Source organism: Mytilus californianus, unplaced genomic scaffold, assembly GCF_021869535.1.
Source record: "Mytilus californianus isolate M0D057914Y unplaced genomic scaffold, xbMytCali1.0.p SCAF_3, whole genome shotgun sequence".
Classification (NCBI taxonomy): Eukaryota; Metazoa; Mollusca; class Bivalvia; order Mytilida; family Mytilidae; genus Mytilus; species Mytilus californianus.
Genome location: NW_026262679.1, coordinates 78,910,435 through 79,035,454, shown reverse-complemented (window position 1 = coordinate 79,035,454; position 125,020 = coordinate 78,910,435). Strand labels below are relative to the sequence as shown.

Sequence of the window (125,020 nt, the reverse complement as noted above, 5' to 3'; positions counted from 1 at the left end):
CTCCTGCAACACACCCCTAAAAATCATATGGTCATCCTCTTATATAAACGAATAAAGACTCCTTTGATTAAAAAAACTGTTTATCCTTTTTATAAATGTTCAACAAAAGTTCCATGAAGTTCAATGTATTATCTGTATAAAGACACAAATAAAACCCCAGGTAATAAACTTTTTTGATAGTTAATTCGCGCAAACGTAATACCATTTGTTCCCTTAAACGTAATACCTATCAAAATTTAAATTCGCGCAAACGTAGTCGCCCGTCTGTCCGTATATTCGTCACAGTAAACGTAAAAAAAAGTCACAGAAAAAAGTCACAAATTTGTTAGGAAATAGGAACAAATTTGATTAATGTAGGAAAAAGGTCACAAATCTGATACCAAAAAATTGGAAAAAATGTCATTTTTTTTAAATGTAGTCAAAACTATTTAAATGTAAAAAACAGAATTCTATGTCTCTGTCATAAAGCAAAACGTCACAGGAAAATCATTTGAAATACACTGACAATTTGTATCATATATACGTTAACTTATTCAGTACTTTATTCTTTTGAAGGTAACAAAATCAAACTGCAATAAAATCCAGGTGGAAAATCCATGTATTTTCTTAGTTACCATGAGTGTATTTCGACAAATTATGAACTTGACCTGACTGAACTTAAAGACTTATAAAATGTTATATTTGGCATTCATGACGGATAAATTAAGGACACGGCCTCGTTAGTCCTAACATTAAAAGAATTAGAAGCGATTAAAACTCTGTAAATAACAAAATATTAACAATATTTAGGCCATTAAAGTATTCGGAAGTCACTACTCTCTTTATTAAACTGAAAAATTAAAAATAAAAAAATATAGACCAATCAACCGTGATAGCAGAGACATGATAGGTAAAAAGGAGATGACAAGACCCTATCGTTATGTACACATTTTCTTGTGAAAGGTAGATCATTTATTAAAATTTGGAGTTTTGGTGAGGAATTTTAAAATATAAAACAAGACAATAAGACAGTAGTGGTATTGGCAAAAATCGATATTTTACATTAAGATTAACACACAGCACTTCATTTTAAAAGGCATACTGTAAAATATGGTATGGTTGGGATTGTTTTTGGGGGTTATTGTCCTAGCGGTTGTGTAATTAGGGGCCAAAAAAAAGGTCAGTTTTACTGGTTCATAGAAAATAAATTGGTTCGCAGACAATAACTTTAGTATAAGTGTATGGATCTGTATGAAATTTTAGCACAAGGTTTCATACCACAATAGGAGGGTTGGGATTGATTTACCATGTTTTGCAGTATGCCATTTTAAAACAAATGTTAGACATGTTAATTGTACTTGTCACTGAACTACTTATCAAAAATGTAGATTAGGTTCAAGGTAAATAACATATCTATTGTCTAAATGCCAATCACTTTTATGAATTTTTTATAAATTTAAAGCAACTGTAATAGTATTAACTGATTTCAAATTTATTCACATGAGAAATAAAAATTCGAAAGTAAAATATGATATATGGGTTGACTGCCAATTCAACAACATTAAGACAACCATGCAGACAATAAAGAAAGTGGAAATTGTCCCATCTGATTTTTGCTTTATAAGTACCCTTTTGCATTTTGAGAAGAAAAAACACAGCAGATATTGCTGAAATAGTCTCATTTTGAAATGCTGTCCTTAATATTAGATATGACCCACAGTATCACAGTACTCCCAAACACAAGTAACTGAATTCAATTTTGCCATGATTTTATGTGAAATTAAGGCCATATTCGAAGCGAATAAAACAACAAAGGTTAGTCAAAGCATAAACTGTTTTCTTTGATAATTGTTAGCGCCAATTAATGTATTGCACGGAAGATATCGGTACATAATCTTTTTTCAGCAAGCTATACCAGATGTCCCCAGTACTCTGATTTTCGAACACCTCTCCTCAGTTTTCCGTGTTGCAGATTTGGAGAATTTATATCATTGCAAGTTTAAGGATACAAACTACATTTCATAAAAATGAATTCATATTACAGATTAAGACTTAATGATAACTTTCCAATCAAAAAGTGTCTTAGTTTTTAAGGTATGTTTTCATCGAAATGTAACGTGTCACACGGGGTGACAGATTTCGCACCTCTCGGTGGTGAGACATTCGTTAAAACAAGTATAATTGTGCCTTTGATTCTGTTTTTATTTACAAGTTATAAGCATAAAAACATGTTAGTATAGAAAAGGTGTGGGTTAAATGCCAAGAAAACAATAACCAAATTTCATAAAAATCTAGTAGAACAATTAATCATATTTTGTTATTCTTTCCTGCTATGCTATTACAAAATTATGATACAACCCCCTTCCCCCCGAGGGTATCATCAGCCCTCTGTGTTGACATGTTGACATGAATTATCATTGATATTGTCATACTTATAAATCAACTGTTTACAAAACCTTGAATTGTTCAAAATACTAAGGATTTTCTACCCTAGGAATATATCACCTTCGCTCTATTTGGCATAACCTTTCAAAAGTTTTGGCCCTTAATGCTCTTTAACTTCGTACTTTATTTGGTCTTGTAGCACTTTTGATTCGAGCGTCACTGATGAGTCTTTAATAGTCTGGCGTACAAAATTATATGCCTAGTATATGTGATGATTTTTTTAAATGTACATCAATCTAAAGTTAGAAGTCTTAAATTGTCAGCTACAAATTACACAATCAACAGATACCAAATAGACTCACTGCATTACTTTTGTTGCAACAATGGAAATGCAACAGTAGTAATATCATTCGTAAATGAGATATTAAAAGAAGGCATTAATGTAATATTAATTTTGCGGCAATTTTTTTTCTCCTCATCCAAATCAGATACTTGTTGAAACATTCCCGATAAATATGATCAAATTTGGCATAGCACGTTTAAACAAGAACTTGAAAATGTGACTTTCAACAGAGTTTGTATGGTGAATATATGCAACGAATTCCGTCATGTTTGCCACTCAATCAAAGATTCTATAAGATTCAGGATTTTAGCATAAGAATTATTAAACTGTTTACCAGAAAAGGCCATTTTTTTAAAGTCTTGCAAAATTTAAGAAAGTTCATTCTTGACCTTCGACCATGCTTTAACGGAAATTGCTTCGTACAAATTTTTGCAGCCGGGCAAAACAGAAAGTATATATGATAAGCTTTCGAGTGAAATACAACATATCCGTATGTTAGGTGAGAGAATTAAAGTCGTTAACAAAATGACTTTTTGAAGAATCGCCTAGTTTTTTTAATCTGCTCAAATATATATATATATATATATATATAAATATAAATTTGTTTTGCATGCACACGTATAAAAATTGCGGTTTTTATCCAACGCAATCATAGGTTTGAACGTTGTTTTCAATTTAGACTTGTATAATATATATATATATATATATATATATATATATATATATATAAAAGTCTAAATTGAAAACAACATATATATCATACAAGTCTAAATTGAAAACAACGTTCAAACCTATGATTGCGTTGGATAAAAACCGCAATTTTTTTTATTTATATGTATATATACAACTCGTCTAAACATCTGTCCAAAAATGTTAGATCTGTAAATTTGCTTTCGCAAATTTTTTGTTCTTCCTTCGCCGGGATTATATATATATATATGTATATATATATTTGAGCGGATAGTCACGATATCTCAGTAGCATGAGTTCGAATCCCGGCAAGGGAAGAACAAAAAATTTGCCTCCGCAAATTTACAGATCTAACATTGTTGGGTGGGCTGTTGTTTAGACGAATTATATATACAGAATGTATTTCAGCCGCCTTGTATCACCATCACTGCTGGTGATCCGATGGATAAAATCTGTTGTAGAGTCGTCACTGGTTCAGACGTACTTATAATATAATTATTTAAGTGACTGCATCATGCATTAATTTGTAAGATCCTTTACAATAGATAATTCAGCTGATCTGTAACAATTCCATCTCCATGCCTTATTTATTATGTACTGTGTTACGCCGCTAGTTAAAAACTGACTAGGAAAGGTAACACCCGGCCTCCGAAAGCTTTATTTTTAGAGCCTAGGTGGTCGAGTGGTTTAGCGCGTCGGGCATAGTGCAAGGCGATTTGGTGCCACGATATCTCAGTAGCATGAGTTCGAATCCCGGCCAGGGAAGAACAAAAAATTTACTTCCGCAAATTTACAGATCTAACATTGTTGGGCTGTTGTTTAGACGAATTATACATACAGAATGTATTTTCAGCCTTGTATCACCATCACTGCTGGTGATCCGATGGATAAAATCTTTTGTAGAGTCGTCACTGGTTCAGACGTACTTATAATATAATTATTTAAGTGACTGCATCATACATTAATTTGTAAGATCCTTTACAATAGATAATTCAGCTGATCTGTAACAATTCCATCTCCATGCCTTATTTATTATGTACTGTGTTACGCCGCTAGTTAAAAACTGACTAGGAAAGGTAACACCCGGCCTCCGAAAGCTTTATTTTTAGAGCCTAGGTGGTCGAGTGGTTTAGCGCGTCGGGCATAGTGCAAGGCGATTTGGTGCCACGATATCTCAGTAGCATGAGTTCGAATCCCGGCCAGGGAAGAACAAAAAATTTACTTCCGCAAATTTACAGATCTAACATTGTTGGGCTGTTGTTTAGACGAATTATACATACAGAATGTATTTTCAGCCTTGTATCACCATCACTGCTGGTGATCCGATGGATAAAATCTTTTGTAGAGTCGTCACTGGTTCAGACGTACTTATAATATAATTATTTAAGTGACTGCATCATACATTAATTTGTAAGATCCTTTACAATAGATAATTCAGCTGATCTGTAACAATTCCATCTTCATGCCTTATTTATTATGTACTGTGTTACGCCGCTAGATAAAAACTGACTAGGAACGGTAACACCCGGCCACCGAAAGCTTTATTCTTAGAGCCTAGGTGGTCGAGTGGTTTAGCGCGTCGGGCATAGTGCAAGGCGATTTGGTGCCACGATATCTCAGTAGCATGAGTTCGAATCCCGGCCAGGGAAGAACAAAAAATTTACGTCCGCAAATTTACAGATCTAAAATTGTTGGGCTTTTGTATAGACGAATTATACATACAGAATGTATTTTCAGCCTTGTATCACCATCACTGCTGGTGATCCGATGGATAAAATCTGTTGTAGAGTCGTCACTGGTTCAGACGTACTTATAATATAATTGTTTTTGTGACTGCATCATACATTAATTTGTAGGATCCTTTACAATATATAATTCAGCTGATCTGTAACAATTCCATCTTCATGCCTTATATATCGTGTACTGTGTTACGACGCTAGATAAAAATTGACTAGGAAAGGTAACACCCGGCCACCGAAAGCTTTATTTTAAGCCGGAGCCTAGATGGTCGATAATCTAGCGCGTCGGGCATAGTGCAAGGCGATTTGGTGTCACGATATCTCAGTAGCATGAGTTCGAATCCCGGCCAGGGAAGAACAAAAAATTAACCTCCGCAAATTTACAGATCTAACATTGTTGGATTGTTGTTTAGACGAATTATATATGTATCACCATCACTGCTGGTGTTCCGATGGATAAAATCTGTTGTAGAGTCGTCACTGGTTCAGACGTACTTATAATATAATTATTTCTGTGACTGCATCATACATTAATTTGTAGGTTCCTTTACAATAGATAATTTAGCAGATCTATAACAATTCCATCTTCATACCTTATATATCATGTACTGAGTTACGACGCTAGATAAAAACTGACTAGGAAAGGTAACACCCGGCCACCGAAAGCTTTATTTTTAGAGCCTAGGTGGTCGAGTGGTCTAGCGCGTCGGGCATAGTGCAAGGCGATTTGGTGCCACGATATCTCAGTAGCATGAGTTCGAATCCCGGCCAGGGAAGAACAAAAAACTTGCTTCCGCAAATTTACAGATCTAACATTGTTGGGCTGTTGTTTAGACGAATTATATATATATAAAAAAAAAATATATATAATCACAGAAACTTTCTGTGACTGTATCTTGCATTAATTTGTTGGATCCTTTACAATAGATATTTCAGCTAATCTGTAACAATTCCATCTTCATGCCTTATATATCATGTACTGTATTACGACGCTAGATTAAAACTGACAAGGAAAGGTAACACCCGGCCACCGAAAGCTTTATTTTTGTGAAGCCTAGGTGGCCGAGTGGTCTAGCGCGTCGGATCCAGTGCAGGCGATTTGGTGTCACGATATCTCAGTAGCATGAGTTCGAATCCCGGCGAGGGAAGAACCAAAAATTTGCGAAAGCAAATTTACAGGTCTAACATTGTTGGGCTGATGTTTAGACGAGTTTATATTGAAAACAACGTTCAAACCTATGATTGCGTTGGATAAAAACCGCAATTTTTATACGTGTGCATGCAAAACAAATTTCTTATTAGAGGGGTCTAAATACAGCACAAACAACATTTTCCAAAAGACCAAAATAATGAAAAAGTATATTTTAACAAAACGCATTTGACTAACAATTTGTACAAAGTCAAAATACAAGTTATAATTTGTACATTTTTTTTGTACAAATTTTAATTTGTACAAAATTATAACTTGTACACAACATATATATATATTGTAAAACATACAGGTCAGATACTTCGCCATGTCTAAAGACCTAATGACCGAAATTCATCGCTAACTACGTTATATAAAAACCAGTCCAATCACAGTTTAACTTTTAATATCTATAATTCATTTTAGATTTAAGGATTAGCACATTTTTGCAAAAATGTTTTTGTTTCATAATCTTATAATCGCATTTCTATTAATTAGTAGTTATTAGAACACTGTGCATGCGTATTGAGGTAATATGTTTCATATTAGCTATAACATGTAATATAGCACCGGTAGAACTGAAACAAGACGGACCCATTTCAGACTGCAAGGTGGAAGTCAAAATGCATTTATACTAAGACATAAGGCAGATGATACCAAACGATAATAAAAAAAAAATCACAAGCCAAGAAAAAATCTGACAGTGTCATAAAAGAAAAATGAAAAACGACGGAATTGCAAACAACAGTAAAAGAACACTACATTATTAAACCAAAGACCGAGAAACACGACGGACCAATGTATTACATATTTATCAGGAATGTTTCAACAAAAAATCTAATACATTCACCAAAATCTGAGGTGATATCAGATTCTCCGGAAGGATAAGCTGTTACTGTGTTCCATATGTGGCACCCGTCGTGTGGCTCATGTCAAATGCAAATTCGGTGATGAATCTAATTCGGTGATTTTGACCATATATATAAACAAGTCTAAACAGTAAACAACGTTCAAACCTATGATTGCGTTGGATAAAAACCGCAATTTTTATACGTGTGCATGCAAAACATTTTTTTTTTTGTAGAGGGGTCTAAATACAGCATGTGCTTAAAGCATTAATCATTATTTATCATAAACAATATTTTTCATATTATATAGTCGTCATTAATTAATTTGCTAAATTTATCATTTAGGGTTCCGAAAGACCTTGTGAAGGATGATATTCGTAGCGATCTTGGTTAGTTTACTGTCCACTTCATGTGGTAAGTGTCTAAATACTATAGATATTTAGCAGATCAGCTTTTCACAATTTCTATGACTGCATTTTCTCAAATAAACTATATGTATCTAGTGAAAAATTTTGTAATAGTTTGCAATGATAGATATAAATAAAGTTAACTTTTCTTGCGGGAAAGGAATAACGGGTAAATCAAGGTTTTTGTCTAATATTCCCAAGGGTATTCTTTTTATTGCACATTGGACCACTGCAGGATTTATGATTTGAAGTATTATAACTTTTTTTTTATCTCGGCTATAATTCTAACAAGTTCGTTTTTGCAAATGGATAAATCTCTAAAACGTTTAAAAAGATAAATTGCCAAATATTATCTGATATTAGAAATTCCCGTAATGTTAAGCGAATACCTATTTGATTGATTGACTCCCTACACATGTTTCGCATTTAATACCTTTAATATGACCGGACACCCACTTTAGTATTTGTTTAACTGTTGTACGTGAGAAATCCAAAGGATGATCATATTTGTATTCCACTGTCAACCGTTTTGATGCCCCATTTAATGTAAGAAGAGAAACATCCACATGAGAATAGCTAATCCTATTCGAAGAAATTGACTTAATGTATTATTTTTTAGTTGTGCTTGTTATACTCTGAAAAGAAAAAAAGAAAATGATCAGGAGAAATAAAAAATAAGAACTGTAATATAGTTTATAATTTAAAGATTTTCTGAACCTTTTACCAGACCATTCACTGGTTCAGGAGGAGTTCTAAATTCAAAAACCGAAATGGTAAAACTGATGTTTTGCTTGATAGACCTGAAAAAAAAAAGAAGAGAGCTGCAATGGCTTTAACACTGGAAAATCAACCCTATGATTGACTGTAATCTTTGAATATTCTATTTTGTTGTGAAAATCCAAGAATTCAATATTAGATGTATATTAGATAAATCTGCTTACTATCATTTTAACATTCTGTGAGATTAATTTGGTGATAAGGGGAACCTAAAATGTCAAACAAAGTTCAACAAGGTGTGCTTTATACTCAAAATTTCACATAGAAATAAAAGTAATAGTGATCGGTTCACTAAAACAGTACTCTATAACTTGTCATCTATATGAATTATCGCATCGGTGGTCTGGAGATAGCCCAATCTGATTAAAATTCAGATCTGTGACAACTCGTGCCGAAGAGCAAAACGCAATCAGAGATCTATATTTTAATTAGGAATCGAAAGTAAACACGTTTAAATTAGTACTGGCATTTATAATTTATAGCAACAACGGGTTGCTTTGAAGTCAAAATGAGCACGGATAGGAGATCTGGAATATACGCTAATCCGCAGTCAAGCCAACGACAAAAATAACCAAATAATTTAGAGGTCAACATAAATTATAATCTTCCACAAATACAAGTTCCGTACAATATGTAAAGTTCTAAATCGCAGGGATAGAAAAGAGTGAATATATGAACTAAACCTATAAAAAAAAAATGCCTTCAATATAAATTTGAGGGGTTCCTGACTTGGGATAGCCACGTGCATTTTTTTGGCGGGTTTAAATTTGTATTTTGAAACCGCACAATAAAAATCTGTCCAAAACACTTCAAGACATAACAAAAACACAAGTACCCTTAGAACAATAATAAACCATATTATATGGTATCAAAGAGTACTCATTACTGAAAGCAAGCTCATAGAAATTTACCTGATTTGAACTACACTCTACTGTTGTGACTGTACTTCATAGTAGATTTCCTACATTACGTCATTAGGTACTAAAAGACAGGACCTTGTTTCAACGCCTTTAACAAACTGATCAGAAATTCAATACAGAAAAAAGGACAAATAGTTAAGTCTTGCTTCAAATAAAACTTAAGAGAGTTGATATTTATCACGAGAAAAAAACAAAACTACAAGACACAGTTATGGAAAATATTTAGATATTAAAATATACATATTAAATTGTATTTCGATTTCGTTTTTTAAAAATGACTTTAAATATCCACAATAACCTTATATCACGTTTTGAGATAAAAATGATTCCAGAATCTGGCTCAATTCAATTTTGTCTGAATGAAAACGGAAAACGCAAATGTGATCAAAGGTACTGAATATTCATGGACAACATTGACTTATGTTATTTATATTTGAAATATGACATTGTAGGAATAAGTGCACCAGATAACAGAGGAACAGAATTTGTCATAGCCTACATGGATAATTATTTATCCGATTACGAATTGGAATTATTCGTAACGACATCACGTACAACAACGGTAAACGTCGAAGTCACGTCACCTAAATGGACCAACCCATCTGTCAACGAAAAATTCACAGTAACTGCCGGCGTTGTCAAACAACTTTATATTGACCTTAAATTGCGTTTGGAAGGAACAGTTAACGAGGCAAAAGGTATTCTTGTGTCTGCAGACGATGAGGTGGTTATTTATGGTGTTAACAAACAAAAGTATTCCAACGATGCTTTCCTTGGTCTCCCCGTGGATGTCCTATCAGATGAGTATTTTGCTGTTACATATTATCCACCTTACCGTATGGCACAACTATGTGTTGTAGGTGTAAGCGACTCGACCAATGTTCAAATAAAGCTGCCATCCTGCTCAAATTGTGGAAGCGTAACCTATAATGGAAAGAAATACTCGAAAGGTAATACAATCTCTATCAATATGAACAGATTTGATGCAATTCAGCTTCAAAGCACAGGTGATCTTACTGGAGCTTATATAACTAGCGACAAGCCTGTTTCAGCATTCAGTGGAAACAGAAAGACAAACACGGGATCAGGAGGCAGTCAGGATCACTTGGTAGAGCAGCTGACTCCAGTTAATACGTGGGGAAAGAGGTTTGCAACTGTTCCTACACCAGCAAGAACAACTGGAGATTACTTTAAATTTATTGCTAGTGAAGATTCCACTAAAGTTACCTATAAATGTAACAAAAATGGGAAAATAACGACAAATTCATTCACCTTATCTAAATTAGGTGACCAAAAACAAATTTCTATCGACTCCAAAAGCTACTGCTATATGAAAGCAGATAAACCAATACTTCTAGTAATGATTGTTAAAAGTCAATTGTCATCAGCGGAACCAGCTGATCCCGCTATGCTTATAATTCCACCTATAGAACAATATGCTGCCGATTACACATTCACAACACCTAAATATAGTGGAGGAAGTTACGAAAACTTTTTCCTATTTGTGGTGAACGAGGCAGATAAAAGTGGACTAAAAATCGATGGAGGTTCTTTCCCATCTAACACTGCCTACTACGATATTCCAGATACCGATCTTGTTGGAGGGTACATTTCAGTATCGGATGGATCACATACTGTTCGTCATACCTCACCTATTTCTATTTTTGGGGGATTTCTTTATGGAAAGGCAAACCTAGAAACATATGGATTCACTACAGGAATGAGAATGGCAAAAATCAATTCGGTATGTTAGATATATTTCAAGTCTTGATTACTCAAATTATATAGAACTTTTTCCATGAACTTCACAACTTTAACTTCACATTTAATTGTTTTCTTTGGTATTAGACTTGCTTGCATTTACGTGTTTAGTTTTTATGAGAAATTATGACCAGGTATTCACCAAATCCTCTTCCTATATCTTTTTTAAAATAACCACTGCACCAACTTTAGCGCAACTACATGGCCACTGAAACATGAACATTTCTCTTAATGTAACAGCCTATCCGGATGACAAGGGTGAATGTCATCATATGATATGACTTTTAGATATCTATGAAATGAACAATGCCATAGAACTCGGAATATCAAGTCCATCTCTCATAGAGCGGGAAATCATATTCAATCTTTTGCATCTATTTTATAGTACTTGCAATAAAACCATACTGAACATTGCTAAAGATATATTTAAATCTGTTTCATATTTCGACTTACACCTAGATATTGACAATGAGGTTCGATTGAAAACTAAACTTTAAGTGAAAAGAGATGATTTCAATTTTCCCTTTGTGAACTTTCGATTTCTAGGTAACAACATTCAAGCAGCATCAGAAAATGTCATACCAATTTCGAACTAGACAGGGGATTTTAGGGTTAAAATATACAAAAAGAGAATGATGGGCAAACAAAATAAAGAATAGAGAATAATGTCCTTAAACTATTGAATACAGAAACGAAGGACCCCTATCCGGACTCTCATAGTGGGATATCTTTTCTCTTCAACAAATCTTATGAGTCTTTATTTCCTGAGCAACAGATGATGATGATAATGATGATGATGATGATGATGATGATGATGAAGTAAGTTTTATGCTTCGCTTTCAATTACAGATATGTGTGCCGACTTCTACAGTCGTCGGTGATGGTATTGACAACGATTGTGATGGACTTATTGATGAAGAACTGTGTACATCAGAAAATAAAAATAAAGGTAGTTTTAAAATATGACAAATAGGTAATTTGATTTTTTAGTATTCTGTGTTATAGTTATAGATCACGTGCTATTTGTGAAAGGAATTCAAATATAACTCCATTGTTATTTAATGCGTAGTTCATAGAAACCTGTAGACACAATGATAAAAACATTGTTAAAAATTTTGTTTTTGATCTGAGAAATTTCTTTGGCGTATAGGGTATAGCGATCTACCGAAGACGATACGATTTTGTGAGAAAATGGGTGAGGCTTAACAGTTACATGACAATAGTCATATCGTTAGAACGTTGTTTTTTAAATGTTAAAATATACTACTCCATAGTGTAAATACGGAACACCACCATCTCATAAAAATCTGTCTCATAATCGAAGTTTAGAAACTAATCGTTTTTGCCCAGTTCTTATTCTTTTCCTTTTCACACACTTAAAATTGACCACAGCAGTTTTCAAAACTTTCGGTTTAAAAGGGAGGAGCTTCATTACTTTTACAGAAACGATGAATTTTAAGAATAATTTACGGGATGATGTCTCCAGAGACCAGCTGTGTTTGGTCACGATATACCCTATATATATATCCTATCATTTTTTAGGATTTGGTCCTTTAAGGGGATTTCCATTCATTTTTGGTTTTAATATGGGTTTTAAAAAACATTAAATGAATAATACAGGCTCAAACAGGTGGATTTTTAAGGCAGTTTCAATCCAGGCACAGTGATACGCAATTGGTGGTTTTGTAAATAAAAAAGAGACAAGGTCACAGTTCAAATCTGTTTCAGTAATAACGATTTGTTTAATACTCTGGATTGGAATACTATATAAAATAATTTTAATGAGCTAAAACTAGAAATTTCTTTAGAAGTGACTATGTAACTCGAGTCTAGACAATAATGAAAACTGGAAATTTCAAATTGATTATAGATTACAAATAAATCCAGATCTACGAGGATTTTCTCTGAATACCGTAGACTAATAATGTGGCAGGAACTCATCGTATTTTTAATTTCATACTTTTAATTTTTTTTTATCATGACTAATTAAAGTTTGAATTAAGCTTTAATTCATTCAATGACTGACGATTTAGCGTCTAATATTGCGCTTATTTAGGATGGTATGTTGTTACCTTACTATTCGTGTTTTGGTTTTTGAGTCTTCCAAAACATATGACATACGGGTTCTTTTTTATTATACAGATGACGATGGCGATGGTGTATCAGAAGAAGATTGTGCAAAACCGCCACCAAGTAAGTACATGTAGTATTGGTTAAGGCAGATGATTGAAATTTACACATGCATTTAAAATTGCAAATTGTAAGTCATAAATCAAATGGATGAAACGCTTGTTAATTTGTATACTCATTTGAATAACGTACATGTATGACGTCGATGAAAACTGGAATTATATACATATTTTTAGATGCATCAGCATCTTTCTTGTAAAAACACAAGTGTGGACACATATCAAATAGTTTGGTTTGAGTTTTGTTAAAACAATATTTATGACGAGTACATGTTGGTTGTGAAATCTATTGGATGTTTTACATGTTGGTTGTGAAATCTATTGGATGTTTTTGATAACTGATTCCAACAATTTACTCAATTTCATTTTCTTTGCTTAATTTCTGGGACATCTTACACAATATTGAGTTGTCAATACAACTTGACATATAACAACAGCATATGAAGAAGTACGAACGAATTCTCAATTACAGTTAACGGTGCTTGGGCAGATTGGGCATTGTGGGGAAGTTGTTCAGTATCATGTAATCCTTCCGGCCTTAGCGCGACTGGAACATATACTAGAACAAGAACCTGTTCTAATCCAGAGCCAAAGTATGATGGAACACAGTGCGTTGGTGACACAAGTCAATCAAGCTCCTGTTCACCGACCATCTATTGTCCAAGTAAGTGATATGTTACTACTATTAATTGGTATTCTGATAATTCTATTTTTTATTTGAGGAGGTGGAATCAGACGGAACTTTAACAGTTGGTATTACGTCTAATGGCTTTGCAGTTGATATGCAAATGAATATATATTTCAAGTACCAAAAAGTTTATATCATTAACACCTAGCATAAACTATGTCTTATCAAATAAATGCAGTACTCATACCACAACAGAAGTGATAGCCTAAAATAGAATTTACCAATCCTAATTTACTAATAAAAGTATCCAATAGATTGTAAGCACATAAGAATACATTATATTTTGTTGACATCCCACTTTTGAGAGATTCTTAGATCTGATCATCCCACCTAGTATGTTTCAGATATCTTTTTTGTTTATATCGTGTCTTTGAACACTCTTAGCTAAGCAAATCTTTCGTGTATATTATTGTTTTTATTCTTTATTTATTTCAATTGTTTATCTCTGATATTGTTTCAGACTAATTTTTAGCAGGAAAATGTATTTCACTAAGTTTTTTCGAAATCATTGTATACACAAGTGAAATCGGTGGTGCAAGTTGCCATAAAAATATCTTTGACCAGACGTCATTATTTTATATTAAGAAACTGTTTTATTAAAAATAAATAAAATATGATACACTGAATAGAAAAAGAACACCAAGTGTTTTAGAGATAAGAAATATAACAAACGCGTGCCTGTAATACTACATTTGAAGCCTGGTCTATATGGCAAGTTTTTACGTGTAATAAACATTTAAGTTGCTTGTCGATCCACAAAAAGTTTAGTAACACTGGCTGCACTCAAATTTATAGTGTATACATAATGTAGTCGAACGTGAGAAATAAGAACAAATATCTTTTATCACTTAAAATTGAGTGATCTTAAAGAGTACATCTTTGAAGGTATAGGAATAAGTTAAATGAAAGACAAATTTTTCCAGTTGATGGAAACTGGGGATCATGGGGTTCTTATGGATCATGTTCAGTAACTTGTGGAACAGGAGATCAAACAAAGACAAGATCGTGTAATAATCCTACTCCTGCACACAATGGGCAACAATGTAGTGGTTCAGGGACTAGCTCAAAACAGTGTACCATGGTAGCATGTCCAGGTAAGGATTTGTTTAATGTTTGCTTTATTTATTCCATTTAATGCTTGATTCTTGTCTGGTCTTTTATAACTGGCTTTAAAGCATTTCATGAAATCAAATAATAGTAAATTGTAATAGTTAATGCTTTTAACGCAGAGCAAAACAATTACACATGTCAGTTGAGGGATACATTAGTTAAAAAAATAGGGACGTTAGGTAAAATAATACACATTTGCCTTATACATACTTTGCCTCGACTGTGTACTTAGTAAGTTGTAAAATTAAATAAAATAAACTACAGATGGCAAGAGACCCCCCTTAATAGACATATATATTTTCGTAGCATATTTTAAGTTTCTGTATAAAATGGTATTTTATATTTAAAATTATGTAAATGTTATCAAAACTTTAACAATTGAAATATAAGAAGGGTATACAAAAGTAATGCTTACTAAACCAATAGAACGAAAGTTAAACCTCGTTTTGGAGCAATGCTATTTTTTTCTTACCATATATTGCAGTAAATGGTAACTGGGCAGATTGGACGACATGGACCTCTTGCTCTTTGAGTTGCGGAAGTGGTAGCCAAAGTAGAAGTAGAGCATGTTCAAACCCAGCACCAGCTAACAACGGATTGGACTGCAGTGGCTCCGGCTCAGAAAGTAAAACTTGTACACTTATTGCTTGTCCTAGTAAGTATGTATATGTATATCAAATGCATTCAGACTTGTTCAAGTTGATATTCGTTTTGTCTTAGAAGCAACACTTGTACATGATGATCTTAAGCACTGTGCAGATACTTTTGCTTTTAACATAGAAAAAATGTCTTCCAAATATACAAGGAATGTTTTCCCGTAGCCAATGGTTATAGTGGTCGTAGATAAATGTTCATGAACTCTAAATTATGACCGAGATACACAATTAAGTCCAATTCAAATGCCTTTTAAATTGTAGGGTTTGGCTAAAATTTAGATAAATGATAGCTTCATATCTCAAGAGTTGGTATACAACATATCGTTGAAGGTCTGTATAGTCCAGTGTTAGACAATTTTCTGTCGAATGCTGTCGCTCTTATACACATGTGTATCTGATTTACCACTTCTGTCCTGAAGCTTTCGGAATATAATGATAATAAGTCCGGCTGTCTGTTTGTCCTTTCGTTCGTCTTTTCGATCGTCCGTTTGTTTGTCCGACATTCCGTCAACTTTTGTATCCGGAACTGACCCTGAAACTCGATAGGATTTTATGAAGCTTTTCGAAATAAAATTACTCACATGATGTTTTTTTCACAATCTATTTAATTTCTTACCGCAATGATTATCCGACTTATTATTGTGATATGCCTTAGCAAATCATTTACTTGTCATTGCTTAATCTGGGGTTCACCCATTGTTATCTGTAACTCTTAAAAAAATCCATTGTAACAACTTTAAGTTTTGTTTTTGTGATTCGGAGCAAGGATCCAGTTGCTTTTATTTTGTTGATGGTGGCACCAATTCGTGAGTTTTGTACTTCTAGTTTTAATCATGGCGTTGTACGTCTTTTTTTGAATTATAATTCTTGAATGCATCTTAGCAATCTTTTTTTTACAAACTGTTTCCATGACGATTGGATGCGTATAATTTGATAAAGCCTTATCAGCATTTACGGACATTATTTTTATAAACCTTAAAGTTTATAATATAATTTATTTCCTATTCTTGCATTGATGAACGTTTGTTTGTTTTGAGATATTAGCATTGTTAAATCAATCATACCGAAAACTCAACGAATGCTAAGCAATTTGTTTGTCTCATCAACATTTCGTCGTGTGAATCTTATAGTGTTATATGTCCACTTTTAATAAAAATGGAGATAGCTATATATTTGAGATCCAAGTGCAATGATCTATCTCCCTATACAGGTATTTTACGAGATTTCTAACTCTACGAGTTTTTGTCAGAACTGCACTGTTCTATCTTCACACTCCCATTGGATTATTTTTACAGTGTTGTATCTCCACTATTTCTCATGTATTTTTGCTGTTAAATAATTGTCATCAAAATTATCTTAGTTCTACTATGATTAAATGGATTGCATTGTTTGAACTCAATCCATTAGCAATTCTTAGCAAATCAAGCAGTACAGAATTGGTGATATTACAAGTAAAAAATCCATGGGCTATCTCCAATGGCAATATAGAGATAAATTTATAGAACTACATTGTTTGTAGTGATATGTTTTTTCTCCAAAAAAAGGGATGCTTTTTTAATCTAGGTTGCTTGTCTATTAACAAACAATTGATCAAAGCGAAACTCTCCATGTACTTAAATTCGATTCTTATATAAATTTCTCTATGTCTCAGTCAAATATTTATGATATTGAGCTTTTAAACTTTGGTTTAAATTTACCAGATGGGAAATACATCATTATTAGATTCTAACGACGATTTGGTATACATAAGAAATGCTACAATACTAGTATCTAAATCGTCTTGGAGGTATGAATTAATCACATTTGCCGTCATTGGAAGAATAACAGTTTATCAGAAAAACGGACCGATGTCTGACTAATCATGTGCATACAAGGAAATACCGACACCAATTCTTTATGTTTTATTCTTGTCTGCAGTTGATGGTCAGTGGGGAAGCTGGGCTTCATGGGGAGGTTGTTCTGTGACTTGTGCAAGCGGAACTAAAACGAGACAACGCCAGTGTGATAGTCCTGCACCACAGCATAATGGCCAAAGCTGTAGTGGTTCGGGTACAGAAACAAAGACATGTACAAAAGTTTCTTGTCCAGGTACGTTCTGATACAAAAAAAACTATGCCTTAATTTACAGAAGGGGTTGTGTTTATGTGTTTGTGTGTGATTTCAATACAAGTATATTTGTCCCCCCCCCTACATAACGCACCGCAACCGCAGAACGAGAACGAAAAAAATACTAGGAGTGCGTCTATGCATAGTCCATCCGTCCGTCCGATCTTCCGACCGGCCTTTTAGTGCTCTAACGGTTACATTTCTTATCTCCAGTTTTTATGAAGTAAATGCAAAAGATTTGTATCAGCAACATCAGAAATGTCTTGGGTGCTTGTTCATAAATCCGCGTCAATCACCTATTTTTACTGGATTTATAACCCATGGAAATATCAATTATATTTGAACATGAACTTTTAGCGGTCTCAATCCATGGTTTCTATAAAAAAAAATAAGACATTTATATTTGATATTTATCTCGTTGATGTCTTGGAGAAGATAACAAAACAGTACCGATCAATCAATGGCCTTTGGAAATGTAAATAATAAGACGAACTGCAGTAGGCACTCTCACACCTAGGCTTCTTGTCAAGTTAAATGTTTATATCAAAGATTTATATTAGAAATGTCCCAATTCAATTGGAAAATAGGTTCCAATCAACTATTTATAAGATATTTATCATTCTTGGAAATTCAAATTATATGGAAAACCTGCATTGTTAGCGTTCTTATGCCGATTTTTGTGACATTTATATCAAATGTTTGTCTTAGGAAATTTTGGAGAACTACGAGCATAAAAGTACCATTCCACTGCACCAAATGCAATTTTTGACAATTAATGTATTTTTTTTCCCTACTCGATGGTCAAAAATCTTATACAAACGCCGAAATAAAACCATTTATATTTGATGTTTATCTTGTTTATGTCTTGGAGAAGATAACAAAACAGTACCGATCAACCAATGGCCTTTGGAAATTTGGAAATTTAAATAATATGACGAAAGTGATGATAGTGTTTATCAATTTATTTGAAAATATGAAAGAGAACCATGTACATGTACCATCATAGCTATATCAAATATTCAATTTAACCCGTCTTTATAATGTTAAGACTGATGAGACTTGGCCTCGGGCAGTATAAACAAATCACTCCTTGTAAAGGTGACATCATGTCCAATAAATCGAAATTTTTCTAAGATTTTATTGTTAAAAATGCATCAACGATTTCTACAAAAACAAAATTAAACGATTGTACCTTGTAAATGTTTCATTTGAAACTGTAGTTGATGGTCAGTGGGGAAGCTGGGTTTCATGGGGAACTTGTTCTGTAACCTGTGCAAGCGGAATCCAAAACAGACAACGCCAGTGTGATAGTCCTGCACAACAACATAATGGATTAGACTGTGTTGGTTCGGGTACAGATACAAAGACATGTACAAAAGTAGCATGTCCAGGTACGTTCTGATATACTGTGGATTCATTATTATTCGTTGGATACCAATTTTCGTGGATTTCGTGGATACCCGGGAACCTCTAATTTCAATGTCCAACAAATTACAAATTTTCTATAGGAATTTATGCAGACTTTGGCAAAACCTCGAAATAAAATATCCACGAAAATGCAAGTTTTCCTCAATTCACGAAAATTGGTACCCACGAAAACAAATGAATCCAAAGTATTTAAATAATTCTGCAGCAAGTCTCTTTTGTCGAATATAAGAAACGGATCAACAAAGATATTATAATTAAGTTCCTTATTATTATTTCTGACTGAAAATAACAACTATTATAACAACTGTGCATTATGAATGACTCTTTTTTTCATTAATACCAGTCTGTTTCACATGTCTATGAAAGCATTTTCAGGTATTATAAATTAGAAAATCACAAAGAAAATAAATGAAAATAGAGAAAGTTATGTTTTGTAAAATGTTCAACTCAGATAATTGTAACAACTTGCTTTCAAAAGCATTTGCTGGGGCTGTCTGCACGACATAACTTACAACAGAAATTAACATAAAACCGTAAACCTAAATCAGTCGTTATTGCTTCATTGAGGCAGACTTGAAATACTATTTGTGTTCATTAATTTCAAATTCATTAAAGCTTACTCGAAATAATCTTCGTACGGTTTGTTCGGTGCCAACACTCTCTGTTTTTGTTATTCAATCTTTACTTTTCTGTGTTGTGTTTTTATAACGTCGACAGTCTTTTCGTATTATTTCTTTTTATCCATGGTATTTTCTGTTTTTATCGGACAAACGAATTTTTTTATAGCCCCTTTGATCTCGTCTATCTTTTTTTAAAAACTATTTGTATTTTTTGTTCAAATTGCAAATTCTCTCTTAATCATGTTTGCAGTCAATGGTAATTGGGGAAATTGGGCTTCATGGGGAACATGTTCAGTAACCTGTGCAAGTGGAACCCAAACAAGACAGCGTCAATGTGACCAGCCAGCACCACAACATAATGGACAGGACTGCGGTGGATCGAATACAGATACACAGATTTGTACACAAATAGCTTGCCCAAGTATGTTTACATTTATTTAGACGGGCATTTTTCTTGTAGAAACCAAGACATGTCAAGAAACGTGTTTTACCAAAATATTCTTTACAGGAATTTCAAAACTCTGTAACGTCACAGTTCTCAAATTGCACCGAGTACCCAAATTGCACCTATTTAGCAAAAAATAAAAAAAGAAGCGGAAGTTTTTTTTGAGAGACTAAGCATTTTTTGACATTATGCACGTCTTTCAACATAACTAAATATATGAAGATATGCATAAAACTTTCACAGTATATATCAACAGATGAAGTATTCATTGGAAAAAGTAAAATCTATAGAAACGTCTTTTAAAAATAAGCAGATAAAATATGTTACAGGCATCCATTTCTTAAAAAATGTATAGTAAGCATGAGCTAATGTCTAATTGTTCTAAATATTTGAAGAAATAAAACAAAACATCTGTTATTCGATTTTTAAGGAAGTGAATTTCAGCATGGAAGCAATTTGGGTACTCCTCATTACAGAATCATGGATCGTTTGGAGGTCGGTTCAAACCCATTTTGTTGTGATTCAATTTGGATTTAAAATTATATAGTAAATAAGGATACATCTACAAAAGTCCAGAATGGAAACGCTTGTCTGGATCATAAATAAACGTAGGTGAAAATACTGTCAAAATAAGTGTAATTTGGGTACCCTCACGTTAAATAATAATGCGATTTGAGAAGCGAAAATAACAATATGTTATACAAGACACTGCACCATAATTAATAATACAGTAGCTGGTGATAGCTTAGCAATATTTTAATTATACCGCATTACAGTCTAACCGGTTCGAATAGATGAACGTACCAAAATGATTTTGATTCAGTTGCAGTTAATCAATTTTGATATATTTACCGATGAAGGATACAAATGGTGAAATCGCTATGTTACAATACAATTTTAAAAAGTTGAAATATCATAAACAAACAGAAGCTGTCGATTAAGTAGTATCCTCACTTCAATCACATTTAAAGATGTAAAATTGTCCGCCACTTTTAAGCCATGTGCTGAGTATATTTTTACACTATAATTAATACTAAGCCACAGCTTATGAATATTCTGATGTTAAAAATCGATTTGTTACTGTATTACTTGATCATATCTAAAAATAACGTTATTTGTATATTGTTTCCATAAACATTTTATAGTTGATGGTAATTGGGGAAGTTGGGCTTCCTGGGGTAGCTGTTCAGTAACGTGTGCAAGTGGAACACAAACAAGACAACGTCAGTGTGACAGTCCAGCAGCACAACACAATGGACAGGACTGCAGCGGTTCGGGTACAGACACACAGACATGCACTAAAGTCGCATGTCCAAGTAAGTGTTGTCAATACTTTTTATAGGATATATATATATATATTATGATTAGCATATGAATGCTTCATTTATCATACTGATATTGTTTAATATTTTCACAATACATTGAATTAATTACATCTATGATATGACGATTAAGGAATGTGATGACGCATACACATGATGTATCAATCATTCAGTGGATGTCACGAATGAAACCTTGACTGCGGATTCAGCAAAGAGAGGTGAAAGATACCAAAGGGATATTCAAACTCATAAATTTAAAATAAACTGACAAAGGTCGACCAAGATGTTTAGATATAATTAAATTGCTATTGAATAATAAAATTAAATCTTTTAAATATGCTATTAATCCATATGAGTAAATAGATGTGAGAATTTACTATATTTATAAAGTAATGTAAATTGCAACCATATGATAACATACACTCCCAAAAACTTAATTCATACAAAAGCTTTTATTTTTAGTTGATGGTATATGGGGAAATTGGGCTTCCTGGGGGAGTTGTTCAGTAACCTGCGCAAGCGGAACCCAAAACAGACAACGCCTGTGTGATAGTCCAGCACCACAACATTCTGGACAGGACTGCAGTGGTTCTGGTACAGATACACAGACATGTACTAAAGTCCCTTGTCCAGGTACGTCTGTTAAAAACTTTCTAATATAACATAATAATACTATAAACTCAATACAATGTATTTACCATAAATGGGATGTATAATATGTCAAGAAAACTCATCATAGATACCTGGATTAAAATTTTGTACGCTAGACGCGCATTTCGTCTACAAGACTCATCAGTGACACTCGAATCACAAAGGTTAGAAAGACTACATAAAATTCGAAGTTGAAGAGCTTTGAGGACCCAAAATTCCGAAAGGTTTTACCAAATACAGCTAAGGTAATACTAATCTATTTCTGGGGTAGAAAATCCTTAATATTTCGAATTTTTTTGCAAACAGTTAATTTATAGTTATGACCATATGAATGACAATTCACAACACGCTGACTTATGGGATATGTGCAATATGGAATAGTATGATTTATTTTTGATATATCAGTATCATGTTAAATATTATTATTCATATAAAATTACATGTAATTTTTGTTTTTCCAAGCTATATAAAAACAGAGTGAAAAGTTATGCTCCAGGTTTTTACTTAACTATTATAAAAAACCCAGTTACTTAGTAGATTACTATTTCTGTAATTGGCACTTTAAGTATTGATAAACGCAACACTTTGATTTAGAGTCTGTGGTTTAATAAGGTAAGATTTAAAAAAATATAGATCCAATGTTATACTAGTACTTCGATTTTAAATGATTTGAAAATCGTAATACTGAGCATCTATGCGAGATATGTTGAATGGTTTTATAAAATTTAAGTTGATGGCTTGTGGGCTGTTTGGAGTGCATGGGGAACATGCTCTGTAACATGTGCAAGTGGTACACATGACCGATCACGAACTTGTACTGATCCTGCACCAGCCCATAATGGAGCCGATTGTGTTGGGTCAGCCGCAGCAACACAAACCTGTACTTTAACGCCATGTCCAAGTGAGTAACAGTTATTCAATAAGGTTTCATTTTGTACTATATAAAAGAGTTATTTAAACACAAACAAACATTATGTTAACCCTACAAAATTTTTTTTTTTTTAAAAAGTATCAAACAAAAAAAATTAAAATGAGTCAAAGTACGTACAGAAATAGCATTTTTAAGACTTTTGCTAATATCTATCATATCTTTACAAAATGCAAATAAGCATGTTTATCACGTCTTTTTGGGACTCTTTATAGCTTGCTGTTCGGTTGAACCAAGGCTCAGTGTTGTAGGCCGTACTTTGACCTATAATTGTTTACTTTTTACACATTGTGACTTGGATGGAGAGTTGTCTCATTGGCACTCATACCACATCTTCTTATTTCTATTTACCCCCGAATTTTCTGTGACCACCTACTTAATCATTTTGTCCTGTTAGGTCAAAATGAATGGAAAACCCTGATGTAGCCCCGGGTAGGGTTCGTGTTGCTGATTAGTATTTTATGTAGTGTTTTGTAGACTGTTGTACGTTTTTGTCATGATTTTGTCGGTCTCTCATCGACTTATGAGTTTTGTTTCTCACTTTGGTATCTTCTGCCTCTTAAAAAAATTTGTTCATACAAGAATCAGAAAACCGTTTAAATCTACCATTTTCTACATAAGAAAATGCCAAATCGTTTTAATCTACCATTTTCTACATAAGAAAATGCCAAATCGTTTTAATCTACCATTTTCTGCATAAGAAAAGTGCCAAATCGTTTAAATCTACCATTTTCTACATAAGAAAATGCCAAATCGTTTTAATCTACCATTTTCTACATAAGAAAATGCCAAATCGTTTTAATCTACCATTTTCTACATAAGAAAATTCCAAATCGTTTTAATCTACCATTTTCTACATAAGAAAATGCCAAATCGTTTTAATCTACCATTTTCTACATAAGAAAATGCCAAATCGTTTTAATCTACCATTTTCTACATAAGAAAATGTCTGTACCAAGTCAGGAATATGACAGTTGTTGTCCATTCGTTTGATGTGTTTGTGCTTTTGATTTTGCCATTTGATTAGGGACTTTCCGTTTTGAATTTTCCTCAGAGTTCAGTATTTTTGTGATTTAACTTTTTTTTTATACAGAGAAATCATGTTATACGATTTTAAATGATAAATATACCGTTGATTTTTTTAAGGGTACATTTCTGGATTCTTCCACTAGTTACGTTTATATAATGACATCTTAGATTCCAATGACAAACAACAATATTATAAAAAAAGTTTAAAATGTATTATATAGGTTACAGTGCATTTGTAAAATAAGGGATTTTGTAAAATTCCTAAAATTTCAGGAGTTTTCTAAAATCACTGAACTGATTAATAATTTTATAAAATCTCTGAAATAATTAAGATTTTGTTTACAGATTCACTGATTTAAATTCAGGGAATTTCTAAAATAATCAATCTTCTTTTTATTAATAATTCATTGAAAAAAGACAAAATAAAACTAACCAAGTTCCTTGCTTAATTTATAAGGTTAGCAGTTTTCAAATAACTGAGGGAAATTAAATGCAATATATGGAAACGGGAAGATATGGAACATTTTGCTAAAGACCCATAAAAAAAGAGAAATCTAGCTCATATTACTACCTTTTTCAAAAATGATTTAATGCTTAAGTCTGTAATTGCTGATAAGTATTACAGAAGTTATCTAGTTTTTAAATGAAATATAAAGGCAGTACATTGAATTGATCTAAAGAAGAAAAAGATATGCAAGGAGTTATACATTGATTGATTAAGGCCATGCTTTCCAGTGACAAGTATTAAAAGCATATCAGGATGAGAATATATTAATGTCATGTGAATATTCTGACTAATTCATCATTGTTCACTGAGATGTTCTATATTTAGAATATCAAAACATTAAAGTTTTTATTTAAATATGAACCCTGTTTTGTGCTAGACCGGACTATTAATATGCTAGTTCACATAGTAAAAGTCCATAGGAATACATGTCACCCTACCCGGGCACATTATTCTTACTCAACCTATGTCAAATATTATCATCGAAGATTTTTCATGTTTAATCAGTAAAACGGAAATCAAATGAATATTGTCTGATTAATACGCTACTGATTTCTATCCACAAAAAAATAGTAAAGACAATAGATAGAATTTAGATTAATACTTAGTATTGGCCCTGCATTTCAACTGATAGGTAACCAACCAGGCAAAAGTGGGTCCCCCTTGAAGATTGTTTCATGCTTCACTTGTTTTAGTCATGGCTTAGATACTGTAATCTACTCCAATGCTATCACATAGGGATAAATAATTGTCTATATTTTCTCCACTTTTTAGATCAAAATCACATGGGAAGTACATTTTCTTTAATATTATCAATTATGTAGATTTGAAGTTCTTTAATGTGGAGATGTGAAAAATATGTGTGAATGTTGAAAAGCAGGCTTCTATGTGACTTCAGATGTCATTCAAACTTACAATGCAAAAATAAGTTAATTGTAGTCTTTATATTTGTACATATGCCTTTTATTCATAGTCACTTACAAAATGTGTAGACCAGTTATATATATTTAGAAACTAAAAATACATCACTGATATTAAGTTTTAACTTGTACTTAGGAATTTTACAAAATCCCTAGCAATGTTTTCAGTGATTTTACTAAATCACTAATTATTTCAGGAATTTTAAGTCCCTGATTTTACAAATTCACTGTGATATGTACACTGCTCAAAAACTAATATTACAGTTTATCTTAAATTTTGACATTTTGTTTTGGAAATACATTTTAAGAATTATAATCAAACAAAATGACCATTGCGGCTTTGGCACTAACGTATATTCAAAAATGCAAAAGAATGTAGGAAACATGAAGCATTCATTCATACAGAATTCGATTTTTCGGGGATAACAATTTTATGCATAGAAAAACAATAGCATTTTTTTTCCTTAGAGTAACCGGGATCTTATCTTTATATTACTAATAATTTAAAGGGTTTTTTAAAAATATTTCTTTCAATAATACAAGTACTTTTTAAGTTGTAACTCTGTAACTTTAAGCCTTCTTTAATAATAATATGGTCTTATTCAGTATTGATTCACCTGAACCTCTGTTTGTGTTGCCTGTTATACCGTTTTTACAGAGAAAAGTGAATTTATTATTTTGGAAATACATTTTACTACCAATTTTTTTGTGCGTTCTTGTATATTTCTTTGTTAAAAAATGTTACATTTTGCTCCCTTTTGAAAAACAGTTGATGGTGAATGGACAACTTGGACATCTTGGGGGACTTGCACTGTTACTTGTGGTGGTGGAGCACAAGATCGCACTCGATCCTGTACCAATCCTGCGCCACAACACAATGGAGCAGCATGCGCTGGTAATGGTCAGGAAACACAGTCATGTAATACTCAAGTTTGCATAAGTAAGTAAGAAGCAGTTAAGTCGTAATGTTTTAATGGATATATCACTAATTGTTTTAAAACGTTTTAATGCTTAATTTTGAATTATGAAATTTTCTATTTAAATTTCGCGAAGAATATTATCTTCTTGATGTGCAAAGACTGATGAAATGGATAAATCAAATAATAAACAAAAACAACCATATTGGCAGTATTCACAATTCCAGAAAAAGATACTGTGATACATTTTATTTTTTCTGCATTCGGTGTCGGTTGTGCTTGTTACAAAAATGAAATAGATTCGAAACCGAAACTCCTACGGTATAGTAAATTTCATAGATCATTCATCTCGGTTTCGAGCACGTTATAGGGATAGGGTTAATTTTCAGGCACGAGTTATATTGAGGGAACTACAAAGGGTATATATTCAACCCTTAATGTTGATTTTTTAAACTTTCTTATCTTTGAAGTATGTTTCAGTGTATTTTCCTTTAAAATATATCAAGTCAGAATATTTATTTAACACAGACAATAACATGTAAAGTTAAAAATAAAAGTACGAACTTTTGACGGGTATGATATATTGACCGACTAATGTAAAAAAAAAAACCACAACGTTTAATTGTTCTATTGACTAAATTTCCCTCCTTTTAATGAAAGTTATTTCCTCTGTTACTATTAAATACTTTTTCAAAAGGTGACCATTGCCAAATAACTACGCATGTCACAACTATTCGAGATAAAATCAAGTTACTTTTTGTCAAGTAAGGAATGATTAGAAATTGACAAAAGAGGGTTTACGGACAAATTAACCGACAAATTCCTGACAAAATCGGCGTATTATGATAATGAAATATTACAACTTGAAAGTTGATTCTATGATTTATATCGATATTGAGCAGATTAACTTTTAAACTACATGACATAAAATTTGAGGTAATCGGTATCAAAATCCGGTACATAAATATTTATAAACAAGCGTACATCTTTTGTTTTCTTCTTATACTGCCAATGCATTACATCTATATTGAAGTAATGATACGAAACGCATCTGACCTTAGCAAAACGATTCCCAGCAGTAAAGGACTTTAAAATCACCCAAACTTTCGTATCTTCATTTTCAGGGAACGATAATTAATTAACCCTAGACCTGTGAAAACAACGCTTTAAATTGTGTTCACATTTTTTTTTAAATTTTTCGCTGTGCAACAATAATCAGACCAAGAAATAAAGGTGTCCTGTTACCACCGTGTATGATAAGAGGACACCTCTAACCTTTAGAATTTTTCTAAACGTCTGTCGATGACTTTTTGAGTAAAAAATTTGTCTAACTAAATATTTTGGACTTGAGAGTATTTCAATAGATTCAAATGAATATTTCAATCTAACGTTTGAAGCAAAGTATGATTTAACATTCTACAAGAGTCCACATGCAAACACAACTTGGAACATGTTTTTTTTTTCACTTGGGGCCACCAACCCTTTGGAGACCCAAATTTAATCTTCTCACGCGTTGTTTTCGATATGCAATGACAATGGCGATTACCTCAGCCAACTGATAACTTCAATACACCTTTCAGTGTCGTGGGAGGGCAGCCTTAAAGAAACAGGAATTCACATGTTTACTAAAATGTATATGTAATTGGTGCTTTCAAAATCACCCAACAAGATAGATTCAAACATTTTGGTCTCAAACATCACCAAATTTGTCGAAATATGCATGTGAAACGACAAGGTATTACTTCAGAACTGACATGGAAAAAGGAACATTTTTTTTTTAATTTGCTGTTTTTGGTAATACTTTTTAAATTAAGGGATGTATCTCTCTCATACACAGCTCTGATTCCTTGTCGAGGTCGGATCTGGTGCTGTAAAATTGATACCGTTAATGGTATTATGTCGTACAGCTAAATCCATTTGAATACCCTACTTAGACTAATATGGAATTTACTGACCCCATATATATCTTATTAGGTCACTAGCACACAATGTAACGAATTCATCTTACCGACTATCTTAACATGTGGTTTAGACTAGTGGCCTATCAAAGTAATCAAGTCTTCAATACCGTTAGTATTAAGAACCTACTTCCATTGGTATATACAAAAACAAATGCCAACAATAACAACTTGTTAGCTTTTAATGTGTTTTATGAATTTATTTCAATCGTTCATTATTAATTTCTTTGTCTGTTGAAACCTTTAAGATTTTTCCTCAACACCGTGTTGTTTTCATAAAAGGACGTAACACCACTACTAACCGTGTATTGAAAGAAGTCCCGCCTACTAATCCAATATGGAATATACACGGTCTCTACGCGGTTGTTTTAACCAATCATATTCCTAGAAATGTATAGGAGGTAAGATAAATGCAGATATATATTTACTTGTCTTCATTAAAGAATTGAATACACAAAGATTTTTTCCTCAAACAGTTGATGGCGCATGGGGACAATGGCAGTCATGGGGTGTGTGTTCAGTCACTTGTGGGGGTGGTCGTCAATCAAGAATGAGAGTATGTGATGATCCAAGACCAGCTAATGGCGGACTTCATTGTGGTGGTTCATCAAGCGAATATGGATACTGCAACACAAATGCTTGTCCAACAGCAGCATATGGAGCATATGTACAAGTAAGATTTGATAATTTAGAAGCAATATTCGTGAAAAATTATATTTGTTTTTCTCATGTTTTTTTTTGTAGCAATTCAAAACAAATTAATTGAAACGATGCTGAACATCGATACAGTGTAAAAGTATAACATATATAGCATATCTTTTTTCATCTCAAAAATTATAATATCAGACATTTATATGGCACGAGAATATTTTTTGTTAGTAGGGTTAACTTATATTCCCTCAGTATCTATTCACAGCAGATTTGCATTTCGTTGTAGACATGTCCAACAGGTTGGTTTTCATGCCAGCATGGGTCCGTTTCTTGTATAGATGAAACATTTAAGTGTGACTGTGAGGAGGATTGCGAGGATGGCAGCGATGAGACGACGTCATATGCAAGCTGTAATCCACAAATTTTGGCGACCTGTCCTAGTGGTGCAGATAGTAAGTAATGTCTAAGGAAATACTACTAAAGATTCTAGAACTGATTCGTAGAATAAAAAAAAAATGATTTCAATGTTATTTCAGGATACTGGATTATACTCGAAACTATAGTACGGTGTTGGTACTTTGACAATAATTATAACCTTACAAAGTAGTATTACTTAAGGTATAATTCACTATCCTCAATAAAGGAATGTTAGTTTTAAATGTCATTCTGATCTTAGCATTATCTACATGTCTGGAAATGAAAAAGTTCGTGATAGTGAAAATATTTTTTATATTTATCACTTATAGTACTTGTGTGTAGACTTTTCGCATAATATCGATCGAGTGGCTTCGAGAACAAAACTACTTATAGAAAAACAAAGGATATGGGGATACTAATTTTATTGTCATTGTTGTGTAGTGTATTTCTACCCATTGTTTTCATATAACTTCCAAACTTAGTTCTTAATGTTGAATTCAAAAAAATGTTAAATGAGTTATTTTTTAAATTTGTATTTATCTTAAACAAAAATTGCTTTTCGCAAATAGATATTGTTTCGGGCATTATAGCTGCTTTGGATAAATTTAAGATCTGTGTAATACTAACTGTCCTTTTGAAAGGTTCGATAGTTGTGTATTTAGGCTAATATTTGAAAACTACAGTCCTTTTTCAACTCCGAATCAAGAAATTGCTAAATTAACACCGAAACATGCGAGAAATTTGTTGCATTTATGGTCATTGTCTTTCCGCAAGTTTGACGTAAGCGATACATGAAAAGCTACATAAAAGTTGAACTGATTGATTGTTGTCTGCTACATTCAGGGGCAAATATGTCATTAGTATTAAGGATGAGAACTTATGAAACATAAATTTGAAAATTTCTACAATATAGATGGAAAAGCATTGAAGGACAAAAATATCGTATACCACTGGGAAATTAGACTCTCTTGGAAGGGACAGAACAATTGCCTTGCAACAGGCTACCCTAGGGCTTAAAATAGTTGTTGCAAGAAAATTTTAACGGGCAAAGCATGTTTAACTCTCCCTTCACGAGATATGTTGTTATGGATAACTTGCAAATCACTGAAAACTAGTTAAACACCACATGTATAGGGAAAAAGGGGGGGGGGGGGGAGGATGTGATGACTCCATGTTATTATTTTTCAATTAGATGACCGATCTATATAGTTCAGTTATATTTGATTCTATTTTTATCATGTGTTTTTATTCTCAAAAATTCAAAATGCTTTTTGTATTCTTTCTTTTTCTAGAAATATCAACCATTTCACTTGCCACTGTTGTTTGTATGATTGGAACAATACGAATGATGTTGATGGTCCTTTGGTATTAATGAACCGGATAATGATTAAATGTGATACACGACTTACTTAGTTTGTATCTGATATCATATGTGTATCGTCTATATAATATATATGTCTGACTCCTCTTAGGAGTTGTATAGTCATAAAGATGGGTAAAAGATTAAAATATTTCTTTGACTAAAGGTCATGAATCCGTCACACATTTGATCTTTTTCTTTTGGTTTTAAGAGAGTACATGTTTTCTACCTTTATGGTTCTTGATTTCATAATGTTAGGTTTGAGCGTTCATTATGAAGGTATATCCAGAAAAGCGCTTCATGCACACGAAATTAATAAAGTGTTTTTTTTTTTTTTTCATTTTATGAACATAAAGTTAATATGTTTGTATAAAGTTTAGAACAACATTGATTTTCACAGAAGAATATGTATATGAAACTATTTGATATAACATGTAAGAGTGCTAGTTTTCTCTGTGCACATCTTTAAAAAGCACGTAAAAAGGTATGACAAATTTATAAAATGTTATTTTCATTTTATGAACACATAGATAATATGTTATAGATAATAACAAGAAAAAGGGTATCACAAAAATCCTGCACTTATGGCATAATACAAATCATTTTACTTTTTTTTCAAAAACAAACATGAAATCACCGAATATATACTGACGAAAATGCTGTGTTGTTTTGTCTTATTTTGTCCGTGTTGCATGTTGTTTAATAAACTTCTGTCAGCAAATATTTTAATTTTGGATGTAACGCGTCTTCTGATTGGCTGACGTTGTTTTGTTTATCAGCTCATAGACATAATTTTGTCATGTGACCGTGACCTCATCAACGTTTTTTCATGGTTTACTCCGGTTTAAAATGGAATTTAGAATTAAATTATAAGAAATGACTGTAATATTTTTTCTGTATATACGCGGGTTATTCAGTGTGCACCACATTTTTGATGTTATTTCTTCATAGACAGAAAAAATATTACAGTCATTCCTTAAATATTAAATGAATTATCATCCCATGCCATGACTTATTTCCATCACTTTATAAACTTTATAACTCCTAATGACAAACTTATGTTATCTTTTATATTTTGAAAATAATTTGCTATCAAGTTGCAAGAAATCCAAATAGTTTAGTATATGGTGTAAGTATAAATGAAGGAATAAAAGGAGGTAATTTTTCTATGTAAGGAATTTCTACTTTGATTTTGGTTTCAGTTATACCGAGCCGTTGCCTCGGTATCATCATTTACTTGTATTTGTGTGTTTAACGTATATGTTATGCAAAACCGATACTATATAGATGCATATAGAAATGAGGAGATGTGGTATGATTGCCAATGAGACCACTATCCAACAGACTTAAAATGAAGTGGTCGTAATCAATTCTGTCCTTCAACAACATGCTATTTTCAAATGACGTTTTGTATATCTATTTGTGTAGAATGCTAGAGTGCCTAAAACATAATTCAATCCCGTCACACCTTGATGCGCCTATTACACAAAGGAAAGCCTTATAGATAAATTCCGAAACCTTTAACAGTTGAGATATAGTACATGCACTGACACATTCCTATTGTTAAAGATTGCATGGGTTTTTTTCTGGGTGTATTGCGTTGTGGTGTTGCTATTTCAATAATTCAAATGAACTGCCCCTTTTATCTACGCACCGACAAACAATTTTCGACTTTTTGTAGACTATTTTTTCAATATCCTGCATACATTAGAAATATGTTTTGAAAATCAATGTCGTTTATGATTTTTTCAATTTATACCCTAATTTTCAATAGAATCTAAATTGTTGGGATCACTCCTCTTCTTAAACATTTGTTTTTTTCAAGAAACTTAGAATCAAACAATTTATTAAAAAAACACGTTCCAACAAAAAAATTAAAGTTTGATCCCAAAAGGAAAACTAAAGTATACTATATTTCATATAAGGTTAACAATGTGTCCTTAAATTGTTTTCTGCAGTTTCATAGATAATGAGGTTGGATTATTGACTTGCAATCCAATTATACAACAGTGATATTTTGTGTTAATTTTTACAAAAATAAATCAGCCTGACTACTAGTTGCGAACTATTATTTTCAATATTCTGCTTTTATTAATGTTTGAAACTGAAAAAAATATTTTTTCATCTATATATAAATAGATAATAAATATGAGGTGCACAACGATTTAGGAGGCTGTTTGTATGTTCTTATTTTCTCTTAAAATGATGAACATACAACCAGACGAATATTTGCTCAAATAAAAAGATTGAAGAACACAATCACACACGTTGTGAGCTCTCAAGTTGTTTGGAAGGGTAAGCAGTTCCTGGAAACACCCGTGTTGCTCATTTCAAGTAAGCATACATTTTATAAGTCGCATTCAGTGATGCCTTCAAAAAAAAGAAAACGAGTTTATAGTCTCACGATATGATAAAGAATTTCTTTATCAAGGTAATTGAGGAAAACAAGGTCGATTGCAGGAAAATGTAAGTCAAGTCATGTCTGTGTAAAAAGTCAAAATTGATCTTGTGATAGTGGGTGAAGGTTTTAAAAAGTTTTAAATTTTGTTTCATGAACTTTTGCAACTTTCGCCTGGTGTTGATTTATTGCTGATTCTTTATGGACTGTGTCAATAACTTATAAAGAAAATTAGGCAAAACAAGTTTGTTAATTTTACACTTGAGTATTTGAGGATATAAAATGTTGCATCTTACCAAGCAAGAAGCCACAAATATCCATCTCTACGTAAAGTTTTTGTAGCTTTTTGTCCTTTTAAAAGATAGCATAAGATTTTTTTTTCCAACTATGTTGCCTAAGTAAACTGAAGATCAACTCTCTCGGGCAAAGTTATCTCTTATTTTTGGGCTTCCGAAACTAGTAATGTTATCCCAGAAACATATGTCCTGCGCGTGGATATCAGTATCAAAAGTTTTAAGTCTCAATGTTCATCAAAAAGGTTTGAAAACATCACATAGAGAAATTCATCGAAAGCAAGTTAAACGTCATTGTATACCTCATGCTTTATTGTTCTTACGAACGATTTGCTTTAGATTTCCACAGCAAAACATGGACTTCAGCAAAGTAGCGGCGGTGTGAATTTGTAATCTCTATAAATAGTTTTTTAGTTTGATTTGAATGTTTGAATTGATTTATTCATTTCTTAATCTACTGTAGAAAAATTAAAGTTTATCATTCACGAAATATATGAAAAAAAAATTATATTAAAAGGTTATGACAGGTTTTAAGGTTAAACTTTCCATTGCTAAAGTTTTATGGATAAAACTAGTCTTTCCTTTGCTAAAGTTTCGATTTTCCGCTGATATTTGCCACCTCTTTTTATATTCTATTGCATGTATGAGTTTTCTTGACGGACGATTTTTACATAGTCGACACATATACAAGCCTTATCCAATTTGCAGTTTAAACACACCTTGACCGATAATTACGATCAAACGTTAGGATTAGCACATATTTTCATAAATGGTTGTTTCATAATTTTATAATCCCATTTTAATTTATATGAGTTAATCCGAACATACTGTGCTACTGTATATACTGTGGTGAATACATTAAGCACTTACAAAACTGAAACCAGATGAATTATAAATTTAAATTGAATTCACGTTATGTAATTTATTTGATAGTCGATCGCCCCTTTTTCTGGATAAGTCTATGATATAGCAGATTTATATGAACAGAAACATTTATAACACTTTTTTTATATTTTATTTTTTTATGCGCTGTATTTCAATACCATGTTTTCCAATTTCTTCAAGAACAATACATATTCAATATGCAAAACGTAAAATGATATTTGCGATATTTGCGATAGTTTGTGATGATGAATTTGATAAACATTTCATTACATAACAAGAATAACGGGAAAAGCGCGTTAGTCTAGCTACATTGAATGGACAAAACTTTCAATTTCCACTAGAATATTCGTTATTTTTCGTTACGCATACACTATTGTTAGTTCTATATCACAAATACTGTAATTTATTTTTGCTTTTTTTCCCCCACAAAATTGTTGAATACATATTCAAACGTATATCTGCTCAAATAACTCAATGTAAGGATATCTACAAGAATATGGTCAGATACATAATTTGAGAATTTGTAATATAAAATCATGCCTTGGTTTTTTTATTTGCTTCTTTGTAACAAAGTGTGAAAACACGATTTTAATGCCATATTGTAGAATAATTCATCAAAGATACCAGGCTTATAATTTTGTAATCCTGACGAGTGTTTCGTCTACACAAGACTCATCAGTGACGCTTGAATCAAAAAAGTTAAACGGCCAAATAATGTACAAAGTTGAAGATCATTAATGCCAAGAAATTCCCAATGTTTTGGAAAATGCAAGACCGCATCAACAAATCTTTTTCAGATTTTAAATCCATATTCCTCTGACAGGAAATGTTGCCCGTGAATGCATTTAGCTATTTTTTCATATCCTGTTATGTCATAAAGATACTCCCGTAGTCAAGACCTGATGTTCAGTGGTTGTCGTTTTTTGTTTTTTATATAGATTATATTTTATAGTGTGTCTTTCTATGTTGTGATGTTATACTATAATTGTTTCAGAAAAAGGGAGAAGGTTTGGTACCATTAAAACGTTTAATCCCGCTGCAAATGTTTGCACCTGTCCTAAGTCAGGAATCTGATGTACAGTAGTTGTCGTCTGTTTATGTAGTTCATACGTGTTGCTCGTTTCTCGTTTTTATATAGATTAGACCGTTGGTTTTCCCGTTTGAATGGTTTTACACTAGTAATTTTTGTAGCTTGCTGTTCGGTGTGAGCCAATGCTCCGTGTTGAAGACCGTACTGTGACCTATAATGGTTTACTTTTATAAATTGTTACTTGGATGGAGAGTTGTCTCATTGGCACTCACACCACATCTTCCTATATCTATATACCGTTGGTTTTCCAGTTTGAATGGTTTTACACTAGTCATTTTGGGGGCCCTTTATAGCTTGCTGTTCGGTGTGAGCCAAGGCTCCGTGTTGAAGGCCGTACTTTGACCTATAATGGTTTACCTTTACAAATTGTGACTTGGATGGGGAGTTGTCTCATTGGCACTCATACCACATCTTCTTATATCTATCTAAGTACTTACACATCCTTGGTTTTGACGTATTCTGGTTTTACATCCATGATGGAGATAATCCAGAAAGGCATTCGGTCGCACGAAATGTTTTAAGTGTTACTTTCATAGATCCACGTGATATGATTTCAATAAGAATATTTCAATTTTTAGCTTCGTTTTGGCATTAGAATTTTGACGTGTTTGATTTTAATGCAGTTCGGACACATCAAATAGTAGGCATTTATACAAATATATTTGTTCAAAACAATATGTCAGTGAACATAGAAGCTGCGAGTAATCTTTAAAACTATATCGGTATTGTTTATATGCTTGTACTTGTTATCTATTAAACCAGCATGTTTTTTTCATCATATTGAAAAATAAAGAACAAGACAACAATGACGTTAGGGAGAAGTATATGTAATTACTTGCTTCTAGCGAAATTCAGGATAAAAAAAAACGTGCGTCGTTAGTTGTAGCGAGTTATTTTCCTTACTTCAGCAAATTAGAAATGGAAGCACTAACGAGAAATGACTTCCGGTGGTTATAATGAGTCCTTACAAATTTGCCTGTGCTGTATCAACACAACAAATAAATGATCAGAATGATAAAACATCTGAGTCTGCTATTGTCAGTTAACCTGAACCTGTTACCACTTAACCTCTTCTGACAAGACGGTGTGCGAACAGAACAGAAACAACAGTCCACAAAAAACTACTCCGATACTTATGTTTGAGTCCAAATACGAACCCGACTCTAACATTTACCCTTCCGGAGCACCTGAGATCACCCCCAGTTTTTTGTGGGGTTCGTGTTGCTTGGTCTTAAGTTTTCTATGTTGTGTCATCTGTACTATTATTTGTCTGTTTGTCTTTTTATTTTGGCCATGGCGTTGTCAGTTTGTTTTCGATATATGAGTTTGACTGTCCCTCTGGTATCTTTCGTGCCACTTTTATCTCAGAATAAGTAAAAGCTACGATCAACTTTATCCAAAAGGAACGATATATCTAAATTTAGAATCATAGTTGAAACTGAAATTACATTGAATGCTGAAAAAAAGAGTAGAAAAATTGTAATTTTATCTTTATGATTATCTTCAAGTTCAGATTTCGAAGGAGTAGTAAACATTGTTTTCTTTTGTTACGCTTTTGTGTATCATATTATTTGATAATGACCAAATAGAGTTACGAGCGGTATTTAGAGGTTTGGGTTTTGCTCATTGTTGAAGGCCGTATGGTGACCTATAGTTATAAACATTTATGTCATTTGGTCTCTGGTAGAGAGTTGTTTCATTGGCAACCATACTACATCTTCTTATTTTTATATTTACAGGAAAGTAATCTGACACTTGTTTACAGCAATTTTAACATTTTGATATTGGTGGAATAATAGGTTAAATGAGTTTATTTTTATAACTTTGGAAGTCTAATTTTTTAATATATATTTAGATACCAATTCTATCAAATTTTATAACATCTACAGGTATAATTACTGCCAAATTGAACATTATATACTCTATCACCTAGGTCAATATTCGTATAGAATTACACTAGATATTCAGTCTGAAAGCTTTATATTAAGTACAAACCCGAGATTTGCCTAAAATACAGGTACACTTTTTATAGCACTACACGACGTAATTCGTATATTCTTCATCTTGTGAATTAGTTTTGGATTTTCAAATATTAAGGCCTCGGGCATCACTGCAGAGACATTTATTGTCGAAATGCGCATTTGGTGTCGTAAAATTTCTAATATTATGTTTTAATTACATTATGAACAGTCTTGTTGTATTGCATTCGGTACATTTGTATAACATAACACTGGGTAAATACTTATCGCAACACTAGGTACATTCTTATAGTATTACATTAGGTCCATTTGTACATTCTGGGCTACATGTTTTAGGGGCGGAGTGGATCAGACACGAATATTTAAAAATTCCAACTTACGAGTTTGAATATTCCTCTGGTATCTTCTGCATCTCTTTTATAGCATTACATTATATACAATTTCAGAGCATAAAGCTATAGTAACGAACTTGTAGTAATAATCTATAGGTACGCTGATCTTAAAGTATTACATAGGTATATGTTTTCGTCTTTAATATGCGACAAATATGTGCCACGGGACATAAAAAAAACTTAAGATCTTATTTATCGTGTTACAATTTATATACGGGTTCTACTTTAGACCTTATTATAGTCATAATAATTGTCAAGATAATATGCAGTTGTCTATTCTTTACCACTAATAACAAAGATAATGAACAAATAATGTTTAAGAAATATTTCCCCCTGGTACTGCAACTCTGTTCAGCCGCAAAACATCATTTCGTAGTTTTTGATATAGTTAACGAAAAGAGCAAGCGGTCAAGATAGAAGATGAAATAAAACTGCATAGATGTAACGCGTGCATATGTGTAAACCAGTAAAAAGGGGTTTGGGTGTAGACTGAATTGTGCGCAATATTTCGAATTTATATCACTGACATGGCGAGGATAACGAGATGCAGAAGATGAGGCTTACCTTTATGAAGGAATACGTACATACATGTAAAAATGAAACAAGACGTTTATATGCGACAACAATATCCCCATTAAAACCGATTAAAACATGTACTAAGTTCATTATTCTGCCAACTCTGTGTTAACCGAGACGAAATCAAACATCAATAACGTTGCCGAAACTTTTTTCTTTTAAACGTTCACAGAATAAAGTTGAAAACTAGCACGATTGTGCTTTTCTTTACAGTAATTTTCATTTAGAACCCCCCCCCCCCCCCCCAAAAAAAAAAAAAAATAAACTGCTGCCGAGGGCAAAATACAAATCAATGCTTTTAAAAGATCTATCTTTTATCTTTCTGTGGATTTTTTTCAGTGGACATTATGCTTATGGATTTTCAACATCTAGAAGTATTTACACCGGCTGTTTTGTGAAAATTTGTCTTTATCTTTAAAGTTTACAAATATCTCTTAGCTCCATACTAACATTTGAGTATAAACAAGTCTATAATATACAGATCATTCTAAATAATGCACATAAATTAAACTTTTAAAGGCCATATAAACATATCTTGATATAAACAATCCAAATATACTAACTTGGTAATTTTTGCCTTCACTAATAAATAGTTTAATTTCTTTTGTTTAATTTGAACTGGATGTCAGCCTGTGTATAATCCATACACATGGCTCAAAACTGCATTTTTGAGAGTAATTGACGAATCGTACGGACAATCTCTAAGGAAAATAAATTACGTGTGTCCGAAGCGCTTTTCTAGATTTACCTTCATCAGAAACTTTCAAACCTTAACATTTCAAGTTCAGAGATGTATAATGCATGAATTCTGAATGACGTACTATCAAATAACTACCTGGTATATCTGGTACCGAATAGCTGTATCTATTTCTTCTGCGATTGTCTTGTCTGTCTTTCTTAGACTGAGTATTTTGTGTTGCCCACCTGTAATCTTATTGCTTTTTTAAGTCATCAGTAAAAATTAAAGATATCTAAAAGGAAGGAATACCAAAACCGCTCACACGCATGTTTTACCTCATCACATTCTATATATACTTGTCCCAAGTCAGGAGCTTTTATATCAGTGGTTGTCATTGGTTGCTCTCTTTCATATTTGTTTTTCATTTCTTGTTTTGTCATAAATTAGGCCATTGGTTTGTTCTTTTGAATTGTTTCACGTTTTGTCATATCGGAAATTGGAATCTTTTATAGCTGACTTTAAAGTATGGGTTTTGTTAATTTTTGCGGGCCGTACGGTGACTTATAGTTGCTTAAATCCACGTCATTTGGATGCTAGTTGTCTGAATAGCAATCAAACCATATCTCCTGTTTCATAGAGGGAATATGCAAGTCGAGAATACCTCAGGAGAAAGGTTAGATCAGCGTTAGCCCTCTAAACAATTGCATGTAATCTGTATAAATACTTGTTCGGGATAGTTAAACAAAAGAACATGAAAAAACACAAAAATAAATAACGTCGAAAGATGTGCAATCGACTATAAACTTAAAAGATAAACATAGAATTAATCCAAAGATTGCAATGATAGAGGGGGAAGATACTAAAGGTGGAATCTAACCTCATAAGTCGAAGAAAGACCGATAAATAATTGCAAAAAAAAAAAACGAAAAAAGACGAATAGACAAAGACCTGACTACAAAACACTACAAAAAAAATCATAAAACTATAACTGCACTAAAAAACTGGGTGAAATCAGGTTCTCATGGAGGGTATTTATAGTCTCCTCCAAACATGGCAATCGTCGTGTTGTCCATGGTAAGTACGAATTTAGTGTCGAGTATAATTCGATGATGTCACAATATAGGGAAAGAGTACGGGTGAATGGCTACGACAATTGGAACATATATGTGATCATCTGAGACATAAATATTCCATTATGGTCAACCAAACCATGAAGACGACCGTAGTTTTTCAAAAGGGATACATTGATTTGTCTTTATGGATAGGAGTCTCATTGGTTATCATACCACATCTCGATTTTTCTTAAAACAATTTCAGGAGAAATTATAGATTTTTTAACAAAATCCTGTTTTTGTCTACAAAGGGAATCGCTGAGGATCATTTAACACTTCAGAATCATCCGTGGGGTGACTGCCGACATATTTGGACCTATTTTGTTACGCCAAATTGGCATTTCGACAAATAGTGTATTTCTTTGCAGGATAAATATCTATGACTTTGAATTGATTTTTACGTTAATATTATATATTTTCTTTCTTTGATGTTTTTATCAATAGCGATATTTCCGTGTAAGCAAGGTACTGCATGGCCAGTCATGACGCTGATAATTAAAATTACCGAATAGCAGGCAGCCGTTTGAGAAAACAAGTATGGTTTGATACTGTAAAACTAATATTATATAAAGATGGGGAAAACATTATGTGGAAATAAATTTCCATTACTATTTTAGGGTAATGTTATATCCTTTCAATTAAGGAAAGGTTTGCGTACACAGGGAGGTAACTCGAATGCAACTTATTAAACTAAGGCGGGACCCGCCATTTTGAATTGCTTGGATCAACAAATGTTTTCGATTACTACAATATTATCGAAAATAAAACAACACCTACTTCAAAATCGCCGTTTTGATGTGATTTTATCCAAATTTGAATCGTAGAAGTAACGTAATCACCTTCGGTTTGTAAGTTTTCATTTGTATGACGTCACGTTTAGCCATGACGTCTTTGCGCCAAAATCATTCATGAAGTTTCGCGGAATTTTTTGTATTTCAAATTTATACATTTTTTCAAGCTCTAACGTATTATTTCTTATTGTAATGCTTTAGAATCGGAATAACAGTACTGTAGTTGCAGAGTTGTCACCGTTAATTTTGATTTAACGGCCGCAAATTTCCGTTTTACTGTCTCTGTTACACGTCGCCAGTAAAACTGCATTTGCGACTATCAAATCGCCAATTGACGGTGGCAACTCTTCAACTTCGGTACTGTTATTTCTTAAGTGAACTTCATAGAACGGATTTTTAATTTATTAAAGTATGTGAAAGATTTTCATATTACAGGTCTAAATAGCCACAGTACTTATTTTATATATGAACAATACATATACAGCTGGTCATTTGTGTTCCCTGGCCATCTTCTGTTTCATCTATCCTCATGTGTAGGAGCATGCATATAAAAAAGAAGATGTGGTGTGATTGCCAATGAGACAACTATTCACAAGAGACAAGAGACCAAAAATTGACCCGAACATTAACAAGTATAGGTCACTGTACGGCCTTAAACAATGAGCAAAGCCCATACCGAAGAGTCAGCTATAAAAGGCCCCGAAATGACAAATGTAAAACAATTCAAACAAGAAAACTAACGGCCTAATCAATGAACAAAAAAAAAGAACAAATAACAAATACGTAACACAGCAACAAACGACAACCACTAAATTACAGGTTCCTGACTTGGGACAGGCACATACATACAAAATGTTGCGGGGTTAAACATGTTAGCGGGATCCCAACCATGACCCTAACCTGGAACAGTGGTGTAACAGTACAACATAAGAACGAACTATAAAAATCAGTTGTTTGTTTGTTTAGTCAAAGACACCAAATCTGAACATGGTATAATCTATCTTTCTCCTGCAGGGCTTTTTCCTGTATAGTCATAAAAAATTGTATAATATCTATTGGTGTCCATTTATATAAGTTAAGATCTACTAGGTATTTAAAAATCGAAACAAATAAAAAAAAAAGAATAAATATTCCCGATGGAGCATAGTTTTTGCACCTGAAATAAAACACACCAATTATTTAATCGTATTAAGGTATAGACTGTGAACAATAAATACAGGCATTTATTCAGTTTAAAAAAAATTGTCCGCAATCCAAACGGCAGTTGAAACACACTAAACTTTATAATTACCTATATTTCAGATTAAATGTAAGGATATTCACCTATTTTCATAAATGCAGGCTTCATAATTCTATAATCACATTTAAATTAACGATTAACTTTGAGCATATAGAACATGCGTATACAGGTAATAAAATTAAGTAAGACATATACCACCTATAGCTACAAAACCGAAGCAAAAAGGATTCATATCAAACTTCAAGTTGTAAGTCGAGATATTTTTATTTAGTGTGTTATGAATTGTATTTTCAAACATGTTTGGATGAATTTTTTTTTGTCATTTCATGTCATAAAAAATGTAGCCGTATTTTATGATTATGTTTTTCCTGCAAAAACAATGAAAGACTGTCCTACAAGCAGGCGATTTGGGATATATACTCTGGTGTTATTCAACACTCAACACACACATTTTCAAATCTCTAATACAAAATTAGGAATATTTATTTGTCTTCATTTTACTATCTCTGTCATCAACTGATAAATATTGAGAATATTCGACTTGTTGTCTTTGAAATAACCTAGCAATAATAAAGTTGTTCAAACGGATTGATTGATTGATTGTTAGTGTTAAAGGCCACTTTCAGCACTACTTGGCGATATCGTGGCGGACAGTATTTATTTCATTGATGGAGGAAGAGAGAGAACCACCGACCATCAGCAGAAAAACTGGCATTTCTAGTCAATTAAGATTGGAATCAATGCGGTCATCGAACTCACAACTATCGTGTCGACAGGCTGGTGATGCCGTAGTACTTTTTTTAACTACTTAGACTATTTTGTCACTCGTTCGCACTAAATTGGTATGCTTCCGTTTATTTTTCCTACACCCCGGACAGTATTGCTGTCGCCTGATTGTTCGAAATTGAGAAAACTATAATTATTCGATTCTTAATTTGTCCTTTAGTTATTCATTAGGGATAGTGCCTATGAAGGACTGCAGAAGGATGATATTCCAAGCGGTTTTGTTAAGCTTACTGTCCTCTTCTTATGGTAAGTATACGCTTTGAATGGTTTATCAATAAATTTTTATAGTAAGTCTTCCGCATTTCTGAATAATTAGATTGAGCAATATTCTGAAAACAAAACCATAAACAATATTTTTGTACTTGTTAATTAGACACGGTTTTTCTAAGCTTAAAAGTAAGCTCAAAGTACCTAACCTGACAGAAAATCATGTCGCTCTACACTCAAATATAGGTTACTATACATCATAGAAGATTTTATTTAGCAACGTCATAAAAGTACAGGAAGACACGACCCTGGGCAAAGCCCACAAGAAACGGTACATAATATCAATGCAGAAAAACAAAAGAAACATTTTAGTAATACTTCAGACTATAAATAAGCTAATTGAAAAATACAATTTTACCGTTATTATTAAAACTATCAAGCCAAAAAGAAATATTCGTTGGAAAATTCCTTAATATTTTCTTCAAAAGCTGGACCTAAATATTTCTTTCGTCTGAAAATATGAAGATATTGTTTGAAATATTTATCACCTTGTATTTCGTTGGGGCTTGTATAAAGTTTTGTTATATATATATATACGCGTCTTAACATGTGACAACCAATTATGACAGACATTCACCATGGGATAACACGTGGTTATACAGGTCTAACACCATAGTATATGTATAAAGTTCGTCTCAAATTTAGCCCAACAATGTAAGATGTTCAAATTTGTTTTCTTCCTTTTGTTCGAACCCTTGCTTCTGTGACACCGTGGCAACACCGCCTGCACCGTGTCTAACGCACTATGATTTAATATTGAACACTTTTAAGCTTCAATAAGGTTTGATTATTACAATGGGAGAGGCTCATTTTGGTATGTCACTCGAAGGTGTGAATATGTTCTAAATTGGTCAGAAAAATACTTGGTCATGTTTACGTATAGGTTAGATAATACTTGGTTATGTTTTATGAATATTTAAAGCTCGAGGCGTAACCGAGGGTATTAAATGTTCATAAAACATGACCAAGAATTGTCTGACCAATTTAGAACATATTCACACTTTCGAGTGACATAACAAAATTAGCCTCTCCTAATGTAATAATCAAATCTTAATATGAGCTCACTTTAAATGTTAACATGGTTAATAAAAGGGATGTAATTCATATTTAATGGTCATTTCAACAGATGGAATGAAATGGCAATGAGCTAGTTTTGTGATAACAAAAAAAGGATAAATCATTTAAAAAGTGGAGATTTCTTCCGCTTCAGGTCTAATTTAATGTTTCCTTCATTTTAAAAAGCACACAATGTTATATAAATCAGCTTTTCTAAAATTGTATATTTTTCAATAATGACAAAACTTCATTAATACATCTTAGAATTTCAATCGTTTCAACATCAGATGCTAAATTTTTTATTGAGATAGATTGTTTTTATTATAATAATCAGCTATGTCTTACTATGGGCCGTTGTTTCCTAGTGTGTTAACAATTATAAAGAATGATATATCCAAAATATGTTATCTTCCTGACTAACATACACTATTTGCATCAATCAATAAACCAAAGGCGAAAATCTAAAAGATACACATAATTGATATTTTGTACATTATAACTATCGAAAACCTCAACAAACAGTGTCAAAAAGAGAGCATGGGAGGGCATGTCCAAAGATAAATGCAGTAAATGACAATGATCACCTTAGAGGAGTTGAAGAGATGTCGTAACTTTTATGATAAGCATAAGACCATCATAGGTCATGTTTTCGAGGTGTTATAAGTTCACGATAAAAGTTATGACATATCGTAACTTGGGTAACGTTCAAAAACATATCTTACGACTATGGCATGTCCTACAACCATGGTAAGACATGTTTTAGTCATAAGATACTTTCGAAAACCAGACCCCTGATCAATAAGTGACTCCTTAATCCTTCAGGTTTTTTTCCCATTTACCTTTGCCTAGTATTGCAAAAATGCACTAATTGAACAAAGACAGTAGTGAATGACATTGAATAATATAATATAAATATGCTTCTATGTGTAATGTAGGACAAAATGCACCAGACAATAGAGGAACAGAGTTTGTCATTGCCTTCATGGATAATTATAAAGTAGATTACGATCTGGAATTATTCGTAACGACATCACGTACATCAACAGTAAACGTCGAAGTCACGTCACCTAAATGGACCAACCCATCTGTCAACGAACAATTCACTGTAACAGCAGGCATCGTCAAGCAACTTTTTATTGATGTTAACTTGCGTTTGGAAGGAACAGTGAAAGAGTCAAAAGGTATTCTTGTGTCTGCAGACGATGAAGTGGTTATTTATGGTGTCAACAAACAGACAAAATCCAACGATGCTTTCCTTGGTCTCCCTGTAGATGTCCTATCAGATGAGTATTTTGCTGTAACCTATTATCCACCTTACCGTAAGGCACAGCTATGTGTTGTAGGCGTAAGCGACTCGAGCAATGTTCAAATAAAGCTGCCATCCTGTTCAAATTGTGGAAGCGTGACCTATAATGGACAGCAATATTCGAAAGGTCAGACAATTTCTGTCATTTTGAACAGATTTGATGCAATTCATCTGCAAAGCACAGGTGATCTAACTGGAGCTCGTATAACTAGTGACAAACCTGTTTCAGCATTCAGTGGAAACATGAAAACAAACACCGGATCAGGAAGCAGTCAGGATCACTTGGTAGAGCAGCTAACTCCAGTTAATACGTGGGGAAAGAGGTTTGCAACTGTTCCTACACCAGCAAGAACAACTGGAGATTACTTTAAATTCATTGCTAGTGAAGGTTCTACTCAAGTTACCTATAAATGCAATAAAAACGGGAAGATATCGACAAATTCATTCACCTTATCCAATTTAGGTGACCAACGACAAATTTCGATCAATTCCAACAATTACTGCTATATTACAGCAGATAAACCAATATCCTTAGTGATGATTGTTAAAAGTCAGTTGTCAAGCTCAGAACCAGCTGATCCCGCTATGCTTATAATTCCACCTATAGAACAATATGCTGCCGATTACACATTCACAACACCTAAATATAGTGGAGGAAGTTACGAAAACTTTTTCCTTTTTGTGGTGAACAAGGCAGATAAAAATGGACTAAATCTAAACGGAGGTTCTTTCCCAGCCAACACTGCGTACTACGATATTCCAGATACCGATCTTGTAGGAGGATACATTTCAGTATCGGAAGGATCTCATACTGTTCGCCATACCTCGCCAATTTCTATATTTGGGGGATTTCTCTATGGAAAGGCTAACAAGGAAACGTATGGGTTTACTACAGGAATGAGGATGGCAAAAATCAATTCGGTATATTTAATACATTCCAAATATTGATAAGTACAATTATAGAGAAAATAATTTCTATAAAATTCACTACTGTAACTTCTATTGAATTTTCTCTTAGCTATTAGACTGGCCACACTCTCCTTTGTCCGTTTGATTGTTCAAGATGGTATTTCCTAATAATCTTTCTACTCAGTTATCTTGAGTGATCCCTGCGCCAAGTGTAAGCACAAATATTTGTGTGAAATTGTGACTATTGAACCATGAAGCTTTCCAACTAGAGTAAGCCAACCAAATATTTGTATATGAAAAATTTCCCTGTCCATAGTCGGTAATCTCGTTAGTGGTTGCTTTATGTCATATTTGTATGTTGTTTTGTTATTTGGTGCATTTGGTGTTTGATAATCTCTGTTCAATTTATTCACTATTTTATAGGCTCTGTATGATTTAGAGATTGGCCAATTGTTTGGATATTGTCTTTTCATGAAGACTATCTGGACTTATAGATGTGTTCGGGTTATTTGTGTCGTTGGATTGCTGACTCGATGACGTACACATGCGACTTTCAGACTACATTTACAGATGTATGTCTTCGGTTTATAGTTTTCTTTATAATACATTTTTTTTTTTATTCGCACTATCAAGGCCTCCGCAAAAAGACTACATATTCACGGAAAAGACATATACAAGTGTATTAACAAATACATGAAATTATGACATAAAGAGTTTACAGAGTTAGCAGGTTAAGGGGATGATTGAGGGCTCATAAACATGCCACATTATTTATATGCCTGATCCATGTCAAAAGACTGTAATTCAGTGGTGCCCTTTGGTTCATGTCTGTCATATTTGTTTTTCGTTAATTGTATTGTTATAGATAAGACCGTTTGTTGTTTCACGCTGATGCCTTTTCTAGCTGACTATACGGTATGGGTTTTCTCATTGTTGGAGGCCATGCAGTGACCTATGATTTTTTATATCAAGGTCATTTGAGGTCATTTGAACTCTGCTGAATAGTTGTCTCATTGGCAATCATACCATATTTCCTTTTTTATGTAAGCATTTTTTTATCTGGAATATTTCTTGATGTCCGTTACTTAATAGTTATTTTCGTACTTCCCATATAATTGCAGATATGTGTTCCGACTTCCACAGTCGTCGGCGATGGTATTGACAATGATTGTGATGGACTTATTGATGAAGAACTGTGCACAACAGCAAATCAAAATAATGGTAATGTAAAAAAAAATATGAAGAAATGACGATGTAAATACGTTTTTTTTTTCAGTTAATCTGCTGAGTCAAATATTCATAACATTTGTTAATGCATTTTATTCTAGTCTTTGGAAAAACGAAACGCGTCTGGTGTACCAAATTATAAGCCTGGTTCTGTGATGATTTTTTTTTATTGTAAACTTGTTTCAGAATCAATACAAATCGTTCAGTGGTTGGGTTTTCACTTTAAAACTTAGGAAAATATGGACGAAGCTAAATAAAAGGTTATACACAAGTGCAGGGCCCCATAATCTGGATGAATATCTTACTATTTTTTAATGTTATAATTCAAAATTAAGTAATTTATTTTGTTCAAAATCAACTAGACGGACTACAAAAGTAATTCGACAATACTCAGAAACGTTACACACGAATTATTCCAATCACTTATCAAAACGACTACATACCACAGGCACTTGTCTCTGAAAAAAACAAACATATATACCTAGGCCTTTTTTTCAGAGACAAGTACCTGTGTTCATATATCACAAAAACAGCCAATGACTGCATCTCGATTTATTATCTAAGGTTTTGATTTACCAAATATATCACAAAAACAACCAATGACTGCATATCGACTTATTATCCAAGGTTTTGATTTACCATCCCTATTTAACGCATGATATCTTATACCTATTTGTTTTATTTTTATTATTCAGATGACGATGGCGACGGCGTATCAGATGAAGACTGTGCAAAACCGCCACCAAGTAAGTAGTTTTGAAGAACTGTGTAAGGGAGAATACTACGTTTTGAAAATAAGCGAGAACTAAGTATTCTGACAAGTCTGTAATCGATAAATGGAGGAAACATGTATAATTCATTCAATTATACCATGTACCATAAGTGACTATAAAAAAGGCAGAAAATTGGTACTGTTAATGTTATAGTATATTTATTAACTGGACAAGTTCAGGCTAATATAATGATTTTGTTGGTTTGTCTTTTTATCTAAATTATTGAAATCTGGAATTTGTTTATAGATATTTATTTAAAATCAAGACGAAGAGTTTTGTATTTTAGAGTTATAGAAGAGGGGTTCATCTTCTATTGCATTTATACCATAATGATTGGAAATATATTTTTTCTCTTTTGATTAGTTTATATCTGCCACTTTCAATCAGTTCTAACAAAATTTTCACTATTTCAAATATTTCTTTTATATGCGCTTGAAAAGCTTGAGCTGATTAAAAAAACTTATTTATGTAGTGATCAGTTTTAATGTTGCTATAAAAGAATATATCTGTCAAATGGACCTAGATTGTTTTGGAAGTTCCTTTTTTTTTTGGTCAAATAGCTCATCAACTATGTATACATCCCTGACATTTTATACCGTTTCTGGTGACGGTAAATAAAAAAAAAACTTCCTCGGATGTAACCAATTTGTATAGTAGTATGTTTACATACTAGCACTTATAACTTACTAGCACTAGGTTGATACGACTACTGGTGGATTGTTAGTCCCCGAGGTTATCATCAGCCAATTAGTCAGTGTTTCGGCTCGGACTATATTAATGACAGCTGAAAATTTAAGAAGTTATTAGGACAACAAAGGTTCCAACTCCCTCAGGCAAAGTTAACCTCAGATGGTTTGGATATGCTTTTCAACTATTTTGTTTTGTCAGATACCCAATCAGTTATTTATACATCCCTAGCTTCCAACGTGATTAGAACTTTCTTGATGAAAATAGTTTCAGGTAAGCGCTGTTTTACCTAATGAATTTATCATTATTACTTTATCGAATAATTCTGGTAAATCTTTTATATTTACGGTCAATTTTGCCGGAGTTAGTAAATTTAATTTCTCAATGATCTAATTTCTTTGAACAGAGAATGTAACAATGTATGTTTTAAATGCAAATAGTACCGAATCACTGACTACTGAGCTGATGATACATCGGGAATAAGAAGCCTGCCAGCAGCGGTGTCCACTCGTTGCCTGAAAATTAAAATAACACTTAACAAATTTTGGTGCGTCCGAAGCGCTTTTCAATATTTACCTTTATCAGGAACACTCTAACCCAACTATATGACAGTCGAGTTTTCAAATCTTACAGACAATGATAGATTTAATTTCAATGTAACAACATAATGAAGAAGCATTTCTCAGGTTAATGATCACCTGCCATTAGAGCGATTCTATCACCATAACGAGTTGTTTATTGACACTAATTAATGGCTGAGGTATTTTGAATGACAGACTGGGTAATCAATACTATTTACAATTAATAAGCGAACATTATAAACATTGTATTTTTGCCTATTACAGTTAACGGTGCATGGACAGATTGGGCATCATGGGGTAGTTGTTCCGTATCATGCAATCCTAGCGCGTCTGGAACATATACCAGAATCAGAACTTGTTCGAATCCAGCACCACAGTATGATGGAACACAGTGCGTTGGTGACACAAGTCAATCAAGCTCCTGTTCACCGACTATCTATTGTCCAAGTAAGTAACCGTGTCAATCATAATGATAATAATCCTAATCCTAATCGTGATAGACTTTTTCGGAAATTAGGTTTATACCTAGGATTACACTTACTCTTACATGCTGAGATCGGATGAATAAGGGGTCATTTCAAAATAAATACAATAAAAACAATTCAAATTAAAAAAAAAATCTGTATGCACGTTATAGTATAGGAATAATTAAAATTAAATTGTTATAAAGTTAATATATGTACAAAAATGTGTTTATTCTAGAGTTAGAAATATTTATATATATATCTGTATAAAGCTGATCAACTATATGACTCTGAGTAAAGACTATTAAGAAATGGACCTCGTTTGAAATAATTTCAGAGGAAATTGTTACGTAACTCTTTATCATTTCGTCAGGAATATTGCTGTCCAAGTGTATTTCTTGTTATTTTGTCTGAATTTGTAGGTTCTCTGTTATCGTTCATATTTACAATGTGCTATTGGTGCCTTTACTTTCAAAAACTAGTTATGCAATTGATCAGTTATCGAACAAGTCTATCATAATTCAGCTCATTTATCCAAATATCCTCATCGTGCGTCACAAATGTTCGGCTCTCTCCGCCTGGCGATATTGATATTTATTTTTCTTCAGCAATTTAATTTTAAAGCAACAAACAACAACAATTTAGAGCTCGTGTATTTTTTGATAAATGATGTTTGTAATCATCCTGGCGAACACCTTGAATAATAGTTGATGTGTACTCTATATTTCCACTCAACCCTGTTGTTTTAATATAGAAAAATAATATGAATATAGCCTTTGGTTAAAAACTACTTTTAATACATGTATCATAATTTGAAACAACCCAGGATTTTAACTGGATAGAAACCTTTTTGATATGATAATTTAATACATTACAATACCATCAATAATTAAAAACGTTGGGCGTAGTTTTCCATCATCATAGTCTGAAGTTAAGATATATAATGAGACATTACACAAACTATATCATATCAAAATTGAGCCACTTTATATGCTATTATACGCAAATGTGCCACTTCAATCTGTCAAATATGTTACGCAGCAATTCCAATTAGCAATTTACGAGTTACTTCCCTTTGCCGATACTTTTGTATGAAATTCTACTACAATGAGGCCAGATCAAATCAAAATATGCTTTACTACTGAATATATTGGTAAAATGTTAATAATATGTTCGTGTTGCAATGTTATAGAATATTTTAAAGACATATCAATCAGTTATTCCATGTAAGTTCTCCATAGTTAGAATAAAATGCAATATGTTAACTTTTACAAGTTTTATCTAAATTTGCACTAGAAACAAGTTTAAAGAAAAAGATAATAAATGATTTAAAAATGGAAATTACTAATCTTTCTCTTTCAAAACTAATATAAAAAAGCCGTTTTCTTGATAAAACTATAAAGACCCACTTCAGGTTACTTTTATTTTTAAATATGCTAGTCTGATTATTTTGTAATTATGGTTTATTAGCTTCCAGTAGTCACATAATCAAAAGATGTTTAAAGAAGGATAAAAATATTAAAAACCGATGATTTGTGTCTTCATATGGGGTATTCAAATGTTCAACAAGAGTCAAAATCGAGGTACTTGTTATCACAAAATAAAAAATTTAGATTCAACATATTTATGAAAATTTTAATTCATTCGAACAATTTATCCCATAAAAAAAGCCTAGCAATGTCCTAATAGATCTTTGTCATTTGATGCATACCAAATATGAAGACTGTACTTTGTAGCATAAGTAGGTCCCTGTTAGTGTAATACACCTTATCGCTATTTGTCTGCCATTACTGGATATCACATAGGTCCCCGTGAAATTTTGACGTCACAATAGAAAATGTCTGACATTTGTATGACGTCAATAGTTCAAGTGTCGCAGATTCTCGGGTCAAGTGTCGCAGATTCCCAAATAGCGATAAGGTCTATTTCTTCTCACAGTAAATGTTTTTTTTTTCTCAAGCTAAGCATACATTATTATTTTAAACAAAAGATAGATATTTCAAAAATCCTTATTGTAAAGGTTGACAAGTTTTCATTGAATACTTAAATTTTGAATGAAAAGTATAAATTTAATTAAAAGTGTCTTACCTTTGTTTCAGATAATGTTCCAAAGAAGGGGGAAATCCACACAAACTCGTTGTTAAACAAATGTTGTCATTGCATTTCAAACAACTGCCATTTTTAAATACACTTAAAATAAAATGTGTGCATATATTAGATATATATCGTAACATATGTTGCCATTGATGAGTGAGACGAAAAACTTCAATGTCATAACACATCTTTCATAAGGACATTAGTTCAAAAGAGGTTTCTCAAGTTAAGAAAAAAAAGGAGACATGATATCGTTTCATAGGAAACAAAAGCGTTTGCAATTTTGCCGCTCATATTTTTTTCTTCTGCAAAATGTAACGTAGTGTCAGAATGGTGTGCTTATCTTTGTGACATATTGTTGTCTTTGTGTAGCAATAACGGACGTTTCTAAGGGCTTGCTTTCTTATTAATACTTTTTGTGGACACTGTTATAATATTCTTGTATTGTAATTTACCTTTTTTTTTATATGTGTGATGGCTTTCATTGAGCATTTTGAAATAAATAAAGAAAGAAAGAAAGAAAGAAAGAAAGAAAGAAAGGGTATAGATAATCGTGCTTCTATCAAAGAGAAATCTACAAATGTTTCTGAAATTATGTAATGTAAATTGGAATAGATTACCTTAGCTGTATTTGGCAAACCTTTTAGGAATTTTTGGTCCTCAATGCTCTTCAACTTTATTTGGCCATTTTAACCTTTTTTTATTCGAGCGTCACTGATGAGTCTTTTGTAGACGAAACGCGCGTCTGGCGCAAATACAAAATTTCAATCCTGGTATCTATGATGAGTTTATTATTGGCACCTCATCTTTTGCGAGGAATTCATTTTTAACTTTCATAGAGGTTAATCGACGTCTACTGCAAAATTCCAAATTTAGTGCCAACATTTAGCGCAAAACATTTTTTTTACTCTTTTTTTTGTGTATTATTTTTAAAAATGCAAAATGTTTCGTTTGAAACGCATTCATGAGAAATTTAAGGCAATTTTTCATTTTAGCCTGAGTTGCAAACCGTTATCAAGACGTCAGCAAAAACTAAACTGGAAAATACATGATCTTGAAAGTTATTCATTGCGTTTAAAGTTATCTCACTGAGATTATTTAGACTACGTTAAAGAATTAGTGACATCTTAGTAACTATGTGAATGAGTTCGATGCTGATATCTTTGCACGTTGATGTTTTTTCTCAGTTGATGGTAACTGGGGATCTTGGGGTTCTTATGGTTCATGTTCAGTAACTTGTGGAACAGGCGATCAAACAAAGACAAGATCTTGTAATAATCCTACTCCTGCACACAATGGAAACCAATGTAGTGGTTCAGGGACTAGCTCAAAAAGTTGTACCACCACGTCATGTGCAGGTATGGCTTCGTTTACATTTTGATTTGTTCTGTTCTGTGCTGTGCTTGACATAGTTTCCATTGGCTTTAATAAAATTTCCAAATTTTAAAAGTAGTAAATGGTAAAAACATTTGCATTTACAGTTAACACACCGAAAATAATGTATGTCTGTTAAGGGTTTGATTTATTAATATGTATTGGTGGTAGGACACATATTTTTCGTTTGTGTTAAAAAGACCATACAAGGTAACAACCTTGGTTTTTAACCTTTATAAATACCAATAAAATTAGACAAAAAATACCAAGGGCCAAGAATAGATAGGAAATTTCTAAACAGATATATGAATTTTTACGCTTCTGTTTTTCAATTGAATTTAAAATCATTATATTATATAAATTGTATATAGCCTACAAAATGAAGTTCGGCATTTGAGTCATCTTTAAAGAAGACATTGAGATATTTTGTCTTTAACATAAGATTGGAAACCTAATTTATGAGCAGCAATGAGCGTATACCAGTCTTTCGGTTTTACTTTCTATTGTAGTAAATGGTAATTGGTCAGATTGGACGACATGGACTTCATGTTCTTTAAGTTGTGGTAGTGGTAGCCAAAGTAGGATTAGAGCATGTTCTAACCCAGCACCAGCTAACAATGGATTAGACTGTAGTGGATCAAGCTCAGAAACTAAAACATGTACACTTATTGCCTGTCCTAGTAAGTATGCCTATGTCTTATGTTCATTTAACATTTTTCAAGAAAGTCGTCTTTCAGTCGTATAAACAAAAACTAGGACACGATATTCTTAAGCGCTGTTCAGTTAAGGTTAAATGTTTTAATCGATCACTTTATTTATGTATTCTCTTTCAGATATTTAAGAGAAGTTATGTTACTACATTACATCACGGTGAAGCTATTTCTTTTTATTAAAAACTCCTTTAAATACTGTGTTGAAGTTTAAAATACACAAAACTATTCCTTCACACACGTTTAATTTTTTTCTGTAGTTGATGGTCAGTGGAGCAATTGGGTTTCATGGGGAACTTGTTCTGTAACATGTGCAAGCGGAACTCAAACGAGACAACGTCAGTGTGATAGCCCTGCACCACAACACAGTGGGCAAGTCTGTAGTGGTTCGAGCACAGACTCAAAGACATGTACACAAGTCAAATGTCCAGGTACGTTTTTGTATATTTCATTTACAGATATTGGAAAAAATCGACATAAATGTAATCAAACCTCACGGTATAAAGTAGTCATGGATACAAAAAATAAACCGACATTTGTGCAGAAAAGTGGTTGCTGGGTGCTAAATTAAGTATCATATATGGGATTGCTGCCTTACTTGAATGTATGGTCAAAAAGAAATGAGTGTCCAAAAAGAAGAAGAAAGTCAAAAATATGAAACCTTTGAAAGAATAAAACCAAAATGGCTCAAACGGACTAGCAAAAACCGTCCAATTAACACAGTTACATAACTTTATAAATTAAAACCTCACACATGTACCATTTAAAGCATGTCGATACAACGAGTTCCTAACATTTATCAGTAAATTTAAAAGAGACAAAGACTGAAATTTTTGTATTGGATCTTATATTAGAATTGCTATCCAAAGGGCCAAGTGAGCTTTTTACATTAACTCGCATTCTTCGTCTGTCGTCCGTCGTCGTCGTCCGTAAACGTTTACAAAATACTTTTCTAAAATTACTGGGCTAAATTTATCCAAACTTTGCCACAATGATCATTTGGCTATTTCGTATTAAAGATGTGTTTGATGACCCTGTTTGCTAACGAACATTGCTGACATGGCTTAAAATATAACAATGAGGTAAATGGCTATAGATAGAGAAAATCTGACAGTAGCAAAAATGTTCAGAATATTATGATTTACCTATTCTAACTTTACGTCAAAACTGTCAGACGACTTCTTATAGCTGGGGTTATTGCCCTTAAATGACGAATTTTTCTTTTTTTTTAATTTTTGCCTTGTATCTTGAAAATTATAAAACATAAAGAGAAATGTTTTATATACAAATGATCAACAAGACAAGATCTACAATTTAGTTTATAGGGATGAAATCGTCCGAAGGCTCCTACTGGAGATGTTGCCCTATATTGACGACTTAACTGAAAATCAAAAAAAATAATTCATCTATTTCTTTTATTTTCTGAAATTTTACTGATTGAATTCTTTCAAAATGGGTGAATATTTGTATAGAAAGCACATAAAATCGGCGAAAAACGTTCTTAAATTTGTCTTAAAATCATGAAATTTCAAATCTCAAATACATAGATTTTTCTTAAAAAACTATATGTTGTTGATACATAAATTTCTATTTTAGTGCTGTAAAATAGAAATAGGGTCACTGACTTCGTTTAAACGGTACGGTATATATCATTCAAAGTGGTATTCTATATGAAAAAAATGCGACAAAACGTGCAATTTATCGTAACGTCGTCGCGTTGTAGGCCGTATAACGTCGATTTTTGACGTTTTTTTATAACTACCAACGAGGATACACTTTGGTTAAGAGCCAATCTGCCAGAAAACCATGCAAAACTTTCCGAATGTCACTTTTTCCAAATGAGTTCATATTTGGCATATTGGTGCACCTTAGTAATGTAAATAAGCACACAAATGTTTTTGGGAAAATATTGAACCGATCTGGATATTTTTTGAGCGCCATGTTTTAACAGATGAAATTGCTCGAAAACAGCAAAAATAAGCCTTTTTTGGCATATTTCGCTGGTTTAAATAAAAAAATATGGTAACATTTATAATTTTTTGATAGTTGTTCCTAGTAATACACCACTTTAAGTGTAAGAATGCATAGAATTAACAATGCTGTCTTTTAAGTGTATGTATAATCTAACTGTTTCAATATGTCTTATTTAGCTACATGTCCAAAATGGCTGATTTTGGTCATCTTTCAGAGCCAAAATACTCCAAGACCCGTTTATTATTGTAAAACAACATATCTACTTGCAAAGTATAACTATATATACCCAATCAAAAAAAATATCAAGCTCCGCAAATAATGTTGGTGTCTGGTATATGCCACAACAAAATGGGGTAACCTGCATATTCGTATTTTCTCAATTTTGCCGTCTAATTTGTAACTACTGACAAACGATAGGATCTGGACTTATAAATAAGTATAACAACAAATGGAAAAGAATAATTAATGTAACGTTTAATACATTAAGAAAATAATCATACATAAATACAAATTATTCATTATAAACCTAGAGGCTCCCAGGAGCCGAAATAGATCGTATTGACAAATTTTGCACCTAAAACGATAAAAAACACATATTTCAAACGCAATCAATTTAAATTAGAAGTTAAACAATTCAGAATAAGTGCAGACTGTAAAAAAAAAGTTTCTTCTGACCACTTTTGCAATTTATTCTTATAATATATTGATATAGTTGTCGGATAGTAGCAGAAAACTGTGAAAAGTAAATTTACACATTTCAGAGACAATAGCTCATAGATGTTATGTCCAATTTTTCAGAAAAATTTTGGGTATTTAGATCTTGTCATGTTGATAGTTTTTATCAATATATATATATATATTGAAAAGTTTTTAAATTTTGTATACATATATATATGTATGACACTTCTTCTAAAGTTATTAAGATGATGGTTTAAAAGTGAAAACTGTAAACAGATGATTTTAACAGACACTTAGTGATGGAAATTTTTTTTATGACCCTTTGAGCCTAGTATGCTTACAAGGCAAGATTTGCCAGGTACCTACATTGTATATCTATGTTGCTGCAATGTGGTCAATACAAACATGAAAATCATAAATGCTTCTAAAAAAAAATCCCATAACTAGACGAAAAACAAATTACTTAGTCTATATATACCAGTGCAAAATTTATAAAGAATTTTGAATGAAATTGGATAGCTGTTAAGATTACTGTACCTATAATGCTCTACATCACATCCTCGGAGATAACACAATTAAAATAAGTCATATGAATCTTCAAATTTCAATAAAGTTGAATGTGTTTTTTTATACTTGAACGGCTATAGGTTTTACTATAAAACAAGTGTACATTAACTTTCTTGTAAAAGAAAAACCATAACATTAAAATCTCCATAAATGATGAACTGTTATTTTTTGAGACATCATCCCATGGAAGATTTAACTGATGTTTTAAAGTTGGAAAGTTTCTGTTGCTTGTTTGGTTGGTTGAAATTGTTTCTGTTAGAAGCATTATCAGTCTCCCAATCTGATGTTGACTGCTGTGAAAGTTCAGTTGTTGTTGACACTGACAGAAAGGTTAACTGTGAGTCTAGATCTGAAAACCACAAAACATACATACTTAGTACATAAATCAGGCTGTTAGTTTTCATATTTTTTCATTTTCTTATTTTGGGGCCTTTTATTATGCAGTATAGGTCTTGCTCATTGTTGAAGACCATATGGCGTATGAAGACCTATAGCTTTACTTCTATGTCATTTGTTCTCATTGGCAATCATACCACATTTTTTTTTAATTTCATATATACCACTGACAGGAAATAAAATTGACAACTTTTACTGTAAGTGGATGCAGTTACAAAATTCTCCCAAATAAAGCCAAATCATTTTTGCAGAATAGTTATTATCCACTCCTTTTAGGCATGTCCAAATAGCCCTTAACATCTTTACAACAATAAAAATTGCCTCCATTTGGTTTGGCATGTCAAATTACCTCTCAATATAATTTTACATTGAAAACAGACAATGGTGATAATTTGACCGCTTTTAGTGACAATCTTTGAAATGGTGGCCATCTTTAAATCTGTTCTCTGTGTCAAAGTACAGCTAAATATCAATATTCTTTAAAATCAAACTCAACAAATTGAAAATTTTACCCTTTATTTGCTGTGTCCATCTTTAAAAAAAAATTTCATTGTTTTGTTGGCATGTCAAAAGTGATTTAATTCCTTAATGTCAATTTTCATATAAGGCCATCTTGAAAATGTTTGCCATTTTGGAAGAAAAAACAACCTTACTTTGTTTAGCAAGTCAAACTACCACGACTATCCCTAATTAACAATTTTCATTAAATTAACCAGTGTTGAAATTTGTGCCATCCTTGGTGGCCATCTTGAAAATGTTTGACATCAGATAATCATCCACATATTGTGCTTTTCTTTTCACTAAAGTTTCATTTAAAAAGATAACACCAGTTATCTCAGAAAAGGAAAAATTTTGTGGAAGATGAAGAAAAAATGCAAGTTTGGACAGAACATTCAAGCTATAACAGCTCTAAATTTGTAATGGGATTAAATATTTGACAAAGAATAGGTTTCTAACACAGAATAAATATGGTATAAAGATAAAGTTTAATAGATTCAGCATATCAGAGAACCACAAGATCAAATTAAAATTTAAAATTTAGTTTAATTTTGGACCCTTTGGACCTCAATGTAAACCAATTTCATACTAGGGCCCAAAAACTAAATACAGGTTAGATTCAGGCTGAATCGGCATCTTTAAAATTATTGTTGAAATCAAACACAGTTAAATTATGGACCCCATTTGAACCAACTTGAAAACTGGGACCAAAATCATAAATCTAAGTACATATTTATATTCAGGATATTTGATTATTTCTATTTATCATTCAAAGAACCCTAATTCATTGTAATTAGAGTTCAAGTTTTGTTAAAATTAAACTAAGTTAAAATTTTGACCCTTTGGACTTTAAAATGTGGACAAATTTGAAAACCGGACCAAAATTAAAAATCTAAATATAAAACATTTGCATTTTGTATATCAAAAGAACCTCAAGAATTCAAGTTGTGTAGAAATAAGAAAAAAAATTTTGGACCATTTTGAAATCAATGTGAACCAATTTAAAATGGGGCCCAATTGCAACATCTTAAATTATTTAAATACATTGTTGGATTTAGCATATTAAGAACCCAAATAATGTATTTATTTTAATTTGTTCTTGACCTTAACATGCATGAACTATTTGCCATTGGACATTAGCATTACCAACAACCAATCAATTAATCGAACAGGTGAAATATCTTCAAAAGTACCAATAAAAATCTCCCCCTTTTATATTTGAAAAAGTAAAATCACAAAAATACTGAACTCCGAGGAAAATTCAAAAAGGAAAGTCCCCAATCAAATGGCAAAATCAAAAGTTCAAACATATCAAACGAATGGATAACAACTGTCATATTCCTGACTTGGTACAGGCATTTTCTTATGTAGAAAATGGTTGATTGAACCTGGTTTTATAGCTAGATAATAAACCTCTCACTTGTATGACAGTCGCATCAAATTCCATTATATTGACAACGATGCGTGAACAAAACAAACAGACACAATAGGTAAAATTGTCAAAAATAGGGGTACAGCAGTCAACATTGTGTTATCATCTTAATCACTATAAAAACAAACAAATGTAACGAAGAAGCACAAAAAGGCATACATCAAATTTAACATCCTCATTTTGTTTATATTATACGATTTTATATATCTATGTAAAATCCACCCATAAAGGATGGAAGGTTTTAAGTACTGGCGTAAAATCGCGCGTTTGAAATTCGCACAGGTAGACATAAATTAATTTTGTCGTTCAAAGTATGACGGGATACATTAATACAGAGTCACGTAAAATGGATATCACAAAAAACAGACTTAACAGTAAAAGTAATACGTATTAATAAATAAAATAATTGAAATTGAATGTATGAACAGTTCATTAGTCATTGTTAGTTATTGAATGGAAACTATAGGAGCCGCCCAATATAGTACTACAAATTAAAATTAGCAAAGTGATTTTTCAGTGGGAAAACCAAGTTAACAAAGACTTGTTTAATAAAACTGATGTACAAATGTATAACATGTAATTGTATAATTATGTTATTATATAAGTGATTACATATACTTTGTATGATTACCATGTTATACAAACAGTTAAATTAATATATAAGTTAATAATAACTTACCAATATCTTCTTCTATACATGTATTAAGTTTGACCTGGCTATTGTCACTTTTACAAAAATTCATCTTAATTGAGCATTGCTTGCATATATATAGCCCTACAAATAAAAAGTGTTAAACTATAAAATAATTCTTCAATTTTGTTTTACATGAAATAAAATATATCAGACAGGAAATGTAGCATCACTGTGCATGTAGTTTAAATGTATATTTTTTCTTTTAAAAAGGGCTCTATAAGTAATCTACATACATGTACATGTAGGGTCCTAAAATTGAACTTTACAAAAGTTTGCAATGCTTTTGATTTTTTTAGTCTCCATGGCCTATTAGTTCATTAAACAAGAGGCTCTCAAGAGCCTGAATCGCTCACCTGTATTTCAGAGAAGATTTTTAAATGTTAGCAAACTTGATGAACAAATTGTGTAAAATTGTCTTTAAAGGGCAATAACTCCTTAAGGGGTCAATTGACAATTTTGGTCATATTAATTTTTTTGTAGATCTTACTTTGCTGAACATTATTGCTGCTTACAGTTTATATATATCTATAATAATATTCAAAATAATAACAAAAAACTGCAAAATTTTGTTTAAACTACCAATTCGGTGGCAGCAACCCAACAATGGGTTCTTTTATTCGTCTGATAATTTCAGGGCCGATAGATCCTGACCAATTAAACACTTTTACCCCATGTCACATTTGCTCTAAAAGATTTAGTTTTTGAGATATAAGCCAAAAACTGCATTTGACCCTTATGTTCTATTTTTAGCCATGGCGGCCATGTTTGTCGATGGATACAAACTTCGGATACAATTTATAAACAAGATACCCTAAGGAACATTTAATTAAAGCTTGAAGGTAATTGGCCCAGTAGTTTCAGAGGAGAAGATTTTTAAATGTTAGCAAACTTGAACAAATTGTGTAAAATTGTCTTTAAAGGGCAATAACTCCTTAAGGGGTCAATTGACAATTATGGTCATATTAACTTTTTTGTAGATCTTACTTTGATGAACATTATTGCTGCTTACAGTTTATATATATCTATAATAATATTCAAAATAATAACAAAAAACTGCAAAATTTTGTTAAAACTACCAATTCAGTGGCAGCAACCCAACAATGGGTTCTTCGATTCGTCTGAAAATTTCAGAGCTGATAGATCTTGACCAATTGAACAATTTTACCCTGTCAGATTTGCTCTAAAAGATTTAGTTTTTGAGATATAAGCCAAAAACTGCATTTGACCCCTATGTTCTATTTTTAACCCATGGCGGCCATGTTTGTCGATGGATCAAAACTTCGGATATAATTTATAAACTAGATACCCTAAGGAACATTTAGTTAATATTTGAAGGTATTTGGCCCAGTAGTTTCAGAGGAGAAGATTTTTTAAATAGTTTACGACGACGACAGATGACAAAGGACGACAGACGCCAAGTGATGGCATAAGCTCACATGGGGCCCTTTGGGCCCCGGTGAGCTAAAAAATATTATTCTCTGGATAAAGTTATCTAGTGTTACATGTACAGTATTTTGCATGTATAACATGTATTTGTAGGAGGCTTTTCCACTAGATAAAATTTTTTTTAGTAGACAAAGAGCTGAACAACTTCCAGTAAGAACTGAAAATATAACTTAGGGGAAGAGAATAAAAACCTGACCTGCTAAACGTAAACTAATGTTGAAATAGATTTTGATTATTATCATGATTCTAGTCTATAAATTGATTTTTTAAAGCAGAAAATAAATATATATTGTACCCTGGTTAATAGCTTGAAAATTAAAATTCTGTCCTAAGCTGACAAGGACATAAATATTTTGACCATTCTAACCCTCCCCCTTGCTTTTTTAATCAAATGGTCCCAAGACAGAACAATGTATACGGATATATATTATTTGCTTGCACTTTGCAATAGGAAATAAATAAGATGTCTTAGAAACAGGTCAGGTGTAAAAGAATATTCACATACCCCTGCAACACCCCCCCTTTTTTAATCTAGCTAATGTATCAATTGTTGGTCCCCTAATTTCAGATTGACTATATGGAACAAATGAAAATTGATTGTAAGATTTGTACCTGTTCCTACTGGAATAACTAGTCCTGTATACAGCCTGTTTTGAAAGGGTGAAGATCCTTGGTCAGCTTTGGCTTTGCTGGAAGAGGGTTGGACGAGATGTTGACATCTTGCTTGACTATCATGTCAATGAATTCCATAAAAGTCCCTGTACTTTGAGCATATTCAAAGACAAGATGATGTAACTACCATTGGAAAATAAACCACTCCTTGTCTTATATAAAATAAGGAGTCCTGTTGGAAATTCTACACCATAGTTTTCAGTATTATTCAGACTTCCTAAATGTAGATGAATGGTAGTCTGTATCTGTATGAATATGTTTGGTTACCAATGCTGGTTTCAATACCACGGCAGAGAGAGTGTCGTTGATTTATTGTTGGTGCGCCAGAGCAGTTTTGACTCTCTCAATCTCAATTTTGCCATTTTTGGTGCATGCAAGTTGGTTCCACTCGCTCACTTTTTTTTTATACGAAGAATGATTTAGAATACTTTTGTTTTGCTCGTTGAAATCTAAAAACTCTTTTTGCTGTTCATGGACTTATTTTTCCAATCAATATTTATGATGTTTATTCACTAAATTATTGTCATGATTGTCAAATTTCTTGGCAGTAATTATTTTTTTGGAAATGCTATTTTGGTCTTTAGTGCATTCAGATATCTTAAATAGTTTGTAATATGTAGATGTATAAGGCTGGGATAGCCCACATGCTCTTCCTAGATTATTAAAGTCACAAACTTCACTGTAAACATTTGTCTGCCAAACAATCACTGGGAGCTGACATGTTTGAGATCTTACCCAAGGGAGATAAGTCAATGGAAGAGCATAAAAGATGGACTCCCTGGTTTCAGACAATTTATTGATTTTTGGACTTGCAGTACAAATACGTCTTATTTCATTTTTCAGACAAATTGATTTTACTTGTTCGAATTATTTTATGAGCCATTTTAGTACCAATTGTGTTTAGAATATAATTAAAATCAAAATCAAAATGTGTCAATTTGGGACTAAAATCACCATTCTTCCAAGGCATAAATTAACATATAATAGTCATTTGCCAAGCTTAATATTTTGTTTCGATCTAAAACATACCCCATAGTTAAAACCGATATAAGTTGCAAACAAATCCGGAATGGGTCTTGCAAGATAGAAGCGAATGAAAACCACGTAAATTCATGTATGAAAAACCCCGCCTTTGTGTCCCTGCTCCTGGCAATGTGCCAAATCGTTTAAATTTTCATTTGCATTGATCATAACATAGTAAAATGGATGAGTTTCAGCTGACATTACTCTAAAAACTCAACTACCCCATTTAATATGCTTCTGGGTCATTCTTAAAAGGCATAAAAAGTTGGATTTTTCCTTGGTTTCATTATGAATTTACAGAATTATGCAAATGAGGCTGTTACTAAAAATAGATACGATTCTGGGAAAAATTAAGTGGTCAAATTCTTTTATTTTATGTCAAGGATTAAGATGATGTATAAAAATTTGTCAAGTTGTGATTGTCGATTTGGACGATTTTCTGAATATTGCATGGTTTTCTGGCGGATTGGCTCTTAATACACAAGAAAACCAAGTCGGTGATGATATAATAATATTTTTTTCATTAAAACGGAAATTTATGAATAAACAACATATAGTTTTTAAAGAAAAATCTATGTACTTGAAATTGGAGATTTGATGATTTTAAGACAAATTTAAGACCGTTTTTCGCCGATTTTATGTGCTTTCTATACAAATGCTCAACTATTTTGAAAGAATGTAAGCACTCATATTTCAGAAAATAAAATAGATATATTCATTATTTTTTCGATATTCAATTATAGTTCAACGAGCTAATCTGTTTGCAAAATTTTACCAAAATCTGTGACATAGCCCATTTACTGTTCCTTGACCTTAAGAACTAAAATAGATAATAGATGGTTAAAAACTTAAATAAGCACAAATGATCAGCAAGAAAAACTCTACAAATAAGTTAGATCGCTGTAATCGTCCGACGACTCTTTATTGAGTTATTGCTCTTTTATGACGATTTTTACCCATTTATTGTGTTTTTGTCTATTATCTTGAAAACTATAATATATAGATAGACACTTTAAAAAGCAACAATAAGAAAAGCAAGACAAGATCTAAAAATAAGTCAGCATTACCAAATCGTTCGTCGACTTCTTACTGGAAAAATTGCCCTTTTATGGCGATTTTTAACCGATTTTATGCCTAATATTTTAAAGATTATAATAGATAGATAAAAACTTAAATAAGCAAAAATGATCAGCAAGACAAGATCTACAAATAAATCAGCTTGATGAAATCAGCCAACGACTCCTTATTGGAGATATTGCTCTTTAATGATGATTTTTACCCTTTTTAGTGTTTTTTATCTTGAAAACTATAAAATATAGGATAGAGACTTTAAATAGCAAAAATGATTACCAAGATAAGATCAAATGAGTCAACATGGCCGAAATTGTCAATCGACTACTTATAGGAATTTTTGGTCTGTAATGACAATGTTTACCCATTTTTGGGATTTTAGCCTTATAAAAGATAGACAGACACTTTAAAAAACAAAAATTCAAGACAAGATCTACAAATAAATCAAGGCTGTCGAAATTATAGTAGACTCTGTACAGGAGTGGTTGTCCTTAAAAGACGATTTTTTTACCCTTTTTTGTGTTTTGGGCAAAAAATAAGAAGATAGAGAGAAACTGTTGCAGTAATAATTAAAAAAATGATCAGGCTATTGCTGTCATGAATTCTATTCTAGTCAACAATATTGGAGAGTGTCCACTGTAAAAGATGCACAGAGACTTAGATGAGCGACACAGGCTTTTTTGTGTAAAGGTACTGATTAATACCTACAAAACAAAAGGCCAAATTTTTATACTAAAAGTTGCTATTTCCATTTTAATTGACGTTTCAGTTGATGGTAATTGGGGAAATTGGGCGTCATGGGGAACTTGTTCAGTAACTTGTGCAAGTGGAACCCAAACAAGACAACGTCTGTGTGACAGTCCAGCAGTACAACACAATGGACAGGACTGTAGCGGTTCGGGTACAGAAACACAAACATGCACTAAAGTCACATGTCCAAGTAAGTATAGTCAATAATTTTAGAGGTGGAATTGATTAATTGATCGGGTTAAATCAAGTAAAAATTGCAGTTGTTTTAAAACTATATTTAAACTAAAACTAAACAAAAAATAGTCTTTATTCTGCAATAACTATAAATTATATGCCTTTTATGTTTCATGTCCAATCGAATTAATTTATATACCAGTAAATCCAGGAAAGACATTCGTACCCATGAAATTTCTTAAGTGTTTTTTTTTATCATTTTTTATCAAAGATATGGTTTGGACTGCAGAAACGTCACCAAAGGTATCTTTAAGCATGCAGTTATTACAAATTGCCGTGCTCACTTTATAAGAAATTTGGGAACGGAGCTTTAAGGAATCCCTAATGTGTAACATGTTTAGTTTTTATTTTTATCAGTCCCATTTTGTGTATTTGTTCTGATTTGTTTTTATTGTGTACCACGCGTATAAATTACATTAATAAAGAAGTCGATTGACATCTAGAACTGAATTCTTTCAATCTACTTTCTGCTGTTCCCTTTTAAAGAAGTAAACTACAAAAAGAACCAAAGAGCTCTACCTTTTACTATCTTACAACTGGTTTTTTTTCTGGTTCTCTTCACGGCAAACTTAAAATTCTAGAACACAAAAATAATAGAGAACATAAACATATTAAACAATATTCCAAATTCAATAGTTGATGTGAATTATTTGATTAATGAAAATGAACCTTAAAAATATCATCGTAATCCATATTATTACCTAGCACTGTCTTGAAGCTTAACTGGTACTTAAGAAAACTAACTATCAACAGAAATTGGAAATCCATAATATTGCTTTTTACATATGTTAAAATATTATTTATTCTTACACACACTTCTAAGTTGATGGTAATTGGGGAAGTTGGGCTTCCTGGGGAACTTGCTCCGTAACCTGTGCAAGTGGCACCGAAACCAGACTACGTCAGTGTGACAGTCCAGCAGCACAACACAATGGACAGGACTGCAGCGGTTCCGGTACAGAAACACAGACATGCACTAAAGTCACATGTCCAAGTAAGTGTAGTCAATAAGAAAACATGTATCAATATTTTCAGAGATGAACATGTTTACTGATCACTTTAACATTTTGCTGAGTTTTCTCTATATAAAATCGAGAATGGAAATGGGGAATGTGTCAAAGAGACAACAACCCGACCAAAGAGCAGAAAACAACCGAAAGCCACCAATGGGTCTTCAACACAGCGAGAAACTCCCGCACCCAGAGGCAGGCTTCAGCTGGCCCTAAACAAAAATGTGCACTAGTTCAATGTAAATGGACGACACACTAAACTCCAAAAACATTTAAATGAACTAAAATTAAAAAAAACATACAAGACTAATAAAGGCCAGAGGCTCCTGACTTGGGACAGGTGCAAAAATGTTGCGGGGTTAAACATGTTTTGTGAGATCTCAACCCTCCCATATACCTCTAGCCAATGTAGAATAAACAAAAACACAACAATACGCACAGTAAAACACAGTAGTTTAAAAGAAGTCCAAGTCCGATGTAAGAATAGGTAACAAAAAATTAAGCAAAATGACAATTATACATAAATTAACAAAGGACTACTAGGCAGGTATACTGACATGCCAGCTCCAGAACTCAAACAAACTGATTGAAAGATTATGTCTTCATCATATGAAAATCAAGCACAATCCCTCCCGTTAGGGGTTTACTATCATACCATCATAAAATATATCAGAAGAACATAACCCGTATCTTGCAAACGACTGGTTTTAGAATAAATGTGTTTATTTCCGATGCAAAGACCCTATGAGTGAATCAATATTAATACCAAAATATGCCGTCTTTAATGACCTAACAATAGTATCGTAACTATATCCCTTCTGAATAAGTCTGTTTAAAGGTTAGAAGTGAATGTCGACATGTTTGTGCTTTGTATAGAATATTACCATAAAAGATTGGATGTGAAATACCTGAACGTATAAGATGTCTGCATGTTGATTTATGTTTACGAATGATATCCTTGTACCGATGATAACATTTAGGAATGTTTTGACTAGTTTGTGATATCGAAAAACCCTGGTGTAATAATTTTTCAGAAATACAGAGATTTCTTTCGTTAAAATCAAATACGTTGTTACATACACGAGCGAATCGAACAAGTTGAGATAAATAAACACCATAAAATGGTGAGAAGGGAACGTCATCATCTAAAAATAGATACTAGTAATTAACAATAGGATATGAAAAATCATCTCTTTCATCATAAATTTTGGTATTAAGCTTCCTGTTAAAGATATAGATATCAAGATCCAGGAAAGGGCAGTGTTCATTGTTAGTATTAGCTTTATTTAAAGTCAGTTTAGCAGGATAAATCTCTTTAGTGTACATACTGAAGTCGTCATTATTGAGAGCCAATATATCATCCAAATATCTTAAAATGTTATCAAATTTATGTATAGATGTTGTTTCGATGGGTCTTTGCTGATGTTAGTCATAAATTGTAACTCATAACAATACAGAAACAGGTCCGCAATAAGTGGTGCACAGTTTATTACCAAGTTTTTGATTGTACCAAGTGTACTAGTAAGTAGAATAAACAGTTTAGTAGTGGAACAATGGCTTGAAGACGAAATAAATCTATATTTGTAAGGTGTTTTGTGCAGCTTTGGAAGCCAGAACATAGTTGGAACTTTCATTGTATTTGGTTCTGCTTGTAAAGAGGCAGCTAAAAGTTTATGTTTGTTACAGATGTCATTTTCCGAAAATTGAGTCAGTCGGAATATTGGTGAATTCGTGATTTCCTTTTGCAGAACCTCAATGTAAAATTTACGTCAAACAATAATGATATTATTAGCAGCCTTATCAGCCGGAACAAAAACAAATTCCTTGACGAGTTCTTTTAGCTTATGTTTGATACGAGAAATAGGGCTATTATTGTTGTTGTTAGGAGTAAAATGTTCTTTAAAATGTTTAATACGAATATCAACTATGTTCATTACTGAATTAAAAAAAGAATCTAAGGACTTTTTGTCAGCTTTATCTCGTTTTATCCATTTTGAGCAGTAAGTACAGAGTGAGTCGTAGATGATGTTTGAATCAGCCTTTTGTAGAAGAATGGATAAGAAGTGTGGAATTCATTTTACCGGTTAAATCGAGTAAAAGTAACAGTTGTTTTAAAACTATATTTAAACTTAAAGTAAACAAAACAAAGAATTCTTTATCCTGCAATAACATATGAACTGTAGGTATGTTATCTCTTATCGGGTACATATGTTCATCGGTAAATCCAGAAAAGCGCTTCGGACGCATGCCTTTTATTAAGTGTTATTTTCATTTTTATCAAAGAAGATATCGTTTTGACTGCAGAAACATGCAGTTATTACAGAGCCAAAGCACTCGACCTTTTACTCTTTAACAACTGCCTTTTTCTGGTTCTCTTCGTGGCAAACTTTGAAACTCAAGAACATAAAAAATATACAGGACACAAACATCATTAAACAATATTCCAAATTTAATAGTTGATGAATTATTTGATTAATGAAATTGAACCTTAAAAACATCATCGGAATCCATATTATTACCTAGCACTGTCTTGAATCTTAATTGTTACTTAAGAAAACTAACTATTAACAGAAATTGGGAATCCACAAAATTGCTTATTACATATGTTGAAAAATTATTTATTCTTACACACATTTCTTAGTTGATGGTAATTGGGGAAGTTGGGCTTCCTGGGGAACTTGCTCCGTAACCTGTGCAAGTGGCACCGAAACAAGACAACGTCAGTGTGACAGCCCAACACCACAGCATAGTGGACAAGATTGTAGTGGTTCGGATATAGATACACAAACATGTACTCAAGTCCCTTGTCCAAGTATGTCTTATAACAATTTTGGAATATGCATTAATGAAAACATATATACAATTATCTGGTAATCATAAAAGTGACGTATAATATGACAACACGTACATTATTCGGATTTGTATGATTTATTTTTGAAATATCTATATCATGTTTAAGATTATATTTTATTTATCTTAATCTCGTTTTTTACGCTTTAGAAAAAACCTGGAAGAATGCGCTCGAGAATTTGTCTGTTTTGGTGCAAATAGTAATTGAATGAATATCGTTGTAATTGGCACTTCGCTTATTTGTATATGCCTGGACTTTTATAAGGGTAGATTTCAGTAACATATATTACGTGCGATGCTTTAATTTTGAATGATATGAATTTCTATTTATCAAGAACTCATGAAAGATAAAATGAATGATTTTGTACAATTTCATAGTTGATGGTATGTGGGCTGTATGGGGTACATGGGGAACTTGCTCTGTATCATGTGCAAGTGGTACACAGGATAGATCCAGAAATTGTGCTGATCCTGCACCAGCCCATAGTGGAGCCGATTGTGTTGGGTCAGGTACAACAACACAAACATGTACTCTAACGCCATGTCCAAGTGAGTAAAATATAAATTAAGATTTCAGGCTAAAATGGAAATGGAGTAATTAAAACTCCACACAAAACCATTTGATAATGAAAATTGTTCTTACGGAAGCATGATTTTACTGTACTAGACTGAGTTACCAATTATACTGCTGATCGAAAACATTACGTCATCTATTTTTGGATAAATATTGATTCCAAAATCGTTGTTACATCATACGTTTTTGAGAGCTGTTATTTTCGTCTATGTATAAAAAAAGTTCACAATTTTCTTTGAACATTTAATCTCAAGCTCGTGTCGAATTGTCTAATTTTGGTGTTAAAAGTTACTTGGAAATACAGCGTTCGCTGTCAGTAGAGCATACACTTTATATCACTAAGCACATATTACTTGCTTTTAGTAACTGTTAGCATTCTTTAATACGATATTTTTTTATAATTGTAAATTCTAATATTGATCATGAGTCAAGGAATTTTTCTAACCTTACTTTTTAATTCAAATTCTTTGATGTTACCTTGTACAACAATTTATGTGTTGTTCTTTCTGATAAATAGTTGATGGCGAATGGTCAAATTGGTTATCTTGGGGGACTTGCACCGTAACATGTGATGGCGGAACACAAGATCGTACTAGGTCGTGTACAAATCCAGCTGTACAATATAATGGATCACCTTGCGCTGGTAATGGTCAGGAAACACAATCGTGTAATACTCATAGTTGCATAGGTATGTATGAACCAAGTTTGATAAGTTAAAAAGTTTTCATGTATAAATGACAATTTCAAAGATTCAGTTTTAACTTGGTGAGTTTTAAAATCTACTGATGTAACGTTCTCATGTTAATCAATATTGTTATGCCACAATAGTTCTTTTCAATTTATTAAAAAAAATAAAAACAATGAACAAACTGTTGACACCACAGAGTTTTGTCTCGCGTTTTGCAATTTTGATGGTATTATACAAATGTTGAAATTAAAATGGCAATATTCAAACATGTAAACTATGCAAATCTTTAAAAGTCAATGAATTATGACCAAAGATGCAGGGCCAAATAACCTCTGTGGAATGTTAAATGACATGCTTATAAAACTGCATACCAAATACCATTGACTTATCATAAGCGGTTCCCTTTAAACTAACCCAAACACAAACTTTCACTTGTAAACTATGTCAAAGTTTCAAAGTTAATGAACCGTGATGAGATGGTAGGGCCATTTAATCTCCATGGAAATGAGACTTGCAAATGCCAGTACAACTGCATACCAAATATCATTGACTCAACATTAGTCGTTTATCTAAAACTGATTTAATCACAAACTTTAACATGCAAATAATGCCAAACATTCAGGGTCAATGAACCACGACTGAAGGGGGGAGGGGGAAAATAATTTCCACCGCAATGCGATGTGCCAATTCTTATACATCTGCATACCGAATATCACTGACCTACCACTAAAAGTTCCCCTTAAACTGACCTAATCACAAACAAAAACATGTAAACTAAGCAAAAGTTTTAAAGTCAATAGACCATATCTGAGCGGACATGGCCAAATGATCTCTATGGAAATGAAATGTCCCAATGCTTATACAACTGCATACCGAATATCATTGACCAACCACTAATGGTTCCCCTTAAACTGACCTAATCACAAACTTATACATGTAAACTAGGCAAAAGTTTCAAAATCAATAGACCATGACTTCTAGGGTCGGGCCGAATGATCTCTATAAAAAAATGAGATGTGCAAATGCTAATACAACTGCATACCAAATATTATTGACCTACGCACCACATGTGGATCCCCCTTGAACTTGACCTTATCTCAAACTTATACATTGTTGACGCCGCCGCCGGCACGCGAGACAAAAATGCAATAGAACTGTATAGCTGGTATGCATATAGGATATAAGAATGTAAGAATGTGTATTAATACATCAGGCGATCTAGAATATTTATACAAAACTACAGACAACGCCGACTGAAATAACTTTCTGTAAGTTGACCATTAGAAAGTGCCAGAACAAAAAGATATTCACTTTTTGGCTTTAAAATTTATTTTGTTTTCAAACTCGCGAAAACTATGGGATTGTAACATACGGAGTCAATGGCAATAACATACTTACATTTTAAAAAAATAATATTTTTGAACTTGTCCTCAGAGAATTGTCAACAACCAAACCAGGAGTCGGCACTTATTGTTCGAAAAACTAAGAATTTCTTACCCCATGAATTACCATGATTACCATAGCTAGATTTGGTAAATATATTTCGGAAATTTGGGTCCTGAATAGTACTTAACTCGGTATCTTTTTTGGCCTTTTTGATTTTTTGAATTTGATAGCGTCACTAATGATTCAGTGGAAGACAAAAAGTGGGTCTCGCGTAAAAAATCGTAGACCTGGTATCTTTGATAAGTTTTTTTCACACAATTTGATATCATTATTTTAAACAAAAAATTTATCGTGCAATTGGACCATAGCGTTTTTTGTTATGTGTTCAGTCAATTGTGATGGTAAACAAAATTCAAGAATAAGAGTTTGTGATTATCCAATGACAGCCAATAAATGACGGTTGTCTATTGTGTAAATCTTTCGTTTCTATGCAACACCATTCCAGCAGCCCCTGTAAAAGGAGGAAATATCTTAGAGTTTACGATTCCTTTAATGATTTTGTTGATTGGTGGTAGCTGCGCTTACCTTACAAGGAAGCTTTTGAACCAAGAGTTGGTTGTATTGTTATTCCTTCGAAAGTTTTATGGAGGCCAGCCTGATTTGGTTAATTGTTATGGAATATCAGGGGAAGGAGATTCTGCTAAAAATCTTTTGTCGAACCACGGAATGTTTGAAAAATACCCCACTTAAATTATATATATTTATACATGTCTGTATAGTCTTCCATAAGATAATTGTATTCACACATTGCATATTTTCCCAAACAGTTGATGGGGCATGGGGACAATGGCAGTCGTGGGGTGTATGTTCAGTTACTTGTGGTGGTGGTCGACAATCGAGAATGAGAGTATGTGATGATCCAAGGCCAGATAATGGTGGACTTCCTTGTAGTGGTTCATCAAGCGAATATGGCTACTGCAACATACAAGCTTGTCCAACGTCAGGATATGGTGCATACGTACAGGTAGGTTTAAGTGGTTCATTTGAAGTATTTGTAAAAACATTTATTGATGTTATTGTTCTTATGTTTTGGATTGTTTATATGTGTAAAAAAGGAAGTTGAAAGCAAAACACAATAAACTACAGACATAAATAAAAAGGGATGTTTGAATAAAAAGCTACGATCAAAATATGTATATATTGCATATTTTTGTATTATTTCAAATCTCATTTCAAATACATCCGTATTTAGCTATAAAAATCAGCAAACTTTATTAATATAGATTTCGCACCATCCCGTTGGTCATGATATTTATCTACTCGGAGATTTTTCCGAACTTTTAAATGCAAGGTTAACTAAAGATTTAACTACCGCGCGTGTACATATATTGTATGTATATGGGACTAAAGTGAGAGAATCTGTTTTTCTAATGATTTCATGTTTGAAATGAATATGACAGGAACATGTGGTGTATCAAAATTTATCAAACTGGCCAAAACCGGTTTAAATGGAAACATAATTACTAGAAGACAAATTTATTTACCCTAAATGTCAATTACATAATCTATTTGAATTTCTTGGTAGACATGTCCAACGGGTTGGTTTTCATGCCAGCATGGGTCCATTTCTTGTATTGATGAGGCATTTAAGTGTGACTGCGTCGAAGACTGCGAGGATGGCAGTGACGAGACAACGTCATATGCCAGCTGTGATCCATATGTTTTGGTGACCTGTCCTAGTGGTGCTGATAGTAAGTAATTTCTGGTTGACTAGTTAACACTTAGTAGAATTATGGAATTGATTCTTTACAAAACGTTTAAAGTCATATGAAACGTGTTTCTTGTAATTATAATGTTATGTAAATTATTGAACCAATGCATGCATATATACTAAACTAATTCATGTATGCACTTTTTTTTACATTTATTACGAATCTACAACGTATTATCGACAAATAAAATTTCATTCAGTGATTGTTGATTGCAAGTTAATTTACTTCCGAGTTTGTTGCCGAAGTTTACCGGATCGTAACATTGATAAACAATCAACACAGAGCACGTGGTCACATGGAAATATGTGAATTACTAAAGCCATGATATATATATATATATATATATATATATTTATTTTCCATGCGTTCCTATTTGTTAATTAAACTTTTCCTTAAAAGTTATTGAATGAATTTGGTATATTTAATCGGTTCTTTGAGAACCAGTTATTACTATTTACCTTCCCGTGTACGTTTATTTACATTCTTCATCACGGGTTCCCCCTCGCACTTATGCTGTGTGGTGGCCGAAGTTTTAACGAGAGGTCTCGTAGTTAAGGTCATTGCATACGGGAAAATATCGGCTAATTAGTGTACAGGAAGACAATAATATAATAGCAGTACATTTATGAAGATTTTGATAATATAAAGGATTTTCTTTTACAGAAAGTTCCCGTGCTCTTGTATATAAAACATATTCATTTTTTTTTTTTAAATTTGAAGTTTCATAATCCAAATATTACTTCATGATAATGGATTATACTCCACAATATTGCACGGTGTTAGTTTTTTTACAATAGGTATCAGTATTTTATGTAGTTTATGTATTATGTGTGATGCAGGGAAATATCACGAGTAAAAATGTAAGTCTTAGCCCAATTTTTATCTTTACATTATTTGAAATGTTTTACTGTTTGAAATAAAAAAAGTTTGTCTTGGTGAAGGTGTATTTACTATAATATCAGTGGTATATATTTTCGTTAGCACTTTTTCCGGTATGTCATAGAAAACAATTTTCGAGAATTGATTTTCAGGTCTTCATTTTCTCAGTGTGTACAGTGTATTTCTCCATCATATTTTAAGCAAGATTATTATTTCTTTCTCTCATTTTTTTATATATCCTGGTTATCAACATAATTATAACAAACAAGAAGCAACAGTAGCTTGCAATGTTCAAGTTTCATAAATCAATAAAGATCATTCAAATCAAAGTAAAAACAAAGCTGAGGGAATCGCATAAATCCCCCCCCCCCAAAAAAAAGGAGACCAATGTGGCAATAGGGTAAACGTCTCCTGCTAATCAAACATCATCCATAGGGCGATTCAACACTCCAAAAATATTGGAAAAAGGACACAATCGGTTAATTTACAGATGAGACGACTATTCTAGTATCTTAAAATGTGAAAACCTTTACATAGATATAATTTAATCGCATTAAATAATTTTCAAAGTTTTACGGTTATCATGAAATATCACTGAAATTTTGTTTAAAAATAAACGTATCGGTAAAAATGCTATTGATATTTTGTCCTTTGATTTAATTTTTTGGTAGACTGTTGTAAAAACGATATATTGTGCATTCCATAAAGGGGTTTAAAGTATTATCCTGACACGGAAATTCAATATAATGTTTTACTCTGTTTCAGAAATATCGACCATATCAGTGGTCACTGTTGTATGTATGATTGGAACAATGAGGATGCTGATGATGGTGTTGTGATATTGATAAACTTGATTATGGCTTATTTCGTTTATATCTGATTTCACCTATTTTGTCAACTGGTTGAAAGTGTTAAAGTTGTATATTAATATCCTAGACCTAAAACTGTATGAAAGAATAAAACACAAATATATCCTTAACTGTAAGGTCAATGAAACTAATACATTTTTCATGCACATATCAATATGCAGTTTGATATGTTTTTTTCGTTTTTCAGTGATGTTTGTACTGATATGCAACTGCTTGCTATATTGTATAGGTACTTATTTTTGCAGTGCATTTCTTTAAAAAGAATATTAACATCTTAAAAAAAAAGAAAGGCTTACATGTATCTAAAAAAAAAAAAACTGCATTTATTAATATCATTAAAAGTTGTTTTCTTATTTCGGAGGAGTCGAGCGTTGATGGTCTGTTGTGCTAGCTTTCTTTTTTTTTAGATACATGTAAGCCTTTCTGTGATTTTAAACCATAGTGTTCCTTTAAAAATAATGAGTTATTGAGCTTCTAGTCAAACAAATCATTTAAGATATGGTACAACTATAACATTTTTATATATGTTTTACTTTCCAAATGTTTGATCTCGAGTGGATCTGATGATGGTTATTTCAAAACCCCGTGTCTTGTGCATATAATTAGTATTTCACGTTTCATGTTCATATATATATATATATATTCACATGAATGCAAATACCACTTCAAATATTTCATGTGTACGAAGCGCTTTTCTTTATTTACCTTCATTAGGAACGCTCGAACCCAAACATTTCAAAGCCAGGAATATATAACTACGTACAAATGTAAGAAGATAAATCACCTAAAGTAAACTAAAAGAACGCTCAAAATTAGATCAGTTTCTAGTCAATTCCTTAATTTACCATATTTTTTTTTATCATGTCAGTACCGAAGCACTGAATATAAAGCAGATGGTATCCTCGGGGACTAACAGTCAAATAGAAGTGGTTATCGACCCAGTTCTAGAAAATAAAAAAAATAACACTTAAAATTTTCGTGCAACTCTTCAAATGAAGCAATTCGTCGAAAACGTGATAAACTGTTTGAATCTGCGAAGGTTTGCAAACGAAATGCTAAAAGTACAGTAATGTTATGTCTTAGTCGAAAAGAGATTGGACAAGAAAGCCTGGATACTAATATATGTATCAAAAAATGAAGTGTCATTGACCTTTCTGGGTAATTTTATTCAAACTCCTTTCTGGGATTTAAATTCCAGGTAAAACAAAAATAATAAAGAAATGTGCGAAAAAGTAAAATTAAGGGAGAAGAATTTTTGCGATAAACCAAAGCATGAGGGTAATAATGTAGTCTCATAACAAAAATAAGGAGATTTGATTTGATTGCTAATGAGACAACTATGCACTAGAGTTCAAATGACGTGGATGTAAGCAAATATAGGTCACCGTTGGCGTACGGCTTTCGAGAACAGGCAGAACTCATACAAAAAGGTCAGTTTTTAAAGGTTCCGACATGTCAAACAATTCAACGAGAAAACTAATGGCCTGGGACAGGCACATTAAGAATGTGGCCGAGTTTAACATATCTGTGAGTTCTCAATTCTCTCCATAACCTGGGACAATAGTCTATTGCATGTAGATACTAATTAATGTATTGGATATACAAGATGCCTATTGGATTGGTTTTTGAGGAAATATAGGCTACAAACTATCAAATATTATAGCATTTCATACTGTACAAATTACGAAGTAATACTTTCGTTAAATTTTTTTGTTTGGACACTCTAGTGTATACTTAGATATATATAAACATTAACTTCAGAACGAACATAGATATTTGGTAACTTTAAAAAATGGGGGAATAATGAACTAGTTTGAAATTGACGTTTCGTTTCGTTTATATCTGTAACTAATACGCATCTCCAAAAATTGACCAAAATGAATTTCACCGGTTATCTCATTTGTTCCGGAGTGGATATTAGTTTCTGCCCCGATAGTGACAAACGTCATGTTGCCAATGGCAAGTGCATATTGGTGCTAAGATGAATTCGTCAATACTTCAATCATGGAAGTCAGGAAGGTATTTTGGCTACGACAAGTTAAACATAGGTGTTCGTCTACGTCATTTACAATAGATATCAAAGGTACCAGAATTATAATTTAATACGCCAGACGCGCGTGACATGTAGGTAACATGATTGAAAAGAACTTAATTAGAATCTACTTTGTCGATTTTTTTCTAGTGGTAATTATTCACTTGTAATGTGTTTGTTCCATATTGAATTCCCTGCCGATTTAAGAATTAGAATTAGTCCATAAAAACTGCTCCGAAAACTAAGGGTGTTTTTTTTTTTTTTTTTTGGTTTTGATCAATATGAATATAATATGAATATAATTGACGTAACACATATTACATAAAACGTGGAAGCGTTTCTTGGTTAAATGTTCATTTTCAATTGTACATTTCTAGTTATGTTTAATGGACTTTAGCCTGCTCTCTCATCTTTTTTCTTTTGTCAGTTACCTGTAGATAAATACAGTGGATATGCTGCTCATGGAAAGTTACAAATACTCCGCGCAAAGGTCGTTAAACATTCTGTCTCAATTAGCTTTAGGTTGCTTTAGAATATGCAAAGATATATTACGATTTATCATGGTTACTCCTCTATTCTTGGTCTATAGTAATGACATTGCTGATAACATCCTTTGACTTTGTATATGGTTTGCTGATGACACGTACATGGTCCTTCAATAGTGAAGTATACAAAATATTGTTAATTTTAATCTTCGAAATATTGCAAATTGAACAAAAAATGGCTTGTCGTTTCAAACTCAGATAAGACAGAAATACTGTTTTTAAGCAATAGAGGAATACCGAGTAAATTGAGCCTTTCATTCGGAGATATATCAAGCTATGATAGCAAATTGACAAAGCACATTGACACTTAGTCTAGTTTAAAAAAAGGCTTTACAAAAATTGCAGTTTTTAAAAAGCTCAAATTTAAGATATCTAGAAAATATCAGGTAAATCTATTTTTTACATTTATCAACCCTATTACTTATTACAAAATTTGAGATCATTGTTATGTTTCTGATATTCTGATACTCGAAAAAATCCAGCTCGAAGCCGGTATAATTGTGACAGTTTTTACACTGTAGAATAGCTAACATCCGTTTATACTGAAACAAGCTTGGGAAATCGTTTTTGTTAGGAGTGAAAGTTTATAAAAGTGTTGCAACGGAACTAGGCAACAATGATAATTTACGTAATGCTATTTACTTTGTCGTTACTTTGTGTAGACTAATCCCATGTAAGAACTCATTTATCAATCTTCGGATCACCCTAATCTGCTCGTTTTAAGATTTTTCCTCCGAAGACAGCAAACTTCATCACATCACACGCGTTTTGTGCTATGTTGTTACATTTTTTCTGTTCAAATAACAATTTTATGTCAAGTGTACTATTGTCTAATGTAATGATAAATTGCATTGGAGAGGACCAGGTAAGTTTAAACATGTGTCCTACTCCGTTTTTGACAATAAAATATGGAAATATGTTTAAACAAGTAATATTACAAATAAAATATAGCATGCTTTAGCAATGATCTTGTGCAGTAAAATCGGTACCTTTAATGTTATTGGCGAAATAACTGGAACAGAATAAATCGTTCCATTTCAAATTCCAAATCAGATGATATGAATGTGAAAATCTATTGCAAAATCGTTTTTTAAGTGAAGTATTATATGTCTTTATTTAAAACTCATTAAAAATGCCAGATTTTTTATCTAGTACAACAACACTCATCAGTGGCGCTAGAATTTAACCAGTTGCGAGGCTGAATTCATTACGCAGGTGACTGAAGTAAATTGAAAAGGCTAACGGTGCGAAACGTTCTGCCAATCTGGCTACGATCATCTGTGTCTAGGGATAGATAAGTAAACTCTATATGTTTGGAATGTTTTTCACATTTTATTTCATGTCATCACAGACATGCTATTTGGCTGGTAATATATATAAATCGGAAACACAAAATAATGTAGTGTCTATGGACATAAAAGCATCTAGAGCAACTGCCGCGTATTTGGGGAATTACTTGTATTATTAATTTTATCATTATTATTATCATATTACTTTCAAAACTGTAATATTTATCTTGTTTTATTTTCTTGTTTATGACATTTTGAATATTAGTCGGATAAAAGCAGGATATGTATATTCCATGTCAATTTTGGCGGTGTTATCAAACGTATCCCGACCCTATTATATTACATTCTTTATTTCTGTTTTCTGTTAACTTTTTGTTATTAGTCAAACGACCTGCGACTTATATCTCATATATTTTGAGGAGCCATAGGATTGAAACTTAACAATAAATCAAATTCTGAAAGGTTATAGTCCCAGATGAAGGGTAGATAAATTGCTATAAAACCAGGAATAACACACAATTTTTTTGAAAATTTCTATACCAATTCAGGAGTACAATAATTGTTTTTCAGAGGTTCCGTTGTTGATATAGTCGAGCGTTTGGTTCTGTCAACTTTCATGGAGTTCCGCCTTTTTAATTTAGCATTGGAGTTCGTTAATTTTGTTACTGCTTTTGTTTTTGACTGCCAATGAAAAAGGATTGTATATTGGGTACGAGCAGATATCCCATAATTATATAGTTAACCAATTGAAAATTGAGGTAAATATGAACACTTGTCTATTGTTGAAGACAATATTTGGTCGTGGGGGTGCTGACTTATTGACATATATATACATATTCTCTTACTCATAGGCCAATCATCTATATAAGAGATTGTTGAAAACCTTTTAGTGCAACAAAGGTCATGACGTTATCAACATGGTCAAATACAACATTTACGAAAATGAATAAAACATAAAATTCATTAAGAATAATATCACAATACATCACATTTGTAATATTGCACTAGCATATATTAAGATATAGTAATATTAACGCTTTATACTTTACCAATTAAATTCGACTTCAATGACAGAGGTGTGCTCATGACACAAAAACTGTCCCAATAGAGTTTTGAGGGAAAACGACTGAAATTGACCCTTCATAAGTTTTACAGTTACCATCGTGGATTGGTTGGCAGATACGAAGTGTCTGTGTCTAAAACACTAAAGACATGCTACCAAGATCTTAAATCTTTAGAAACCAGAATGAACATCTGACTTTTGAATCTACCTATTGTGTCCTCTTTCCGATTGTGACATCACGAGTGTGGATTCGCATGGCGATTGAAGCATGCATACGTTTACAGTACCCTGTCGACGCATTATATCAGACTCGCTACTTTTGAAGGTCATGCGATTCCATCAGTTTTTGTTCATACCTTTATTTGTACCTTCTTAATTGATTTATTTTGAACATCGATCAACTACTGTTGACTCTAATTTACATATCAAAATAGAGCACGATTGTCATGTATAAGACTGTATAAAGTTAAATCACAAAAATACGGAACTCCGAGGAAAATCCAAAACTGAAAGTCCCAAATCAAATGGCAAAATCAAAAGCACAAACTCATCAAACGAATGGACAACAACTGTCATATTCCTGACTTGGTACAGGCATTTTCTTATGCAGAAAACGGTGGATTGAACCTGGTTTCTTAGCGCTAAAACTATCACTTCTATGACAGTCGCATCAAATTCCATTATACTGACTACTATCCAACAATACTTTACAACAAGTCAAGTACAGTGGGACATAAAACCTTTAAAACCTCCTCCACACATGTTGTGCCTTTACCAAGTCGGGTATCATGTGTTGTTCGATGATGTTTGTCGTTGTTCTTACGCGCGTTTTGGATTGTTTTTTTCGGAGGAGTCGGGTGTTGGTAGCTGATGTCGTTTGTTATACTGACGAGTATGATTTTGGATTCCTGTAATCTTTTGTATGTATCTGAACTTGTGAGTTCTTGCCTAACACTTAATATATTATCACATTATCATACCTCATTTACCAAGACACAAAGACACGCAATCTCTATACCAGTTAATCTTCCCAACAAATTTCTGTAAAATAATCTATTTTATTATGTACCTGATAATGTCATTTAACGTCTTTAATTTCTCCAAATTTTTCCTAAATGATTTTGACAAGTATTTGTATTTAAGAAAAGGAAAGGAGAAAAAAGAATGATATGTTTTGGTTGCAATTGCCCATTTATTTCAAAGGACAAGACTTTAGCAAAAGTTTACAGACAACGCAGAGGGCGATAAGAGATGAAAAACTCAATTTGTCCTGTAGGCAAGGCTCGCAAAATAAAACGAGGGATTAAAATCGCCTTGTAAAGTCATTTTAACTTTTTTGTAACTTTTTATCTAAAAAAAGTTATGAAGTAAAATAACTGCGAAATTTGCTTAAAGCTGACATTTGATGTTGTCCAGTTGTTCTGAAAATTTTCAATTGATCAATACCTACTGACCATAACATTCCTGTCTTGCTCTAACTACTTTATATATACATGTAAATATGCCTGGAAAAAACAGCATTTGTATCTCAAGTCAGAACAGGAGACAAAGTGGCTGGTGATTAAATGTAATTCACATGAGTAAAATAATGTATGTGAATTATTTAAGGAACATAATTTCTGATCTTAAAAGGAATTCTAATTGGAAGAAGGAATTACAAGTTTATTTTCAATTTCGGAATTTTGACCTAAGGCACCAAAACCGTGATGGTTGCTAGGCATTTTTTTATCATATTAGAATTGCTGCTAAAGTCTATGTTGACAATATTGACCCCGTATCTTTCAATTAGGACCTATATCATAGTTCATATTAATCTGAACCCAAATATGTATGGTTGCTAGGTACTTTTATATCAAGTAATGGTCGTTGCTAAGAACTTATGACATGACCTTGACGTCCGGCATTTTGCTTTGTTACCAAATCAAAGCAATAATCATTCTGAACACTTTTTCTAATATACTGTATGGGTTTATTTCTTACAATTTCTTTACAAAATTTAATAAAAAAAGACTGAAGGTCATCAATAACCTTTGAACTCTAGATCAACCTTATGATCATTGAATGAACAACAAATTTCAAGTGATTTTCATCCTTAGTTATCTGTCACTGTTTTTGAGCTATTTTAATAACAAGGACAAAATAACAATTGGTTGTGGATGCAAAATAGTGAAAGATTGTCATTCAAAATGCCTATAATTTGCCTCATTAAATTCAATCAGTGCTGACCCTTCATCTCTTTTTGTCAGAATTTTATTTTTATCTTACATCTTACTCATTATATTTTAATGAACAAATGTCAATTTATTCATCAAAGTTGAAATATGTGCACGATAACTGCTTAAAAGGGGTCATTATTGTTTGTCAAAATATGCATTTTTGAGCGAAAATCCAAGGGACCTGTTACCATGGCAACGGGGACATAAACAAATTTTTTGTCAACATATTTCTTGTTTGTTTATCGATAGCTACCAACAAACAAAATTTCAAGAAAATCTGAGACTATACGTGCCGTAACCTGGTTGGTGGTTACAGAGAATTTCTATTAAAATGTGGAAAGAATGATATTGCAATGAACTGTCACAGAGGCTACCTATTTTTGGTATTACTTTTGGATTATTTTTTCAAGTTGTGTCCAGTCACTGCAATTATACCATCTTGATAGACAAAGATGGAAGGATAATATGCACATAAAACTGGTTTAATCCAGCCACATTGTGCTCCTTTACAGTCAGGCAGGGATCTTGACCATGTGTTATTAGTTGTCTTTGTTTCCTCACCTTTATTTTCTCGGAGGAGATGGACCATTTCCCATCTGGAAAGGTTGTCCCCAATATGCTCAACATAAACATGAAACTTAATAAATAGGCTGTTATTTTTTTGTTTGAATAGTTTCACATTTTTTATGATGGGGCCTTTTATGCTTACTATACAGTGTGTATTTTTCACAATTTTGAAGGCTGTACAGTGGCTTATAATTGCTTACATCCACTTCATTTGAAAGCTGGTGGACAGTTGTACAACAGTATATTGATATCCTCAAATTTGTAAACCATCCTCAAAATCATGATCAGTCTGAAAAGGATTAAAAGAGAAACCTAACAGCTAAATATGAATTCCAATTCAGATTATTGAGAGAAAAGAAAATTTCTCAATATAAAAAAAAAAAATTAGAACCTGGTGTCATTCCGAAATAGACAGGATGTATTTAAATATACAGAAACTACAGCTAAAATTGATGAAAAGCTTCAACTCTATCTAGTCACTGAGAAGTGCTACAATGTTAATATATAAGCAGCACATAAACAGTAACAAGAAAGGCTGTTAACCTGTAAAGTTTTAGACAGCAGTAATTTCATTATTTAAAATTAACAGATTACTGAAGAAACCAGAAACTACATGAGACTAAACAGAAAACTGCACTTCCATTAGACCAGTACATCATGTCCTTACTATGCAATCACATTCTCTCACACCTTCTCTCCCTCTCTACATACCACTCTCAATCATATACCCTCACCCTCTCAATCATTCTCTTTTTCTCCCTCCTTTCCTCACCCTTTCACCCTTTCATAACAACCTTAACCACCAATCATCTTTTCCCCTTCTGCTTGGTGTTAAGTCCCTATCAGAAAAGTTGGTAAGTAGATGAATACAATTTTTATAAGATGTACCAGAAATGGAAGAAGATTTTAGAAATATGAACGAAAGTTAAAAGTAACTGAAATGAACTATATATTAGATATATGATACTGAGCCACTTTTGAAAAATGTAGTTTTTCATTTTCTACACATAATGGTCATCATAGCATTCGTACAAAAGATTAACAGCCAAGGTTACAGAAAGCCAAATTGTGTAATGTAAATTTTAAAATAGAATGCTATTTTGATTGATAATCATTATGAATGCCAAAAGTGTATATTTAACTCTTAATTTTGAAGTTTTTTGGTGTGTTGATGAAAAAATATGTTGCAAAAAATGAAAAAAATGTAAATGAAAAATGCCAAATGGTAATAAAATCCAAGTAGTTAATATTTAAAGCAAAAAGCCAAATGAAAAAATGCCAAAGTTTAAAAATGCCAAATGGTATTTAAAAAAATACCTGTCTGCTTGTACTAGCCAGCCGGCCTGTGGGTTAGCTGGACTTTAAGGTGCTAGTTCACCAAGACAAATGCCCAAAGTAAGACACCTATCTTTTCCTTTTGGAGTACCAGTTTTTAAGTCTATGATTTGACTTGGGGGCTTAATTTTAACTGAAAAAAGATAAACACAGTCTCATGTACAATTTAAAAATTTTGTTATAAAAAGTAAATATTCCCTTTGCCCCCCATTCCAAAATGGATAAAAAATTAGGTAAAATTTACCTCATTTTCCAACTAAAACAATTATAAAATGACCTTGCCACCGCGCTTGGTCAGATTGAGCCACCAGGCTTAGGCTCACTGAGCATACCCACTCAGTTCGTACAAATAGTAGAAGATACTTGATATGTATGGTAGGGGACGTTATTATACCTAAAAGGTAGGTATAGCATCTGTGAACCCTAAACACAGAGACCGGCTTAACTTCGCCATACGTTTCATGAATAGTATCCAATTACTGCGTGTACTTACTAAAATTTCTTTTCAGTCAGTCAACATTATTAAGATTATCTTGTAGACAACTATAAAATATGCATATTATGTAACAGAGTTTAAACTTGTTGCCATTTTTTCTGATTTCTCTCGTTACAATAAAAGTAGATAAATAAACATATAGAACACTTCTGCTTATTCATTTATCACAGACAACCTTTGATATGGAAATCTTATTTCATGTGCCACAAAAACTATACTGATAAATAAATATGAGGTCAAGGTCAGGTAAATTTGTCACCTTAACATGATCAATTGTAAAGGTCAAAGTGAGGTGGAAACTGTAAAACAGGCATGTATTTCTTTCAAGCAAATATACCCAACTTTTTTCTTAAATTTAAAAAGTAGTAGACCTCACACCTTGATAATACAATTTGTTTATTTAGTCTTTAAATCAAGGTCAAGGACAACAGGACTACTTCAGATCATTAGGCATCAGAATACTGATAACTTATCCGTTCGACATTCTGAAAAAAAGCTTTTTGAAATTTTGTTCACTCTACATACAGTTTAGAATACATATATGATTATGTCCCATGCATTTATTTTAGAAGCATAAAAACAGACACAGTGATTGAACAGCAGCTATATAATTATCCTAGCTGTTATCAAATTTGTACATAATCATGCATGATCAGCTGAAAAAGATTAAAAGAGAAATATAACAGCTAATAATGCAATTCCAATTCAGATTATGGATGATATTCATAGAAAAAACTTTGGATTATCACAACCTGGTCATGCTGGTGTCATTCCGAGTAAGACAGAATACATATATTTAGCTGCTGCTAACATTGATGAAAAGCTACAACTCTATCTAGTCACTGAGAAGTGCTACAATGTTAATATATAAGCAGCACATAAACAGTAACAAGAAAGGCTGTTAACCTGCGAAATTAAAGACAGCAGTAACTTATCACAAGTGGTTGCACTGTTGAACAACTGTAAACTAAAAATTTTCACAGGAAAAGGTACATTTTGTGGTTTATTTGGCCCAAAAATAAAACTGGTCTCTAAGTAGCCGGATCGTCCTGAATTTGCATGAAATATTTGCTCTTGGAAAAAAGGCAAACAACAATCAATTAATAAATGATTAATATATAAGTTGTTAGCCAGTATTTTACTCATAACCGGTAATGGAAACATCTGGTTTCAGTCATTTTCATATATATGAACAAAAAATCCTTATCAAAAGCATATATTTTTGAAAATACAAAAAAGTACCATGGAAATGATATAACCGGATTAAGATGGATCTTGTATTGAGTTGAGAGTAATTACATTTCTATTGTAGTCTAGCTAGCTCCTACCTGTATGTTTTGGATTTTTTTTCAGCAGTATCAGCTCTTCTCAGACTAAAATTTCCAAACTGCTTCTCCATTCAAGTCGGACATCTGCGGTCATCTGTCATTTCCAAGTGTTTTACTTAATCTCCTGTGCACTTAACATGAGAAAACATTTTATACTTTCTGCAAAGATAAAACAAATCTTGTTATAATCATGTGCAAATATAATAGATATAAAATTATAACCAAAATTATAATTAAAAGCCAAAATTAAATAATGATATTGCAATGAACTGTCACAGAGGCTACCTATTTTCCAATCTTTTGTATTATTTTTTCAACTTGTGTCCATTCATTGCAATTATACCATCTTGATTAAGACAAAGATGGAAGGATTATATGCACATAAATCTGGTTTAACCCAGCCACATTGTGCTCCTGTACAGTCAGGCAGGGATCTTGACCATGTGTTGTTAGTTGTCTTTGTTTGTTCATCTATATTTTCTCGGAGGAGATGGACCATTCCCCATCTGGAAAGGTTGTCCCCAACATGCTCAACATAAACATGAAACTTAATAAATAGGCTGTTATTTTTCTTGTTTGAATTGTTTCACATTTTTCATGATGGGGCCTTTTATGCTTACTATACAGTGTGTATTTTTCACAATTTTGAAGGCTGTACAGTGGCTTATAATTGCTTACATCCACTTCATTTGTAAGCTGGTGGACAGTTGTCAGTGATTGAACAACAGTATATTGATATCCTCAAATTTGTAAATCATCCTCAAAATCATGATCAGCCTGAAAAGGATTAAAAGAGAAACCTAACAGCTAAAAATGAATTCCAATTCAGATTATTGAAAGAAAAGAAAATTTCTCAATATAAAAAAAATAGAACCTGGTGTCATTCCGAAATAGACAGGATGTATTTATATATACAGAAACTGCTGCTTAAATTGATAAAAAGTATAAAACTCTATCTAGTCACTGAGAAGTGCTACAATGTTAATATATAAGCAGCACATAAACAGTAACAAGAAAGGCTGTTAACCTGTGAAATTTTAGACTGCAGTAATTTAATTATTAAAATTAACAGATTACTGAAGAAAACAGAAACTACATGAGACTAAACAGAAAACTGCACTTCCATTAGACCAGTACATCATGTCCTTACTATGCAATCACATTCTCTCACACCTTCTCTCCCTCTCTACATACCACTCTCAATCATATACCCTCACCCTCTCAATCATTCTCTTTTTCTCCCTCCTTTCCTCACCCTTTCACCCTTTCATAACAACCTTAGCCACCTATCACCTATTCCCCTTCTGCTTGGTGTTAAGTCCCTATCAGAAAAGTTGGTTAGTAGATGAATACAATTTTTATAAGATGTACCAGAAATGGAAGAAGATTTTAAAAAATATGAACGAAATTTAAAAGTAACTGAAATGAACTATATATTAGATATATGATACTGAGCCACTTTTGAAAAATGTAGTTTTTTATTTTCTACACATAATGGTCAACATAGCATTCCTACAAAAGATTAACAGCCAAGGTTACAGAAAGCCAAATTGTGTAATGTAAATTTTAAAATAGAATGCTATTTTGATTGATAATCATTATGAATGCCAAAAGTGTATATTTAACTCTTAATTTTGAAGTTTTTTGGTGTGTTGATGAAAAAATATGTTGCAAAAAATGAAAAAAATGTAAATGAAAAATGCCAAATGGTAATAAAATCCAAGTAGTTAATATTTAAAGCAAAAAGCCAAATGAAAAAATGCCAAAGTTTAAGAATGCCAAATGGTATTTAAAAAAATACCTGTCTGCTTGTACTAGCCAGCCGGCCTGTGGGTTAGCTGGACTTTAAGGTGCTAGTTCACCAAGACAAATGCCCACAGTAAGACACCTATCTTTTCCTTTTGGAGTACCAGTTTTTAAGTCTATGATTTGACTTGGGGGCTTAATTTTAACTGAAAAAAGATAAAAACAGTCTCCTGTACAATTTAAAAATTTTGTTATTAAAAGTAAATATTCCCTTTGCCCCCCATTCCAAAATGGATAAAAAATTAGGTAAAATTTACCTCATTTTCCAACTAAAATAATTATAAAATGACCTTGCCACCGCGCTTGGTCAGATTGAGCCACCAGGCTTAGGCTCACTGAGCATACCCACTCAGTTCGTACAAATAGTAGAAGATACTTGATATGTATGGTAGGGGACGTTACTATACCTAAAAGGGAGGTATAGCATCTGTGAACCCTAAACACAGAGACCGGCTTAACTTCGCCATACGTATCATGAATAGTATTCAACTACTGCGTGTACTTACTCAAATTTCTTTTCAGTCAGTCAACATTATTAAGATTATCTTGTAGACAACTATAAAATATGCATATTATGTAACAGAGTTTAAACTTGTTGCCATTTTTTCTGATTTCTCTCGTTACAATAAAAGTAGATAAATAAACATATAGAACACTTCTGCTTATTCATTTACCACAGACAACCTTTGATATGGAAATCTTATTTCATGTGCCACAAAAACTATACTGATAAATAAATATGAGGTCAAGGTCAGGTAAATCCTGTCACCTTAACATGATCAATTGTAAAGCTTAAAGTGAGGTGGAAACTGTAAAACAGGCATGTATTTCTTTCAAGCAAATATACCCAACTTTTTTCTTAAATTAAAAAAAGTAGTAGACCTCACACCTTGATAATACAATTTGTTTATTTAGTCTTTAAATCAAGGTCAAGGACAACAGGACTACTTCAGATCATTAGGCATCTGATACTGATAACTTATCCGTTCGACATTCTGAAAAAAAGCTTTATGAAATTTTGTTCACTCTACCAACAGTTTAGAATACATGTATGATTATGTCCCATGCATTTATTTTAGAAGCATAAAAACAGACACAGTGATTGAACAACAGCTATATAATTATCCTAGCTGTTATCAAATTTGTACATAATCATGCATGATCAGCTGAAAATGAATAAAAGAGAAATATTACAGCTAAATATGCAATTCCAATTCAGATTATGGATGATATTCATAGAAAAAAACTTTGGAGTATCACAACCTGGTCATGCTGGTGTCATTCCGATTAAGACAGAATACATATATTTAGCTGCTGCTAACATTGATGAAAAGCTACAACTCTATCTAGTCACTGAGAAGTGCTACAATGTTAATATATAAGCAGTACATAAACAGTAACAAGAAAGGCTGTTAACCTGCGAAATTTAAGACAGCAGTAACTTATCACAAGTGGTTGCACTGTTAAATGACAAAAACAAAAAAAAACCAAACATGTAAACTAAAAATTTTCACAGGAAAAGGTACATTTTGTGGTTTATTTGGCCCAAAAATAAAACTGGTCTCTACGAAGCCGGATCGTCCTGAATTTGCATAAAATATTTGCTACTGGAAATGAGGCAAACAACAATCAATTAATAAATGATTAATGTATAAGTTGTTAGCCAGTATTTTACTCATAACCGGTAATGGAAACATCTGGTTTCAGTCATTTTCATATATATGAACAAAAATCCTTATCAAAAGCATATATTTTTGAAAATACAAAAAAGTACCATGGAAATGATAATATTGGATTAAGATGGATATTGTATTGAGTTGAGAGTAAATACATTTCTATTGTAGTCTAGCTAGCTCCTACCTGTATGTTTTGGATTTTTTTCAGCAGTATCAGCTCTTCTCAGACTAAAATTTCCAAACTGCTTCTCCATTCAAGTCGGACATCTGTGGTCATCTGTCATTTCCAAGTGTTTTACTTAATCTCCTGTGCACTTAACATGAGTAACCAATTTATACTTTCTGCAAAGATAAAAAAAATCTTGTTATAATCATGTGAAAATATAATAGATATAAAATTATAACCAAAATTATAATTAAAAGCCAAATTTAAATAATGATATTGCAATGAACTGTCACAGAGGCTACCTATTTTCCAATCTTTTGTATTATTTTTTCAACTTGTGTCCATTTATTGCAATTGTACCATCTTGATTAAGACAAAGATGGAAGGATTATATGTACATAAATCTGGTTTAACCCAGCCACATTGTGCTCCTGTACAGTTAGGCAGGGATCTTGACCATGTGTCGTCTTTGTTTGTTCATCTTTATTTTCTTGGAGATGGACCATTCCCCATCTGGAAAGGTTGTCCCCAACATGCTCAACATAAACCTGTCTTATTGGTGCATGAACGTTATACAGGGTTTATATCCATCGAATAACTCTGTCTCATTGGTGTATAAACTTCATATAGGGTTTATACTCATCGTAACTTTGTCTCATTTATGTTAAACGATAATTATGGTTTATACCCATCGAATAACTCTGTCTCATTGTTGTTTGAACGTTATATAGGGTTTAAACCCATCGAATAACTCTGTCTCATTGGTGTATGAACGTCATATAAGGTTTATACTCATCGAATAACTCTGTCTCATCGGTGTATGAACATTGTTTAGTGTTTATACCCATCGAATAACTCTGTCTCATTGGTGTATGAACGTCATATAGGGATTATACCCATCGAATAACTCTGTCTCATTGGTGTATTAACGTCATATAAGGTTTATACTCATCGAATAACTCTGTCTTATTGGTGTATGAACGTTATAAAGGGTTTATTCCCATCGAATAACTCTGTCTCATTGGTGTATGAATGTCATATAGAGTTTATACCCATCGAATAACTCTGTCTCATTGGTATGTGAACGTCATATAGGGTTTATACCCATCGAATAACTCTGTCTCATCGGTGTATGAACATTGTTTAGGGTTTATACTCATCGAATAACTCTGTCTTATTGGTGTATGAACGTTATATACGGTTTATACCCATCGAATAACTCTGTCTCATTGGCGTATAAACTTCATATAGGGTTTATACCCATCGCAAAACTTTGTCTTATTTATGTATGAACGATAAATATGGTTTATACCCATGGAATAACTCTGTCTCATTGTTGTATAAACGATGTATAGGGTTTATACCTATCTAAAAACTTTGTCTCATTGGTTTTTGAACGTCATATAGGGTTTATACCCATCGAATAACTCTCTCTCATTGGTGTATGAACGTCATATAGGGTTTATATCCATCGAATAACCCTGTCTCATCGGTGTATGAACATTGTTTAGGGTTTATACCAATCGAATAACTCTGTCTCATTGGTGTATGAACGTTATATAGGGTTTATACCCATCGAATAACTCTGTCTCATTGGTGTATAAACTTCATATAGGGTTTATACCCATCGAAAAACTTTGTCTCGTTTATGTATGAACGATAAATATGGTTCATACCCATCGAATAACTCTGTCTCATTGTTTTTTGAACGTTATATAGTGTTTAAACCCATCGAATAACTCTGTCTAATTGGTGTATGAACGTTATATAGGGTTTATACCCATCGAATAACTCTGTCTCATTGGTGTATGAACGGTAAATAGGATTTATACCCATCGAATAACTCTGTCTCATTGGTGTATGAACATTGTTTAGGGTTTATTCCCATCGAATAACTCTTTCTTTATGGTGTATGAACGTCATATAAGGTTTATACCCATCAAATAACTCTGTCTCATCGGTGTATGAACATTGTTTAGGGTTTGTACCTATCGAATAACTCTGTCTCATTTATGTATGAACGATAAATAGGGTTTATACCCATCGAATACCTCTGTCTCGTTGGTGTATGAACGTTATATAGTATTTATACCCATCGAATAACTCTGTCTCATTGGTGTATGAACATTATTTAGGTTTGATAGCCATCGAATAACTCTGTTTAATTGGTGTATAAACTTCATATAGAGTTAATACCCATCGAAAAACTTTGCCTCATTTTTGTATGAACGATAAATAGGGTTTATACCCATCGAATAACTCTATCTCATTGTTGTTTGAACGTTATATAGGGTTTATACCCATCGAATAACTCTGTCTCATCGGTTTATGAACATTGTTTAGGGTTTATACCAATCAACCATTTCTGTTTTATTGCTGTATGAACGTTATATAGGGTTTATACCCATCGAATAACTCTGTCTCATTGGTGTATAAACTTCATATAGGGTTTTTACCCATCGAAAAACTTTGCCTTATTTATGTATGAACGATAAATAGGGTTTATACCCATCGAATAACTCTGTCTCATTGTTGTTTAAACGTGATATAGGGTTTATACCCATTGAATAACTCTGTCTCATCGGTGTATGAACATTGTTTAGGGTTTATACCAATCGAACAACTCTGTTTTATTGCTGTATGAATGTTATATAGGGTTTATACCCATCGAATAACTCTGTCTCATTGTTGTTTGGACATTATATAGGGTTTATACCGACCGAACAACTCTGTCTCTTTGGTGTATTAACGATGTATAGGGTTTATACCTATCTAAAAACTTCGTCTCATTGGTGTTTTAACGTCATATAGGATTTATACCCACCGAATAACTCTGTCTCGTTGGTGTATGAACGTTATATAGTATTTATACCCATCGAAGAACTCTGTCTCATTGGTGTATGAACATTGTCTAGGTTTTATAGCCATCGAATAACTCTGTCTAATTGGTTTATGAACGTCATATAGGGTTTATAGCCATCGAATAACTCTGTCTCTTTGGTGTATAAACGATGTATAGGGTTTATACCTATCTAAAAACTTCGTCTCATTGGTGTTTTAACATCATATAGGATTTATACCCATCGAATAACTTTGTCTCGTTGGTGTATGAACGTTATATAGTATTTATGCCCATCGAATAACTCTGTCTCATTGGTGTATGAACATTATTTAGGTTTTATAGCCATCGAATAACTCTGTTTAATTGGTGTATGAACGTCATATAGGGTTTATACCCTTCGAATAACTCTGTCTCATTGGTGTATGAACGTCATATAAAGTTTATACCCATCGAATAACTCTGTCTCATCGGTGTATGAACATTGTTTTGGGTTTATACCCATCGAATAACTCTGTCTTATTGGTGTATGAACGTTATATAGGGTTTAAACCCATCGAATAACTCTGTCTGATTGGTGTATGAACGTTATATAGGGTTTATACCCATCGAATAACTCTGTCTCATTGGTGTATGAACGGTAAATAGGATTTATACCCATCGAATAACTCTGTCTCATTGGTGTATGAACATTGTTTAGGGCTTATACCGATCAAATAACTCTTTCTCTATGGTGTATGAACGTCATATAAGGTTTATACCCATCAAATAACTCTGTCTCATCGGTGTATGAACATTGTTTAGGGTTTATACCAATCAATCATTTCTGTTTTATTGCTGTATGAACGTTATATAGGGTTTATACCCATCGAATAACTCTGTCTCATTGGTGTATAAACTTCATATAGGGTTTATACCCATCGAATAACTCTGTCTCATCGGTGTATGAACATTGTTTAGGGTTTATACCAATCGAATAACTCTGTCTCATTGGTGTACGAACGTTATATAGGGTTTATACCCATCGAATAACTCTGTCTCATTGGTGTATAAACTTCATATAGGGTTTATACCCATCGAAAAACTTTGTCTCATTTATGTATGAACGATAAATATGGTTTATACCCATCGAATAACTCTGTCTCATTGTTGTTTGAACGTTATATAGTGTTTATACCAATCGAATAACTCTGTCTAATTGGTGTATGAACATTTTTTAGGGTTTATACCCATCGAATAACTCTGTCTCATTGGTGTATGAACATTGTTTAGGGTTTATACCCATCGAATAACTCTGTCTCATTGGTGTATGAACATTGTTTTGGGTTTATACCCATCGAATAACTCTGTCTTATTGTTGTATGAACGTCATATAGGGTTTATACCCTTCGAATAACTCTGTCTCATTGGTGTATGAACATTGTTTAGGGTTTATACCCATCGAATAACTCTGTCTCATTGGTGTATGAACATTGTTTAGGGTTTATACCCATCGAATAACTCTTTCTCTATGGTGTATGAACGTCATATAAGGTTTATACCCATCAAATAACTCTGTCTCATCGGTGTATGAAGATTGTTTTGGGTTTATACCCATCGAATAACTCTGTCTTATTGGTGTATGAACGTTATATAGGGTTTAAACCCATCGAATAACTCTGTCTAATTGGTGTATGAACATTGTTTAGGGTTTATACCCATCGAATAACTCTGTCTCATTGGTGTATGAACATTGTTTAGGGTTTATACCCATCGAATAACTCTTTCTCTATGGTGTATGAACGTCATATAAGGTTTATACCCATCAAATAACTCTGTCTCATCGGTGTATGAAGATTGTTTAGGGTTTATACCCATCGAATAACTCTGTCTCATTGGTGTATGAACATTGTTTAGGGTTTATACCCATCGAATAACTCTTTCTCTATGGTGTATGAACGTCATAAGAGGTTTATACCCATCGAATAATTCTGCCTCATCTGTGTATGAACATTGTTTAGGGTTTATACCCATCGAATAACTCTGTTTTATTGGTGTATGAACGTTATATAGGGTTTATACCCATCGAAAAAAATTCTGTCTCATTGTTGTATGAACGTTATATAGGGTTTTTACCCATCGAATAACTCTGTCTCATTGGTGTATGAACGTCATATACGGTTTATACCCATCGAATAACTCTGTCTCATCGGTGTATGAACATTGTTTAAGGTTTTTACCCATCAAATAACTCTGTCTTATTGGTGTATGAACGTTATATAGGGTTAACACCCATCGAATAACTCTGTCTCATTGTTGTATGAACGTTATATAGGGTTTATACCCATCGAATAACTCTGTCTGATTGGTGTATGAACGTTATATAGGGTTTATACCCATCGAATAACTCTGTCTCATTGGTGTATGAACGGTAAATAGGATTTATACCCATCGAATAACTCTGTCTCATTGGTGTATGAACATTGTTTAGGGCTTATACCGATCAAATAACTCTTTCTCTATGGTGTATGAACGTCATATAAGGTTTATACCCATCAAATAACTCTGTCTCATCGGTGTATGAAGATTGTTTAGGGTTTATACCCATCGAATAACTCTGTCTCATTGGTGTATAAACTTCATATAGAGTTAATACCCATCGAAAAACTTTGCCTCATTTATGTACGAACGATAAATAGGGTTTATACCCATCGAATAACTCTATCTCATTGTTGTTTGAACGTTATATAGGGTTTATACCCATCGAATAACTCTGTCTCATCGGTGTATGAATATTGTTTAGGGTTTATACCAATCAATCATTTCTGTTTTATTGCTGTATGAACGTTATATAGGGTTTATACCCATCGAATAACTCTGTCTCATTGGTGTATAAACTTCATATAGGGTTTATACCCATCGAATAACTCTGTCTCATCGGTGTATGAACATTGTTTAGGGTTTATACCAATCGAATAACTCTGTCTCATTGGTGTATGAACGTTATATAGGGTTTATACCCATCGAATAACTCTGTCTCATTGGTGTATAAACTTCATATAGGGTTTATACCCATCGAAAACTTTGTCTCATTTATGTATGAACGATAAATATGGTTTATACCCATCGAATAACTCTGTCTCATTGTTGTTTGAACGTTATATAGTGTTTATACCAATCGAATAACTCTGTCTAATTGGTGTATGAACATTTTTTAGGATTTATACCCATCGAATAACTCTGTCTCATTGGTGTATGAACATTGTTTAGGGTTTATACCCATCGAATAACTCTGTCTCATTGGTGTATGAACATTGTTTAGGGTTTATTCCCATCGAATAACTCTTTCTTTATGGTGTATGAACGTCATATAAGGTTTATACCCATCAAATAACTCTGTCTCATCGGTGTATGAACATTGTTTAGGGTTTGTACCTATCGAATAACTCTGTCTCATTTATGTATGAACGATAAATAGGGTTTATACCCATCGAATACCTCTGTCTCGTTGGTGTATGAACGTTATATAGTATTTATACCCATCGAATAACTCTGTCTCATTGGTGTATGAACATTATTTAGGTTTGATAGCCATCGAATAACTCTGTTTAATTGGTGTATAAACTTCATATAGAGTTAATACCCATCGAAAAACTTTGCCTCATTTTTGTATGAACGATAAATAGGGTTTATACCCATCGAATAACTCTATCTCATTGTTGTTTGAACGTTATATAGGGTTTATACCCATCGAATAACTCTGTCTCATCGGTTTATGAACATTGTTTAGGGTTTATACCAATCAACCATTTCTGTTTTATTGCTGTATGAACGTTATATAGGGTTTATACCCATCGAATAACTCTGTCTCATTGGTGTATAAACTTCATATAGGGTTTTTACCCATCGAAAAACTTTGCCTTATTTATGTATGAACGATAAATAGGGTTTATACCCATCGAATAACTCTGTCTCATTGTTGTTTAAACGTGATATAGGGTTTATACCCATTGAATAACTCTGTCTCATCGGTGTATGAACATTGTTTAGGGTTTATACCAATCGAACAACTCTGTTTTATTGCTGTATGAATGTTATATAGGGTTTATACCCATCGAATAACTCTGTCTCATTGTTGTTTGGACATTATATAGGGTTTATACCGACCGAACAACTCTGTCTCTTTGGTGTATTAACGATGTATAGGGTTTATACCTATCTAAAAACTTCGTCTCATTGGTGTTTTAACGTCATATAGGATTTATACCCACCGAATAACTCTGTCTCGTTGGTGTATGAACGTTATATAGTATTTATACCCATCGAATAACTCTGTCTCATTGGTGTATGAACATTGTCTAGGTTTTATAGCCATCGAATAACTCTGTCTAATTGGTTTATGAACGTCATATAGGGTTTATAGCCATCGAATAACTCTGTCTCTTTGGTGTATAAACGATGTATAGGGTTTATACCTATCTAAAAACTTCGTCTCATTGGTGTTTTAACATCATATAGGATTTATACCCATCGAATAACTTTGTCTCGTTGGTGTATGAACGTTATATAGTATTTATGCCCATCGAATAACTCTGTCTCATTGGTGTATGAACATTATTTAGGTTTTATAGCCATCGAATAACTCTGTTTAATTGGTGTATGAACGTCATATAGGGTTTATACCCTTCGAATAACTCTGTCTCATTGGTGTATGAACGTCATATAAAGTTTATACCCATCGAATAACTCTGTCTCATCGGTGTATGAACATTGTTTTGGGTTTATACCCATCGAATAACTCTGTCTTATTGGTGTATGAACGTTATATAGGGTTTAAACCCATCGAATAACTCTGTCTGATTGGTGTATGAACGTTATATAGGGTTTATACCCATCGAATAACTCTGTCTCATTGGTGTATGAACGGTAAATAGGATTTATACCCATCGAATAACTCTGTCTCATTGGTGTATGAACATTGTTTAGGGCTTATACCGATCAAATAACTCTTTCTCTATGGTGTATGAACGTCATATAAGGTTTATACCCATCAAATAACTCTGTCTCATCGGTGTATGAACATTGTTTAGGGTTTATACCAATCAATCATTTCTGTTTTATTGCTGTATGAACGTTATATAGGGTTTATACCCATCGAATAACTCTGTCTCATTGGTGTATAAACTTCATATAGGGTTTATACCCATCGAATAACTCTGTCTCATCGGTGTATGAACATTGTTTAGGGTTTATACCAATCGAATAACTCTGTCTCATTGGTGTACGAACGTTATATAGGGTTTATACCCATCGAATAACTCTGTCTCATTGGTGTATAAACTTCATATAGGGTTTATACCCATCGAAAAACTTTGTCTCATTTATGTATGAACGATAAATATGGTTTATACCCATCGAATAACTCTGTCTCATTGTTGTTTGAACGTTATATAGTGTTTATACCAATCGAATAACTCTGTCTAATTGGTGTATGAACATTTTTTAGGGTTTATACCCATCGAATAACTCTGTCTCATTGGTGTATGAACATTGTTTAGGGTTTATACCCATCGAATAACTCTGTCTCATTGGTGTATGAACATTGTTTTGGGTTTATACCCATCGAATAACTCTGTCTTATTGTTGTATGAACGTCATATAGGGTTTATACCCTTCGAATAACTCTGTCTCATTGGTGTATGAACATTGTTTAGGGTTTATACCCATCGAATAACTCTGTCTCATTGGTGTATGAACATTGTTTAGGGTTTATACCCATCGAATAACTCTTTCTCTATGGTGTATGAACGTCATATAAGGTTTATACCCATCAAATAACTCTGTCTCATCGGTGTATGAAGATTGTTTTGGGTTTATACCCATCGAATAACTCTGTCTTATTGGTGTATGAACGTTATATAGGGTTTAAACCCATCGAATAACTCTGTCTAATTGGTGTATGAACATTGTTTAGGGTTTATACCCATCGAATAACTCTGTCTCATTGGTGTATGAACATTGTTTAGGGTTTATACCCATCGAATAACTCTTTCTCTATGGTGTATGAACGTCATATAAGGTTTATACCCATCAAATAACTCTGTCTCATCGGTGTATGAAGATTGTTTAGGGTTTATACCCATCGAATAACTCTGTCTCATTGGTGTATGAACATTGTTTAGGGTTTATACCCATCGAATAACTCTTTCTCTATGGTGTATGAACGTCATAAGAGGTTTATACCCATCGAATAATTCTGCCTCATCTGTGTATGAACATTGTTTAGGGTTTATACCCATCGAATAACTCTGTTTTATTGGTGTATGAACGTTATATAGGGTTTATACCCATCGAAAAAAATTCTGTCTCATTGTTGTATGAACGTTATATAGGGTTTTTACCCATCGAATAACTCTGTCTCATTGGTGTATGAACGTCATATACGGTTTATACCCATCGAATAACTCTGTCTCATCGGTGTATGAACATTGTTTAAGGTTTTTACCCATCAAATAACTCTGTCTTATTGGTGTATGAACGTTATATAGGGTTAACACCCATCGAATAACTCTGTCTCATTGTTGTATGAACGTTATATAGGGTTTATACCCATCGAATAACTCTGTCTGATTGGTGTATGAACGTTATATAGGGTTTATACCCATCGAATAACTCTGTCTCATTGGTGTATGAACGGTAAATAGGATTTATACCCATCGAATAACTCTGTCTCATTGGTGTATGAACATTGTTTAGGGCTTATACCGATCAAATAACTCTTTCTCTATGGTGTATGAACGTCATATAAGGTTTATACCCATCAAATAACTCTGTCTCATCGGTGTATGAAGATTGTTTAGGGTTTATACCCATCGAATAACTCTGTCTCATTGGTGTATAAACTTCATATAGAGTTAATACCCATCGAAAAACTTTGCCTCATTTATGTACGAACGATAAATAGGGTTTATACCCATCGAATAACTCTATCTCATTGTTGTTTGAACGTTATATAGGGTTTATACCCATCGAATAACTCTGTCTCATCGGTGTATGAATATTGTTTAGGGTTTATACCAATCAATCATTTCTGTTTTATTGCTGTATGAACGTTATATAGGGTTTATACCCATCGAATAACTCTGTCTTATTGTTGTATGAACGTTATATAGGGTTTATATCTATCGAATAACTCTGTCTCATCGGTGTATGAACATTGTTTAGGGTTTATACCAATCGAATAACTCTGTCTCATTGGTGTATGAACATTGTTTTGGGTTTATACCCATCGAATAACTCTGTCTCATTGGTCTAAGAACATTGTTTTGGGTTTATACCCATCGAATAACTCTGTCTTATTGGTGTATGAACGTTATATAGGGTTTATACCCATCGAATAACTCTGTCTTATTGTTTTATGAACGTTATATAGGGTTTATACCCATCGAATAACTCTGTCTTATTGGTGTATGAACGTTATATAGGGTTTACACCCATCGAATAACTCTGTCGCATTGTTGTATGAACGTTATATAGGGTTTTTACCCATCGAATAACTCTGTCTGATTGGTGTATGAACGTTATATAAGGTTTATACCCATCGAATCACTCTGTCTCATTGGTGTATGAACGGTAAATAGGATTTATTCCCATCGAATAACTCTGTCTCATTGGTGTATGAACATTGTTTAGGGTTTATACCAATCAAATAACTCTTTCTCTATGGTGTATGAACGTCATATAAGGTTTATACCCATCAAATAACTCTGTCTCATCGGTGTATGAAGATTGTTTAGGGTTTATACCCATCGAATAACTCTGTCTCATTGGTGTATGAACGTTATATAGTATTTATACCCATCTAATAACTCTGACTCATTGGTGTATGAACATTGTTTAGGTTTTATAGCCATCGAATATCTCTGTCTAATTGGTGTATGAACGTCATATAGGGTTTATACACATCGAATAACTCTGTCTCATTGGTGTATGAACGTCATATAAGGTTTATACCCATCGAATAATTCTGTTTCATCGGTGTATGAACATTGTTTAGGGTTTATACCCATCGAATAACTCTGTCTTATTGGTGTATAAACTTCATATAGGGTTTATACCCATCGAATAACTCTGTCTCTTTGTTGTTTGAACGTTATATAGGGTTTAAAACCATCGAATAACTCTGTCTAATTGGAGTATGAACGTCATATAGGGTTTATACACATCGAATAACTCTGTCTCATTGGTGTATGAACGTCATATAAGGTTTATACCCATCGAATAATTCTGTTTCATCGGTGTATGAACATTGTTTAGGGTTTATACCCATCGAATAACTCTGTCTCATTGGTGTATGAACGTCATATAAGGTTTATACCCATCGAATAATTCTGTTTCATCGGTGTATGAACATTGTTTAGGGTTTATACCCATCGAATAACTCTGTCTCTTTGTTGTTTGAACGTTATATAGGGTTTAAACCCATCGAATAACTCTTTCTAATTGGTGTATGAACGTTATATAGGGTTTATACCCATCGAATATCTCTGTCTCATTGGTGTATGAACGGTAAATAGGATTTATACCCATCGAATAACTCTGTCTCATTGGTGTATGAACATTGTTTAGGGTTTATACCCATCGAAAAACTTTGTCTTATTTATGTATGAACGATAAATATGGTTTATACCCATCGAATAACTCTGTTTCATTGTTGTTTGGACGTTATATAGGGTTTATAACGATCGAATAACTCTGTCTCTTTGGTGTATAAACGATGTATAGGGCTTATACCTATCTAAAAACTTTGTCTCATTGGTGTTTTAACGTCATATAGGATTTATACCTATCGAATAACTCTGTCTCATCGGTGTATGAACATTGTTTAGGGTTTATACCCATCGAATAACTCTGTCTCATTGGTGTATGAACGTTATATAGTATTTATACCCATCGAATAACTCTGTCTCATTGGTGCATGAACATTGTTTAGGTTTTATAGCCATCGAATAACTCTGTCTCATTGGTGTATGAACGTCATATAGGGTTTATACCCATCGAATAACTCTGTCTCATTGTTGTAAGAACCTTATATAGGGTTTTTACCCATCCAATAACTCTGCCTCATTGGTGTATGAACATTGTTTCGGTTTTATAGCCATCGAATAACTCTGTCTCATTGGTGTATGAACGTCATATAGGGTTTATACCCATCGAATAACTCTGTCTCATCGGTGTATGAACATTGTTTAGGGTTTATACCCATATACCCATCGAATAACTCTGTCTCATTGGTGTAAGAACGTTATATAGTATTTATACCCATCAAATAACTCTGTCTCATTGGTGTATGAACATTGTTTAGGTTTTATAGCCATCGAATAACTCTTTCTCATTGGTGTATGAACGTCATATAGGGTTTATACCCATCGAATAACTCTGTCTCATCAGTGTATGAACATTGTTTAGGTTTTATACCCATCGAATAACTCTGTCTTATTGGTGCATAAACGATGTATATAATTTATACCCATCGAATAACTCTGTCTCATTGTTGTATGAACGATAAATATGGTTTATACCCATCGAATAACTCTGTCTCATTGGTGTATGAACGTCATATAAGGTTTATACCCATCCAATAACTCTGTATCATTGGTGTATGAACATTCTTTAGGGTTTATACCCATCGAATAACTCTGTCTCATTGTTGTAAGAACCTTATATAGGGTTTTTACCCATCGAATAACTCTGTCTCATTGGTGTATAAACGATGTATAGGGTTTATACCTATCTAAAAACTTTGTCTCATTTGTGTTTGAACGTCATATAGGGTTTATATCCATCGAAAAACTTTGTCTCATTTATGTATGAACGATAAATAGGGTTTATACCCATCGAAAAGCTCTGTCTCATTGCTGGATGAACGTTATATAGGATTTATACCCATCGAATAACTCTGTCTCATTGGTGTATGAACATTGTTTAGGGTTTATACCCATCGAATAACTCTGTCTAATTGGTGTATGAACGTTATATAGGGTTTATATCCATCGAAAAACTTTGTCTCATTTATGTATGAACGATAAATAGGGTTTATACCTATCGAATAGCTCTGTCTCATTTGTGTATGAACGTTATATAGGATTTATACTCATCAAATAACTCTGTCTCATCGGTGTATAAACTTCATATATGGTTTTTACCCATCGAATAACTCTGTCTCATTGGTGTATAAACGATGTATAGGGTTTATACCTATCTAAAAACTTTGTCTCATTTGTGTTTGAACATCATATAGGGTTTATACCCATTGAATAACTCTGTCTCATTTGTATGAACGTTATATAGGATTTATACCCATCGAATAACTCTGTCTCATTGGTGTATGAACATTGTTTAGAGTTTATATCCATCGAATAACTCTGTCTTATTGGTGAATAAACTTCATATAGGGTTTATACCCATCGAAAAACTTTGTCTTATTTATGTATGAACGATAAATATTGTTTATACCCATCGAATAACTCTGTCTCATTGGTGTATGAACATTGTTTAGGTTTTATAGCTATCGAATAACTCTGTCTCATTGGTGTATGAACGTCATATAGGGTTTGTACCCATCGAGTAACTCTATCTCATTGGTGTATAAACTTCATATATGGCTTATTCCCATCGAAAAACTTTGTCTCATTTATGTAGGAACGATAAATATGGTTTATACCCATCGAATAACTCTGTCTTATTGGTGAATGTACGTTATATAGGGTTTATACCCATCGAATAACTCTGTCTCATTGGTGTATGAACGTTATATAGGATTTATACCCATCGAATAACTCTGTCTCATTGGTGTATGAACATTGTTTAGGTTTTATAACCATCTAAAAACTTTGTCTCATTGGTGTTTTAACGTCATATAGGATTTATACCCATCGAATAACTCTGTCTCATCGGTGTATGAACATTGTTTAGGGTTTATACCCATCGAATAACTCTGTCTTTTTGGTGTATGAACGTTATATAGGATTTATTACCATCGAATAACTCTGTCTCATTGATGTATGAACATTGTTTAGGTTTTATACCCATCGAATAACTCTGTCTCATTGGTGTATGAACGTTATATAGGATTTATTCCCATCGATTAACTCTGTCTCATTGGTGTATGAACATTGTTTAGGTTTTATAGCCATCGAATAATTCTGTCTCATTGGTGTATGAACGTCATATAAGGTTTATTCCCATCGAATAACTCTGTCTCATCGGTGTATGAACATTGTTTAGGGTTTATACTCATCGAATAACTCTGTTTTATTGGTGCATGAACGTTATATAGGGTTAATGACCTATAATGGTTTACTTTTATAAATTTTTACTTGGATCGAGAGTTGTCACATTGGCACTCATACCACATCTTCTTATATCTATTTATACCCATCGAATAACTCTGTCTCATTGGTGTATAAACTTCATATATGGTTTATACCCATCGAAAAACTTATTCTCATTTATGTATGAACGTCATATAAGGTTTATACCCATCGAATAACTCTGTCTCATTTGTATGAACGTTATATAGGATTTATACCCATCGAATAACTCTGTCTCATTGGTGTATGAACATTGTTTAGAGTTTATACCCATCGAATAACTCTGTCTTATTGGTGTATGAACGTTATATAGGGTTTATACCTATCGAATAACTCTGTCTCATTAGTGAATAAACTTCATATAGGGTTTATACCCATCGAAAAACTTTGTCTTATTTATGTATGAACGATAAATATTGTTTATACCCATCGAATAACTCTGTCTCATTGGTGTATGAACATTGTTTAGGTTTTATAGCTATCGAATAACTCTGTCTCATTGGTGTATGAACGTCATATAGGGTTTATACCCATCGAGTAACTCTGTCTCATTGGTGTATGAACGTCATATAAGGTTTATACCCATCGAATAACTCTGTCTCATCGGTGTATGAACATTGTTTAGGGTTTATACCCATCGAATAACTCTGTCTTACTTGTGTATGAACGTTATATAGGGTTTGCACCCATCGAATAACTCTATCTCATTGGTGTATAAACTTCATATATGGTTTATACCCATCGAAAAACTTTGTCTCATTTATGTATGAACGATAAATATGGTTTATACCCATCGAATAACTCTGTCTTATTGGTGAATGTACGTTATATAGGGTTTATACCCATCGAATAACTCTGTCTCATTGGTGTATGAACGTTATATAGGATTTATACCCATCGAATAACTCTGTCTCATTGGTGTATGAACATTGTTTAGGTTTTATAACCATCTAAAAACTTTGTCTCATTGGTGTTTTAACGTCATATAGGATTTATACCCATCGAATAACTCTGTCTCATCGGTGTATGAACATTGTTTAGGGTTTATACCCATCGAATAACTGTCTTTTTGGTGTATGAACGTTATATAGGATTTATTCCCATCGAATAACTCTGTCTCATTGATGTATGAACATTGTTTAGGTTTTATACCCATCGAATAACTCTGTCTCATTGGTGTATGAACGTTATATAGGATTTATTCCCATCGATTAACTCTGCCTCATTGGTGTATGAACATTGTTTAGGTTTTATAGCCATCGAATAATTCTGTCTCATTGGTGTATGAACGTTATATAAGGTTTATTCCCATCGAATAACTCTGTCTCATCGGTGTATGAACATTGTTTAGGGTTTATACTCATCGAATAACTCTGTTTTATTGGTGCATGAACGTTATATAGGGTAAATGACCTATAATGGTTTACTTTTATAAATTTTTACTTGGATCGAGAGTTGTCACATTGGCACTCATACCACATCTTCTTATATCTATTTATACCCATCGAATAACTCTGTCTCATTGGTGTATAAACTTCATATATGGTTTATACCCATCGAAAAACTTATTCTCATTTATGTATGAACGTCATATAAGGTTTATACCCATCGAATAACTCTGTCTCATCTGTGTATGAACATTGTTTAGGTTTTATAGCCATCTAAAAACTTTGTCTCATTGGTGTTTTAACGTCATATAGGATTTATACCCATCGAATAACTCTGTCTCATTGTTGTTTGAACGTTATATAGGGTTTAAACCCATCGAATAACTCTGTCTCATTGGTGTATGAACGTTATATAGGGTTTATACCCATCGAATAACTCTGTCTCATTGGTGTATAAACATTGTTTAGGGTTTATACCCATCGAATTACTCTGTCTCATTGGTGTATGAACGTCATATAGGGTTTACACCCATCGACTAAATCTGTCTCATCGGTGTATGAACATTGTTTAGGGTTTATAGCCATCGAATAACTCTGTCTCATTGGTGTATGAACGTCATATAGGGTTTATACCCATCGAATAACTCTGTCTCATCGGTGTATGAACATTGTTTAGGGTTTATACCCATATACCCATCGAATAACTCTGTCTCATTGGTGTAAGAACGTTATATAGTATTTATACCCATCAAATAACTCTGTCTCATTGGTGTATGAACATTGTTTAGGTTTTATAGCCATCGAATAACTCTTTCTCATTGGTGTATGAACGTCATATAGGGTTTATACCCATCGAATAACTCTGTCTCATCAGTGTATGAACATTGTTTAGGTTTTATACCCATCGAATAACTCTGTCTTATTGGTGCATAAACGATGTATATAATTTATACCCATCGAATAACTCTGTCTCATTGTTGTATGAACGATAAATATGGTTTATACCCATCGAATAACTCTGTCTCATTGGTGTATGAACGTCATATAAGGTTTATACCCATCCAATAACTCTGTATCATTGGTGTATGAACATTCTTTAGGGTTTATACCCATCGAATAACTCTGTCTCATTGTTGTAAGAACCTTATATAGGGTTTTTACCCATCGAATAACTCTGTCTCATTGGTGTATAAACGATGTATAGGGTTTATACCTATCTAAAAACTTTGTCTCATTTGTGTTTGAACGTCATATAGGGTTTATATCCATCGAAAAACTTTGTCTCATTTATGTATGAACGATAAATAGGGTTTATACCCATCGAAAAGCTCTGTCTCATTGCTGGATGAACGTTATATAGGATTTATACCCATCGAATAACTCTGTCTCATTGGTGTATGAACATTGTTTAGGGTTTATACCCATCGAATAACTCTGTCTAATTGGTGTATGAACGTTATATAGGGTTTATATCCATCGAAAAACTTTGTCTCATTTATGTATGAACGATAAATAGGGTTTATACCTATCGAATAGCTCTGTCTCATTTGTGTATGAACGTTATATAGGATTTATACTCATCAAATAACTCTGTCTCATCGGTGTATAAACTTCATATATGGTTTTTACCCATCGAATAACTCTGTCTCATTGGTGTATAAACGATGTATAGGGTTTATACCTATCTAAAAACTTTGTCTCATTTGTGTTTGAACATCATATAGGGTTTATACCCATTGAATAACTCTGTCTCATTTGTATGAACGTTATATAGGATTTATACCCATCGAATAACTCTGTCTCATTGGTGTATGAACATTGTTTAGAGTTTATATCCATCGAATAACTCTGTCTTATTGGTGAATAAACTTCATATAGGGTTTATACCCATCGAAAAACTTTGTCTTATTTATGTATGAACGATAAATATTGTTTATACCCATCGAATAACTCTGTCTCATTGGTGTATGAACATTGTTTAGGTTTTATAGCTATCGAATAACTCTGTCTCATTGGTGTATGAACGTCATATAGGGTTTGTACCCATCGAGTAACTCTATCTCATTGGTGTATAAACTTCATATATGGTTTATTCCCATCGAAAAACTTTGTCTCATTTATGTAGGAACGATAAATATGGTTTATACCCATCGAATAACTCTGTCTTATTGGTGAATGTACGTTATATAGGGTTTATACCCATCGAATAACTCTGTCTCATTGGTGTATGAACGTTATATAGGATTTATACCCATCGAATAACTCTGTCTCATTGGTGTATGAACATTGTTTAGGTTTTATAACCATCTAAAAACTTTGTCTCATTGGTGTTTTAACGTCATATAGGATTTATACCCATCGAATAACTCTGTCTCATCGGTGTATGAACATTGTTTAGGGTTTATACCCATCGAATAACTCTGTCTTTTTGGTGTATGAACGTTATATAGGATTTATTACCATCGAATAACTCTGTCTCATTGATGTATGAACATTGTTTAGGTTTTATACCCATCGAATAACTCTGTCTCATTGGTGTATGAACGTTATATAGGATTTATTCCCATCGATTAACTCTGTCTCATTGGTGTATGAACATTGTTTAGGTTTTATAGCCATCGAATAATTCTGTCTCATTGGTGTATGAACGTCATATAAGGTTTATTCCCATCGAATAACTCTGTCTCATCGGTGTATGAACATTGTTTAGGGTTTATACTCATCGAATAACTCTGTTTTATTGGTGCATGAACGTTATATAGGGTTAATGACCTATAATGGTTTACTTTTATAAATTTTTACTTGGATCGAGAGTTGTCACATTGGCACTCATACCACATCTTCTTATATCTATTTATACCCATCGAATAACTCTGTCTCATTGGTGTATAAACTTCATATATGGTTTATACCCATCGAAAAACTTATTCTCATTTATGTATGAACGTCATATAAGGTTTATACCCATCGAATAACTCTGTCTCATTTGTATGAACGTTATATAGGATTTATACCCATCGAATAACTCTGTCTCATTGGTGTATGAACATTGTTTAGAGTTTATACCCATCGAATAACTCTGTCTTATTGGTGTATGAACGTTATATAGGGTTTATACCTATCGAATAACTCTGTCTCATTAGTGAATAAACTTCATATAGGGTTTATACCCATCGAAAAACTTTGTCTTATTTATGTATGAACGATAAATATTGTTTATACCCATCGAATAACTCTGTCTCATTGGTGTATGAACATTGTTTAGGTTTTATAGCTATCGAATAACTCTGTCTCATTGGTGTATGAACGTCATATAGGGTTTATACCCATCGAGTAACTCTGTCTCATTGGTGTATGAACGTCATATAAGGTTTATACCCATCGAATAACTCTGTCTCATCGGTGTATGAACATTGTTTAGGGTTTATACCCATCGAATAACTCTGTCTTACTTGTGTATGAACGTTATATAGGGTTTGTACCCATCGAATAACTCTATCTCATTGGTGTATAAACTTCATATATGGTTTATACCCATCGAAAAACTTTGTCTCATTTATGTATGAACGATAAATATGGTTTATACCCATCGAATAACTCTGTCTTATTGGTGAATGTACGTTATATAGGGTTTATACCCATCGAATAACTCTGTCTCATTGGTGTATGAACGTTATATAGGATTTATACCCATCGAATAACTCTGTCTCATTGGTGTATGAACATTGTTTAGGTTTTATAACCATCTAAAAACTTTGTCTCATTGGTGTTTTAACGTCATATAGGATTTATACCCATCGAATAACTCTGTCTCATCGGTGTATGAACATTGTTTAGGGTTTATACCCATCGAATAACTGTCTTTTTGGTGTATGAACGTTATATAGGATTTATTCCCATCGAATAACTCTGTCTCATTGATGTATGAACATTGTTTAGGTTTTATACCCATCGAATAACTCTGTCTCATTGGTGTATGAACGTTATATAGGATTTATTCCCATCGATTAACTCTGTCTCATTGGTGTATGAACATTGTTTAGGTTTTATAGCCATCGAATAATTCTGTCTCATTGGTGTATGAACGTTATATAAGGTTTATTCCCATCGAATAACTCTGTCTCATCGGTGTATGAACATTGTTTAGGGTTTATACTCATCGAATAACTCTGTTTTATTGGTGCATGAACGTTATATAGGGTAAATGACCTATAATGGTTTACTTTTATAAATTTTTACTTGGATCGAGAGTTGTCACATTGGCACTCATACCACATCTTCTTATATCTATTTATACCCATCGAATAACTCTGTCTCATTGGTGTATAAACTTCATATATGGTTTATACCCATCGAAAAACTTATTCTCATTTATGTATGAACGTCATATAAGGTTTATACCCATCGAATAACTCTGTCTCATCTGTGTATGAACATTGTTTAGGTTTTATAGCCATCTAAAAACTTTGTCTCATTGGTGTTTTAACGTCATATAGGATTTATACCCATCGAATAACTCTGTCTCATTGTTGTTTGAACGTTATATAGGGTTTAAACCCATCGAATAACTCTGTCTCATTGGTGTATGAACGTTATATAGGGTTTATACCCATCGAATAACTCTGTCTCATTGGTGTATAAACATTGTTTAGGGTTTATACCCATCGAATTACTCTGTCTCATTGGTGTATGAACGTCATATAGGGTTTACACCCATCGACTAAATCTGTCTCATTGGTGTATGAACGTCATATGAGGTTTATACTCATCGAATAACTCTGTCTCATCGGTTTATGAACATTGTTCAGGGTTTATACCCTTCGAATAACTCTGTCTAATTGGTGTATGGACGTTATATAGGGTTTATACCCATCGAATAACTCTGTCTCTTTGGTGTATAAACGATGTATAGGGTTTATACCTATCTAAAAACTTTGTCTCGTTGGTATTTTAACGTCATATAGGATTTATACCCATAGAATAACTCTGTCTCATCGGTGTATGAACATTGTTTAGGGTTTATACCCATCGGATAACTCTGTCTCATCGGTGTATGAACATTGTTTAGAGTTTAAACCCATCGAATAACTCTGTCTGATTGGTGTATGAACGTCATATAGGGTTTATACCCTTCGAATAACTCTGTCTCATCGGTGTATGAACATTGTTTAGAGTTTATACCCATCGAATAACTCTGTCTTACTGGTGTATGAACGTTATATAGGGTTTATGACCTATAATGGTTTACTTTTATAAATTTTTACTTGGATGGAGAGTTGTCTCATTGGCACTCATACCAAATCTTCTTATATCTATTTATACCCATCGAATAACTCTGTCTCATTGGTGTATAAACTTCATATATGGTTTATACCCATCGAAAAACTTATTCTCATTTATGTATGAACGTCATATAAGGTTTATACCCATCGAATAACTCTGTCTCATCGGTGTATGAACATTGTTTAGGTTTTATAGCCATCTAAAAACTTTGTCTCATTGGTGTTTTAGCGTCATATAGGATTTATACCCATCGAATAACTCTGTCTCATTGTTGTTTGAACGTTATATAGGGTTTAAACCCATCGAATAACTCTGTCTAATTGGTGTAAGAACATTGTTTAGGGTTTATACCCATCGAATTACTCTGTCTCATTGGTGTATGAACGTCATATAGGGTTTACACCCATCGACTAAATCTGTCTCATTGGTGTATGAACGTCATATAAGGTTTATACCCATCGAAAAACTTATTCTCATTTATGTATGAACGTCATATAAGGTTTATACCCATCGAATAACTCTGTCTCATCGGTGTATGAACATTGTTTAGGTTTTATAGCCATCTAAAAACTTTGTCTCATTGGTATTTTAGCGTCATATAGGATTTATACCCATCGAATAACTCTTTCTCATTGTTGTTTGAACGTTATATAGGGTTTAAACCCATCGAATAACTCTGTCTAATTGGTGTATGAACGTTAAATAGGGTTTATACCCATCGAATAACTCTGTCTCATTGGTGTAAGAACATTGTTTAGGGTTTATACCCATCGAATTACTCTGTCTCATTGGTGTATGAACGTCATATAGGGTTTACACCCATCGACTAAATCTGTCTCATTGGTGTATGAACGTCATATAAGGTTTATACCCATCGAATAACTCTGTCTTATTGGTGTATGAACGTTATATAGGGTTTACACCCATCGAATAACTCTGTCTCATTGTTGTTTGGACGTTATATAGGGTTTATACCGATCGAATAACTCTTTTTCTTTGGTGTATAAACGATGTATGGGGTTTATACTTATCTAAAAACTTTGTCTCATTGGTGTTTTAACGTCATATAGGATTTATACCCATCGAATAACTCTGTCTCATCGGTGTATGAACATTGTTTAGGGTTTATACCCATCGAATAACTCTGTGTCATTGGTGTATGAACGTTATATAGTATTTATACCCGTCGAATAACTCTGTCTCATTGGTGTATGAACATTGTTTAGGTTTTATAGCCATCGAATAACTCTGTCTCATTGGTGTATGAACGTCATATAGGGTTTATACCCATCGAGAAACTCTGTCTCATTGGTGTATGAACGTCATATAAGGTTTATACTCATCGAATAACTCTGTCTTACTTGTGTATGAACGTTATATAGGGTTTATACCCATCGAATAACTCTATCTCATTGGTGTATAAACTTCATATATGGTTTATACCCATCGAAAAACTTTGTCTCATTTATGTATGAACGATAAATATGGTTTATACCAATCGAATAACTCTGTCTTATTGGTGAATGAACGTTATATAGGGTTTATACCCATCGAATAACTCTGTCTCATTGGTGTATGAACGTTATATAGGATTTATACCCATCGAATAACTCTGTCTCATTGGTGTATGAACATTGTTTAGGTTTTATAACCATCTAAAAACTTTGTCTCATTGGTGTTTTAACGTCATATAGGATTTATACCCATCGAATAACTCTGTCTCATCGGTGTATGAACATTGTTTAGGGTTTGTACCCATCGAATAACTCTGTTTCATTGATGTATGAACATTGTTTAGGTTTTATACCCATCGAATAACTCTGTCTCATTGGTGTATGAACGTTATATAGGATTTATTCCCATCGATTAAAATCTGTCTCATTGGTGTATGAACATTGTTTAGGTTTTATAGCCATCGAATAATTCTGTCTCATTGGTGTATGAACGTCATTTAAGGTTTATTCCCATCGAATAACTCTGTCTCATCGGTGTATGAACATTGTTTAGGGTTTATACTCATCGAATAACTCTGTTTTATTGGTGCATGAACGTTATATAGGGTTAATGACCTATAATGGTTTACTTTTATAAATTTTTACTTGGATGGAGAGTTGTCAAATTGGCACTCATACCACATCTTCTTATATCTATTTATACCAATCGAATAACTCTGTCTCATTGGTGTATAAACTTCATATATGGTTTATACCCATCGAAAAACTTATTCTCATTTATGTATGAACGTCATATAAGGTTTATACCCATCGAATAACTCTGTCTCATCGGTGTATGAACATTGTTTAGGTTTTATAGCCATCTAAAAACTTTGTCTCATTGGTGTTTTAACGTCATATAGGATTTATACCCATCGAATAACTCTGTCTCATCGGTGTATGAACATTGTTTAGGGTTTATACCCATCGAATAACTCTGTCTCATCGGTGTATGAACATTGTTTAGAGTTTAAAACCATCGAATAACTCTGTCTGATTGGTGTATGAACGTCATATAGGGTTTATACCCTTCGAATAACTCTGTCTCATCGGTGTATAAACATTGTTTAGAGTTTATACCCATCGAATAACTCTGTCTTATTGGTGTATGAACGTTATATAGGGTTTATGACCTATAATGGTTTACTTTTATAAATTTTTACTTGGATGGAGAGTTGTCTCATTGGCACTCATACCACATCTTCTTATATCTATTTATACCCATCGAATAACTCTGTCTCATTGGTGTATAAACTTCATATATGGTTTATACCCATCGAAAAACTTATTCTCATTTATGTATGAACGTCATATAAGGTTTATACCCATCGAATAACTCTGTCTCATCGGTGTATGAACATTGTTTAGGTTTTATAGCCATCTAAAAACTTTGTCTCATTGGTGTTTTAGCGTCATATAGGATTTATACCCATCGAATAACTCTGTCTCATTGTTGTTTGAACGTTATATAGGGTTTAAACCCATCGAATAACTCTGTCTAATTGGTGTATGAACGTTATATAGGGTTTATACCGATCGAATAACTCTGTCTCATTGGTGTAAGAACATTGTTTAGGGTTTATACCCATCGAATTACTCTGTCTCATTGGTGTATGAACGTCATATAGGGTTTACACCCATCGACTAAATCTGTCTCATTGGTGTATGAACGTCATATAAGGTTTATACCCATCGAATAACTCTGTCTTATTGGTGTATGAACGTTATATAGGGTTTACACCCATCGAATAACTCTGTCTCATTGTTGTTTGGACGTTATATAGGGTTTATACCGATCAAATAACTCTGTTTCTTTGGTGTATAAACGATGTATGGGGTTTATACCTATCTAAAAACTTTGTCTCATTGGTGTTTTAACGTCATATAGGATTTATACCCATCGAATAACTCTGTCTCATCGGTGTATGAACATTGTTTAGGGTTTATACCCATCGAATAACTCTGTCTCATTGGTGTATGAACGTTATATAGTATTTATACCCGTCGAATAACTCTGTCTCATTGGTGTATGAACATTGTTTAGGTTTTATAGCCATCGAATAACTCTGTCTTATTGGTGTATGAACGTTATATACGGTTTATACCCATCGAATAACTCTGTCTCATTGGTGTATGAACTTCATATAGGGTTTATACCCATCGAGAAACTCTGTCTCATTGGTGTATGAACGTCATATAAGGTTTATACTCATCGAATAACTCTGTCTCATCGGTGTATGAACTTTGTTTAGGGTTTATACCCATCGAATAACTCTGTCTTATTGGTGTATGAACGTTATATACGGTTTATACCCATCGAATAACTCTGTCTCATTGGTGTATGAACTTCATATAGGGTTTATACCCATCGAAAAACTTTGTCTCATTTATGTATGAACGATAAATATGGTTTATACCCATCGAATAACTCTGTCTTATTGGTGAATGAATGTTATATAGGGTTCATACCCATCGAATAACTCTGTCTCATTGGTGTATAAACTTCATATAGGGTGAATACCCATCGAAAAACTTTGTCTTTTTTATGTATGAACGATAAATATGGTTTATATCCATGGAATAACTCTGTCTCATTGGTGTATGAACATTGTTTAGGTTTTATAGCCATCTAAAAACTTTGTCTCATTGGTGTTTTAACGTAACATAGGATTTATACCCATCGAATAACTCTGTCTCATCGGTGTATGAACATTGTTTAGGGTTTATACCCATCGAATAACTCTGTCTTTTTGGTGTATGAACGTTATATAGGATTTATACCCATCGAATAACTCTGTCTCATTGGTGTATGAACATTGTTAAGGTTTTATAGCCATCGAATAACTCTGTCTCATTGGTGTATGAACGTCATATAGGGTTTACACCCATCGACTAAATCTGTCTCATTGGTGTATGAACATTGTTTAGGGTTTATACCCAACGAATAACTCTGTCTAATTGGTGTGTAAACGATGTATAGGGTTTATACCTATCTAAAAACTTTGTCTCATTGGTATTTTAACGTCATATAGGATATATACCCATCGAATAACTCTGTCTCATCGGTGTATGAACATTGTTTAGGGTTTATATCCATCGAATAACTCTGTCTCATTGGTGTATGAACGTCATATAGGGTTTATACCGTTCAAATAACTCTGTCTTATCGGTATATGAACATTGTTTAGAGTTTATACCCATCGAAAAACTTTGTCTTATGTATGTATGAACGATAAATATGGTTTATACCCATCGAATAACTCTGTCTCATTGTTGTTTGGACGTTATATAAGGTTTATACCGATCGAATAACTCTGTTTCTTTGGTGTATAAACGATGTATAGGGTTAATACCTATCTAAAAACTTTGTCTCGTTGGTATTTTAACGTCATATAGGACTTATACTCATCGAAAAACTCTGTTTCATCGGTGTATGAACATTGTTTTGGGTTTATACCCATCGAAAAACTCTGTCTCATCGGTGTTTTAACATTGTTTAGAGTTTAAACCCATCGAATAACTCTGTCTCATTGGTGTATGAACGTCATATAGGGTTTATACCCTTCGAATAACTCTGTCTCATCGGTGTATGAACATGGTTTAGAGTTTATACCCATCGAATAACTCTGTCTTATTGGTGTATGAATGTTATATAGGGTTTACACCCATCGAATAACTTTGTCTCATTGTTGTTTGGACGTTATATAGGGTTTATACCGATCGAATAACTCTGTTTCTTTGGTGTATAAACGATGTATAGGGTTTATACCTATCTAAAAACTTTGTCTCATTGGTGTTTTAACGTCATATAGGATTTATACCCATCGAATAACTCTGTCTCATCGGTGTATGAACATTGTTTAGGGTTTATACCCATCGAATAACTCTGTCTCATTGGTGTGTGAACGTTATATAGTATTTATACCCGTCGAATAACTCTGTCTCATTGGTGTAGGAACATTGTTTAGGTTTTATAGCCATCGAATAACTCTGTCTCATTGGTGTATGAACGTCATATACGGTTTATACCCATCGAAGAACTCTGTCTCATTGGTGTATGAAGGTCATATAAGGTTTATACCCATCGAATAACTCTGTCTCATCGGTGTATGAACTTTGTTTAGGGTTTATACCCATCGAATAACTCTGTCTTATTGGTGTCTGAACGTTATATACGGTTTATACCCATCGAATAACTCTGTCTCATTGGTGCATTTACTTCATATAGGGTTTATACCCATTGAAAAACTTTGTCTCATTTATGTATGAAAGATAAATATGGTTTATACCCATCGAATAACTCTGTCTTATTGGTGAATGAACTTTATATAGGGTTTATACCCATCGAATAACTCTGTCTCATTGGTGTATGAACATTATATAGGATTTATACCCATCGAATAACTCTGTCTTATTGGTGTATGAACATTGTTTAGGTTTTATAGCCATCTAAAAACTTTGTCTCATTGGTCTTTTAACGTTATATGGGATTTATACCCATCGAATAACTCTGTCTCATCGGTGTATGAACATTGTTTAGAGTTTATACCCATCGAATAACTCTGTCTTTTTGGTGTATGAACGTTATATAGGATTTATTCTCATCGAATAATTCTGTCTCATTGGTGTATGAACATTGTTTAGGGTTTATACCCATCGAATAACTCTGTCTTATTGGTGTTTGAACGTTATATAGCGTTTATGACCTATAATGGTTTACTTTTAAAAATTTTTACTTGGATGGAGAGTTGTCTCATTGGCACTCATACCACATCTTCTTATATCTATTTATACCCATCGAATAACTCTGTCTCATTGGTGTATAAACTTCATATATGGTTTATACCCATCGAAAAACTTATTCTCATTTATGTATGAACGTCATATAAGGTTTATACCCATCGAATAACTCTGTCTCATCGGTGTATGAACATTGTTTAGGTTTTATAGCCATCTAAAAACTTTGTCTCATTGGTGTTTTAACGTCATATAGGATTTATACCCATCGAATAACTCTGTCTCATTGTTGTTTGAACGTTATATAGGGTTTAAATCCATCGAATAACTCTGTCTAATTGGTGTATGAACGTTATATAGGGTTTATACCCATCGAATAACTCTGTCTCATTGGTGTATGAACATTGTTTAGGGTTTATACCCATCGAAATACTCTGTCTCATTGGTGTATGAACGTCATATAGGGTTTACACCCATCGACTAAATCTGTCTCATTGGTGTATGAACGTCATATAAGGTTTATACCCATCGAATAACTCTGTCTCATCGGTGTATGAACATTGTTTAGGGTTTATACTCTTCGAATAACTCTGTCTAATTGGTGTATGAACGTTATATAGGGTTTATACCCATCGAATAACTCTGTCTCATTTGTGTATAAACGATGTATAGGGTTTATACCTATCTAAAAACTTTGTCTCGTTGGTATTTTAACGTCATATAGGATTTATACCCATCGAATAACTCTGTCTCATCGGTGTATGAACATTGTTTAGAGTTTAAACCCATCGAATAACTCTGTCTGATTGGTGTATGAACGTCATATAGGGTTTATACCCTTCGAATAACTCTGTCTCATCGGTGTATGAACATTGTTTAGAGTTTATACCCATCGAATAACTCTGTCTTATTGGTGTATGAACGTTATATAGGGTTTACACCCATCGAATAATTCTGTCTCATTGGTGTATGAACATTGTTTAGGGTTTATACCCATCGAATAACTCTGTCTTATTGGTGTATGAACGTTATATAGCGTTTATGACCTATAATGGTTTACTTTTAAAAATTTTTACTTGGATGGAGAGTTGTCTCATTGGCACTCATACCACATCTTCTTATATCTATTTATACCCATCGAATAACTCTGTCTCATTGGTGTATAAACTTCATATATGGTTTATACCCATCGAAAAACTTATTCTCATTTATGTATGAACGTCATATAAGGTTTATACCCATCGAATAACTCTGTCTCATCGGTGTATGAACATTGTTTAGGTTTTATAGCCATCTAAAAACTTTGTCTCATTGGTGTTTTAACGTCATATAGGATTTATACCCATCGAATAACTCTGTCTCATTGTTGTTTGAACGTTATATAGGGTTTAAATCCATCGACTAACTCTGTCTAATTGGTGTATGAACGTTATATAGGGTTTATACCCATCGAATAACTCTGTCTCATTGGTGTATGAACATTGTTTAGGGTTTATACCCATCGAAATACTCTGTCTCATTGGTGTATGAACGTCATATAGGGTTTACACCCATCGACTAAATCTGTCTCATTGGTGTATGAACGTCATATAAGGTTTATACCCATCGAATAACTCTGTCTCATCGGTGTATGAACATTGTTTAGGGTTTATACCCTTCGAATAACTCTGTCTAATTGGTGTATGAACGTTATATAGGGTTTATACCCATCGAATAACTCTGTCTCATTTGTGTATAAACGATGTATAGGGTTTATACTTATCTAAAAACTTTGTCTCGTTGGTATTTTAACGTCATATAGGATTTATACCCATCGAATAACTCTGTCTCATCGGTGTATGAACATTGTTTAGAGTTTAAACCCATCGAATAACTCTGTCTGATTGGTGTATGAACGTCATATAGGGTTTATACCCTTCGAATAACTCTGTCTCATCGGTGTATGAACATTGTTTAGAGTTTATACCCATCGAATAACTCTGTCTTATTGGTGTATGAACGTGATATAGGGTTTACACCCATCGAATAACTCTGTCTCATTGTTGTTTGGACGTTATATAGGGTTTATACCGATCGAATAACTCTGTTTCATTGGTGTATAAACGATGGATAGAGTTTATACCTATCTAAAAACTTTGTCTCATTGGTGTTTTAACGTCATATAGGATTTATACCCATCGAATAACTCTGTCTCATCGGTGTATGAACATTGTTTAGGGTTTATACCCATCGAATAACTCTGTCTCATTGGTGTATGAACGTTATATAGTATTTATACCCGTCGAATAACTCTGTGTCATTAGTGTATGAACATTGTTTAGGTTTTTAAGCCATCGAATAACTCTGTCTCATTGGTGTATGAACGTCATATAGGGTTTATACCCATCGAAGAACTCTGTCTCATTGGTGCATTTACTTCATATAGGGTTTATACCCATTGAAAAACTTTGTCTCATTTATGTATGAAAGATAAATATGGTTTATATCCATCGAATAACTCTGTCTTATTGGTGAATGAACGTTATATAGGGTTTATACCCATCGAATAACTCTGTCTCATTGGTGTATGAACATTATATAGGATTTATACCCATCGAATAACTCTGTCTTATTGGTGTATGAACATTGTTTAGGTTTTATAGCCATCTAAAAACTTTGTCTCATTGGTGTTTTAACGTCATATGGGATTTATACCCATCGAATAACTCTGTCTCATCGGTATATGAACATTGTTTAGAGTTTATACCCATCGAATAACTCTGTCTTTTTGGTGTATGAACGTTATATAGGATTTATTTTCATCGAATAACTCTGTCTCATTGGTGTATGAACATTGTTTAGGTTTTATAGCCATCGAATAAATCTGTCTCATTGGTGTATGAACGTCATATAGGGTTTATACCCATCGAATAATTCTGTCTCATCGGTGTATGAACATTGTTTAGGGTTTATACCCATCGAATAACTCTGTCTTATTGGTGTATGAACATTGTTTAGAGTTTAAACCCATCGAATAACTCTGTCTGATTGGTGTATGAACATTGTTTAGAGTTTAAACCCATCGAATAACTCTGTCTGATTGGTGTATGAACATTGTTTAGAGTTTATACCCATCTAAAAACTTTGTCTCGTTGGTATTTTAACGTCATATAGGATTTATACCCATCGAATAACTCTGTCTCATCGGTGTATGAACATTGTTTAGGGTTTATACCCATCGAATAACTCTGTCTCATTGGTGTATGAACATTGTTTAGAGTTTAAACCCATCGAATAACTCTGTCTGATTGGTGTATGAACGTCATATAGGGTTTATACCCTTCGAATAACTCTGTCTCATCGGTGTATGAACATTGTTTAGAGTTTATACCCATCGAATAACTCTGTCTTATTGGTGTATGAACGTTATATAGGGTTTACACCCATCGAATAACTCTGTCTTATTGTTGTTTGGACGTTATATAGGGTTTATACCGATCGAATAACTCTGTTTCTTTGGTGTATAAACGATGGATAGGGTTTATACCTATCTAAAAACTTTGTCTCATTGGTGTTTTAACGTCATATAGGATTTATACCCATCGAATAACTCTGTCTCATCGGTGTATGAACATTATTTAGGGTTTATACCCATCGAATAACTCTGTCTCATTGGTGTATGAACGTTATATAGTATTTATACCCGTCGAATAACTCTGTGTCATTGGTGTATGAACATTGTTAAGTTTTTAAAGCCATCGAATAACTCTGTCTCATTGGTGTATGAACGTCATATAAGGTATATACTCATCGAATAACTCTGTCTCATCGGTGTATGAACTTTGTTTAGGGTTTATACCCATCGAATAACTCTGTCTTATTGGTGTATGAACGTTATATACGGTTTATACCCATCGAATAACTCTGTCTCATTGATGTATAAACTCTATATAGGGTTTATACCCCTCGAAAAACTTTGTCTCATTTATGTATGAACGATAAATATGGTTTATACCCATCGAATAACTCTGTCTTATTGGTGATTGAACGTTATACAGGGTTTATACCCATCGAATAACTCTGTCTCATTGGTGTATGAATGTTATATAGGATTTATACCCTTCGAATAACTCTGTCTCATTGGTGTATGAACATTGTTTAGGTTTTATAGCCATCTAAAAACTTTGTCTCATTGCTGTTTTAACGTCATATACGATTTATACCCATCGAATAACTCTGTCTCATCGGTGTATGAACATTGTTTAGGGTTTATACCCATCGAATAACTCTGTCTTTTTGGTGTATGAACGTTATATAGGATTTATACCCATCGAATAACTCTGTCTCATTGGTGTATAAACATTGTTTAGGTTTTATAGCCATCGAATAACTCTGTCTCATTGGTGTATGAACGTCATATATGATTTACACCCATCGACTAAATCTGTCTCATTGGTGTATGAACGTCATATAAGGTTTATACCCATCGAATAACTCTGTCTCATCGGTGTATGAACATTGTTTAGGGTTTATACCCATCGAATAACTCTGTCTCTTTGGTGTATAAACGATGTATAGGGTTTATACCTATCTAAAGACTTTGTTTCATTGGTATTTTAACATCATATAGGATTTATACCCATCGAATAACTCTGTCTCATCGGTGTTTGAACATTGTTTAGGGTTTATATCCATCGAATAACTCTGTCTCATTGGTGTATGAACGTCATATAGTGTTTATAGCGTTCAAATAACTCTGTCTCATCGGTGTATGAACATTGTTTAGAGTTTATACCCATCGAATAACTCTGTCTCATTGGTGTATAAACTTCATATAGGGTTTATACCCATCTAAAAACCTTGTCTTATGTATGTATGAACGATAAATATGGTTTATACCCATCGAATTACTCTGTCTCATTGGTGTATGAACATTGTTTAGGTTTTATACCCATCGAATAACTCTGTCTCATTGGTGTATGAACGTCATATAGGGTTTACACCCATCGACTAAATCTGTCTCATTGGTGCATGAACGTCATATAAGGTTTATACCCATCGAATAACTCTGTCTCATCGGTGTATGAACATTGTTTAAGGTTTATACCCATCGAATAACTCTGTCTAATTGGTGTATAAACGATGTATAGGGTTTATACCTATCTAAACACTTTGTCTCATTGGTGTTTTAACGTCATATAGGATTTATACCCATCGAAAAACTTATTCTCATTTATGTATGAACGATAAATATGGTTTATACCCATCGAATAACTCTGTCTCATTGTTGTATGGACGTTATATAGGGTTTTTACTCATCGAATAACTCTGTCTCATTGGTGTATAAACGATGTATAGGGTTTATACCTATCTAAAAACTTTGTCTCATTGGTGTTTTAACGTCATATAGGATTTATACCCATCGAATAGCTCTGTCTCATCGGTGTATGAACATTGTTTAGGGTTTATACCCATCCAATAACTCTGTCTCATCGGTGTATGAACGTTATATAGGATTTATACCCATCGAATAAGTCTGTCTCATCGGTGTATTAACTTCATATAGGGTTTATACCCATCGAAAAACTTTGTCTCATTTATGTATGAACGTTATATAGGATTTATACCCATCGAATAACTCTGTCTCATTGGTGTATGAACATTGTTTAGGGTTTATACCCATCGAATAACTCTGTCTAATTGGTGTATGAACGTCATGTAAGGTTTTTACCCATCGAATAACTCTGTCTCATTGGTGTATGAACATTACTGAGGGTTTATACCCATCGAATAACTCTGTCTAATTGGTATATGAACGTTTTATAGTGTTTATACCCATCGAATAACTCTGTCGCATTCGTGTATGAACGTCATGTAAGGTTTTTACCCATCGAATACCTCTGTCTCATTGGTGTATGAACATTGTTTAGAGTTTATACCCATCGAATAACTCTGTCTTATTGGTGTTTGAACATTGTTTAGAGTTTATACCCATCGAATAACTCTGTCTCATTGGTGTATAAAGTTCATATATGGTTTGTACCCATCGAAAAACTTTGTCTTATTTATGTATGAACGATAACTATGGTTTATACCCATCGAATAACTCTGTCTCATTGGTGTTTGAACGTTATTTAGGGTTTATACCCATCGAAAAACTCTGTCTTATTGGTGTATGAACGTTCTATAGGGTTTATACCCTTCGAATAACTCTGTCTCATCGGTGTATGAACATTGTTTAGGGTTTATACCAATCGAATAATAACTCTGTCTTATTGGTGTATAAACTTCATATAGGGTTTATACCCATCGAAAAACTTTGTCTCATTTATTTATGAACGATAAATATGGTTTATACCCATCGAATAACTCTGTCTCATTGGTGTATGAACGTTATACAGGGTTTTTACCCATCGAATAACTCTGTCTCATTGGTGTATGAACGTTATATAGGATTTATACCCATCGAATAACTTTGTCAAATTGGTTTATGAACATTGTTTAGGGTTTATACCCATCGAATAACTCTGTCTTATTTGTGTTTGAACGTTATATAGAATTTATACCTATCGAATAACTCTGTCTCATTAGTGTATGAACATTGTTTAGGGTTTAAACCCATCGAATAACTCTGTCTAATTTGTGTATGAACGTTATATAGGATTTATACCCATCGAATAACTCTATCTCATCGGTGTATAAACTTCATATAGGGTTTATACCCATCGATAAACTTTGTCTTATTTATGTATGAACGATAAATATGGTTTATACCCATGGAATAACTCTGTCTCATTGTTGTTTTAACGTTATATAGGGTTAATACCCATTGAAAAACTCTGTCTCATTGGTGTATGAACATTGTTTAGGGTTTATACCCATCGAATAACTCTGTCTCATTGGTGTATGAACGTTATATAAGGTTTATAATCATCGAATAACTCTGTCTCATCGGTGTATGAACATTGTTTATAGTTTATACCCTTCGAATAACTCTGTCTTATTGGTGTATGAACGTTATATAGGGTTTATACCCATCTAATAACTCTGTCTCATTGGTGTATAAACTTCATATAGGGTTTATACCCATCGAAAAACTTTGTGTTATTTATGTATGAACGATAAATAGGGTTTATACCCATCGAATAGCTCTGTCACATTGGTGTATGAACGTTATATAGGATTTATACCCATCGAAAAACTCTGTCTCATTGGTGTATGAACATTGTTTAGGGTTTATACCCATCGAATAACTCTGTCTCATTGGTGTATGAACGTCATATAAGGTTTATACCCATCGAATAACTCTGTCTCATCGGTGTATGAACATTGTTTATAGTTTATATCCATCGAATAACTCT

At 33.0% G+C, this 125,020-nt stretch overlaps 1 protein-coding gene across 1 annotated transcript; it reads left to right on the top strand.

Moving 5' to 3' along the window:
- The first annotated feature begins 9,680 nt into the window (after positions 1 to 9,680).
- LOC127733651 (SCO-spondin-like) lies at positions 9,681 to 76,040 on the top strand. The gene is made up of 25 exons (XM_052242968.1): positions 9,681 to 11,021; positions 11,888 to 11,987; positions 13,181 to 13,231; positions 13,700 to 13,891; positions 14,839 to 15,009; positions 17,599 to 17,769; positions 19,008 to 19,178; positions 20,086 to 20,256; positions 21,426 to 21,596; positions 22,065 to 22,235; positions 22,984 to 23,154; positions 26,405 to 26,575; positions 28,987 to 29,183; positions 29,448 to 29,613; positions 45,394 to 46,709; positions 47,819 to 47,918; positions 48,620 to 48,670; positions 50,230 to 50,412; positions 53,711 to 53,881; positions 54,407 to 54,577; positions 70,281 to 70,451; positions 70,994 to 71,164; positions 73,378 to 73,574; positions 74,136 to 74,301; positions 75,967 to 76,040. Exons 1-25 carry the CDS (start codon positions 9,681 to 9,683, stop codon positions 76,038 to 76,040), a joined length of 6,186 nt encoding a protein of 2,061 aa, XP_052098928.1.
- Positions 76,041 to 125,020: the final 48,980 nt, after the last annotated feature.

Excerpts from the sequence above, each read along its gene's own strand:
- LOC127733651 (XM_052242968.1), top strand. The coding sequence starts at position 9,681 with ATGGACAACATTGACTTATGTTATTTATATTTGAAATATGACATTGTA. Across the intron at positions 13,232-13,699 it reads TTGTGCAAAACCGCCACCAA|TTAACGGTGCTTGGGCAGAT; the intron begins GTAAGTACATGT and ends TCTCAATTACAG. Across the intron at positions 74,302-75,966 it reads CTGTCCTAGTGGTGCTGATA|AAATATCGACCATATCAGTG; the intron begins GTAAGTAATTTC and ends ACTCTGTTTCAG.